At 39.2% G+C, this 121,896-nt stretch overlaps 2 protein-coding genes across 4 annotated transcripts; one reads left to right on the forward strand and one right to left on the reverse strand.

Annotated features, from left to right (window-relative positions):
* The first annotated feature begins 37,049 nt into the window (after positions 1-37,049).
* LOC131671496 (cAMP-specific 3',5'-cyclic phosphodiesterase-like) lies at positions 37,050-85,774 on the forward strand. Of its 3 annotated transcripts, none has more exons than XM_058947964.1 (14): positions 37,050-37,322; positions 53,250-54,773; positions 59,650-59,838; positions 61,122-61,154; positions 70,660-70,761; positions 71,874-71,938; positions 72,492-72,604; positions 75,762-75,855; positions 78,374-78,597; positions 79,018-79,281; positions 80,376-80,475; positions 80,797-81,074; positions 81,142-81,519; positions 81,590-85,774. In XM_058947964.1, the coding sequence occupies exons 2-14, from the start codon at positions 53,656-53,658 to the stop codon at positions 81,698-81,700; spliced, it is 3,069 nt and encodes a 1,022-aa protein (XP_058803947.1). In that variant the 5' UTR covers positions 37,050-37,322; positions 53,250-53,655; the 3' UTR covers positions 81,701-85,774. The 3 variants fall into 3 exon arrangements, with proteins under 3 accessions (XP_058803947.1, XP_058803950.1, XP_058803948.1); XM_058947967.1 differs by having other exon boundaries at positions 53,250-54,737; XM_058947965.1 differs by lacking the exon at positions 61,122-61,154.
* A 277-nt stretch (positions 85,775-86,051) lies between these two features.
* Positions 86,052-111,766, reverse strand: LOC131671513 (acyl-CoA Delta-9 desaturase-like). The gene is made up of 6 exons (XM_058947984.1): positions 111,705-111,766; positions 88,792-89,137; positions 88,235-88,365; positions 87,946-88,151; positions 87,468-87,653; positions 86,052-86,939 (listed from the first exon to the last, which is right to left on the reverse strand). Exons 2-6 carry the CDS (start codon positions 89,114-89,116, stop codon positions 86,651-86,653), a joined length of 1,137 nt encoding a protein of 378 aa, XP_058803967.1. The 5' UTR covers positions 89,117-89,137; positions 111,705-111,766; the 3' UTR covers positions 86,052-86,650.
* Positions 111,767-121,896: the final 10,130 nt, after the last annotated feature.

Here is a 121,896-nt window from a genome sequence, read left to right on the forward strand (position 1 = left end):
AGAAAAATCATATTTGGCAAAAATGCGGTTGAAGCGGAAGTTTGGGTACTACTGAGAGAGAATGAAGAGGGGGGCGGGGGGAGGAATGAGATGTTTGGTGGGAAAATGGGGAAAAGTAAGATGGACAAATTGAATATTGCGTATATAGTCAGAATGCCAGACGCATTTCGTGTCTCCTGCACAACTTTTGTCTGGAAATTTAGAGTAGTAAGGGGCGAAGTTTGCTGTCGCGCAGTCCGGGCCGAAAGTTGGCCTAGCTGTGCAGCTTAGACAGATACTCTGAACTGTAAGTTGCGCTCACCGTCGAACTGCTGCTGGAGTTTGCGCGCCTCGGCGGTCAACTGCTCGACTCGTTGCTTGCGCTGTTGCTGCTGCTGTCTGGCCTGCTCTACGCGCGCCTTTTGGTTCTCCAGCGCTACCTTGCGCTCCTGCCACAGAGCCCGAGCTTCCTCCGCGCGACGGCAGGCTACCTGCGTTTTTTTCCTATCCAATCAAATTCTCCTAGGGCTTCCTCAACATCATTCCCTCCATGCGCGCGCGTCCTTTCCCGAAAGCTCGGGCACTTGCAGAGCTTTAATCTGGCCAGCTCGGAAATATTTGCCGATAAACAAGATCTTATTGCCATGAAATAAAACAATATCACCGTAATAATATTTTGCCAAACAAAGCCAACAGTAAACCGAGCAGATGGCATTTAATGCATTATCATTCGACAGAATATGTACGCAGACTGGATATGTAGATGTCGTTTTGTGTATAGGAAAATTGATTGATTATCCCGTTGACCGAGATTCTGTATTCTCGGCCAAAAAGCCTGCTGATGGCAGAATGAAATATTCAATCATTGCCTATGTAAACTTTATATAGGCCATTTTGTTTCTGAAGTTATGAATTTAATGCACTTTTAAAAGTTCACCTACACGTAGCTTACCTTCATCTCCCCCGGCCATTTATACATACATCCGACTAAATATGAAATATAATTATGAGTAAACTTGCTTTAATCAGGCCATTTCAACAAGTTTGATTAGTTCGATGCTACGTATGCAAACTTCACGTGTCAAAATTTACTATGGCAAAGTTTTATCGTGCACTCTTGTCAGTTTGTTCCAAACAATAGCCTATTCATTCTTCAACATCCAACCTGTTATTTCTGTGTAAAAACTTTTATCAGCTTCCCTTGTTCATTTTTTCACGTAACAAGAACTTATAAAGTTGCAAAACTAATTAAAAATGTGTTTTCTGTTACAGGTGAGTAAACAGATCAATTACTTGCCCATCATCGCACGCGGATGGCTTCTAAAGTTCAATTTATCGTACAACAAAATTGCAATCGAGTCGTAAGTTGAGAGTACAAAGTATCTACGTACATCTGTATATAATGAAAAAGAGCATTGCAGTCGAATGGCTGCTTTGAAAAATAACTCTGCAATAAGATATCTAACTATAGAAGCAGTAAGTCTGCGGGTGAGCTGGGGGTAAAGCGCAAACGAATACGAGCTTTTACTAGCGAGTAACTCAAATCCGCATCCGACCAACTTTGCTTGGAGGCGGGCATACAAATAATCCGAAATTCCTGACCGCAGCCTTAATCCAGGTATGTCGCGCGCATTGTCTACTGACCTTCCTCTGAGCCTCGATTTCGCGCACCCTGCAGTCGTAATGTCGGCTCGGCGTGATCCTGCAGGCGTTTTCTGGATCATCGCAGCTGAATTGACGCTCGAGCAGTTGCATCAGGGCATCGGGTTGCTGACACACTTGTGCCAACATCACCGGCATCGAGCACTGGAGCATCTGTTTTGCGATACGTTATTTTTCGGCTTGGCTATTATTTTTGTTGTTACGCCTGAAGCGATATTATTCCAGTGGTCGGCGCCTTCTAATTAAATGCGATCCTCGCGGCGATGCTCTCGCGACATGTGACTGCGACTTGCCGTTTAATTGGACTAGATGCGAACGATTTAATTAAGGTAATTTGCGAAGACGGAAAGTTTGATGGCTCCGGCGCCGGAGGTGTACGAGACAAGTTTAGTCGAATGTATTGCGTCTGTTGCGTTGTGCCTCAGTGGGCGCCACTGTAATCCTTGTACGTATACTAGTTTCTCTCTCGTTCTCTTTCTCTCAACATAATTTACGATTAATTGGAAACTGACATGCAACTTCATTGACTTTGGCACCCGCTACCCCGTTTCCATCAATTAGCACAATCGGCAACAAAGACAAACTGTTACGTTCGTTACATTAGACAGGATATTTACTAATACTTTGAAATATCACGCTCGCGTTTTTCGAGTAACCTATTTTCGATATTTTTTCAATTACAAATAAAGCGAATGAACAGTCTGTTCACGTTCAAAGTGAAATAAAGTCTTATACGATTTTCGAAGTATTTCGTAAAAAAGGTAGGTTAAGTCGAAAGCGCTCCATTTTCAGTTGAGAAAATAATGTTTGAAAAAGCGAGTCGAGCGTACGGTTAAAGAAGGGTGAAAGTGCGACAAGTCGTGCTCGACGAGCTTCCGCGCATGTACATTCGCGATGTGAATGAAAGCAAAGAAAGGAACGAGCGAGTACATAAAGCGATGAGCGTCAATGAAATTTAACCATGCTGGATTCGCGAAAAATCCATCTTCTTTGCGAGAGAGAAAGGGGAAAAACAAAACGAATGCTAAGTGGAGCCCAAGGCGATAGCCTCGTTCGTCTCCTTTGAGAAAAATAGTGCAGGCCTTGGGCGGCTAGCGGAGCTGGATGTCTGAGAAGGGGCTTGCCTCGAGGCGATGTAGCAGATGGTCTTCGCGCCTCTCGAGCTGCTCGTTCTTGATCTGGTGCTTGTGGAGGAGGTGCTCGAATCGCTTTTGGCACCTCGGCGCCGTACCGCTTTCCTCGGTCAAATTGGTGCCGTCTGGGGCGCTCGGCACTCGCGTGAGCGTTGGTGCCGGCCCCGACCCCGGCCCCGGCCCCGGCCCCGGCCTCGGCCCTCTGCTACAGGCTTTAGCTGTTGCGCCCGGCTGTTTCGGCTTTGGGTTATTTGGCTTCGGCGTCGACATCGGCTTTTGCTCCTTCTTATCCATCTCTCGCTGACTACCAGCATAGCTCATATATTGTGCTTTGCTGTCTGGCCAGTCGGCTCGCTCACCCTCGGGACTGATTTCCTACGTGTTAATTATTCAGCTTATTCCTGTTCGTCCATTCGACGCTATTGTATCGCTTGAGCTTGCCTTGTGCAATTCACCGATGGTGCGGATACCGCTATTGTTTTAAAATCAGTTTGACGATTTCATATGAAACTAGTGTATTCGGTTTCTTTGTGAAAATCACGTTTCAGAAAAACATAACCTTCAACCTTGTCGTGAATTTCGTGCTAATATTTGTAGTGTTGGTTCTTTCAGCGACGGAAATTAAAATTTTAACTCATACTCGTACAATTAAGATTTTCCATTGCAACTTGAATCTTTTGAAATCTTCTCGCAGCGTTGAATAAAAAATATTCTTGAAGTTCGAGACTATTATGTTATCCTCGAAACTGTTGCATTTTCTTTATCAAAATATTGTCTGCATGAGTCCAATAAAAATAAACGTTTCGCGTAAAATGCTTAAAGTTATACTACACAAATTTAAATCTGCAAGCTGCGAGACCCGGTATTTTTATTTTCAGTAGAAAAATACGAAACTTATCGGACGCATTGATACAACTTGAAGTTTGTCATTGATAAATATATGTTTCAGTAACTGATATTACATATTATTAAAAGCTAACCTTACTTCGGGGTAGTAAGCATCGTTGTGAAACCATTTGCTTTAATGATATTAATGAACATACTTAAGAATAAACGTTTACTCTGAAAGACAAGATTATTCCGGCGTACAGTGAGTACAGGAAATCGAAGACAAAATTTGAGAAATAATTTACTGGAATAATCAGTGAATGAATTTGCACATTAAAAGCCACTTGATGAAAGCTATAAAACACTGATAAACATTGTGAGATTAATATTTGTAGAGGTTATTGCACTGAAATAAACGTCGAGTAGTAAATCCAGGAAATAAAAAAGGTTCACTGGAAGAAAGCGAAGCCGTAGAAATAGAGTGAGTGGTGAGCGCGTTTTCATCAGGCAGGAAGTAATTGGAGAGGCGTCGAAGAAAGGAAGGGCATCGATTCACGGCACGTTTGTCGCGAGTGCCCGCGCGTGTTCCGTCGTATAATGAATAGGGCGAACCATTAAGAATTGGCCGATAAAAAGGAAGAGCGTGCGAGTCAGTGATTTAGGATGACTCGAGGCCGGATGTACTTGAGCGCGTGGCACTGGCAAAATTAGACGCACCTGTGCGAGCGAGTGGGAGAAGCTTATTTTTAACGATCCGCACTATTTCATAGGAGAGCGGTGGTAGCGGCCAACTGTCACGAGCATTAGCCGCCACTGAATTAGGTGTCAAATTATAGCTGCACGATCGCCTCCTATCAGCCCATTCAATGCACGCGCTTTTCTTCTCTCTTGACCCTCTCCCCCCATTATTTATTTATTATCCTAAATCATCCTAATTATATGATTTTTCCGACCATTCGTGAAACTCGCTCCGAATTATAGCTTCCGCTCTGATTCATTAGCCTTCACACCAGCGACCACTGACCAATGAGTGTCTCGTGACTGCGCGACTACGCAAATGCCTATTCTCTCAGTTTTAGATTGATCTGGAAACCACTGCTCGATTTTCAGTAGTTGTATTAATTCCGTATACTATATTTAACGATATGCGATTGCCAACTATATTCAATTTCGTTTCGATTGTGCGCGCGTTCTATTTGTTTGCATATACACGGTCAACTCGGGATAGAGTGGAAACTATTTTGATATGTATGGAAATCAATATCCCCTTGTGCATGTGCAAGTATAGTACGGCAAATGTTTCTTAATTACTTAAAGAGCGAGATAGTCGATCCATTTCATCAGTCAATGGCTTTTATTCATGCCGAAGTAAATTAAAGCGTCCCAACACAAAAGTAATCAAAATCCACTGACATCGTTTGATGATTTATTTGTAGGCTGATATTTATGAATTACATTATGAATTTTATTCAGTCATGCAAGCTGTTGGCAGAAAGCATAAGATAGATAGGTAGCATTTTTCAAAAATGAAGAAAAAAACAAAAGCTAATGGATGAACCGTGTTGTTTCCTTGTTATATCGAAGTAGGAATCATCCATCAAAGTTGTTTTTTCAATTTATTCTTGGAAGAAATAATTTATAACAGCACATTTTAACGATATGTATATATATATATACTGGAGGGACTCGAGAACAAAGTACACGTTATTCAAGTTTACGCTCGAAATTCATAGAGCGAAGGGCTACTCTCTTTACCAAAAGCTCATTCGCTATTTTTATCTTTCAGTTTACAACACTTGATTGACACTCGTAATAAATGGACATTTGAACGAGTGTCGTGAAAAATCGAGATAAGAGGCGTCTCCCTCGGTTTTACTTCCAATCATTCGCGACTGCATATAAAAAGCGTTAGCCCATCAAAGTAAAAATTGAAATGAGCGTGAACGAGAAACGAAAAAAGAGGAGCACACGTGTTGCAACTTGCTGGGTCGAGCGGAAATTTTTTGTGCGCATAGAATCGATCGGGTGCGCAATATCAATTGTATCGAGTCTCATCGAATTGATTGACGACGCAACGGCCTCGGAGACAAAGACGGATAGCCTAGTACTCTGTTCTGTTCCTTATTACGCACAACTAATGATCAGCCTTTAATAGAAATAGTGGATGTATTTGTCTACGGCCGTGAAAAGCTCTATACTGATGTATGCGCTGCTGGCGCGAAAAACGTGTGATTCTCATTATCAAGGCCAGTAATAAGAACTAGTGCAATCGTCGGAAGACGTCGGCAACTAGGAGGAGGTCAAAAGAACGGATAAAGGAAAGGGGGCAAAATCGATTTCTATTATCCTCGCCGTTATACCGACTGTTCCCATTACTCGTATTAGTCGAGCTGATTTCAAAGCATTGGCCTTTTACTTGGCCTTTTTATTGCTCACCTCTACTCATACATCTGTCAACAAATCTTTCTCTCTGTTTATTGGCTTCCCTTTCATACGTACCCAATTTCAGCTGATCTCTTAGACGAAAGATATTTTTTATTCTTCTTCCGTGTATTGATCTTGATGAAAAGTCATAACGGGTCCTCGATTGCTATTCTCTTTTAAAGCAACTTATATGTATAGAAAAAGAACTACGAAGACAGTTCACTAATCTTATCAGAGATTGAATCTAATCGCATAAATAAGCGTAATCATTTGCTAATTAAAATGAGTACTTCCATAATGCAGCCTATTTTCAGTGATATTATAATTTCAAGTTGCATGAATGGGTTTGACGCACTAGCAAAATCGAACGACTTAGTTTGATGGGCCCTTCTACTTCTATTTTTATAATTCTAAGTTAATTTTATCAGCTATAAAGTTTACGAAGTGGGCAACGAGGTACAATGCTGGATAAGGCATGGGCAGGCGCGAGCTAGTAAAAAAGAAACACTCAGCTATATTTTACTCAGGACTTCGCATACTTCTTGCAAAGCGCATTAATAGGCGCCAGTAGGGGAAGCTTTCTCGTTTTTTGCAGCTAGATTTTGCCCTTGTTAGGCGATTTTCTTGCTTGCGGAGTTAGCTGGGTGGCAGGTCCCGCCCTCCTCCCTATCTCTCTCTCTCTCTCTCTCTCTCTCTCTCTCTCTCTCTCTTTCGCCTGCAGCTGGCGAAGCCTGTTTTCCCGGTTATTTCGTATTTACAAAGGATGCAAGAGAGCACAAGGAGTTACGAGAATGGCCAAGACATCGTTGTTAAAATGCACCTGGGCGTCGTCAATGCACACAGCTCTTGAGGAGCTTCGCGCCGCGCTGATTGATATTACATAAATAATAAGCGCGCTTTTCTACCCTCCTCCCCCTTCGGCGCCTCAATCGTTATATTTATACCGTGGCCGCCACCCTCGCGCCAGCCTGCCGTCTTCGACTATCAAATTTACCCAGAAAAACATCTTCCTTGGATTACGGCTATCTTATCAGCTATAATATTTTCGCCACTCGATCTGCCTACGTCTACCTCGTTAATTTTATTTAAGATAATTTTTACATTACATTGACGCAGTCATATGGCTCAATGATTATTAGCCAATGTATAGCGGACAACGATATTAGACACGTATCTTACGTCGGATATAGGAATACCGTTTACGTGCAGACAATTTATTCCATAAATTAAGATGCAACATAGAAAGTCTCATCAGCAATGGCGAGCCACCTTAAAAATACTCATATTATAAATGAAAAGGAAAATGAAGTTTGTATCTCGATAAGGTTTTTCGTGTTGTGTGCGGCATTAAATATAGCCATGAGAAAATCAATATCTCGAAATATACATATGTATAAGCACGAGCATGGAGGCTCGATAATTTTCCACAATTGCGATCGCTACGCAAATACAGCTGGCTGTATCATGCTCTCTGCCAAGAGGGATATGCGCGCGCGGTCAATATCGTGCGGGCTCACGCTGAACACTTAAAAAGCGCTCGGGGCTTGTTTAGTTTTTCGACGAGTCTTATTTAGCGAGAACATTTGAGTCTGGATGCATAGATAAAAAATCGAGGAGAAAAACTCTGACTAGGGAAGCTTGGAAAACCGGTCTGCTTGGAGGAGCATAGAAGACTGGCAGTAGCACACGACAGCAGTTCGGAGAAGTGGAGTGCACATAGGTATTTTGCCAGAGCTCGGTCGGAAAACGCATCGCGCAAAGTCCGAAGGAACGAGGTGGTAGAAGGGCAGCGATTGACGCGGAATATAGCCAAGCATATAGAGCTCGCAGTACAAAGCGCAGCCACGCAGAATATAGTCGGCGTCGTCCTCGTCGACAGTGCCTCTCACACCTGTGGGTGTGTGCGCCTGTGCGGCGCAGCGCGCCAGCAGCGCCAACGCACGCAAACGCGGCGGCGGGTGATCCTTTGTGTGCACGGCCTGGCGCCAACTAAACCGTAAAAGCTAACGAAGCTGCCTGCACCGCAGCGACACTTGCCCGTCGAGTTTCCGTCCCGAATCACTGCTCCAATGATAATTCGTTACATCGCGAAAAGAACGCTTACGCAGGAGTATCGTACGTCTGACTTTCAAGCTGCTGCTGTTGATATGGTTTAGTTGGCTTGCGCGACTTGTCCATTTACACGAATATTGTACAGTTGCGCGGGTGAGATCGATAATATGCTCTAGCGTTAAAGTAAAAATGAGCTGCTCCTTCGCCGAGCAGCTTGCGTTCTCTTTCTCTCCCTCTCTCCTTTTCTCGCAACCTAGAGCTTGTCGAGTTCCGTGGAAATCAGATGCCTGCTTTTATCGGCTACGAGCAACAACCTACATTTCGTATTCTTCTTTGCGTCAATACTCGCTTTTACAAGCTTTGCTTTTCGCGATTTTGATGTTGTTTCCGTGAGGCCAATTCCACTTTGTCAACACTGCCCAGTATTTTCATGCAACGTCAATTTCAGTTAGCATTGAAAATCGTTCCAAAGAAAGGCGCGAGCACTCGTCAAACTCAACTTTTTTTTCTATTTCATATTTTAAAACGAGTATATCATGTCAAGGTCGAACGGAAAAATATAGATCGCGGATAAGACAAAGGAATTTAGTGCTGGCTCATTTCCCTTCCTTTTAAATGCCACATGCATTTTGGCATTTAAATCGATATGTTCGCACGCAGAGAAAAGTCGAGCCGCGAGCAAGGCGTACACGTTCACTCGAAAACGTAATCACAAACTGAAAAGAGCGAATTTCCAACTGTTTTACCTCGACGTACCATCCTCACAATACCAGATTGCTCGTATCTGACTTCCTTTTACCAAGCCAATTCAACTGTCGCTTAATGAGGGTTTTGTCTGTTCTGTACAAAACTACAAGTCTCTCTCTTTTTTCTTGCTTGTTTTTTCCCGAACTCTAACTTTTGTACTTGTGTTCCATTGAGGAACGGAGTTATATTTGGTTTTAGCGCGCTGCGTAGTTGTGTTCGGCTGGCCTTTTCACCTCTCCTTTATCCATGATGCACTTTATCTATCTCCCTCGTTCTCGCGCGCACACGTGCATCGATGAAGTGCCAATTTGACTCTTGAAATACTCGTGTCAATGTGAGTCATCCACTTTCTAGTGACGTACTACAACGTGACACAAAGCACCTGAAGCGCTGACGAGAAAATCCTTGCTTTACTTTTACTCGTATTTTTTAGGGATACATGACAGCCCTTCTCTCACTTATTTCCGCTTTAATTGATTAATTTTCTCTCAAGTTCTCTTTAACGTGCAAGTACTGTAATGAATATAGAGTATTACAATCTATTCCAGAGTGTCATTACAATTATGCATTTTCTATTAAAGTGCTTTCGAATATACCTTACGCGACCTACAAATGTCATTCTGACATTATTACTATTCATGACTTTCTAATTGCTTTGCAAAGTAACAATAAATTAGAAAATATTATTTAACAATAGATCACTCACATTGAGAGCTTCATTCGAATGTTTTCATTATTACAGAGTATTACACCTTTAAATTTACTACTGAACTTTAGTATCAAGTTCATTGAATTTCCGAAAAATATTCACTGGAATCCATATAAAAGCATTATTATTATTCGCACGAAAATCATCAATAAACAACGTCGAATATTAAAACAAGATGATAATATTTCTATTGTGTATTTTAGCCAACTTTATAATGTAAATTAAATTTTTGTAATACGTAGCAAATGTTTTGTGATATTATAAATCATTGTTGTTATCACGCATCTATAAAATATTAGATATACTATTCATCGATATATATAGCTTGTTAATATTGAACTATGTTGTAAATACGGACGATGTCGCTAGACTTCCGCCATTGCTATACAAAAGTTTTCTATACTTACTGTAGCCGATTTTATGTGTATCAATATGCTTATGTTCTCGTATTATCTTGAAATTGGCTTGCATCTCGAAAAATTGATTTGTTTTTGTCAGTTTCAGTTATTTTTCTTCAACAAGATAATGAGCAATCTCTTTTTGATGGATCTATTTCCTTTGTTTTTCGTTGTAGAATCCTGATTAACGCAAAAACGTTTTGAAAACGCTTTAAAAATGTTTTCTGGAAACTGTTAACCATTTACGAATTTTGGTAAAAAAGATGTTTTCAAATGTGAAATATGTTCATTCATTTTTTAAATTTCCAGGGTAAGTTAACGTTTTACAAAAACATTTGTTCAATAAGAATTTTTATAGCCAGAAATATCCAAACATTTGTAATCCGTTTTTAAAATTTATTTAAAATGTTTTTTAAACAGGAATTTTATTTTCGAGAATGCGAGTCAATCAAAATAACGCAATGAAAATTCATTAAGACTTGTTTATAAGCTCGCGTCTGCAAGGTTCAAAAACAAGATTTCAAAAAGGGCGTTCTGTTCGAGTACGTCAGATTTGACCTCTTAGTAAGATCTAACGACGTTATCTAGTCCTCGAACCTCGCAGCCCGCGAGCTTATATACAAGTCGTCATGAATTTTCATTGCATTATTTTAATTGAATCGTAGCACCGTGAATACAATTTCTGTTTTAAAGACATTTTACAAACGTGTTAAAATTGGTTTACAAATGTTTGAATATTTCAGGCTATGCATAAATTTTTATTAAACAAATGATTTCGAAACATTTTGAAAGTGTTTTCAAAACCTTTTTTATTGTTCGGGATATGATTCAATAATTTCTGAATGAAACAATTAGTTGTATAACTAAGACAATTTATTTTTCACTACAATTATCAACAACTTTGATCGACTAACACATCTTTTGGTTGTATATATTTGTGATATTAAAAATCAGTTTTAATAGATTAAAATAACATGTATAAATACCCATTCAATACATTTTTTCACAGAAAACATTGATAGAGAAAGATTATAAACAAAAAGTAATTATTGGCAACAATCAGATAACTATTAAGACTAGACATTTTTAAACTAAAGAAAAAACTGGTGACACGCAGTGACCTGTTTCTGTAGATATCCTCGCGTGCACGGTCTGATGGGTAAAATTAATAGTATTGTTTAATTGACCGTGAATTTTAGTTTAATTAATTTATCGTTGTTTAATTTTCTTCTTACTGTTTGTGTTTCCTTGAAGATAACTCAGTTATTTGATCAAATTAATATTTTCTCACGCTTTTGTATAGGAAAAAAAAATGTTCATAAATGTATGATTAGTTCATACCTTTCTGTTTTTACATAAATCTCAATATATGTTCATTACGATTAATGACTTTCAGTTGCGTGTTCTTCAACTGTATTTTATGACTGTAAGCTCGATTTCATGAAAATGTAGTTTTGATTGAAATTACGCATTAATTGGTGATGTACTTTCCAACATTGAAATGAGAAAGCTCAGTCTTTGTAAAAGTTCATAAAAGCGAAATTGATTTTCAGTGTTCATATGATTGTAAGAAAAAATATATTTTTTGATTAAAAGCTTAAGGCTTGCTCTTTCTGCTTAACAGCGAAAGTCGCTGAATGCTCATGAATCCACATGAATCCATATTGTTCATCGATTTGGAAAAAAATAAGCAAAAATGTTCTTAGACAGAAGGTATAATGCTTGGAGTTTTTAGTCGAACAATTTGAAGGCGAGTTGGACCATTAAAAAAGACGCTTTGTGGCTCTCTCAGCATGGCGGTAAATCTAGTCAATAAGCCGTGGTTTTTAACTTAATACGAGTGCAAGGCGGCGAGTAACTCTGCTTGGAATTGGTCGGTGGTTACGAACCACTATTGAATGAAAATGATAAAATCTCAAACAATATGTAATTTAAAATAATATGCGAAAAGTTTAATGTATTCCGGTGCGGAAAAGCAAATTAAACAGACCTGCGAAGGCTGCATCTACAGCCTTGGAAAGGATGGTTCGTGGGAAAGCGAACATTCGGCAACGTGCTCTTTTTATCGTACAGCAGCGGTGTGATAAATTGGTATTTATGTCGGTATCGATGGCAGTCTTTGCTCGTTGGAGCCATGGTGACAGGTCTGCCGAGCAAATATGGGACGAAACATCTCTTACGTTCTAAGTATTTAATAAGTCCACAATATTTCCAATTATATTTGAGTATTATTTTCGCTTCATGATTTGTCGCGAACATCGATAGTAGCATTAGAAACATTTATTATTTATCCAAGAGCGGCGGCATTTTGGAAGTTTTCAAAAATTCCGCGGAATGAGCTCTTTGTATAGCTCTTTAAAATTTCATTGGCTCTACCGCAACGCTTTCTTTCTTCTTCCTTTTTTTTAAGTACAGTACATAGCGAGAGCGAGTGCAGATACTTGAGAGCGATATGGAAATCCAGGATAGCAACCGAAAGAGAGGCTCGGGTATAAAAGCCGGAAAAAGAAGCCTCGCAGAAAGGTGAACGCCGGCAGCTGTGTCAACAGCAAAAGCTCGCCGCGTGCAATTTCGGTATTTGGACTAAAAGAATATCATGAATGTCCGTGAGAGAGAAAGTTGAGTCACATAAGTATAAGGGGCAGGCGCAAATGTTCACAGCGGTGCTTGAAGTGCGTTGGTCGTAGGAAGGGGAGGGGTGAGGCGCAAATCGATAATGAAAATAGCACGAGCGCACTCAGGAATATACAAAAAGGCCGAGGCGGAAATTAATGTTGGGCGCGCTAGAACGCAGGCCACCTCCGTAAACAGCTCTCTCGGTTTTTAGGTGGTAATAATAATGAGGGAAGAAAGAGCAGCAGCGCTAATCCTAGTTGTCGCGATGGGCTCTTGCGCAAGTTTCATTTGGTTACACCGTAGAGCGCAGGGATAGTGGACGTGCAAGCGAGGGATGGGAGCGCGCTGCCTAGAGAAATAGATATATGATTGCAGGCTGGATTTTCGAAAAGCTGACCGCTTAATGCTCGCTCGCGCGGAAAAAGCGGCAAAACGCGGATGAGGACCGAGTCCGATCTTTAATTTATGTCATTACGCCGTGTACACACCGGCGAACTCGAGGTCGACCGCGAATGTTTACGTCGGCCTGACGTCACCGGCCAGAATCATTAAGCGCGCGCGCACATAGCGACAACAGTGTGTGCACTACTACCAGAGAAAAATGCACCGAGGGAGTCTACCTGAGCGGGAGAGCTGGAAGCTCTGGCGGCGGGGGGGTAGCAGAAAGAGAAAGCCAGAGCGAAGCGGAGCAGCAGCGCTGGCTTTAAGCTGTGGCGCTGGCTGAGGCTCGTCGTCATGGCGACGCCGCTTTCCGTCGGGAGGAGGATCGATTCGCCAGTGGCGTAGCATCAGGTGGCCCCGACCCCTCCATCCCTTAATTTGTGCGCGCGCGTCCAACAAGTGGCTCTGAGACCCGATAGCCTCTATGTGCCTTTTGCGGTTCTCCTGCACACGTCGCCGTCGCTGTGTCCGAACAACGCCCGCACACTGATCACCTTTCGATTTTCACCGCTCGATCATTCCCACATCTGTGGAAGCAGACACGGTTACAAGCGAAACAAGGGTTGCGTAGATTTCTCAATTTCTCAATGGCACGCTCTGGAATCTACCCCGTCACGCGTGCGCGAGCTCTTAATGTTTCAAAACCCCATCAACTCGCTGTGATTTTCTGTGATCGCCTGTGTTTTTCCAACATCAAGTATTGACTTTGGCTTACTTGATTGTTATTATTATCAAGATTTTACCTTTCAACTATTTCTTTTATTTTTCGGCCGATCGATAACAGTTGCGGTACGTTGGAAAGGGATGATTGATTATAACTTCGATCATTTTCCACAAAATAAGCCAATCGATTGGGTGACAGCGGTGAATACGGATTTAATAACGTGCTTTTATTGGAGGTGACAAGTTAAGCGGATTTGGAGCGATCAACGTGCGGCTTGTTGTACTTTCTCGTTTTAACTAACCGATCTTGACTTCACCAAAATTCTAATTAGCTGACTATTTGTGTATTTTGTTTGTTCTTTCACGATACTTCTTCAGTTAAGAATTGTTTGTTCGCTTGAAGACTTATACCGTAACTTTTTCTAAGAACTTTTCCTCTCTCTCTCTCTCTCTCATCCTGTAAATTGGTTTGCACATCTTCATAAATGTTTAATTTGCTGGCGCGATAAATTAATCGTCTGAATATACAATTAATATTGAAAATACTTGTTTTGCATTAAAAAATAACAACAATTAATACACACCTACGCATATTTGCGAAGTAATTTTGAGTTTTTTTCAACTTCATTTGCTCATTCAAACTATAGATAGGCTATAAGTCATTGTTTGTTGTTAGTCATACAATTACATGGTACTCTAGACACATATAATAGCTCTTCAATGTATACATAAAGTCATTGCATTATGTAGTTCAGCAAACACTTTCTAACTCCTTCTTTTCAAATAAATAAAATGTAGAAGTTCAAATGCAGATATGATATTATTTATATTATATTCTACACTTATTACTATAGGAAATAATATTATCTTCAAATATGTATACAAGCCAAAGAAAATGATTGAGGATTATCATATAGCCAGTAAATTTATTTAATTTACAAAATACACGGGCAGCTTTACAAGTAAAAAGTAAAAAAATGTAAATACAGCAGTAAAATCAAATACAAAGTTGTACAGTTAATAATCAACAAATAGAGATTACAGAGTAATATTACATTTCTGAAAGTTAACTAAAAAGTATCTAACATTATTATAGAAAGGACTAAATAAACATATCGAATAAATAAAAATATCGTCCTTTACAGAAAGAGTAAGAGATATCTTGGTGCACTTGATAAAGATATAAGAGCAAATATACCGAAGAAAGTGCTACTGTTATGGAAACATCGTCAATTATCTATTAATTTTTACGATTATATAAATAAAAAATAAAAAAGTTCCATTTGCTGGATACACATTTCAGCCAAACCGAACGAAATAGTAAGTTATACAGATAAATAATTGACGTGAGATTATTGTTGGATAGTGCAAGTAAAACAGGAATAAGATGCAATAAAGTTATTGACGACGGTCGATGAAAGTTTGAAAAAGCGTAAAAGACTGTTGCGCGCGGTCAAGTGGTCACATTGAGATATTTTATTTGATAGAATGGAGTTTGTTTCGGTGGTCCGATAAAAGCTGAGAAGTCTACGCGCGAGTTGTATTGCAAAAAGGAAGAGAGAGAGAGAGAGTTGAACGCGTTGTACGTTTGCGAAAGTTCATCACTCATGTGACAGGGGAGATGGAAGTCTGTCCGTCGACCTCGAACGAGCACTCACGGCTAGTATCATACCAGCAGCTCCTATCATTCTTCGTTGCAATCCCCCTAGCTTCGGCGTTTCCTCGTCGCTGCGTTTCTTTTGGGACATTCCCAATTATGGCGCAAAAATATCCCTTCTTCTTTTGCTAGCCTCTTCCTCCTCTGGATACAGCCGCTTGTACTTGGTCGACACGGTAACGCTGCGAGCGCGCGCGCACAACTACGAGTGCTCATCAAATAGACCCTGCCTCTTTATTTCTGTGTACACGCTGGCTTTTTCCCTCTATCTCCTTCCAGTCTCCATGTATCGGCATTTCTCTGTACATGTCTCTCGTGTTATTTGGATTTTATCGGCGCACGTGCATGCGAGTATTTTTTGCCCGATTGATTTTATGCCCTCTCAGCCTCGCGCGCCAAGTACCCTTCCAGAGGAGCTATCAAAATGAGACCTTTCTCCTCTATTATTTATTTATTTCTACGACGGAAGGGAAAAACAGTTTTGTTGAAAATTGATCGCTGAAAAATCAGCATTGAATTGATGCAGGCTATCACGATAATTACGGGGGAAAAAGAAGAGCGCCGCACCCAAAATGTGAAGAATGACACATGCGTGCTCAGCTCTGCGTGTATATATAAATAACAATCTTTCACGACCCACTCTCGTCTCGTGCTCGTTTATGAAAAAAACACGAGCTCGTTATATTATTCTCGGCGTGTAAACATTTTCCACGCGCTGAATTCTATTATTTACTCGGTATAATTAAGACCGAGTGCGTACACGTGTACAAATATAAATGAGCTCTGCTGTGTAAAGCGAAACAGCATCATGAGGGCTTGCGGGATATACACAAGTAATCTTCTCGCTCGCAAGCTCAATGTTGTAATACCTGCTATATACCCCCATCATGCAATTTATAAATATTGTATTACACATTGTCGAATATGTATGCCTCGAAATTGAATCCCGCCACATCGCTCTTTCTCTCTTTCGTTAATTCTTCTGTGGTAATACCATCGCATCATAATTAAAATCAGAAACATTAATTAAGAACACAGCTGCTGTATTGATTTAGATAGCGACCGGTTGAACGGACGCTGCTTTGTGTCGCTCAGCAAATAATTATGAAAAAAGTACTGAGCGTTTATTTTGGACGTTCACACTGTATGCCATGAATAAATGATTGACTTTGCTACAGAGACGGCTAAGCTAACAACGTATAAGTCGACGCGCAATGCGGGTCTTGTGCGATCGATAAAAAACAACAACAAAGACATCATAACAAATTGTCCTTTATAGTAGTGCAGTGAAGTAGGCTAGATTCTGCTGAAATATGTAAGTGAAGGGGAAAGAAAAAATCAAGTTTAGCTCTCGTTCATGGTCGACACATACCTATATTCCTATAAGTAGTGCTTGCGCATACAAGCTCACGAGAGCAGCTTTCAGTCCTGCTTCCAGTAGGATGCAATTGCAATTTGGATAGGCAGCGAGATCGCGGTGCAGAAAATAAGCGAGCGACGCTAGCAGGCCGGCTATTAATGCTGCCAGCTGAGCCGAGCAGTCGATTGCTGGCAAAGGGCTATTTTGCTTATATAGCGAGAGCGCGGTAGTAGGAAGTTCGGGTGGTCGTGTAGCGCGGTATGTAGAGTCCAAGCCCGGCCGCTGACGCTGTGTGGGCTGTATGCGTCCAAATCGGGCTCGCTCACGTGTGTCAGAGTAGCTATCGTCTGCGGGAGGTAAGCTCGTCTCTGGCATACAATGAACCTTGCCGTAGGTTAGGATGTCAAGGACGCGAACAAGTGCGCCTAGGCGGGCATCGATTTTCCTTGAGCGGCTGCTTACGCGAATGAGCCTCGTTCTCTCTCTCTCTCTCTCTCTCTCTCTCTCTCTCTCTCTCTCTCTTCCGCGCCATATCAATAAGTTGTCTTATGCAGAGAGGGAGAAAGAAAGCTTCTCCCCGCTTCGGTTAGCTCTCCGTCAGCCAGGCGCGAGCGGACGCTCGCTAGATTTATATTTGCCATTCTGTCTCGCGCGTACATGCCTGGTATATTGTCTCTCTGCCTGTCGTTGTCGTCGCGAGCGCACGATGCACCATTGTTCTCTTCTGAAGATACTTGTCGGGCAAGGACGACCACGACAAAGGGAATGCCACTTTTGTTGCTCGATGTTTGCCGGACGTTTCTACGGCAACACGGCATTCAGCCGCTTGTCATGTAGACGAATACCTCACGCGCCTACTTATGTGCCGCAACACCGATCCTCATCCACCTACTCGTCCTACTCTCACACTTCACCCTACCAATTCATCCTCTTACTATTCTCATTGTTCTTTTCTCCTCGCTGGATTACACGCTGATCTCCCCTTCTCCTTCGACGTACACTCGATCGATATCAATTTTACACTCAAAAATACAATCACTTAAAGATTTCTTACTTTTCAATTGTTTGAGATCTGCAAATAGAAGAGTTTTATAAAACTAGGAGATTTTTATTAAAATGCAAAACGTTCAGTCAATAAATATAGTTCGCGAGACGCAAAACCTCCCTCGTTTGTTCGAAGTAAACGTCGAGGGAGAGAGGGGGAAGGCGATCTCTAGAAATCGCACCTAATTACTCACGAGTGCGAGGGAGCAAGCAAAAAGAGGCAAATTAATGCAGCGTGCGGAGGTAAAAGCAGCAAAGTCGCGCGCCGTACTTGCTTGCGCTACTTCCTCGTAGTCGCGCATACACAGAAAGTCCATTTGAATATTACGAGCGTGCACGTAGAACGCGCTCTCGGAGCTTATCGCCTGCAAAAAAAGAGAGCTATCGATTTTCCATTTAAGCTGGCAGTGCAATGTCGAAAAGAGAAGAGACACGCGCCCATGAGCGAAGCGTGCAGTTGCTACTGCGAAAATGGGCATCGTCCAATCGGAGTGAGTACGCGAGCTATATAGACGTCACCGCGAGCCATTAGCGCGATGACTGGTCCTCGTAAAATGCACGCGAAGACTATGCCGTCTGGGTAGAGCCGAATGCTGGATGTGCGAGCTGCGAACACTGCAGTCAACAATGTGTGTCTATATGCGAAGCGTGTGTAACGTCGAGTGTGGTCTATACGAAGCTTGCCTATTCCCGAGCGTCAGCAGAGTCATTTATCAATATAAGATTTATGCCTCCTTTTTACAAGATATACGAGCCGCTCGGCTGCCTTCGTGTAACCTGTTTGTTGCGCCAGGCAGCTGACAGAAAAGCGGACTAGCTAGTCAATCGACGAGATGGACGAGCCACTACTCCATTACTCCAAATTTAAGTGCTACGCGTGAGATAACACGATTACTTTGATCCTGTAGGCCTTTGCGCGCACGCGCTAGCTCAATAGCTATTACTCAGTTGTCTAGACTCAAATCATTACTTACACTTGCTAACCGATCTATGAAGCTGCTTGTTTAGTCTCCATCTTATCAGTGACGTGGCTGTTCTGAAAGCTGGAAGCAAGCATCGTCGCGGAATAGAGACATTTAGCCAGCTATATTCCTCGTTTCGCGAGAACTTGCTAATGCACGTACATTTGTCCAAACAAAAACCTAATGTAAATATGGAAATGTGAAACTCAGCTGCAGAAGAAATATGTCCTGGCTGTACTCGTCGTGTACAAAATCCCGAGGAAAAGCTACGTCTCTCGAGGGGTTTTGCTTGCGAATGCTCGACTCGAAAGAAAAAGCCACGACGCTGCGGCTCGGCCCAACCAAGCCACAGACGCCACGGTCAGGACTCTCTAATCCAGCGAAACTACGAGGTTGCGCGCGACACTCAAACGCGACGCTTAATCGTGCTATAAACCATTCAAAAAGCCAGCTCTCGTTAATCCTGCCGCTCAACTTCTTTCGTTGCTATTCGACTTACGTTTGCCGCTGCTGTGGAGAGACGAGCGACCGAGACCTGCTCGCCTCGAGAAACTTCTCTTAATAGAGAAACTTGAGCAAACGACAACGTCGACGAGTTGAAGTAGTGCGTATGATACGTCTATATACGTACATATACACACGCTTGAGAATGAAGAGGCAGTATTGGTAAAGGAGCCATGCTAGCGGCGGCAAAAACGGGAGAAGTGGAATTCAGCACTGCGTTCAAGTGTTTTCCGTTGCCGTGTACTCTCCTCAAAATTGTTCTCCGTCAACTCTTCGTCGCAACGCGTGACCTCAATTTTACGTACGAGTGCGCGCGCCTGTGTGTGTTAGTCAAGCTGACTGCACGCCACAACGCTAACGAATTGAAAATGATTAGCGCTATTGACGCCAATCGTTATTTCCCTGACGTAACGGCAAAAATCGACAACTACGCCAAATTACTATTTAATGACACTCCATGTCGCTCAAACGTGCAGCTTTGATTTCTTACTCCGGCGCAGTTATCTACTTTGTTCGTTTTATATCGATTACATTAATTTTAGATCAGGATTGAAGATTATCGATCGGAAAACAGTGTGTTATCAATTCGACAACTTTTCTATTTACCCTGTTTGAATGATTTGTCAGAAAGTTGCTTTCGGCTCACACTGAAAAACAATTTGTTCGAAACAAGAGGAAGAATATTCTGTTTAATGTAGCTGCGAAAACATTCTTTTTGTAACAAGAACTTTTGACAATCAGAGAAAGCAAATTTATGCTTATCAAACATTATTATCAGACCTTCCATGATTATGTGTAAAATAAATATTGTACTCGATTACCGTAGGCTAATGCGTTGTATTTTATTTGGACGTTTTGTTGACCAGATTTTTTAACCTCATCAGAAGTATTTTATTTGAGCACAAAAACAAACATAATTAAAATAAACAACAAATTAACAAACGAACTACATTAACAACAAATATTGAAGTTCAACAGTTTTCGAATTTAAAAACCGTCTTGTCGTCTCAAAATGAGTTTGTCAACTATAGCTGAAATTACACAGTACAATCGGCATATTACTTACTTTTTGCCTTCCTTTTTTAATAATGGGATTAATAGATTATACATATTATACTCAACTTTAGTTTATCAAATCGATTTTTCGATACAAGCTAATTTCTATACATCATCGCATCCGTATATTAGTAGACATTAAATCAACTTTGCTTTTTTTTGTAGTTACAGCATTAGGTGGATTATGAAATTGTAGACATTGAATTTCTGTGCATGATCTGTCTGATCAAATTTAGTATCTACTACTTAATTATAATCAAACTTCGTTTTACATTTCACTATACTTTATTTCTTTTTTCTTAGGATTAAAATTTACAATTAAACTTATAACGGGTTGCTAAAATAAATGAGTTATGATTCACCACCGATTAATATATTTATCGTGGATTCCTCGGTGCGAGGCACACCGTCACCTCGATCTGCTGCCGGGGAATGTTACTCGATGCAGGGCCAGTCGTCTGCTGCGCGCGCATCCGCAAACGAGCGCAAAGCCGCGTACACAACTGGCGCTCGGGAAAGCGCGCGGCTTCAAAATCAAGTAACGCATAGTTAGCACGCAAAAGGAAACAGTAAAAAGTCGGTTATCAAGTTATCTGCGATGTAAGACCCATGCAAGATACGAGCTATTTATTTCCGAAATCAATGATTACACGGACGCTAGCTTGGCCGAGAGATTTTCGTTCGTTTGTCTATATACACAAATCCGTGAGAGAGAGAGAGGGAGAGAGACAGTGCTAACTCGAGACGGTCGCAAAAGTAAACAAAACTTCGCCTCGCTTAGCAACTACCGCGACATAGAAAAGTTGCGACTCACGTGTGTTCTCGACGCGTGCTGCTGCAGACAGCACGGGAATGTAAAGGTGGAGAAAAGCAAGGAGTCCCTAGGGTGGGTATTAACGCATAACGAGGGTACTCGTTTCAAACTAGATTTTAACAATATTTTTGTTGGGTAAGAAATCGGAGTAAGAAAGAGCGCGATGATTAATTATAGTATAAGTAACTATGTTACATTTATTGTCTTTAGTGAATAACGCATAAAGTAATGTGAAATCAATTGATTTAAAAAATTTTAGTTGTTACCACCGAAACGTGAGGTACATAACTAATTCTGTTACAAGTGACAACTAGTAAACGAACTTGCTTGTCAGAGTGCTTAGGAAAATCTGTCATAGCCGCTCTTAGCCCTTCCATGCGGGTCGTTAGCGGCTGCATGGGCGTTGTCCTTTGGGTCTTTTATCAATTTCTATTTGTTTGTTTGCCTCTGGCTGCCCCATTATCAATAAACCACGATGTACTCTTTTTATAGCACCGTTCAGGATTTAACCGCGGACTTTTGAGTGGGGTTGAATACAATCTCGGAGGGTGAATGCCCACGCACTCTGAATTGCAAAGACGAGAGGCCTTGGAATGCATGGCTGCAGCCTTGCACATGTGAGTGACCCGAGAGTAGCGCGAAATACAATCATTCGTTCAAATATTCAAGTCAAAGTTCAAATACAAATTCAACTCATCAAGCTTTACTTTGTGCTCTAACAAACTCTTATTCTAATATACATGTACGCATACCTTCGCGAAGTGCCATCGCAAATACAATATTAAGCAGCTTACAGCTAATTACCAACTACGTGTTGGAAGCAAATATTCCTACGGCATAGTTTATTTTTCCCAAACCGTTTACAGAACTGAACGCAGATGTTCTTTTCCAGCTCGATATTTTTCGATTCTCAACTTAGTTGATTAAAATTACTCAGGTAGACACGCAAAGCATCCGAGTGCATCTAACAGCTGGAGCGCACATGCGATTATTCCCGGTATACTCGCCTCCGTTGAATGTCGATATCTGCGTGGCGCTTATTGGGGATCATTATTACAGCGAGCGCTCTGGCACTCTAGATAACTTTCTTTCGTCTCTATAATAAACGTTTGAACAGTACGTATCGATTGTTCGATAAATCCCCGTTCCTGGCCCTTTACGTTATCGCGCTCATGTGTGTATTTTTGCTTTTTCTTTTTCGGTGCATTTATGTCCTCAACAATTTGAATAGAATGTAATGTTATTTAACAATTTACAGATAACTATATAGGAAGATAGCTATAGATAGCTATATATATCGACTTTACTCGTTGAAAATCGCGTTACATGTGATTTTGTTTTGAAAGCAATTTCTTTTGAAATGATAAATGTAAACTTTTAATATTCATTAGAATAATTCTAACTAGGAGTAAAATTTTTCGGTTGTGATTATACTTATATGAACAATAATCGCATCTATGTACTAGTAATATCAATCTCCCAAAATTGTCTTAAAAAAACAGCATGTGTTGAAGATCGTTACATAAAACTTTCAGTATCTGTGTACTAGATTGTAGGGTATTGACGTCATCTGAATGCGCTTTCAATCCAAGGCGTTATTATTCTTTTTCTGAAAGTCCGCAAGCCGACGTGCTAGTAAATGACATACATTTTCAGTAATACTTCAGATATTTCTATTCCGCAGGATAAGCAGTATTCCGCTTATTAAAAGCATTGCAAATGATAAATTTCATAGAAAAATTGGTGATTAGTAGTGGTATATTTGATGACTCAAAATAATGAAAATCATCGTGAAAAACAATAATTAATATGAGAATGCGAAAAATGAAATAAAAAGATTAAGATAGTGGCAGGTAAGTGGGCAGAGTGCTATCTGAGAAGTGCCAAAATGTGAGATGTGCGTAAGAAGGGTCACGTGAGACGTAGCTGCTGCTGCGGAGAGGTTGAAAAAAGGGGAAAATGAGCGAGTGCAAGAAGCGAAACGGACGCGTGCGCGCGCCGATTAGCCGGCTGCTCTTTCTCTTCTCAGCAGCGATGATGACGAGTAGGTGTTGCTCGACGACAGCCGGCCAAGGCGATCCGAGATTAACGCCACTGACGCGTCTGCGCGCTCTCAGTTCAATTGCAAGCTCGCGAACACCAGTGGCGGCGGCTTCTGCACTTGGCTCGCGTGCGTTCGTGGCTGTCCTCTTTTTAGCGCTCTTGGCGTACGCGTGACCAGTTTATTTCGAGAAAAATCAGAGAGAGGGCGTCACCGGTTCGACACCGTGAAAGCTTTGGTACGCACTGAAAGCTCCCAAGTTGGCGCGATCTAGTGGCAAAGTGCTCAAGCTACTTCGCATTTAGCCCGGGAAATTACAAACTTAGCCAAACGACCTTACACGAAGAGATGCTACTGACGTCTCCGACGAACAAGCAATAAGCATTAGCGCTGCCTACCTTCAATTCCGAGAGAGATCATTTGGATCCTCTAATTTATTTCCTATTTTTCTCTGCGAATTTCATATCCTCTATCAATAATCATGCGCAATTATACAGCTACAAAGATTTTTATTTATATTTTCTTTTGTTACAGGTAAGTCGATCTTCTTCACTACTTTCTTACTCGACAAAATATAAGAAGTCATTGGTAAGTTCTGTTTAGGAGTAACCTTTCAAATAAAAACTGACAAAACATATAAAATCTTTTCTAACGCACAGAAAACATTTGAAAAATCAGTTTCAAAAGGTTTCAGTGTAACGTTTATTTGATATAAAACTATTTTTATTCTATTTTCTTCGTACTGCATAGCTGTTGTTTTGATAGATATGATTTATTTATACATTTGATTTGTTTAACAGTCTGTCTGATTTCAACAACGACCCTGAGTCATATGACTCAAAACATTTTTCCTTGAGGTTTTTCGGCATGGCTCTATGAAACTTAAAATTTTATTATAAATGGGTCACTTATATTCTGACGTAATTTATTTTTAATAAATCTTTAACTTATTTCCGAAATCAACTAGATATCAATGAGTTCGACATTCCATGGGTTGTGCAAGAAATGACGCACAAAAGAGTTTGCGGTTGTTCAAACTATTTTTTGCAATTCGAAAATCCTGAGGATTAAGTAAAGCGAAATAAAAGGAGTTTGAGTCCAACTAAATATGCAGGCTTAGCCGTTGAATCTCACGGAAACTGGTGCTCTATAATGCACGAAAGTTAAACCATAAGGGAATTTCAGTGTATAAACATGTGTGATTCAAGGCGATTTTTCACTTCATTTGCAATATGCGTTGCTGTGAAATTTATTTTCATAGACTGGCATCACCTGAATTATTTCGTTACTTTTAATCCAATTTAAATTTGTGCAGATATATTTTGAAAATATTCTGAAAATTTATTATGATCTGAGATTATTGACACATCTTGTGATGATAAAAACTACCACATAAGCAGAGCCACTTTTTGTATAATTAATTTTGAAAAAAGAATAAGATACAATGCAGACTAATAGATTTGCAAAACATGCATAAGTAACGTTCACAGATCTAGATATTTTACGCAATTAAAGTATAAGAACAGATAAGTATGCAACGCACTTTATAAAAAACTTGAAGAGAATTTTCAGTGAAAATAACTACAAGTATTTATCCTTTTAATACTTTCAAGCTATGTTTAGAGCTGCAAACATAAATATCAGAAGAGCTTACAGATTTTAAGCAAAAATAACATCTGTTAGTATACCTTGTTGTTAAATTTATTAGCCAGATGAGTTATAAATTAACTGTACTTAATTTGCTTTTGTTATAATAAAAAGGTGAAATCTTTAATTTGTTATTATTCTTAAAAGTAAAATTGTTCTGAATAATACTGCTAGAGAGCTTTCTCTTTTGTTTTTCATAAAAGAAGCCGAGTTATTCAGTGTTAAGAAAGCATATCAAGTAAGGTAAATTATCCGTCATAAATGTTGTACTTATCTGGAAAGAGTACACGAAAATCGCTTTTAAAAATCTGAAGGTATTCACAACACTAGCAAAGAAAATGATGAAATTTGAGCCATGCAGTGGAGGGAGTCATGATCCATGCACGTGTTCTCCTTGAAAGCTTCTTTCAAACGAAGTACTTTTCGAACGGGCAATTTTAGAGAAAAAGAAGAAACGCTGTACAGTGAGTCGGGACCGCGAGGTAGCAGATTGACGAAGAAGAAAAGCACGTCGAGGATCCGGGCGTAGAGGGATGACGAGAAAGAACCAGAAGAAGAAGACGAGTAGATGGAGAGGTCGGCTAGTAGATAAGCAGAGAAGAGCTGGGAACAAGTGCACGAGAGAGAAAGCGCGCGCTTGGTCGGGCGTGTGTCAGTTCGCGAGGGAGCGAAAAAACCGAGAAAGCTGAAGGTAGAGCAGAGCAGCTAGAAAACGAGAACAACCGACCGCCGATGGCGACACTTGAGGCTCGTCGACGCCAAGAGGCAAAATCTAATATAAACGCGTGTCGCACTGAGAGCAGCAGTTATGTGCTTTCGGTCCCTCGCTTGTCTGTTTGTCTCGACGCCGCAGTCACATACGCAAGCACGTGAGAAAAGAGATCCGCTTCAAAATAATCCCTCGCTCTCTTTCTCTCTCTCGCTCGCTTTCTTGCTCTCGCAGACGCTTGCGCGACACTCCACTGCTGCTGCTGCTACTGCTGCTGCTGCTGCTGCTGCTGCTGCTGCTGCTACTGCTACTGCTGCTGCCGAGAGCGCTCTCCTCTATAAATACAATGCGAAAATTCAGTTGACTTCTTGGTTCCGCGATGTTCGGCCGCTGCTTCCTGAGCGTTAAGGCGCCCGGTTAAGCTATCGAGGCAGAGAGAGAGAGAGAGAGAGGGAGAGAGAGAGCTGCACGTGGCTCGATTAATTCGACGTGAAACACGTGGCTGACTCTATTATGCGCGCTTGTCTGCGATCATCCGTGAGATACCTAGGACTTGCTTAATGGACGTGCAACAGAGCAAATACCGGATAAATCAGTGCTTCTGGATCCCTCACGCATACCAATTAAGTTCCACCGCTTGCTGGTGAGATTGCTGCTTTACCCGTGCTGCGCTAATAATTTTTTGCAAAAACTTTCGTGGCGCTGTTGTACGTACTGATACCGAGCCAAAAAAACACTTGTGTTTTTAGAGAGGATATAGATACGTGCAGCAACGACGACGATCATGATTCAATTAAGCGACTCGATAACCGAGACAATCGACTTTGACGTTACAGCTATAAAAATTCGGGCAGTTTATACTCAATGACAAATAGAGCCGGCTCGTTGTATAGCTTTTGCCAAACGTCAAAGTCCTCTGCGCAGAGATAAACAAAGGATCTTTATTAGACGCACTGACAAATGCCGCGAAAAGAGTGCCAACAATTTTCTCAGTAGAGCGAAGAGTGTGAAACATTCAGATGAGCCAGCCCCCGACAAAGACAATAATTGTCAAGTCCTTTCTTAGCTACGAAAACAGTGTGACTTGGAAGAAATAATAAGCAAGTTCGGAGAATTATTGAAAATAGACGCAGGAAATAACCGATGATAGCGTTTAACTACGAGGATTGGACTTCTATTGGGAGAATCAACCAAAGCTCATTTCATTTCGACAAAAACGTTTGTGAATGTGCACCGCGGGCTCGCACAGCAAGTGCTCAGTGGTTAAATTCGTCTCATAAAAATGCGACGTGCAGTGCAGCACATCGTGTAAAAATAAATTACAGCGGCGCTAGAAGATCTGTGAATTGCGCACGAGTTTCACATCATTAGCTAAGGCGATTATTTGAGCACTATCGACGAAGCATACAGCTGTGGATAGGAAATCAACAAGTAGACTTTCAGCGGGTGGTTGGCGCAACAGATCAGTGATAATGGAGAGACTGGATTTGGTCGAGCAAATACGCCGGAAAGATAGAAGGAGAAGGAGAGGCTGGACCGTGGTGGTCGGCCACGAAGTTCGGTAAGTGAACTCGTCCCGAACTATTGGAAGAAACTGTCCCAGAGGCGCAAGGACGCTGCTGCTGTTTAATTAATCGCTTTTACGTGCTTGAACCTGAAAAAATTTAATTAATGAAGAGCCATTAGCTTTTACTCGCTTGTAATTAAAACTCGAAGGTAACACTTCGGTTCAACCTAAGATATTGTTGCCGCTTGATATAGTAGGTTCAATTCGCAGTATCAAACTCAAATAATTCATGGTTATTTATATCAGATAGAACCTTCTGATTATCACTGAGGAATTTAATTAACGTGTTCGTGTATATCACTTGTGAGCGGTAAAACCGATGATTGTCCCTTGTTTACATAGTGAACGATTTACTACTAGAAATAACTTTTTACGATTTGCGACTAGAACTAAAAAAATTGTCATTTATACAAGATTGCTGTCATGCTCCTTGGAGTGAGAGGAATGTTGAACATTTTTCAGACACCGAAAATTGATTTTTCTTTTACTTCTTCGATTTTTCTTGAAGAAATTATTTTCAGAAAACTACGGTATACGCGAGGAATATTTGGGACAAATATTTAGAGTTTATTTTTAGTAGTCTGATCGCGACATTCAAGATTTAAGAATTCTTGACGAGACTTTAGCTAAACTTAACAACAATAAAAACTATGAAGAATACAAAAAAAATTCTGAAAGTAAGACTACTAATGATTAATAAATTAAAGAGCCCGAAAATAAAAAACGTGTAGGACAATATTGGACTGGATTATTCTGCACATTTCTTGTTTATGCGTGCGTGTCTTTGTGTCAAAGCCATTAATGTCTGGTTTTAGACGTAATGAGGAAATAGGCACGGTATATAAGAATAGTAAGATTTCATTTTGCTGGTAATTTTAGCGGTCAAGTATGGGCAACAAGACTATATAAAATTGAGTTGGGCGTCTGCAGATGCGACAACACGATAAGTAACGACATAAATAAAATACTTGGCTTGCAAGTTGTTGACACACAGTACGTACAAAGTGGCAAGCGCAGTCGTAGTTCGAACTCCACAATATAGATAGTGGGTGAAAATCACGGCTATCTTTGATCAAAATACGCTCGGTGCAAGTTGAAATGAAATGCGTATGCGGCGCGGAAATTGGCGATATTTAACGACGGCAGAAATGAATCAGCCGGGGGTTTCGACAGACTGGCCATACACCGACGCATAAGCTCACTTTATATAGCAGCGCTAGCAGCCAAGTTTGACCTCATGCCGCTATAGGTGGTATTAGAGATGCAGCCGGTGATCCGCGTTGGCGGCCGCGACGCAATTGCAAATCCAAGCCACTAAATAATTCAAATCGATGATCAATCCAATCAAACAAGTTCGCCTAGCTGTTCCCTGCATTAATTAACAAAAGTAGCCGTGCAACGCGCGGGCGTGACCAGCTTGTTATCGCTGACCATCCGGCTTTCTGCTTTTCTATCCCTCCTTCATCGTAACATTTTGCCCCGTCTCCCGCCTGTTCGACTTGGCATTGCCTAGTTTTCGCCGCACTAATGACCCTCTGTATTGACGCAAACAAACATTCAAACGCATCGTCTTAAAATCCATGAACTCGCGAAAGCTTTGCGAATGGATTTGTGGTTTGAATTTGTCGTATTTGCGTTTCATGCTTGCGAAGGAATACCCCCTGGAATTCAATTGCTTATATGTTATTTAACGAGCTTCAAGCAGCTATTCTATATAAATGCAATTTTACGAGGTTTAATTTTTATTGCAGTACTCTAAAATGACTCTCTCTTGCTAAGAACATCGCCAAATGGTATTTTTCAATTATTAATATTTTTATTTGTACTGATTAAATGCCATTTTAACGTCCGAGAGACCTCAAATGTCAAAAAACCATAAGCTACGTCAGTTATATCATGTATCACTCATTATTGGAATTATTAACAGTATATTTTCAAGCAAACTTAATTAACTAGATAATTGAAGATTTTATCTGTATTGTAGCACGATTTCATTAACAAGGATATAATTGAACCCGCATGTGTTGGCATTATCAATCAAAATTTTTTCATGTTTTAAGAGCTACATCAATGAACAACTTGCTATTAAATTACCAATTAAAACATGGCTGGTAGTTTTATTACTTTCGTTGCAATTAGGCATTTACTGTCTTTCTATGAATGTCACAATCAATGTTTTTATCCCATGGAGAATTATAAACGAAAACATTTACACAATAGTCATCTGGATGTATTCACAAGCTTGAAAGTAAATTATTTTTTGTTATAAATTAACGATACTTTTTAATTAACTTATATAATTTACTGTTTCATCTTTATCAGTCTTAACTTTTCAGTTGCTATAGGTACTTTTATGTAAGCTGTTCTTTTAAAATCTTAATAGTTGCTTTAGTAAGTACTAGTTTATTCGAATAACGAAACATTTAGTTCCAACGATGCTGATTATGTATATTCATTTACAAGATTCACATAAAAGTTTATTAATTTTTAATTTGAGATTAAAAAACTAATGAAAAATAATAAATACTTGGAAATTTAATGATACCAAATTATTTAAAAAGCTACATATATAGGATCGACTTGTACTTGCAATGAAATTGAATCAGTAATCAAAAGAATTCTTAAAATAATTATTAAATGTTCTACAATAATTTTTCGATAATAAATTTTTAACAACATATTATCTCCAATAATGTGATTTCGTAGTATGTAAATAAAGATTTCGTATTGATATTAACAAAGAAACGTAAGTGTATACATTGTTACACCTTGCGGTTGAGCGGATCTTGTCAGCTTCTACTTTGACATGAAATCAGATTTTACGCCAAGACCACAGTCTCGTGCAATTGGAGCGTTTCGGTTTGGCTGTGCAAACTAGGTTTTATAGTCAGAAAAGAAAACTAATAATAATGATAATAATCACAGGAATAAATCGACGCGATAGTATACTAATGATTGAGCTTAATTTGTGAAATGGCGTTGAATCCACCAACCGAAAGAAAAACCCCACTAATGAGAAAATCCATAATCTGTAAAACAAAGAGATAGGTTGCAAACTAAGAGGAAAAAGAGTTGAAAGCTCAGAGTATCACATTTCAGGCGGATTATCGTTGGTTATCAGTGCAGGGCGGTAAGGGCGCGCCGGGGTAAAAATGAAAGGAGTTTAATCCGCAACAGCAGCTTTCTGTCCTATATTTGCCTCCTGTCGTTCATCGACATCGCACGCAAAAGCCTTTGACGTACATAAAAAGAGATAAAAACAGGGTAGCCTTTATCGTCGTGTAAAAACGAAGAGTACTTACAGAGAGAAAGAGCTACAGGGGACGCACACTGCCCATCGATTATCAATAGCAGCACGCCCGGGAAGCTTCGTCTGCTTGACGTTCCGACCGCGCTGTAGCTTTCGACTTTACCATCCGGCAGCTTTGCAAGCTCCTCGCTGCTTCATCTCGTACCCGCGGCGGATCTAATTGAGCGCAAGGCTGCCACCGGCCGGTAGATGGCGTCGCTGGCGATATCCGTGGCTAATGGGGCTTCGACGGAGCGTAGACGGAGCGCAGCCGGAGCGCGATGGCGGGGCAAAAGGGGCAGACCAGGCAAGCTGAGCTTTGCGCGGGAGCTTCGCGTCGCTGGAAAGTGGGCCACCGCGGGTGACGCGTGAGAGGCGGCGAGTGCTGACGTTAGGCTGTGTGCGTATCTGTGTGTTCGCCTGTGTGAGTCGAGCTTATTATACTCGCGCAGCATGTGTCGGTTTGTGCTCGCATGTCACAAACGCGCATGGATATAGGCTCGATTCAATGTGCTCATGCCCGTGAGCCCCGTGAACATCACGCACATACGTACACGCTTTCGCGTTAAGACGCATGTCGAAAAATCTATACTTACTCTCACCTCTCTGTCCTTTGCAACGTACTACCTGCAACCCTCTCTGCTGTCATGCGAATGTCTACTTCTGTTTTCTATGCTTTCTCTCCCCCCCCCCCCTCTCTCGTTCTCGTTCACAGTGGTGAAAGTGTTACAGATATTATGACACCTGAAATTAATCTACTGCCTTGAATTTCATGCAAACTAGTAGGAAGCTCAGATTTATGCTAAATCGCTGAGATTTATGGTGATACCATTTTTTCCTTTTTTCTGCAACGTCTATATACGTTATTCCGCTAAGAAGATTTCCGTTCTAATAATTCGACTATTTTAATGGTTCCTGACGATATGCTATTTGTTGCATATATAGAAGACTTTAATTTCTATTCATTATTCATAGGCTTCTTGCTCATCATGATTACAAAATAAATAAAATTAATTGTATAAATAATTTATTTTCTATTTATCAGAAGGATGTAAGAAATAAAAAATGAAATCGTAATTTTATAACTATTTTAGTGAAATAGCTTCAAAATTGTTTTTAATTTACAAATATAAACTTAAAACTACACCGTCATTACTTTAAAATAACAAATTTAAAAAAAAAAGCAGAATTTTTGTTTCATAAGATTCATATCAACTCTCTTCATTTGATAAAATTTATCATTTGTTTAATAAATGTTTTTGTTTTAAAAATGGAAACTTGAGTATGGTGAAATGTCGATGTTGTTATACTGAAAATTATCCACTAAAATATATCGTTTGGGGATAAAAATTCTTTCGAAAGCGTATTCAATTCGCCGTTTTAATATTGTTTTTGAGTGTCGTGATTTAAAATAATCTGTGCATTAAATTGCATAACTTACAATAGACAACAAAACTGTCTCAATTCCAACACAACTTCTTTCGTTGTACTTTAATCTTATCAACTACATTATTCCGTTATTAATACATTCTGCTTTTAGTACAGTATTCAAACTATAGACATTCCTCATTTAAATTGCACTCTTGCAAAATAAAATTTCATTTCCTTTTTGTAATAACAGTTAAAAATGTAATTTGGGCGGAGACAATTCCATTTTAAATGTTCGTGCTCATTTGCTTGGCAATTTCAGTGTCGAACGGTCGTAAAGTTGGCAATTTTCGAATAATGCAATTGTCTTCCACTGCATGTGCACGACATTTTGATGCGTTTGCGCATCCAGCATGAGATAAACCCCCCTGTATAGAAATACTTGGTAATTTTCCCCGATTCCTCTTTATTATCGTGCCGGTAATTTTCGAGGCAAACTTCCAGCTTCTTTCCTTCTCTGAAACCATTTTCACGTGCGTGTATTCACTTCAGATAACTTCAGAAATTATCATTCAAGAAAATCTAGGAATATAAATATAACCATATGTAATCTAAGCCCCATTAACGACAAAGTCCATAATCCATAAAACTTTCACAAAAGTAATTCATATCAATCATAGATAGTTTGGATTGTACGACATATAGGTATTTTAAGCATTTTGATAAAGTGTAGCTATACCGATATATTTTGATAATCAAGGTAGTATCAATTTTTTCAGTAGAGTTATTGATACTACTCAAAAGAACAAACATTTGTATTATCATAAAATTAAATAGATTTGAATACAAACAGGCAGAATATTTTTTCTGATAAATATTTTAAAGATTTCAGTTATTTACAGTAACATCAGTCTGCTTACGACTGGAAGTATTTTTCCGTAATCCGATAGTAAATATTAAATTTTTCAAGTCGGTGTCAAAGAAAATAGTGACTCAGAATGACGCTCTAGTAAAAACCAAAGTGTAAAAAAATATCATAAATTAAGAAGTCACATGAATTTGTGAATTACGATTTGTGCGAAATTTCCTGCTTTCATTTTATATTTCTTGCGTTATTTTACACACAATTTATTTTAGTTATATATCGCTCTATTATTTCCAATAAAATCAAAGTACTCATGAATTATAAAATATCGTAGTTCCCGAAATGATCATACAAACAAGTCTACTAAGAGATTATCTTAATCGTAATTATCCCTTGTTAATGCGTGCTTAAATCATGTTGTTAAAAAGAATACGGCCCTCTATCAAATAATCCGATTGTAGTGTTGTAATACTTTAGAGTTTGTGAAGCAATTATTGTTTGAATATTTTCTTTATTGTCAAATTCTTGTGATATAATTCCAAATAGTAAAGACTAACACGAGCCTTGCAACGAGCATCGAGGTTCATAAAATGAAATAATTCTGAGAATGATTCCTAATATTATATACCTAACGTTATTCAATTTTAGAAAGATTAAAGTAATAACGAATTAAGACTAACTTGCAATAACAAAAGAGTTATTATTTATTGGTGAGTAATGAAATAAGAAATGACTGTTAAGTTCATGGTGCTCGAGTGCAGTCAAATTTGCAGAATAATTTATACAAGCCAAAAACAAGTCTAATGCACATTTCACGTTTATAAGCGTTATAAGAGACCATGTATAGTTCGCAAGCAACTTTAGGTTGGTTAAAATTAATTTCAGACAACTACTGTCGGCAGTAACACAGGTCACCTGCTGGCTCTGTCGCAAAAGTGCCAGTTATGCACTATTAAACGCAACCCGCGCGAGCTACTCTATAATTCAGAGTAATAAAGCTGCGAAAGTGAGCCGTTAATCCACGGGGAAAGTGTCGAGAGAATTTCCCCATAGGCGAAAAAGACCTGTGAATCTGAAAGGCGTTGGAAACGGAAAAGAGGGTCACATCATGAAACTGCTGAAACGAGCACTCGCGCGCTCCCGACGATAGCGTCTTTCGGAAACGAGCTATGTCGAGTAGTCAGAGTCGAGCGTAGGTCAGACTGCAGGGTGGGCTATAGCGTCGTCCCTTGGCACAAGCTGCAATTACGAGTAGATCCAGGAAACGTGCACGCTCAAAGAAGCGAATCTGACTCCAAAGTCTGAAAAATCCAGATAACGTAGCAGAAAGACTCATCCCATGTTTGATTATTGACTTTTGCTCGTCAAACTTGCAAACATGCTAAACATTATGCTTGCTCGCTTCTTCGGCTGCCGTATGCATTTATGCTATTTAGATAGGATTCTACGGTCTGGATTCAACTTGCTAACCAATTCTCTCTCGGTTCGTAGTCGTGGCAAAACTTTTTGGTCGCGGCGCTCTGCTTCGATATCTTTGTCAAGTTGAATGTTTCATTAGGTTTGCTGTGAATGATGTAGCAACTGTTTCAAGCCTGTAATGCACAGATTAAGACTATTAGAACTACGGAAATTACCATAATGAAGTAGACTATCAGCTGCATATTTTATATAAATGCTGCACCCGTTCAAAAAAGAATATAACGTAAATAATGTAGTTTCTTTTTAATTGAGATGTACGAAGCTTTTAGCAAGAAGACAGAGAGCTTTATATGACGTGACCTCATTTTCTCAGCGCGCATCTCGCTGAAAAATTAGTACCGGTAATCTTACGATAATCTTAATTATAATGCAGATAATTGTTCGCGCCTAATCACAATTAACGTACTATAAACAGCAATCTTTATTGACTGTAAGAATAGGAGCGTACTACTCGATAAAATACGAGTATGTGGCAACATTGGAGAAACAAGCTACAAGTTCGCCAGTTCATCTCTACGCCAATTACATTAACCGTAGACGAAATACAAATTAATTATAACGCCGGGAAAAAATCCACTGTAACAAGACGTATAGCAAATCTGCAGAGTTATTCTAATTAATTAGGAACGCAAGCGAATTGTCTTACGTAGCTCACGCATTGAAAAAGTCTCGTTGCCTGCAGCGAATAGCTTTCGTTCATTCGATAAAGTCGAGTAGCCAGTGCGCTTTACGCCAAGAGTTTCCAAGATGATATAATTAGACACCCGTCAAGTGTTTTCGGTAGAGTACAGTTATATTTTGACAAGCAAAGTTAAACGAACTCGCACTTCTAAGGGAATTTCATCCTCTGCTTCGGACATGCTTGGTTTTCATTATATTGTCGGAAAGCGAAGCAGCAATTGAACGTGAAATTCAGTCTTGTTGTTTCTTTCCCACTCCAATAACATTTATTGCAAAGAAATAAATTGAACTAAAGTAACTAAATCCACTTGTCATTTTCCTGGACTTATGTATTAATAAAATTGGATGTAATATCAAGAGATTCGTGGATTGAGTCGAGAGTCAACTGACTGTTGACTTGATATACTTTGTCGAAAAGACGAAACCGTCAGAGCTACAGTAGCTATCTTTCGTATATTGGCAAACTCCTAGAATCTTGAAACTCCATTCGTGAAAGTCACGTCTGACTGTTACAGTGACATCTCGTGTAATTGAGGATCTCCGTCCGTGATCAATATTCATGATTAAAGTTGCCTTTTTTCTATAAATGTCGAAAGAATTCAACTAAAAAGCGCCAAATAAAAATCCCTACTAATATTCAATTATATCAACTTCACATAAATATACGAATGAAACGAAGAGCGATAGTTGCTTCTGAAAACCAATTTCTACAATCTCGTTCTTTTCATTCGGCTACATATATCCTCTTCTCTCTCTCTCTCTCTCTCTCTCTCTCTCTCTCTCTCTCTCTCTCTCTCTCTCTCTCTCTCTCTCTCTCTCTCTCTCTCTCTCTCCCTCTCTCTCTTTCGATCCGAGATCAGAACAAAGCATTTTTGGGCTGAATCCTTGCGGGTTTAAAACTTCCTCAAGATGGAATCCTGACGAGAAAATTAATAGCAGTCGGAACTCTGAGTAAATTAATTAAAAGCGACAGATTATTATCTATCTTGCCTGTTCTTCATTAAGATAGATGTACACACTTTTTCACTTATACAGGCACGATTATTTTTGTTTTTTATATTGACTGATAAACTTTTATCTCGATCAATTTACCTTACAGTTAAGCTTATAAACCGCATCATACTGATTTTAAACATTTCATTTGATCGTCTAATTATGCAGTCGAGTATTAATTACATTACCTATACTAATCAGAACAAAAAATGATCAAACAATTATTCACTAATTTTTTACAAACAGTACTTATAATAAGAGAATGTTTTGAATTAATTACTATTTGTTTAGAGTAAAGATTATTCAGACAAAATAATGTATTTTCACGTCACCGGATATAACTATCATAAATGATCATACTCACACGTACTCTATTTGTGCAGTGTTTCCTGTTGGTTTTGCATTACTGCAGTAGCTTTGTCACTGTAGTATACTAAACGGCAATTATGCCCAGACCGTATCACGTATCTTCAATACGCTAGTGACTTAATAATATATGTTGCATTCTTCATTATTGAACATTATGAAAATGTCGCACATTTGCTGAAATAAAAAATTACGTTACGCAAAATATTACATTTCCATAATTAAATTAATCATTTAATTGCGTACCTAGTCGAGATGACCTGATAAAGTGATACTTTCATGTATAAATATTGATCGATTGGCCTCAGAAAGCCCCCTCGGGATCGAATATTTCTAAAAATAAATAAGCGAAATTTGATGAAATAAATGTTCATCGAATATGTTTTTGAAACCCGCAACGTCTTTATCTGGCGTTACCGTTGTCTATCCGTCTATTTTTGTCTTGCTAGCTCACCTGTGCAGGTGTTCACCTTACCTGGATATGCGTTTCGCGTTACGTGGAGCAAAGTTCAAACTCAAAACACACGTCTGGAAGGCTGCTTCATTTGGCTCGTATGACTTGTCGGTTTTTCTAAATAATTGTAATAATTGTGTCTACAATGGTCAGCGTTTGCGTGCAACGAAAACTAAATTTGGAAGCTTTAACGAAAGAGCGAAAGGTGAAGGGACGAGTAAGGTAGATAAGTAAGTAAGTAATGGGAAAGAATTTGCGCTGACGTATAAGTAAAGGCAGTGAAATTGCCGGGCGCATAATTGTTTTGATCCTGAAATGAAACGTTCGCGATCTGGTGTCTGGCTTGAGCATTCCCACTGCAGCAATATCTGGATTTGTTAACGAGCATGCGCATATCCTTCTGTTCGTTTGGCGGGTCTAGGCGCAAACGGGGAGCAGCGCATCGCAAGCGCGCGTAGGGCGGCAAAGTGGCGAGGAAAGAAAACGGACGGGAGCGCGCACGTATAGCATTAGCTAAAGTAGTAGGGAGGCAGCGCGCGTGGTGGCTGAGTCCAGTGTACGGCGGCGGCAGCAGCAGCAGCAGCAGCAGCATGCGCGACTACGACGACGCGCGGCTGGCTGCTCTCGCTCGCTCGAGAACGCCAACTCGCGGTTGCGGCGCGCTCACGGCTTCAGTCAAGCTCGGACTGCGCGCACACGCGCCACTCCAGTCTGCCGCTCAGCTGTGTGCGTGCCTCTCGATCTAGTGAGTGCCTCTGTATCAATGGTCGATCGGTGCCCATCGCCACCACTCTCGCCGGATTATCAACGACAAGTACGTCTGCCTTCGCTCGCGACCGACAAAAGTCTCTTTCTCTCCGCGCACAAGCTCTGCCTGCCTCGCTGTCCTGGACGGCCGCGCCACGGAAGCTACGCTTCGCTGGCAAACTGTTAGACGCCGCGGAACCGGGCCAAAGTGTTTCTTCGACGTAATCACGAGCTCGCGGCTTCCAGAAACGGAGCGCGCACTCGCGTCGTCGTATCGTTCTTTCGTCGGCGCCTTTTGTTGCAGCGAGCGCTGCAGCAAAAATACCGAGTCCACGGGAGCAAAAGGAAAACTCGATTTCCATAACAAAGCCCGCGCTCGGCTCGCGGTTATGTAAGGAAAGGCCGCGCGTCTGCAACGGTTAATTCGCAGCCGCGTCTCACACGACACGTTACGTATCGCGCGCGCCAGCGGCGGCCTTTGCTGCCTTTGGGATTCGCGCGAGCGCGCGCGAGGTGAGTGTCCGCGGGATGCTGAGTCCGCGAGAAAAACCAGCTGCTCGTTTTGCCCTGTGATAGCTACGTTCCGCTTTCTCTCTTTCCTATCTGCAATCTCCGCGTGGCGTCGCGCATCGTGCATCCGCCGACCACTTGCTTCTTGCAACATTTACGTTTACCGTTCGTTCTCGCCTCGACTTTTTCAATAAACTGCTTTTTCGAAATGACGCGCTGTGCTTTTCCAAATTTCGATTACTCTCTCTTGACGGGCTTCTAGATTTCACATTCTAATTAGTTGCGTTTCAAACGCTAATGTAGCTCTCACAACTCGCTCGCGCGACTTCATTAATAAATTCATTTTCAGGTTTGAAAAACCCGCGATCAGACTTCTTTTTTAATAAAAACTCGTACTAGTACTTCGAAAGTGAGTAACACTCGAAATACATTCGAAAATATTTCTGGCTATGCGAATTTTCGTCCGCGCTACCGGCCGTCTATATCGCTACGCGTTTTAATTGGCTGGGTAATAAACAGTTAATTAAATGACAAAATATTCGCCCTCGTTAACAGAGAGTACGTGAGATTATTTCAAAATAAAAAATTGATAAAACTTACTTGGCCATGGATTTTGTTCGAATTCGGTGGTTGTATTTGTTACAACTCGAGATACAATGTCGCATTGAACTTGATTTCACCGCGGGAATTCCGAGCGCATGAATCATAGAGAGAGAGAGAGAGAGAGAGGTAAGGTGGTTTATTGCACGGGTAAATGAGTTATAGCGCGGAAGGTAACCTAATTTGTATGGCATTATTTTCTGGTATAGGTGCGCGCTCTTCTGTAGATAATCGATTGTTATAAAGCCGATGAAAAAGCTCACTCATACGCAGGCAATTTATTTATTGTGCTAAAAGTAGAGCGTAAAAGCCTTTTGCATCGCGAGCATGGTGATAAATATTAAAATCTGTCATCGATCGCGCCGCTATGGGGAGAACTAAGCAGAGGCGTTTAAACGACAGCAAAATAAAGCGACCTTCTCGCGGCATAAAATAACGCGAGCGAATATTTAAGAGTTGCCAAAATTCGTGGACGAGAGCTTTGCAGAGGCTGGAAACTGATATCGTTCGAACGAATCGCCACTTGCTACGTGCACGGCTTTGCCCAGGCGAACATTTGAGAGGTCGGTCGAGCGGCAAAACGGCCAATTAGCAGTGCAGCTCGCACGGGCGCGCGTCCGCGTGGTAACCACTAATTAATCGCGCCACCCTACCTTTCCGAAGCTGTCTCGCTGCACGCTCGACGTGACAGCGAATGCCTGCTGCTTGGTTACAGCCAATGCAACAGGGCCAAAGTCGACAGCGGAATAACACGGACTTATCCAACTTTTTTCGTCGTTGTCAATCTCATGGCGAACCGGTGTGCGCGGACTGCTATTTACATTTATATTAGTCGCTCGGTTTTTCCTTCTCCGCCGTCTGGCCGACTGCGAGGAGGTCCCTGACCCGATCAACGGAGCCGCGACCGATGGATATCCCAACGGCAATATGATGCACAAGAGTTAGCGTAACGAGTCGTCCGGAAGCAGCGCGTTAGAGAGAATCGTCCGTCCGAAATAGCGAGCCCCGCGAGTTTCGTGGACGATCGCGCGATCGCACGATCGCATAAAGCCCGTCGGAGTGGACGATCGTATCGCGTGTCGTCGAACGCGACGAACAAAACAAAACAACGATGACGACGACGGACGCGCGTGAGAAAGAAGAAGAGCACGTTCGCGCGTGTGCGCGCGGAAGGCTACGAGCTGATATCGAGAGAAGGAGACTTTTGTATTTGTTTCGCGGTAATATTGGCATAGGTGTTATTTGTGCTCAGTGCTACTCATTCCTGTTACTTCCACTACTGCTGCTGCGCTACCTTCAAAATTGCAAGTTTAGTGCCGTTAGCTCGAGAGAGAGTTCGTGCAATTTCCAAGAGATCTCTTCGCTTTAGATATACGTCTTACTTGAGCTGCCGCTAACAATCGATGATGATTGATGCGCGCGCTCTCCCTCTCTGTGACGTATTGTCGGCGTATTGTCGAGAGGATTTATTGCCATTCGCCTTTTGCAACCGATACTCGCAGTGAATGTACTCTCTCACTCACTCGCCGTATGTTGTGTGCGCGTGTGTCTGCGATGTAGCGATCGACAAGAGCTTTTCGCCGATGTATCGCCGAGGAAGTGCTCCAACCTATTGTCAATTCCATCATGACTGATTTCAGTGTTATCTCTTGTCACGCGCTATTCCTTTAATCGTAATCGAAATGTACAATGCCAGTATCGTTGTATGCCAAGCTGCTCGGTCCCTTGTAAATATTTTGCAATGTTTGAAATTTTCCGCTGATAGGATGGGCAGTAATTGTTTCGCACTATCGCTCGTACCGAGAGATTTATTTTTTTGCAAAATTGCATTTCATTAGAAAGCTCTGTCTCTCCGGGCTTAGCCAGGTTTATTGTTTATCGTCTGGCCGTTAAATCATGCTTAAAGACAGCTAATATTTTTTCGGCGATATATCAAGTCTTTTTAGTAAAGAAATATTGTTATTTTGGAAAATGTGTGTGGCTGCGTATTTGGAGTGGGTAGCCAGCGATCGATAAAAGCTGGACGCTTACATTTTATGTCCCCTATTCCGTTTTTCTCAGAACGCACGAAAAACATATGTCCTATAAATATTTTAGAAAATTCAAATACATATTTGAGGAGCGTTCGAGCGAAAATCTACTTCAAAGCTGGATTTTTCGTATAGATCTATTTCTATGCAAGGAGATGAATAGTGCATCAAGTGCCGTCAATAATATCTTGATTCAGCCCGCGAAAAAAAAGTTTGATTGTAACCAAGAACAAACTCGGGGTGCATCGGTAAGCAACATCGCGGATATTCAATATTCCAGTCGCTAGAGCAGTTCGTAAAATGCCAAAGTGCAGAACTGTGTTTCCGTATCTCTTTCTCTCGTGCGATATTGCTGAAAGTCGTAAAAAACTTGCAAGTCCGTTAGAGACCGAGGAGAACTGCTTTGCATACTTGCATATGCTAACGAGAGCTCGCAAGATATAGTCGTCGCCGAAATTAAACGCTCGAAGCAGCACGGTAAACCGAACCGCGCTTGAAGACTCGACTGCGTCACGCCTACGTAACAAGGATGAAAAAGAAAAGACAGTGGGTGAAGCTCGCAAGATGACTGGAAACTCTATGCGTGCGAGCACGTGTACACGCAGGCAAGAGAGCGGGAGAGAGGCAGAGAAGGATTGACTTTTTAAGGTTTCACTTGCAGTGGACATTTAGCCCGCTGTCCCCAAGATATTAGCGACTGATCGAATTAAAGGGCAGGCGTGCTCCACAAAGATGCGCGGCGCTTTGGCGCGTGCACATCGCTTGTTCGCGTAATCAGATCGATTATGCCCGAGCCCCTGACGGTCCAACGCGTGCGATCATTTATCGCGCTACATTCTGCATGAAAACCAAGTTTCACCAAAGCTTCTGCATCAACATGCAGACGTAGTTATCTCCACAGAAAACATGCTTGCGAAATTCAGCTTTCAAGCTCATGGTTTTCAGCTTTGAGCATCTTCTTTTGAAAATGCAAGCTGCACCTTCCTCCTCGCGTCACTCGACATAAGCTTATTTTATTAAATTCTTTGTCCAAAAATGTTAGCGCGCGGTAAATGCAATTTTCATGTTAGAGACCCCCTCCCCCTATTCCTTCTTCTCTTTCGAGCGTGAGTATGTATTTCAAAGCGAGCATTATATACGCGGAGGAAACAAATATTCATTCGATTTTTTCATCGACGAAAGCGCAATTTTGATTAGATAAAGCCAGCGCGACAACTGCCTTCGTAAAGAGGCACCATATTCGTTCCCATGACGAATTCTACGAATTTATTGAATAGTAACATAAGCAATTCTGCAAAGCTCGCGAATACGACGAAAACGGAGCACCAGGCAGCAACTAAAATCGACGAGGGCCAGTTGATGAAGTACGTATGAGTTGGCACGTGTCTGAAAAGCAGAAGAAACGAAAAGAAAAAGAAGAGGCATGATGTAATTTTGTGTGTCAGCCTGCTGGCGTCGGTTACAAAAGAGACGGCGAGGAATGCGTCGAATACCCGACGAAACGCGGAGACGCGAGCGGCCGTCTGGGAAAGGCTTTAAAATTAGAACAAAAGCTCAAGCTGCTATATAGCTAATGATCGGCGCGCTCGTGTGACTCACTCGCGATCGCTTTTCGTCGCGCTGCTGCATCTGTTCTGCATAAATCAACAGTTTCAGCCGCGAGTACATCGCGCGCGATATATACACGCATACGTGCCGCATGTCCCGTCTCGGCGCATAAACAGAATTCTTGGTGAGCCGCAAATATGCGCGCGTAGAGTTTCTTAATAAGGTTGCAGCTGACCACTCGATCCGCGCCAACCGAGCGAGGATTCCCATTATTCCCCGGGACGCTCGCTGTCTTCTTTCTTCTCCGAGAAATGTGCACTCTATCGTACAGATATCAGCCAGCCTCTGCTTTTGCCAACCTCTTTTCGCGACATTCCCCACCGCTATATTGTTTCATACTAATGAATTCTTCAAATGCGCTCTCTTGCCGTTTTTTTTTAATTTTATTTGCTCGAGACACTCGCAGAAAAACAAACTCATCAAGATCGAATTTCGAGCCAAGGGTTTGCCAACGTTAAATTAAAGCAACTGTACTTTCCTGTTAGTTCGTGATCTATCATCAGACATCTAGGTCGCAGCAGCGAACACAAAAAATGCATGATCTCTCTTCTTATCTATATACCCGCTGTAAGCAAAATCAAGACTGTAGAACACAGAATCAAGTAAACAAAGTAAGCAAAGTTATTCGTATAGTCCGCTAATTAGAGTTTGAAACATAGTACAACTATCGTTTGTTCGAAAGGCCGCTCATAATTACATAGATAATTAGAATAAAGAATGAAGCAAATGTAGCTTCAAGAAAATCTGCACCTTCGTCGGATTCGTTTCGTCGATTGCGTCGCAGAAAGAGCGATCGTAACAGTGATGATCGATGCCTCGAGACTCGAAGAACAAAAAACTAGAAGCGGTAAGCCCGTACATTTGCTCGTCAATCATTGCAAGATTTCTATGCTGATTAGTGAAAAATTATCGCGACAGCAAGCTGACAGTGTTAAGAAAGACTGCGCGATAAAGCGGCATTAGATTACAGCCGAAGGCATGATTCGCGCGCGCGCGCGCGCGCAAGCAAAAAGTAAAACAGGCTAGGCGTGCATCAAGACTCGCGTGCAAAAGCGCCGGGCGCGCGTCATTTGCATTCCCGTTTTCACACGGTTTTATAGCGCAACCGGGGACTCTGCGTGGCGCATAAAAAAGGAGCGCGGACAAAAGAAAGAGAGCGTTCGCTGAAAATTCATTAATTAAAACAAAATGCGACGAGGAAGACTCGTAACTTGGAATAATGTTTTCAGCCTCTCTGCAACTCTCCCTAGTTCTTTTATGACTTCTTCTCTTCCTTCCTCCTCCTCCTCCTCCTCTTTTTCTTCTTCTTCTTCCTTCATCGTACGTGCGGCGTATTTGTGTCGACGTTAGCCCACTTTAAAGACTACACACACACGTACACGAAACTGTGTCTTTCCCCTCGCGTGCTTGATCAGCGATCGAGTTTTATGTACTCAACCATGCCTTATTTAGCTAAAAGACGTACACGTACTTTTTGTGAAAGGACGATCAATTGACATGCACTTCGTGAAAGTTTAAGTTATACAAGATCAACCGTTTCAACGGCTGCTTGTATGCAAAAATCTTCTTATGAATGGACTGCAGTGTATGTAATGACTTTCATCTCATATATCTTCTTTTTCATAATATAAATATACGAAAAAACGTGTGGTTTTATTCTACAATGACTGGTCCTTCATATTGAGTCAAATCAAACAGACTATATCAATGAATTCATTAAGAGTAATTATTCTAGGTAATTTGAATTAATATCTCCTAATGTTATATTTTGAATAATGGATACTTTTTTCTTGTTCAAATGTTTACAGTATTGATCATAATTTTTAATGTACCTATTTTTTTGTCGTGCAAATGCAAAAATTATTTACTAACGATATATGTTCCTTAGTTTTCTTAAATATACTGCATACAAAGAACACAATACAAAAGGTATTGTTATCATTGTTATTGATATCTGTGACAAACCTTAATTTTCAAATTAGTTTCATTATTCGCAAGTGAAAAATAATTCTTAACATAATCGTTCAAAATAAGAAACAATAAACGAACTCCAACAAAATAAGTGAAAATGCAATGAATTTCGTTCCTTACTAATGATTTAACGTTGCATGAATATGCAAAGTTGTTCATATGCTGTCGTAGTCGGGATGTTCTTTCGTTAATCGTACCATTATAATAGAAGTTCGTAGGTATCTTCAAATATTACTTTGATATTTTTCATATCCCTTTGCTTACTCTGAACGACTACATAGCACTATTTTAATTTTTTTTGTTATAGCTTATATTTATTTCTTTTTTGTTTTATTATGCAATTTTTTTCTCCCTCTACAAACGAGAGAAATATAGCTTCAAAAAACATCTAATGAGAAAACATTTGCACTATCACAGTACATTGTTAGTTCACAGGAAAAAGTGAACTTAGTGTTTTCTTTGCCTTTAAGAAAACGTCTAAGTTACTATTTCAAGTTATTCAAGAATTTCATAGCTCCGTAATGACTATAAAAAAATAGATAAAATATTTGTCATTGTCTGTGAACGCATAAGAAAGGGCATGAATACTTTGAATATTTATAGTCAGGAATCCTTTGTATCAAGGTTGGAGATCTTCATTTCACTATAATATTCTTTTACCGATCGATATTAGCGCTAGACAATATTGTCCGACAAACATATTGTAACGACATTGTTTTCTCGGACTATGTTAAATAATTTTTTCATTCATATTGTTTGTTTCGTCGTCAACAAGTTCATGAAATATTGATTAATAAAACAATAAGAAAGAAATGCATTGCAGTAAACTCGGTAAAATTTTAAGTTCAGAATAAAAAAATTAAAATTACAAATAAAATAAATTACAGATATAAAAATGTTGATGACAACAATAACTTTTCCTTGAGAATAATAAAAATAATTTTCTGATGATGACTTAAAAAACGTTTAAGTTGTAATAATAAATTGCGTGGTTAGGTTTCTATGAAAGTTCCAGCCACAGTGAGATAGCATCAAATATTAATAACTAAGATAAAAATAGTTAAGTCTACATGGAATCCATGATGAAAGCAAAAAAGCTCGAGCATCTCTTGATAAGCAATTAACTTTTATCCTCGGAAATTCTCCTCACCACTAGCCGTTTTCCGATTTCATATATTCAAAGTTCAAACGCTCAACATCAATGATTAACATATACACATGCGCGCGCGCGCGCGCACACACACACACACACACACACACACATCTATCTCTTCTTTCTTATCTTTGAAGAGCTTTTCAATTTTTCACTTCACTGATTCGATTTCCATCTGCTTCTCGTAGGTATATGTATTTTTCGATTCAAACAGAACAGCGCGACAAATGCACGATTCTGGCTTTGTCTTTTTCAAACGAAGAAAGTCTACCCAACAGTTGTTTATCGACAAATCGCCGCCACTCTCTCTCTCTCTCTCTCTTTTATACGAAGCGAGGAAAAATCGAGACCTTGGCCATCGATTACTTAAGAGGTGTGTTAGTGAGCGCGACCTCGCGCGAACTCGGATTATACGCTTGTGCGGTATGAAGACCGATCTTTTATCTTCGCCGACGACTCAACTCAATCAATTAACTACCACGTGCTGTGATTGACGCTGATCGCATAGCCATCTCTCATTGAATACGCAGAAACACTTGCGTAGGTGGCCCGTGTACGTCACTGAAATCTCGACCAACTTAGATTTTTTTTTTTATTTCTCCTTTCACTTTTGTTCGACACGTAGTCTATTAATAGGGATACTAGCAAAAGCATTTTGTTATATGTATCAACTACTAACGTCGCAACTATTAGCCAAGAAAAATCGTCGCTTGTTTTATTTCATTCTTCCGACTGTTATCTTTTTGTTTTCGATACTAGACAACTTGAAAGATATTTTTCTCATCACATACTCGTGAATTATTCGCCGTTGAATTTTTCATAACTGCGTCATAAAAAAGCCTTATGAGTGTTGAATACCCAAAACAATATATACCGACAATGCTACATACTTTAAAATTAAATCAAACGAAAGATTTAAAAACTCGGTATTTGGCTATACAAAGGAAAAAGGCAATAAACTTTACTTCATTCCACCTTCTATGCCACATTTTGATGATCTATAGGAGACCACCTTAAGTTAATTTAAGCTATGCTTAACTAGTGATGTTTAGGGTGCTTCGTGCGCTACGAATATAGATCGAACCTTTTATTGACAAAATTGACAATTCGAAAATTCAATATGCATTAAATAATGCCATGAATTGATATGAAATATAGCCGATAATATCATTTATTGGCAAAAAAATAAAATTAAATTGATATACTTATGTAGTTTTTATCGTCTGTATTGAAAAATGATGAACAAGTTTGAAAAACACGACAATTTTTCAGCCAATGAGATCATGAATGATATTTTTTATACGAGAATTAGACTATTCGCATGGCCCACTTGTGTAAGCAGTTTTTTCCGCGTAAAAGCTCTAAGTTATTCAAATCTTTTGAAGTGTCTGAATGACGTGGTAAAAAAAATCAAATAATTGCAATTGCAAAGCAATACTCTGTAGAGATAAATTAGATCCTAGGAATCGTGAGGAGAACGTTGATCGCTTGTTGATCAATGAAATCTTGGTGATACCTGTCATTTATCATTTAATACTTAGTCTTAATAAAGCAGAGATATAACCTTTCAATAATAAAAGTCCAACTGGTAGAGTCATATTTTATTTCTTGTAAAAAATAATCTGTCAAAAGTATAGTTCACGGAAGAGACATTATCACTGTGACCGATAAAGAATCAATATTCAACAAAGCTGTCTTTCGGGTATCAGAAATTTGATAAACGAACGTAGTACGTAGAAGGTGGAAAAAGAATAAGTATCATAAAGCAAACAACTATACGTAAACAGAGAAGAACCGCGATCGGGTTTTCCCATATCGCTGACACTAATAAAGCACATGCTCCGGTTGAAACGTCATAATTGTGTTACGTGCCGATACAACTGCACAAACAATGTACGGCGCGTGATTGAACGGCAAAAGTATTTGGCACAGCGCTTTTTTCTTAACTACGTAAATGATCTGTCGAGTGAGATACGGCTGCTACTCGAGTGTTGATTTGTATAACTATCCTACGCAACATTTTAAATTAATGATGCTCCATAATTCTTCTTAACGAGATCAATTTTCTCTTCTTTGCCAGTCCACTACGCCGGCCGAACAAATATAAAAAATTGACATCGGCAAATCGATTTTCTCCAGTCCAAATATATCTTTTCACTTAGGTACTCAGACTAAAAGCTCGCGATTAATATTTCAAAGCACGAATCACGCTGAAAACCTGCCCTCCGATGCTACGAAACATTTTTGGCTCGGTCCATGCCACGTGCTACTCTCTCGCTCTCTCACTCTTACGTCTACGAGCTGCTCATCTCGGCAGTCACGTGCGTTCTAGTTACTTTCGCTTCACAAATTCCGCGCTGAAAGCACGCGTCTGCTATCGCGCATGGGGAGCGAGCGAGCTCTGCCCAATCCATATATTATACTATAATCTGAACATCATTTGGGCAGAGATAACAGGTTGCGTTGCGTTGTTGTGATTCGCGCCGAAACGCCGGCAACGTTTCATCTTTTACCGAGATAGTACACGCTTCGCTGATAAAAGAAACCAGAGGCAAATTTATCACTTCGAAAGAGGTTTGGAAATCTCTCGGAATTTCGGCGACCTCTAATTTCCTGTATTTCTATCGAGAGCTCCTCCACTCTTGACATTTGCATTTAGCCTAATTAAGTATCATTTTCATTCCTCTAATTTAATTGACAATCTGTTGATGTTCAAAAATACTTTTCCCAGCTAAGCCAGCTAACGTACAGGTAGTTTCATGATATATCTACGTAGCTACGAGATGAAATCATATTTTCCGACCGCAAAAAGTTTTGCCAATACTTGATGACAATATGCAAACCCATAACTTCATTTTTTCCGTAAGAGCTTGATGAGTTGACAAAATCTCATAGAATGAAATAAGTTACAGTGTGCTGAAAACGTGATATCTATTTATGAGTAAAATATAGGAATTCAGGAAAGTAGACGAACGCGATAGAGGAATCATTCAGTATCGTAACAGCTAGAATACAAAAAACATTGACAACTATTACTATAATGCAAAGCATCAATTGAACATATGACGACATTGAGCTTCGAACTATTGGATGCTACAAACATAAAAAATTATGGTGCTTGGCATAAGTATCTTTTATAGATTTGACAATAAAAATAAGAGAGGACAGTAAGGCGTCTAACAAAATGCTGCAAAAACTGAGAAAAACAACGAAAGCACTTGTGCTTTCGAGAACAAAAAGAATCCCCTTAGTCGAAGAATAGAATGGGAAAGCACGGGGCCAGTCTGCAATGACATCAATTTCGGAGGATAGACTGTATAGCGTATTTCCTTTGAATAGTAAGGTTTAGAGTTGAGTCCTATAAACGAGCTGCCAAGGCGATGGAGTCAAAGCGAGGCGCACGTATCAGAGCCAGTGACGCAAGGCAATTTCCTGTGGCGCGATACCTACTAATAATCACGCTGTTGCTGTTTCCAAGTTTCCCTCGCAGCCGGCGACTGTCGTCTGCTGGCGGCTCTCAAAGCTAATTAACTGAAAAGGAGGCTCAGACAATCGCGCGTTCGGCGAAGCAAGTTTCATTCCGCTGATACGACTGTGGCTCACTCGCGCTCGCGTCCAAACGCTGAAAGTCGACTCGTATACGTTGCGTACGTTGCGGATTGTTGCCGCGCAGCCACAGACACGGCAGACACGGACAATAACTGCTAGCGCGAGCACCTTTCCGACAGAGTACATCGAACGGCTCCTCTCGGCTGCCTCTGCCGAGGCACGTCCCGCGTGTAAAGTGCGACTTACTTTGGCGCCGTGCAGAGTTGCGGCTGACGGGGCGCACTGCTGCTGCTGCTGCTGCTGCTGCTGCTGCTGCTGCACGTCGGTCCTCATTCGCCAACTGGGACGTGTCCAGTTGAGTCGTTTTATGCCAGTAAAAAAAAAGCGCGACAAATAAAGTGTCGAGTAATTGAGGCTGGATTTGCGGCAGATTCTATCCGTGAAAACCAAACCAATTCACTTCAATGCTTGGCCGAAGTTTGCTTGCGCTCATCAAGGTCTTTCGCGTCATTCTTTTTTGCGTATCGATTTTCTTTCATTATTTCGTTGCAGTTTGATGTCATGTGCGAAAATAATACGTGATTATCCAGGCGATACGATTCGTCGGGCGAAAAACAAGTGCGAAGTTGATCGGTAAGGTTAAAATAAAGTTTTTGTAGCACGCCAAAGTTGTATGCAATCTTGGCGCTCGTGCTGTCTGCAGGTTTCTTCCTCGTAAAAGTCCTAGAGCTGTTTGTTGATAGAGGCTGCGGGTCGAGGGAAAAGGGGCGCGAGAGAAAGAGATAAAGAAGGAGGCCACTGCTTGTTTTCCATGCGGGGCAAACAGCAAAGAGAAAAAAAAGGCAAGAGATGAGCGTCGACGCGGCGGGCGTGAGCTCGGGCGTTTCACGCGGGAGCAAAGGACGTTTCACGTCTCGCGATCATTATTCTCTCGTTTTCTGCAGCACCGGCAAATGGCTGTTCTCCGATATCGACAGGCCAATCTGTTTGCCCGAATGAAAGAGAGATGAGCTATGGCAGAAAAGCGCTAAGCTACATTCACAGCCCCGATCGAGCTTTCCGATTTTACTACTTTGTTTCATCCCTCGCTTGCTGCTTTTCCTGCGTCACTACCAATTGACTTTTCGATATTTGACTCTCGCAGCTATTCATACCCACCTACACACATGCTTTTACTTTGATTAACTTTTACCGCGCCTGGCTCCTTTTGTTACTTTTTATTCTAGGTCGCAAGCTTTGAACAAACAACACTTTTGCTGAATTATACATTCTCGTTGCAGTTTGTTTCAATTTCAACTCCTCGTCAGTTCCAATTACTGATGTTTTTTCACGCGCGTTTCCATTCTTACAGTCATTTATTCGTCAATATTATTGATATTCCGCAACGACAAAAACAGAAACAAAACACTGAAAACATTGACTCTAATCACTGTGAACATTTTTTCGTCTTCACTTTCATTACCATACCGAAACGTCAACAGCTCAAGTGAAGGAGGAAAAAGCTTTTCAATGTTCATTCGGCTAAACTTGGTTTTGAGCTCATAAACTTGATCGATAAATTTGAAAAGTTTGCTCTGAACTATATTATAAAAGATTCAGATAAAAGAATTCGATTCTTTTTCCTTTTTCTTTTTTCAGATGTACAATGACGAAATTAAACTGAATAGCATGGCCGATGATTTGTCAAAAGACGCATTTGTAATATAAGTCAGATTTCCTCCTAATTCTCAGATCTTTGGCTATTAAGTCGCTACAAATTCTTGGGCGTAAGCGTCACTAAAATTAACGAGCTTGACGCCGAGAAGGAGAGAGAGAGAGAGAGAGAGAGAGAGAGAGAGAGAGAGAGAGAGAGAGAGAGAGAGAGAGCAAAAATCATGAGCACTAAGTTAATGGATGAACGGATGAACGCCACTTGTAAGGGTTGCAACTAGGAGTAACAAGGAGAAATAGCAAAAATAAAAAAGAAGGAACTTCGATCGATGGTGACTCTGATATAGAGCATTAATTAAAAAACTGCGCAAGCGCATGCAGGCAAAGCTTTCCAACAGAGTTTAGTTCTTTGGAATAGTCGGAGACAGCATATATCTATATCGTGGTACAGGTTAAATCCAATCTAGAAAAAGGAAAAAATGAAAAAACAAGCGGATTTCGTTGCATGCACTCTCTTCTCTTGACTTCCTCTCTCTCTCTCTCTCTCTCTCTCTCTCTCTCTTTCCTCTCTTGTCCTGCTTTCCTTGGCTTTGTTCTTCGGAATCTTTTCCGCCTTCCCGCTTGAATAATAAGTAGCTTGTTATTCTCTTGCTCTTCGGGACTGAATAACAATGTGACGAAACAAATTCCGCAATACGTTAGTGACTGGACCGTCAGTCAAACGTTATGGAAAGAGAGGTACAGGGAACGATCAGCCAATGAAATTAATAGAGTTCCAGTCAACGGAATCGATTTCGCTCGCTAAATAGAGAAATCGGAACTATTTCCAGAAATTCGTCAAAACAGCTGAGCAACTTTTCCTTTGTTACCGATAATGTACCCCTGGAATCGATTCACTTGCTGGCTGCATTTTTCCGTGAGCTGACTTGCTCAAAAACTTTTTTTATATCTTATAGACGACGCGTTAATTAGCGTGCATTCACTCTCAAGTGTCTATTTTTTCGTACTAGACTATTCGCGTGGAAAAAAAGTCTGGCTGAAAAGAAAAAAATAACGAGTCGATGCACAGGTAAAACAAAAAACCGAGGGCAAATGAAGCACTGGGGGGATAGGCTAAAACAGTGACATCTATCAGAGGCAAGTGCAAAGATATAGAGCGTAGAGAAAGTATACGTACACACGTGCACACGTGCACACATATAGACACACACACACACGTGCGCGATATCCAGGAAATGGGTGGACTAGACCAGTACCCTTGGCGAAGAGAAAGACAAATAATCGAGCAGCGTTAGCTCGGGAAAAGCGCGCGAGGCAGGCTTATGAAGCCGTTCAGTGGTGGAACAAAAGAAAAGAGGCTCCGAGGGCTACTACTGTTGCTGGCGTATACATGAATATACGTATGTATATATGTACGTGAGTGTGCGCTACGCTTGATGCATGCATGACTGGCTTCGGTAGATTCAGCCCAGACTTGCTATATCTTTTTTGTAAGCGCATCTTCAGAGATAGCCTCTTCTCTGCAATCTCGAGTGATACTTACTTGTTATCCTTCGGCTCATTTATCCGCTTTGTTCGCCACTTTTGATTGCCATCAAATCGTACTTAGCATTTTGCAGTTCATATTTCCTCATTATGTCTTCCTCCAGTCATACGCCAACTAGCTGCTTTCTCGATACACATTCCAATTACTTTTGATGTTTATTATGCTATAAGCTTATCTAACTGTTGGGAATTGGATGTTTCATCTCGTCGAATGAGTCAGCTTATCCTTTATGAATATTATGATACATAAATTTATCACGAACAATATTTGGAAAATCCTTTTCGTATTCGTTTATCAGATCATTATCTTATGAAAATACATGCCTTGTTCCCGCTCGAAGAATCACGCAATTTCTGTTGCAAAGACAGTACAACGAAAGGAGTAATCATTTTTACGTAAGCATTTGTTCATTTTCAAATCGATTTTTTCACAAAAAGACTCAAGATTTCCTAACGATTTTGTACAAATTTAAATCGAATATTTATTAAGTGAAATCACAAAGCACACGTACACGCACATTTCCAACTGTTCAAACATAAAATATATATAGTGAGTATTATTCCACGAGCAAATATCGCAATTTTCCGAGTCATTTTTATTCGATCCGTGTTTATCGACAAAATACTTTTAGCGACCATTGCGATAAAATAAATTTACGAATAGACGAATTCGTTTGGTAAAAACTTTTATATCGATCGTATTTACAATTCATCGCCGTTTTTTTCTCTCATAATACCTGGAACATCTATTAAAATTAAGTAATCGTGACACTCAAACAATTTTATTTTGCAATTACTTGTAAAAGTGTTTGCTCATAATACTCGTCTTAAATAGCTACGGTAAATAAAGTTGAAAATTGGTTAATGAATAAACCTCGAGTTGTTGAACTAAAAATGAAAGCATATCTACGAAAAATGAACGAGTTTTGACTAAAATTATTCATAAAAATTACAATTATAGAGTAATCTGTGGACAGTAACCTGGGTTTTATGACTGTGAAATGTACTTAGTAACTGGAATGAATTCTATTGAAGTTCCTTTTTATATAAGTGGAAACTCTATTAAATAATCTGAGGAAAAAGCGAAACTGTGTATTGCGTGAGTGAGTGAGAGAGAAAAAAAATCGAATTGGTTTGTAAAAGGTGCTCCTTTGTAACTGTTACGATATCGCGTGGATAGGTATAGCAGTCGCGTGGCACCGAATTTTAAACCTGACATGGCACGAGAATTGCGCCTCGTAAAAGGCAAGCCAACGATACGAAAGCTCAATAAGCCGAAAGTGCAGCAGTGGTAGAGGATCAGTAGCAGTAACGACAGGTCACTGAAACGCAATTGACTATAAATCGCAATTACGTCAAGCTTCACGAGTTAATGAAGGTTGCAGCGGTAAAGCAGTGGAGGCATCTGCAGCAGTATTAGTACAACAGAGCCGTAGCCGGAGCGATGTTGCATTCGCGGCTACGAGCAAAAATTTGTCCCATCGGTCGCAGTAGCAGCAATAGCGTCAAGAATAAGAAAAGCAGTAAGAGCAGCAAGAGCAGCAAGAGCAGCAAGAGTAACAAAAGTAGCAAAAACAAGAATATAATTAGCAGTAGGAATAGTGAGCTGGACTGGACGACAACGATGGTCAAGCGTAGGGTTCGGTGAAAGCAACTGCCGAAGCTTCGCAGCCAGCAGCGCTCCGGGGTTTCGCGCGAGTCAACTGATCCCACGGTCGCTCGCTCCCACCGCTGCCACCAACAGGTCAGGCTCCGCAAGAGCCAAGTTGGCCGGGACTAGTAGCATGGACGACGAAGAGCCCGATGAGAAGGCCGTGGCCAGTCCCGACGAGGTGGCCAACCCCAAGAAGATGGCCCTCGGCCGCATCCTCCACAATAAGAGAGATAACAACGATTCCGTCGAGGGCTCCGAGAAGATAACCTCTTCGTCGGAGAACGAGGTGGAGGAGATACCCAAGGACGAGGAGCTGGCTCCTCACACGGAAAACGTTGCCGCGCGCCAGCAGATGCTCAACATCGGCGTTCCGGTGTTCGGTCGATCGCGCACTTTCGACGGCACTGTCCACGAATCGCCGCCCAGCGATACGCCGCCTCACCACCACCAGATGCTCATCCATTCGTCGAGCAGCAGCAGCGGCCGCGAGCAGGCCTACCGTCAGATTTCCTCGAGCAGGTACCAGCACCTGCAACACCATCAACAGCACCACCAGCAGCTGGTCGGCCGGCCGGGCCTCTTCACGATGACGACCAGGAGCCCGCACTCGAGCTCGAGCCAGGAGGATTACGAGCCCGAGGGAGGACAGCCACAGAAGCCGGCACACCCGCAGAGCCGTCACAACTTGCTGATCGCTGGCTGCCAGGCACAGGCGACCGCCCGCTCAATGGAGTCGCTGCGAACGAGCTCGCGCCAGCTGCTCGAGCCCGAGGTGAACTTCGTCGAGGACTCGCGCTCGTGCGAGTCACTGTGCTCGGCCTCCGCCGAGTCGCACGTGACCAGCGGCGGAGCTGTGGGTGCCGTGGGCCCGCGCGGCCACCACCACTATCGCAGCTTCCTCACGGCGTCGCGCCTCGACGTGCGCCGCATCCACGCGGTCGAGTCCAAGAGCAGCGAGAACCTGCATCGCGAGGAGAGCCTCAAGGCCGAGGTGCGGCGCAACTTGTTCGCCGGCACCGACCGCACCAAGCTGCAGCACCTCAGCTTGCCGCCGCCCAACAATTTTATCTCGCTTACCAGTCCCGGGGGCAGTGACCGGAAAATCCACATTCTGAGCCCGCACTCGCCCATCACCGCCCAGGAGTATCAGGCCTCCTTTACCTCGGCCCAGACACTCAAGACGCGCCGCACGAAGGCCATCGTTTTGCCGAGGTTGGTCTTGGCACCGAGCGAATCGCCTGTTTTTGAGTGAGTAGACTTTTTAGTGGCACGATTTCTCTCACACATATTTTCTACACCAGTACTGACATCAGCGACCACGATATTCTCCACTTCTCTGGTTTTTCGTTCTTTCAAACTTTAATAAAGGAATCCCGATGTAAATACAGGAGCAACGACAACCTTTTCGGTTCCACGCGAATAAATTGATATAAATATTGCCGCACAGCGAATCTGTTTTGTTGACAGAACGTTTTTCCAAGTGAAGTGCTTTCGCTTTGAAACGAAAACAATGCCATTGACTTTTTTTGAATAACTGGCTCGTTTGCAACCGAGCTAGATTCTATTAACGTATCGTGTAATGCTACACGTGGAAGAAATTTCTCGTGCAACTGAACTATGTGTAGGATTTTGATGGAAAGCTTTTTGATGATCGAGCCGAGCCGAGTCAACATAGTGGAGTGTATTCCACGGCAGAGCGCGATATAACGTGGAGGGAGAGCTCAAGTCCAAATAAATAGTTTGCTAGGGTATTGCTATTCTGCCGATGGGCTTTTCGTAAGTAAGTGCGAGGTGGCTTGGTCGCCGAGCGCGAGCTTTGTAACTTGAGTTGAAAACCGAGAGACATGAGTTATTTATAGGGTGCAAAGTCGCCCGACTTGCGACCGGAATATTTCTGGTCTCAACGGCAGATATTTTCGAGCAGCGCGAGGCAGCTACATAGTTTCCACGTGCACGTTGCGTACATTAGCTGCTTTTCTTTCAAGGTCATCAGATAGATAGAACGCGAATGTGCCTCGTCGCACGTAGACTCTTGTAGTGTGTTGACGCTTGAGACGACGTCTGCTTTATTGCGCGGACGATTTGCACACGCCGCAGAGGCAAGGAGAGTGTTTCGCAACGTCTCACGTCCAACCAAATAACTCATCATTACATTCCGCTTAATTGCTTTTTCTTTTTACCTTTGCGTTACATCGAGGCACCACGACTGCTACATAGCGTCGCACGAGCATGCTGCGCGCTCTAATTGAACACTTTCGCTTCGCTGCTGCCGCCTGCCGCTCTATCAATTCGTTCAAAAACTTTTATATCAATTCTTTGTTCGTGTAAAAAGAAGAAATAAAACTAGGGTGCACGCGTCGCATCGCCTGTCGTCTAACTTTACCAATATTCTACTCAAACTTCATCATTTTCATTTACGGCTTTGTTTATCGGCATCCGTAACTTTGGATTGCACACATGCGTGCACACTTACATTTTATGACTCTCTCTCTCTCTGTCTCTCTCTCTCTCTCTGCCTCTTTCTCTCTCTCTCTCTCTCTCTCTCTCTCTCTGAGGATTCATCCATAATCCACGATCACTTAGAGCTATGTGCTTAATCAATTAAATACGCGAATATCCATCCAGAGACGATTTACTTTCACTAGTTTTTTTTTCATTTATTTATCACGAAATCAAAGTTTCATATTATTGAACTCGTGATCGATGAGTAATGATTTGAAAACTTTTATAATACTCCATAATTCAAGTATTAAGGGCAGTTAGGCTTTCTTAGTGAAATCCGGGATCTACGATTTAATAGCTATTTCGTTCGACTGGAAATTCGAATGCTAAATATGAATAAGATGATTTCATTACAAGTGTACACTTCCCTCGGGTAAACGAAAGCTACAAAACCAGATGGATAATGAGTAGGTCGCCCCTCAGGAATGAAGCAATCATCTTAATCGGTCCAAATTATTTGAAAGGTATATTAATATTGGATTCGAGTTTAATTTCGATAATGCATCCACAACTTGAAGTCTCCATCGAAGCGTAATTAATTAAACAACATCTCTTCAGTTCATTAATTTGTTATTTATCATAATAGGATTCGCTGCTACTTTAGTTAATCCTCGTAGATTACACGCCATTGATAGGAATCTGTAGAAGTACTTGCGGCACTTGCTGAAAAGATTATCGAACGATTTACCAGTTTTAACAGTTAGTCATTTGTTGCGGAAAAAACTTGTTAACTTATTCCATACTAGCATTCAGCTTCGTCCGAAAATAGAGTAGAAATAGGATGATGGAACCGAATGAGCGTCGAGCTGATTTAACATCTGAAACGAGGCTATCTCTGCTCGTGTAGTAATGAGCAACTTTTTATGCGTCCCCTATTCAAATTAATTCACAGGCAGAAACAATGAAAAGGCCGCCCTGCCCATCAGTTTCAATTCATGAATTTTAAGTAAGGCATATTTAAAGCCAAGATGGAATGAAAGGACTCGAGGGCTTTATGATTTTATCGGATTATCATTGAAATTCTGAAGAACCCGAGAGCGTTGATTGTCAAAGGTAAATTTAAAATAAAACCGAGGCAGTCCGAAAGCCAAGAGCGGAAATTCAGCGAAAGTTCATTGATCGAATAAATTGTTCTCTTTTTGCCGGACGATCAAGTTGCGTCTTTGATTGAATTTAGCTTTCCGAGTAGCAGCAACAAAAGCAGAGGAATATCAAGGGCAGAGCAAAGATAAAGAGGGACTGGCTCCAGAGCTGTATAAGGTGGGAGGGGACCAAGCTCGTCCTCTCTTTTTTTCGCGTGAAAAGCACGAGTGAGAGACGGCGCGATTACGGCGTTTAAATGTTCCCCGCGCTCTGTAGATAAGTATATAGCTTGTTGGTCGGAAGCGCCGGCGCTACTACTGGATTTACGTCACTCGCCTACTCTCCCTCTCTCTCTCTCTCTCTCTCTCTCTCTTGCTCGTTAGTACCGGCCAAGCTTTTCTCGCTTTCCTCCTTCCACTGTACTTTTTCTTCTTCTTTTAGCTCCTCCTCCTCCTCTTCGCCGCGGTTGCCCATAAGCCCTCAACTCGTGCTTTTTACCCGTCGGTCTTTTGTCTCCTTTTTCTCGGCTCGTCGACAATTCTTCCGAGCATAGCAATTTGTTCGGCACGATTCATCAAGTACTCGCCGGCGATCGAGCTTTTAGCGAAAACGAGCTCCTGCTCCTGGCCCTCCTCGTCGACTACGCTGATGCCGTCAACAATTTCTTAATCCAGCCTTTTTAAAGCTGACGCAGCCTTGGCTTTCATCAGCTCTCGGCCTCTTCTCCGGTCTGACCCTCTTTCTTTCTCGATCCTTGTTCGTTATCCCAATTGCATTACTTCTGTGATACTTTGGCAACGTCGATACCTACGGAACGTCGCTGCTAGTTCAATTTTCCCCCGTGGTGGAGTGCACAACGGATAATAGACGCGAAAGCACGTGTCGCGCGCGTTCATCGCTGCTGCAACGAGCGCAATACGTACGTCGAGGCGTGTAAGTAGATAGGTGCCGCGCGAGCTGAATAAAGCTTCAGGGCTTTGAAGAGTCACACGCGAGTTTGACATTTCTGACAGAGTGCCGTTCAAGTGAGATTGTTCTTTGGAGAAGTGTGCGTGCTTAGATGTCCCCTATCCGCCACCCACAAGATTACGCGTCAGTTTGCCGCACAAAGGCCGAAAGCGGCTTATCAAGTTTATGGCTTTCCAGATTGAACGGTTACCAATTTATTGCGCATAGAATTCGAGCTGCGCCGCGCGGCTGTCACTCAATCCAACTAAAATGTTTTCTCCACTTTCTATTAAATTCAATTACATCCATTCAAACCACACTGGCGTTCAGCGCGTTTGCTATCTGCATTCTCGATTTAAGCTCTTGTTCAATTTTCTCTCGCTTCGATGATCGCTTGCATGCTCAAATAATTATAGCTATTGAATCAATCACTCATAAAGTACATCACTGTACACCAAATACAGTACTGTATTCTATTAATTTAAATATTGAGCTCGCAATTCACGTTGGTTTTTGTTTCTCATTAACTTGCGACTTTATAGTCGCAATGCGTGATATCATAAAAACTCAATATTTTGATAAAAAAAAACAACTTGAGTGTAAAAAGTGTTCAAAAGTATTAAGTATTTCAGCGCATTATAAAAAGAAGATCGAGTTGAGAACTTGAAAATTAGATTAAAGTAGGAATCTCCTGTGCAATGCATATAAATCGACGAAATTTAAAGTAAAACGTAACTAGTTCAAAGCCTTTTGATAACTTGCCCAGTCTGATTGAAAATTATAAAAGTACTCAGACCAACTCGGACCGTAAGAATCAATAAATAAAGAGCATTCTTTTAGTATTCAACAGTGACAGGCAAAAATATGGGTGATTATAAATTTGCGATGTATGTATCACTCGGACACTGCTAAAATGTACCACTATTTCTTTCGGTAATATAGGTTAAATGTTGTTAGACTTTGTACAAGCGTCTATCGTTATTAAAAAGGTATTGTAAATTTCAAAATGTAGTGAATTTACAATTCATCCACTGACAAATTATCACGAAACTTTATTAATTGACCCAGTAATCGTATGTTATGTCCGTCTGAATATATGGATTATCCACGAAGATTGATTTCTTACAATGAGGTGAAACAAGGTTATATGTCTGGTGTTTATTTTTTATAGGTTTATTGGAGCACGTAATTATAATCGAGATATTAATTTCGATAAGTCTTGCCATTAGTATTCTTTATTGCTACAATATGATTTGTACAAACATTATTTGTAATTCTAAAATGCTTCGCTACATTATTTCACATAGCTGAATTTTATAAAACATAATAGCTATATTACCAATGACATCTTAACCAATGAAAATGAGACAAAAGTGAGTAGAAATAAATGAATTTAATGCACATTCACAATATTTGAAGTGAAACACGTTGCTTTTTACAAATATAACGAATCACTTGTTAGCAATGTCAATGACACGTTGCTTGGATAGTTGAGAAAGACGACAAATTTTTATGAAATTTTAAATAGAATGCTTGTCTAAGAGGTCGCGGGAAGGAAAATTACTAATAAGAAAACTTGAATACCTTACAGTTTTGACGTCGAAAATGGCGCCTCGACGTTGGACGGATCCGCCGGCGGAGGAGGCGGCACATCGCCAAGCACAGGTCTCGTGCTTCAGGCGATGCCACAACGCCGCGAAAGCTTCCTCTATCGTAGCGACAGCGACTTCGAGATGTCTCCGAAATCGATATCTCGTAACAGCTCAATCGCCAGCGAAAGGTAAGCATCGCTGTATTGATTTTTTCGATTTTCAAATGTGCGAACCAATCTCACATGCACCTGGTAGACTTTGAACGGTGATCTAAATGAGTCCCTGATTATGAGCGTATAAGAAGAAAAATTATCCTCGCGTCGCTTGCTGAGTTCAAGTTACGACTGGAGCATTTGACAACAATTGTTATTTAGAACAATAAGCTGATTTTTATACACTATAGGATTTTTATATACTTTATTTTTTAGGATGTCTTATATGCATAAATTTATGCAGTTATAGATAATGAAAGGTTTTCTTTCCATTAAATAAAATGTATCAGAAAATAGCTAATTTAAACAATATTTATTAGGGCAAAGTATTATTTCAAAAAATCATAATTATGTGGGCATAAAAAATGATCTCAAAAAAGCGTAACACTTGTCTTCCGCTATTTTCGTTCATTCAAGAGTTATTTCCAAGTATTCTACAGAAATAATTTATTGATATTTAATATATAATTCTATTAATGATGTACGCTATTGTTATATTTCAAAACAGTGAATACGTAGTGGTCAAATAGTTCGAACTTCTAAGGTCTGTTACAGTTTTTTTCTCAACTTTTTTGTTATCTAATGTATAAGTAATTGTTTTCAACAGTATAACAAATCTTTTTTCTGAAAATAACATGTTTCAATAGGCATTATTTACTATGCAACTGTATTTTCTTCTTTCTGAAAACTAGTAATTAGGTGTGCAATTGTTGAATATGAAGAAAATGGTATCGTCTATCTACTTTACTATACTACTACGATTACTATTACTACTACAGCTACCTTTAATTTCTGAACAAAGTTTTTTTTATTTGCTCCCTGTCAATCTTGTTCTCTAAACTTTCTTAACAAGAAAACGCTTGTTGTATAACTGCCAACGACTATTATTATTTTTATTGATATCACTTTTTATTTTTTTGTTTTTTCTTTGCGCAGAGAAAAAGATCGCATTATGTTGGAGATTAATTATATGTTTTCTTTGAAAGAATTTCATTCGGTTGAACAGATCCTTTGTTATATAATAGATTTTTATCGGTTCTTAATGCACGTAGAAATATTATAAAGAAAAAAAAACTTTTTGTTTCAAAAGCATTATAACTTTTTTCTTTTTTTGTTAAATTTTTAAAATATCTAGTCAATGCTTGAACGGCTAAAGTGAATGTAATCTTAAAATGAATCTCCAATTTTTAGCACTCTGCGTAATGTCATATTGTATGCTTGAGGTGTGCTAACTTTAGGCGTCTGATCCTTACTTGCAGGTTGAAAGAGACCGAGCCACCCATCGAACGAGCGTATGTACTCGATCTTATTATCTACTTCTTTTTTTTTCATTTCGGCTCTTCAGCTTGTTATCCTTGCTCTAGATATGATATCATGCACTAATTAGAGCGTCAAAGTCCTCTTCAGCATCGTGCACATAAATTATATTCGCGGCTATAAGTGTACTCTCTGTGATGTTTATGTACTTTTGTCATTCGGATAACAGTAAAGAGTATAGCTTTTTCTGTTTTTCATATGAGATTTCGTTTTTACATTTGCATGAAAAACCTCTATCAAAGCATTTTTTCATAGACATTTCTGTTCTGTTTTGTAACGCTTGACCTCTTGCGTAACAAGCAAAAAAATTTTTTCTATGTTAAATTACATTTCAATTATATCTTTTTTGTTTATATCCTTAAATTATACGTAGACAAAAGACATTATAAAACAATAGCAAAAGAAGGCTAGTAGTCAATTTAGAACAGTTTTATTGAAAAATATCTATGTTTTCCTGTTTATGTCAATCAGATTCTGACTGCACTAAACACTTACCGCATTATATAGTAAAAAATTGTGTTAATTTATGTGTAGAATATATATGTGTAACTGATAAAATCACAAAGTAAAAAAGAACTAATTAAAAATTATTAAAAATATTGCTTGAGATAAATGTGAGATAGTTTAAACAAAGAATATTAAAATAAAAATCGTATATAACAATATTAAACTTATGAAGTGCACTGTGGTGTACAATAATAATAGAATAGTAAGAAAATGTTGCCAAATACTAAATATATATTATTATGAAAGACAAATAATCATCATTCTGGGATATTTATCACCCTCTCACAAAAAGCTGAACGAGATTTTAATTTTGATAGGGCACGAGCGTACAGATAGACTAATAAAACAGTCCTCGAGAGAGGAAGCAAGAAAAAAATAAAGCGGTTCAAGAATATAAAGGACATTGCCAGCAGGAAAAGATTTACGCGTAAAATCTTGATGCGCGCCATGCGAGAAAAATGAGTGGCATTGCTAGGTCACGGGGCCTGCAAACTCGTAAGAATGAAGCCAGAGTATAGCGTCACATAAAAGAGAACGACCGAACTGGCACTAATATTTCCTATTGCTTCGCGCACGCGTTACAGAGATGGAGAGAGATGGAGAGAATTTGGCGCAGCCGAGGTTATTTCTCTATCGGCCCTGCACATTCTCGGGACGCCGTAAATTGTAGTCAGTAGCTGCGGCGTGTCGCCTATTCGTCCGACGACACACGCGGCCCTCTTCTACGATATCACACAGACATAAATGTATGTATGTGTGTCCGAGAAAGAGGCCGAAAAAAGGTCGTCCGACGATTTCCGCTTGAGCTCCAAGGGACACGACTGTCGACCCTCTTCTCAGTGGCCCTTGCGACATTCATGATTTGTTTCTTTTGCCTCGGGAACTTTACATTCATTCTTTAAAACCGACTTGCAAAAAATAACACGACAGTATACTGATTTTTATTCACTCTACTTTTTTTTCTATCTGAACATCAATCTTCCAAGACACTATGAGTTACACTTTTACATTTTCTAAGTAGAATAAAGGCACTAAAAATATCCTATTCTTCATCATTACTTTATAGCTAATTATCAATAAAGTGATATTGCAAGCAGAAAATCTCACTCTAGCTTTCAATTGTCATAGCGACATGACAGTGTAATAGATGTTGCTTCTTAGTCCTTACCTAAACTTTTCAAAATTTTTTCAAGGATTCGTGGGAGTAATTTTTATAAGGAATGCTATCGTGTCAAACGGATATCTTTTAAAAATAGCGATACTACATCACCTACAAAGCTACAAAGAAAGTCACAAAAAAAATGCGGCTCCGTTTGACCAACTGTCAATTGTACGGTTACTCGAGTACATACTTTAGGGAAAGTAATATAAATAGTTGACATTGAGAGCGATTTGTTCGAAAAAGTTTGAGAACGAAATTGTACTGCAGGTGGAACGAATTACTAGGGCGCTTACGGAGGGAGAAGGTTTTTAACAGATAAAAGGGATGCATTCGTCGAAGGGGAAAACGATGAATAGAAGTAGGAATAGCGAGAGACGGACGAACGAGGAGCGGTAAAACGAATGGGCGATCGATAGTAAGCGGACTACGACGCATAGGTCGACGCTATATCAGCTGATCTTGGAATGGCGTGACGAGCTTTCGCGCGCCGAGCCACGCTGCGATCCCGATCTGCCAAATGTCAAGGCGCGCGCAAGAGCGAGTGCCTCCGCATTAAACGGCCGAACTGTACGCCAGCCACGCCGCCGCGGCCGCCCACTTTGCGCGGCTATTTATCGCGTCGACAAGAAGCTGACGACCCCGTGCGCTCACGTGCTTCTCCCTCCCGCCGAGTATTCAGCTTCGTACTCGAGGTTCAATTGCCAAGGCTGCTTTGGCTTGCTTAGTTTTCGCGACTACTGCGAACGATGGATTTTCAGTCCGACCTATCGTATAAGGACTGCAACTTTTTCTGCATTCGCTTTTCCGCTCCTGCCACTATGAAACTGTTACCGCCTGCAGCGCTATCGAGTTGCGAATATGATCAGACTGTTTAATATGAAAATATGATCTTCGAAGAGTGTAGAGAATAGTAAGCTATATGAAGCTGATGAAGCCAAGCGAAAGTACCTCGCGAAGCGTCGTAAAGCACCTATAATAGCTTCAACTCTTTTTCAAAGTATCGGCATTCGCCCGGCAGCCTTATCTCTCTATTAAATTTATTAAATTCTCACGAAAGGCTCAGCTGTCGAGTTAGTATCGCTTGGTCTCGCGATAAAAAGTGTAGCAATGCGAGGAGCGAGGAAAGAACTTCAACAATGTAATCGCGTCCAATCATCGCTCGATAACTCATTGGTCGATACTCCGATGATTGTGTCTCGTTAACGAGCGAGAAATGGACTCCGTCAAAGCGACGAATCTTTGCCGACTCATTCCTTCGAATTTCACATTTCCGCATGAGGCGCCGTACCTACGACTAACGTGATTTGCCGCGCCGTGTATTGCTGCAATACACCGAACATTGCACGGACGTACGCGTGTGCCTTAGCGCGCGATCAAAACTCATTAGGACGCAGTTCAATTATAATGGGAGCGTAACCCCTCACTGTCCTCGTGCTCTCTCGACCTCGCAGTCAAGTGTCTCGCGTAGCGATGACGAATCGCCGCCCAACAACCTGCAAAGCTTCTCAACGAGAATAGCCAGCACCGCCGCAAAGCCAAAATAGAGGGCACTCGCGCTTAATGACTGCCCACGGCAATTACAGTTTGTCGCGCTCTTAGATTGATTGACCGATTATTGGGTTAGTCCTGAATAGGAGACACTCGCTCTCTCGCAGCATGTATACTGCTAATCTTACTTCTAGCAAGCTCATTAGCACGTTTCTTTAATAATTGGCTGCGCGAATATATCAGAGAAGAACCATTATGGAGCTTTCAGGGGAAAGCTTCGAAAACTAGGTCGGACTGATAGTATTCCGTAGATTAACAACGACAATGTAAGATTACGATTAACTCGCGTTCAAAGGCATTGGCAAATTTTTAGAGTTTGGATAATTACTCGACCTCTTTCAAGTAATACAGTCAGTCATTCATAGGCATGCCTGACCACTAAGTAGCTTTTTCTACTGAAATATTTGTTTTATCAGAACTTTATTTGTCTAGATACGCTTTTAGTTAAACTATGAGCACCAATGTTTGCTCACAGTATACGAGTGATACGTGGTCCAATTTTCCATTTGAAAGAACATTTTTATTCCATGAGAATATATCGATCCAATCAATAAATTGAATAAACACAGGCAGATTTGTTTGCAGTACGGACTCAGAAATACAAACATTTCCGGAATAAATGTTCTACTCAAAGCAAATATTAGTAGGTTTCGACTTATGCCAGTATTGTTGTCCTAGTGAACTAAGTGGGTCAATATATTAATGAGAAATGCAAACTGAGTAATTGGCAAGTGTTGCTATTTATTGATTTCAAAATCAAAATAAAGAAGTCGTCGGCTGGTATCGTTGAGAAGAGTGAACCTTTCCGAAATGAAGTTGACAGTAATTCGAACAGCAAGGTACTAAGATAACAATTCGAAAGATGCCAGTAGCCAAGGAAACGTTTACCCCGTATAATTAGACTCGCGGAGAAAATAGTGATGGAATAAGATTGCTCGTAAATTGTTAACGAGTGTTGTTTCTCTTGTATAAAATCAGGATCGAAGAATAGGATAGAGATCAGAATTGACGGCGAGGTGTAGAGGTTTAGGCTTGTTTCAATAAAAAGCAGCAGTAAACACGGAAGGAGGGTTGATAAAAGTCACGCTGTAGGACGAGCGATCAAGGAATTAAGCAGCAATAATGGGTTTCGTATGGCGCGAGTAGAATGATAAGGATGACTTGCACGGGACGGGGCGGCATATTGATAGTCTGGAAAGCAGTTGCACGTAGGCAGGCAGGCACGCAGGCAGGCAGGCAGGCATGCGCGAGGGCGCTAGCGCTTTTGCTTGTCGTCGAAGGGTAGTGTAGTCGATCGCACGGTGTCCTTGGCCCACGGGGCCTTGGCGCCCTTCTCTCTCGCTCTCGCTCTCGCACGCTCCGCCTTTCTCGTATGCATCGATCCTTCGTTTTCGGCCTCCGACGCGCGGCCGCTCGAAGCTGCTGCTGCTGCTGCTGCTGCTGCTGCTGCTGCTGCTGCTATTGCTGTGCGAACGCGCGCACGCCGCACTTTAATCCAAATCGGAATGAGGCTATCGACATGCGTCTCTCGCGTGGCTACACGCCATTGTCGAGTACGCCCTGCGTGTCTGCTATTGACTGCTGCTCTCTAATCGATCTAATCTGCAATGAATGCTTCAGGTATAAGTCGGCCGAATTTGTATATACTTCACTCGATTTTCCTCATTGATTGCTTTTGGCTCGAGGCTACGTGACCGATAAACCTTATTACATTAACAATTACTGATACAATAATTACTCAAAGATATGGCAATGAAAACAATGAGTTTGAAACAATGCCGGTGAAAACGCGTACTTTCATTCGTTTGTAGGTAATTAATCGCATTTGCAATAACTCGGAACTGCGCCGAAAAGCTCAAAATTTACTTTGTATTCGAGCTACGCTTTGTATTTGCAAAGTCGTAACGCAGCTAACGCAACAAACAATGAGTAAGAGCGAAAGATAAAAATGCCTCGTACTGTTGTGCGACAAAAAATCCACTAGAAGTGACTGTGTACGACGTTGAGTTTACTACTGTACATGATTAACTACTTAACAAGCACAAGTGACTCTTACATCAAGGGGATTGAAAAGTTTGGCTCTCCGAGAGTAGTAGCAGACGAGTACATCGGTAATGATTAACAGTGATGCGTGTAACGAGACGGGAGACAGGTGCGCAGTGCGTAATTAGAAATTCAAGGGCTCTCGAGTGTACGTATAACACAGTAGGTCGAATCAGGCTCGCGCAGAAGTGTGCTGTGGCGTAAAGGGAGCAAGAGCGGGAGGAAGCGCTCGGATAAAGGAAGTGGAGTAATGAGCCTGGCGGTAATGAGGGAGATGGTTAATCAGGCAGAGCAGCAGAGACATTGGCCGATGCGTGTAGCTCTTGACTCGCAAGCCGCCTGGTACCTCAACAGGAGTTTGCCGTCAGGGGTGCACGCCGCGCTCGAGGCCAGCGGAACCAAGTTGAAACGGCTGCACTCGTACGCGCGATCGCGACTGAATAAGAGAAAGGGCTCGCACGTCGGTTGGTTGTTCAGCGCGATTTGTTACGATACCTGGCTGGTGGCTAGCCTGCAGCACGGATTCACCGCACGGCAAAAATCTCGCCCACAGCTCACGGGATTACGCCGTGTGCGCGGATTACAATTTATTCCGCTGCGTTCGCGCGCTCGTCGCGTAAAGTCTCGCGCTCGATTTTATGGCGACCCTGCACCGCCGGGATCGTAGTGCGCAATCGATAGAGGACCGCGCAGCTGCTGCAAGACCAGACGTTAGACGGCAAGACGAGAAATTCGCAAATCCACACCGCTCCTGATCGCTGACCCATGCAAATTCCAACCTAGTTGCGCTTTAGGGATTCGCCTTTACACGCGCGAATAGCACACGTGTACCGCTTGAAATTTCGAAGCGCGAACCCGCTCGCCCGCGCGCTAAAAATAAAGCGCCGTCTCGTCGATCCGCCAAATATAAGTTCGACTGTGGCGACCGCGTACAAGCGCGATGCTCGCCTAGTCTTTCGCTGGTGTCGTTCGCGTAGTCGCATGACTCAATCAGTTTGACCTGATCGTGAAATTTCAGGGAGAGATCGTAAATTGGCCGATTGAAGGGATTTCAATCACGCGGAGAGCGGAATGAACAAAGCGGCGAAAGATAAGAGCAGAGTACGTACAGCAATAAAAGTTATCTGTTAGAAAGTGCCACGGTCGCTTCGCACCGTGCGCACCGATTACCCACAATTAACATCTATTTTAGTAGCACCATACAAGTAATAAGGCAGTTTATCATCACGCGAACAAGTGGCCGAACGACATTGCCTCGAAATCCGACTTGCCCGACTTACAAATTCAGCGATTCTTGACGTCTAGCTCCGGGACTTATGCGCTAGTCTTATGCCGAATTAAATGTCGGCGTCGCGAAGGAAATTGCGAACGTGAGCGCTCGAAGAAAAGGATAACGATTATGTAGATTAGCAGTGTGTGGTGGGGAAGACTGAACAGTGCGCGCAGGACAAGGTATACATTGGCAAGGCAGGCGGAAAATCGAAATTTAGCCGGGAGGCAGGAAGGAAGCCTTGCGTAAAGAAGAAGCCGCACAGTGGCGCTTGCGCGCAGCCTCCCGTTGACGTTTGGCAAAACTCTATATAGCAATTGTATATATAGATGGAGCATCGCTGTGTGCGTGAACACACGTGTGCAAAGCAACACCAACGTCGGCGTGTGTAACGCAAGCCCCATTTATCGATTGGTCGGGCCAGCCTGGCGCATCTTGATTCGATTCGGTTTGCCATCGCGTCATCGCTCTCTCTCTCTCTCTCTCTCTCTCTCTCTCTCTCTCTCTCTCTCTCTCTCTCTCTCTCTCTCTCTCTCTCTCTCTCTCTCTCTCTCTCTCTCTCTCTCTTTGTCGCTTTACCAAATATACGAGGGCGGTTTTGCTTGTTTGAAAATACGACAAAGGAGCAGCGTGATAGCAAGCAGCTTTTACTCGGTGCACAGCTGCAGAATGCGCAATGAAGCATATAACGCTAGCCATTTGGTAAGGCTTTTAGTTTTGTTGAACAATATAGCTATCGTCGTGGATGCGGGCGCAAAGAGGCGCGAAAGAAACGAGTGGGTAAAGAAAAACAAAAGAGCGAGTAGACACTTGACCAAATTGCTAGGTTGTGATGCGCTATAGGCTACTTGGCATAGTCCAGGCACGGCCAGAGCATAATCCGAGCTCCGTGATCACAGCCACGGCGTCGTTATTTCAAAGTTTATACCCGATTGCTCGCTGCCATTGTTTAACCAGTGCGGCAGCACTGCAGCTTCATGCTAATTACGAGAGCGCGTGGATTCGTGTAAATCCAACGTCGCTTGCTGAGAATAGTCTATGCCCGGGTATACCTGCTCCCGCCAAGCTCAACCTTCTCCCACGCGGCACCCGCCAACTCACTTAATCCCATTGACAGAAAGAAATGGCTCCTAATGCTCTCGTCCTCCCCCGCTGTCTTATCTGCTCCCTCCCTCTCTTCCCGAGAGCATTCACTGCATCTTCAAATAGCTTTAACCACCAACATACGCGCGTACTAGAGCCGATTTTCCTGATATTTCTGCGCTTGGATTTCAACTCCTTTGATGCAATATTTTTCATTTCCCATCTCTCTCTGGCCTGCCTTAACTTAAGACTCGATATTTCATCCTTTAAATTTAGGCCAATCAATCCATTTTCCAAGTAATTCATTGCATTTTCATCATACAATGAATGCTTTCCCAAGCTTGCAAACATCAAGCTTGAGAAATACTCTTGGAATCTTTGCAATTTATCAAGTTTATTGAAAACTTTTTTCCCTGGATATGAGTAAATGCACTTATTACAAAATATCCAAGCTTCGAACTCGTTCATGTAATCTCGAGCTTTGTTGCTTCACCCAAATACTAGCTGAAAATAATCGTTCCTGAAATTATCTGTAAAACTAGAAAAATTTATACGAGTCCTTGATTTTCCTATAAAATTACCTAATATCCTTCTTGCGCGTACCAGGGTACCAATTTTTCGGCGACGTACTTTGCGTTTTACGACATGAAAACTTTTTAGTTATTATTGAAAATACACATTGTAGTGTATTTGTAGTGCATTGTTGTGTACATTTTTCAGAACCAACCATCTACGTTTTTTCAGTGGTATCTTTTATGAAAGCCATTTGGTCGATTAACAAAAATGAACATTTTACATCGGAAAACAAAGCAGTTTTTAAGAGTAACGAAATCATCAAGTATATTATATCGAAAGGGGATACAATTCTGTGAATATATTTTGTTTTTATGAATACCCTGTGAAGGATATTTTATAATAAATGAAATGTATTTCCGTAAATGTTCAAGGACGGATCCTCTAAGTAATTATCGATATAATCATTCATTCATTTGTTTATATTTTTTAAGAGAAGAAGTTAAATATGTAAATTTAATTTTTTCATGAAAGAGCGATGAACTTCAAAAATATACTAATGAAGTGAAATAAAAATGATTTTATTTTATCGTGTGGCATCAATAAATAAGAAAATAATAAGAATAAAAAATAACTAATATTTGATCGTCTTAAACCGTAAACTGTTTGCAATTTATTAGATTAATAAAGAATGATATCGTAGTTATTGCAACTATGCACCTTACAACATAGACAAAATGAAACATATGATAGTTGTTAACAAAATGTAAGAAATCATTTGATACTCGTAATTTAATGTATTCCATTAGTTGTGTAAAACATTAGCACTATCATCAAGACACATATTTTAAAGTACTCGGAACATGACAAACATTGAACTGGAAAACTGGATTTAAAAGTTTTGAACTAAAGGTTGCTCGGGAAAAGAGTTTAATCAGAGAGTGTTAATGTCCTAAAACTTCTAAATCCGGTAAATTCGATGGCAAACATGCTTAGCATACATTTGCATAGCAGCTAGAAAATTGCAGCACGATTAACGTGCATTCGTGTATATTGAATTCTAGAAAAACAATAATGCAATTGCGGCGTAGGCATTTATAGATCATAATAATATGTGATCGATAGTGTAACGTGATACGAAATGGAGAAGCCAGCATACACGAAATTTATACCTGCATGTACGAGCGTTCAAACTCCCCCATTGTAACCCTTAGAGCGTAAACCCCAGCAGCCATTCACGACTTATTAAATTAACACGAAAGCAAATTACACGCAGCCTCATTAGATGCCACGCAAATAGCACTAATGATCGTCAAAGATCAAAGTCGATTAAAAAAGCATCTTTTAATTACAGTCACGGTGAGGACCTCATTGTTACGCCCTTCGCACAAATACTTGCGTCACTACGTTCGGTTAGAAACAACTTCCTGTCTCTCACCAATGTACCAACGAACAAGTAAGTGTTTTGACATTACTAATTATATATTTCACACCAACGTTTCCAACTGCCATAGTAACTACCATTTTGAATTGTAACTAATATTTTTCCTACATTTCCAATGTAACTAAACTTTATCGGAAAAGAATTGAATTATCGATTTCTCTTGTTTTTTCTTGGATAAAAAAATCTGACGTATACTTGCTCCAAATAAAAATTCTGCTGTATATGAGAGTAACATTTTTTAAATCGTAAAACACTGCACGTAGTTCAATATATTTTCTGGCTATCAAACTTGAATTTCTTCGTGAAACTTGCGGCAGCGGGAGGGTTTTTGAATTCAAAAACTTTTATCTCGCTAAATAAAAGAGCTAAATCGTGGAAACTTGGTGTAGATTCTCGCTAAAGACTTCCTTCAAGTTTACTGAAGCTTTGCAAAAATATTCTTTGTTCGACGTTTCTTTGTTTCTTCTAATTTTATTACTTTTAGGCATTAGTACGAAGTAACGTCTAAATAATGATTTGATTCGGACTTCAAGTAATTTATCTCGTTAAATTCCAAACTTTTTTCAATTTAACAATGCATTCATAATGATATTTCTATATTGTACTAGTGAGTATATACGAGAAAAAGTAATTTCAGCTCAGCTTTATTGGTGCGAGTCCAAGTTGAATATTAATCACGCTTTGACAAATAGTACAGTTAACTCTAGTTTGGATATAACGAGAAATCGAATTGTCCAAAAGGAGGCACGTAAGTGGCGTGGGAAGATTGGCTTTATGGAAGCCAATAACTCATAAGGTATCTTCCCAGCTTCTTGATCGAAAATTGCATTACTTTCTCGCTCCATTTGCACGATTATTTACGAGAAATTTACATAGAATCTAATATGGTTCCAAGTTTTTTTATGATATTCAATAATCGAATGAAATCTATGCATAATAAAATGATAAAAATACTGATTCCAATAATAAGTTGTGTTTGTCATTGATCAGTATTACTTAACAAAAAATATTCATATCTACTTTGGATGTTCGATTTCTTAATTATTATTTCATAGAATATAAAAATATTATCTTCATATTAATTTTTCAATCTTATATTGACATTTTTCTTTCAATTGTCTAAGATTTCGAAGGAGTAGCGGCGCTCAAGGCAGCACTACGCCACAGCCACGGATCTTTGCCCCTGGAGGTAAAAAATAATACCATTATGTTTCCATAACTTTGAATAAAATGTTTTCCTCGTGAACTTTTCATAAAACTCGGGCACTTTTTCCTTTGAGAATAGAATTAACAAAGCTTGAATATCATCTTTCTTTTCGTCTACATAAATATTTTTAACGTATTACAGTTGCATAAAGTATATAAAAACCGTACTTCTTACCAATACGAATAAATATGTTTTATTCTAAAAATACGTCTTTTTCTATTAGGTGCGTCACTGACTGGTAATGGAATTGAATATTATTGCCTCTTATTACTACAATCGTAAAGTGCGTAATAAGTATGCTCAATCTACGAGATAGGTTTACTGCTTTTCTATAGCTATAGTTTTCTTTTTTCAAGTAGTAATATACAATAGATGCAAAACTAAATCCTATTGGTCGATATTGAAGTATAAAAAAAATAACTAAAGGGTGCAAACGCACTGATTCCGACAGACAGGTTTTAATTTGCGACGGCAATAGCTGACGTTATCTGCAAAGAGAAAAGCAGTGATTTAATATCTTGTCTGATGCTTGCAGAGGAGCCCTACATGAAACTCGCTGTTGAGACTGTGGAGGAACTTGATTGGTGTTTAGATCAGTTGGAAACTATTCAAACTCATCGATCCGTGTCCGACATGGCATCATTGAAGGTAAATAGCTTTTGTATCATTCATACTACGAATATCCCTAATGTTTTGTTCAATAATTCAATCATCTTGACAATAGCTCGATATTATTCCAATACAATTGTATTTCATTATTACAATGAACACATGAATTCGATCTTCGTAGATTCTATTGTTCTATTTATTTTGATCTGTCGTCAAAGCTTATAACATACGTGTATATACGCTTTGATTGATAAAAGCTTTATAATTACAAAGTTCTAATTGACAATTAAAAGTTAAGAGTTTATTTGAAATTCCCAGAGGCAATTGAGATACACTCGTCAGTATTATCCTAATTATGAAATGTAGAGGGTGTCGTTGAACGCGGACACGTAAATTCGCCTAACAATTCGATGCGCTAATTAATAATGCCAGTGGTACAATGTATAAATTTAGCCGAGTTGGAAATTATTCTGAGTAATGAGCTGTATTAAGTGAAGAATCTAATCGATATTTTTATGGGTCGATTAAAGCATTAAAAGTGGAAATAAAAATAAGGTCAGTACTATTGAGAAAACAGGTAATTGAATGTTATTATGGAGAGTACGACGTTGCAACAGCCAGTTTGATAAAAAGGTCGGAGACAAAAAGTGTTTGAGCTAATTCCAGTTTTTTGCGTAAGTGACGAGCGTCGTTGCTCTCGAGGAATGTCCGAAGAGGGTTGCGCGCGATATGTTTTTACGATGCGGAACGTACCGACGCGCGAGTTTAATCTTGAAGAAAGTCAGATAGTGAAAAGCGCTACGACGTAGCTGACTGTTGGACTCCATTCTTTCCATCTACTAGTAACAGTTAAAGACTCTGGCGCCTTTGTCCCGTTTCAGGGACAGCTTTAATTTTCACTCGACTCCTGCAAACTGCACGTACTTATTTATCGGATTAATTCCATCTCGACCCGTGCTCTCACTGTGCCAGTCGCCTCGACGGAAGCTAATCGGATCCCCTCTTCTTTAACGGCTTCATTCCGGACTATCATGAATATTTGCTCAAATAGCTTCGGCTTCGCGTTTTCTATATCTATGTATGAAAGGTGCACGCTACGCGTTGTACCACGCTTTCCAACTTTTCATTGTCCACGCGCAAGCGACAATTTTCACGATTCTTCTTATATTAAACAACTTTCAAATTCAGCGCGGCATATTGTTTCTTATGCATTTCTAGATATTTTTTTCATTTCGTATTGGACTTTGATCTTTTATTTCTCAGCTACCCCGACGAGGTGCTACATTCTTAGAATAAAATGATAGAGGCACACAAATAAAGCTCTGCAGTGTTGACCTATTTTCTTGCTTTTTCATTCTAAACATTTTTAATTTTCTTTTCTTTTGGAATGTCATATTTTGCGCACAGTGAAAATTGCGAATATTCTCAATAGTTACGTATATCGTTCGAGAAGAATGACACGAGAACCGCCGAGCTGGGTGAGAGTGCAACACAATAGCCAACTTGCTCCATAGATAGCGCTTATACTCGTGTAGGGACGTGGTGCACAGTTGCACACGCGCGATATACGCTGGACACCTTAGCCCTGTATTCCGAGGGACTCTGTCGGGTCAAATCTCGTTTTTACTCTCTCTCTCTCTCTCTCTCTCTCTCTCTCTTGCGTTCGCTGAGTTTCTTTTCTCCCTCGTGGCTACACCTACGGCGCTAAAGGAGAAGCTTTTGCCTTGTTCGACGTCGCATTGCTAAATTCTCGTTTTTCGGGCCCCACTCTACGCAATCAGCATTTTTCGCGAAAAATTCTATCTCCATTCTCCATTCCTTTCTTCAGCTTGCCATTCTCTCAACTTTATTATTCTTGCTGCGAGTACCGTCGTGGAACAAATACATTTTGACTTCCGGGTTGTTTTTACCCCCTTTCAGGTAACTTACTTTATTTTCCGTCTACTTATTTTTTCTTTAATGCGGGCGTTGCGCTACAAAATACTTTCCTACTTTTCGCGTCGAGTCAATTATTATTCGTAGGAATAAATGTGAAGCGAGTGTGAAATAAGAACCGAAGCTCATTCTCTTCGTTACAATACTAACAACTGTACGGCATATATCTTTGGCAGCACTATGTGAACACAATATAATTCAGAAATTGGCTTAAACTTATATAACTTATACACACAGTTTGTTATTCGTTTGGTTTTCTGTCTAATTTCTATGTCGATTATTCTCCACTTAATTCGCAGTATAATAAGAGCGATTTTTCACTCTTCTTTAATTGAGTAATTAACTCGAACAGCTAATAGAAAATCAATAGCAAAAAAATTCCATGCCGATATCTACTATAGCTATGTAGACAATACTCTCTACGAGTGAGCGTTACGGTGCTCTTACACGGGAGCAGAAAGCAGCCGATTCGAGTGGACAAAAAGAGAAAGTTTGTCCGCTAGCGGACAGACGCTCTTTGCTGCGTCCCTAGCCGGCGTCTTGCGTGGTGCATCCCTCTTCCCCCTCTCCTCTTATTTGTAGCGTCCCTTTCTATTAGTCTAAACATGCTATAATTATAATTTTGTTATATATTATAAATTAATATTGTCGAGAATTAGTACATTACGATACAAGTGCGGGAAAATAGATTCTTGTCTTGTGTGGCGTTTATGGCCGAGCGAAGCGAGGGTTCAACGCACATTTTTTGCCGAGCGTGCGGGAAAAACGCACTTTCTGCGGAAAATAAGCACGGAGTGTCGAAAAATTATAATTATAGCATGTTTAGAATAATAGAAAGGGACGCTATAAATAAGAGGAGAGGGGGAAGAGAGATGCACCACGCAGACGCCGGCTAGGGACGCAGCGGACAAAACTTTCTCTTTTTGTCTGCTCGAATCGGCTATCCGCTGCCGCTCTGTCTGCTTTCCGCTCTCATGTAAGAGCACCCTTACAGAGCCAGAAACTTTTCTGTCACTGACAACAACCATTTCGAATGTATTTTGATTAATTTAACTGTATCATCTCTAAATTACTCTGAGTCAAAATAAAAAATCGTGAATTGCTTTAACCTTTAGTTGTAACTGTTATTTTTATCGTTGTTCTATGATTGGTAAATTTGTATTATTGATACTCTATTAAAATTAATGAACTAGTATGATCGTTACGTTAAACAAAACGTAAGTTTTCTTACTAAATTGTAATGAAATTTAATTTTTTGCAGTTCAAAAGAATGCTGAACAAAGAATTGTCGCACTTCTCTGAATCTTCGAAGTCTGGAAATCAAATTTCCGAATATTTGTGCAACACTTTCCTCGGTAAGTAAAATTGTTTACTTTGTTTCGCTAAGACGCGATTGGCACCTTAATTTTTCTTTCAAGGCTGTGCTTAAATATCATTACTATTCAAACACTTGAATGAGTCCATCGTTCGCATGATTGCACGTTGGCGAACAAAGCTGATTTAGAATTTAACGTACCGTTCCGTGCTCACCAGCCGAGTCACAACGAATGAAAATCAGTGCAAGTCAGACAGCATTTCAGACGAAAAATATCAAGCGCTAAAAGCTCCAAGCAAAATAACAGGTCAGCGGTAGCTAAACGTGAATATTAAGGGAACGAGTGCGTGCCGTGGCTTGGTGCCGACACGACAGCGGCTTAATGGAAAGCTTAATGCGACGTGAAACTGAGGGAGTGCGGGCAGTTAAGTCGACGTGTCTACTACTAACAGCCATATTTAAATCAAGCGTAAAATAAAATATCGAAATACATTGTATTCTGAACAACGAAGACTTTCGTGTCTGTCGGCAATGTAAAATGGCTATCTGGCTCCGGGCCTTCGATTCCATGCGCATAGAACGATTTGCTCGCACGGCGGCCGAGAGGCTGAACCCGCAAGTGATTAAAAACGTTGTCAAACGCATTTTTTCGGTCAACTATGCAATTTCGTCGCGACAGCCAATTTGATTTGAACGCGCGCGCGACCTGTCTCGTCGTAAAATACCATTTTTTTCCTCTCTGCTCGTTCGAACGCACGCGCTCAGCTTGCAGTGGAGGCTCTTGGCTCGCTGCCGTGGGCATTGATATAGCACGTGTCACATCGATAGCTAACGCAAAAGAACGACAGTTTATTATAACCTGCAACTTCGTTACTTTCTAAGTTTTTAACCGACTCGGAAAATCAATTACCCACACTCGTAGTTTAAAAGCTTTTACTGTACCTGCGTAGGAAATCAAAGCTTACGAGAGAATTTAATTTCGAGTTTTTAATTAAAAGCTTTCGCCGACACTATTCCATCCACCTACTGTTCTATTTTTTTTCTTTAATATCGGCCTTGTCCGAGTGTTAGAGTATTGTATTTTTTAATTTGAAGGTGCATTACCTGATGAAGCACAATTGTTTCGAAATAAAACTTGAACAGTTGACCTTTGAAAGTTAGGTGACCAAAATTGCAGGTTTCTTCGAAGGGCGATACGCTATTTGCAAAGCGTAATTTCAGATAGCATCCAATTTCTGAGGGTGTTTAAACTTACGCGATAACTTAATTACGGTTCAGTACATTAATCAAGTTCACCTCAGCCCTTCCGTATATTCGTCCCGTATGTCCCAGCAGCTTTCTAAAATTACGGAATTTAATTAATCTCTCAAACTGTGAAAGTGCGAACCGTACCTACGCTGCCTATCAAGCGAATAGCGTGATATTATAATTAACGACTTGATGCGACAGAGAAAATATGCGAAGCATATATCGGAAAGAGTAACGGACTAAAAAGTTAAAGGGTACGTACGACAGGTTGACAAGCAAGTTTGACAAATGACAGGCGGAAAATGGCTAAAAGAGAAATTTTGAAGTGTCTTCGGGTAAAGGTGCGAGGTGAGCGCATTTTTAGAAAGAACTGCATCAGCGGCCGAGAGAACAAATAGGACGAGATCGCAGAATGTTAATTCGGGGAATTCGCATGAACCGGAGGCGCGCGTTCTCTAGAGAGAAGTCCCATCCGAACTCTCGACGAGCCTTCCGTAACGTCGGGCGGCACCAGACTCCCCGAAGAATCAACTTGCTCTTTGCGATAGCGACCAAGCGTTGCCTGCACACGCAATGCTCACCACGTCGGCTAGAACACCGGCTGTATTTATATAGAGAGCAGCAGCTATGTAGCACGTAATTTACGCCAGTTAGATACGTCTGTTACTGATTCTTCAAAGACTGTTGCTAGCGTTGCTACTGCTGCACAGACCAAAATCCACCTCTCCGTCAAGTTTACGAGTTGGAAAATTGAAGTGGAATTACGGGGGCTGCAACGTTATTGTCAACCTGCTACGTATTTCAAGGCGTCAAACGACATTTCCGAGGCTCTGCTCATTTCTTTTTGCCCTTTCTCAGAATTTTAACCACTCGAACTTTTAATTATTCCACTTTGCAATTCGGTATTGATCCAAGCTACTTACTTTACAACGCGTTCAATTAAAAATAACTTACAAAGCAATATCAGAGTTTTATGAAATAACTTGAAAAATAAAAAATAAAAACCAATCCTTTCAGCAGAGGAAAAATATATCCTTTGATTTTTTTCGGTAAAAACTGTGGCAACTTTAAAGGTTGGGAAAAAATATTTGCAGTAAACTGACTAATTCAATCTATTAAATTTGCGTTATGGGTCAGCGTTTTCAGGTCAATTTTATTTTCTATCGAAGGGGTAATGGTATGAACAAAATAGTATGAACAAAGTATTTTTCAAGACCCGCACAAAATGTTCAATTGAGTAAAGTAGCGGCAAAGCTCCGCTGGTTGACGAATGGGTGGAACGGAGTATTGACATTCGGATGATGTTGCAGACAAACAGCAAGAGCTGGATTTGCCGTCGCTGCGGATCGACGAGCAAGTGCCGGGTAGCATGGACGCTCGGGTAGCAAAGAAGAAGGATCGAGTGCAGAGGGGACCAGCCGCGATGTCGCACATAAGTGGTGTGAAGCGGCCGCTCACCCACACCAACAGCTTCACCGGCGAGCGCGTGCCCCTCTACGGCGTGGAGACACCCCACGAGGAGGAACTCGGCAAGGTATATCAAATCCTCGATCTCACTCTTGTGCATCTATCTATATCTGGCCATTGCTTCTCCATCAATCTCCATTCAACCCCCGGAGCGAGCTGCTCTCTGATCTCACTGTTTCCAGTCACGAAAGTTCCCGTTCCATTCCAACCTAACTGTTATATGAGATAAGCCCAAGCTTTATCAAATAACTCTATCAATTTTCGATTGTCGCCGAATTCGGTCACTATTCTTGGTCCGAAGCGCAACAATAATAGACAACGTGTTAGTCGCTTCTATTAGCTCAGCGTCCCTTTATTCCTGCAATACCTTTAAATCCGTTTTCCCAATCGATACTTACTCCCCACGTTCAACTCTGAAGAAACGCAACTATTGAATCATTAAACTCGCGCTCGAGCTATCGATTTATCTGGCTTCTGTTGTTTTCAGTTGCTGAGCGAAATCGACAAATGGGGCATTGACATCTTCAGGATAGGCGAACTTAGCAATAACAGGCCGCTGACCTGCGTCGCCTACACGGCCTTCCAGAGCAGGAATCTGCTCAAGCTCATCATGATACCACCGAAAACTTTCGTCACCTTCATGATGACACTCGAGGATCACTACGTCAAGGATAATCCGTTCCACAACAGCCTCCACGCAGCCGATGTTACTCAGTCCACCCATACCTTGCTCAATACTCCTGCTCTCGAGGTAGGTGCTCGCTTACTTAGGTATCTCCTACCCCTATTTGCTACTCATTCGCCGCACCTATACATGACCACCTCTAGATATAGAAAATCGCTAGGATGTTGCTCCAATAATAGTTCCTGATTATATACATTTATAAAATGCTGTAAAAATCATGAACGTAAAAGAACTTCAATCTACACTGACTTCGTCATAAGTTACTCACGCTGCTGTATTTATCTTGCAACGTCACTTGCTTTTCCTCGTCGATGTGCACCCGTACGGTTTCTTGACAGTTAATTACGAAAGTAACTTGAGCATACAGAATCTTATTTAACTACTGCAAATACTTAGTCAATATAAGTGTAGTGTATCACGAAACATTTTGCTTTCCCTTATAAAAAGCTTCATTTTTACAAAGTGGAAACATGAATTTTGAATCTTCAACATAATTATGATAAAATATATCCCATTGAATACACAATTTAACTGATATATCGCAAGACAGTTATAGCTTCAGGCAAAATAGTTCGCCCACTGCATATTGAGATGAGGAAGAAGCGAAATACCTTAGAATAGTTCAGTAAACTCCTAAGGGCACTTGTGCGTGGTACACTGATAACATTGAATTATTTAGAGTGATATCGTTTACAGAGATACCATAAATTGTTCATCTTCGTTTGAATTGATTAAGGAACACGTGCTTACATAACGTCTCAAATACCAATCAACACAATCATTTGTAAGCTTCTGTTTATGTAGTTTTGTGTTCGATTAGGTTAGACGTTTTATAGTAGGATTTGACTTAACATTTATAAATGCGTCAAAACAAGTTGCAAATTTTCTTTTCTAAAATAACACATCGTTAGTTCGTAAGCACTGCATAATAAACGATAACACCTGTAGGATATTTATTTTCATATATAACTTTGAAATAAAGACTTTTTAGCTCGCAATATATAAGCAATTTGCCATAACAACTGTTGAACGTTATCGTGCTTTTTCAAAATTAAAGAAAAACTATCTTTTAGCTAGTATTTGTAAAAAATTTATTGAAATGTTCTACGAGCCATCATTTTCTATGTCACAATATTAATTAATTATTTTCCATTGTTTAGTCTGTGTTTACGCCGTTAGAGATAACAGCTGCTCTATTCGCCGCCACCATTCATGATGTCGATCATCCTGGTCTCACTAATCAGTTTCTCATTAACTCAAGTAAGTATGCGTATCTCAATGAGAAATAGTACATTATCTACCCAGGCAGCAAAGTAGATAAAGGACACTGCGTTATGCATTTGACGCAGTGTGTATTTGCCATCTTTTCTCACATACCTCCGCAAAGAAATAATCATGCGACCTTAGCAGGCGACACAAAACCGCATGGCTGTCTAAAAGTAAAGCGCCTCGCGTAGACGATAAAGCAAGATAAAGCGCAACCGACTGCTCGCAGGCTGTTCATGCAGTTCTGTGATCCCTGATGGGAGCAGAATCTAGCGCTCATGAAAATTGAATATTGATGCGAGTTTGCTTCTACAGGTTCAGAATTAGCTTTGATGTACAACGACGAATCCGTGCTGGAGAATCATCATTTGGCAGTCGCGTTCAAACTGCTCCAAAATGAAGGTTGCGACATCCTCGTGAACTGCACGAAAAAGCAGCGCCAAACCCTTCGGAAGATGGTGATCGACATGGTTTTGTCGACCGATATGTCGAAGCACATGTCTCTTCTGGCTGACCTGAAAACCATGGTGGAGACGAAGAAGGTCGCTGGCTCTGGCGTACTATTACTCGACAACTACACTGACCGAATCCAGGTAAATTGAGCAAGGTAGATGTGACAAAGGTGATAGGACAGATAGCAATAAAGGACGGTTGATTCAGGTACTGGAGAATCTGGTGCATTGCGCGGACTTGTCAAACCCAACGAAGCCGTTGCCGCTGTATCGGCGCTGGGTGGACCTGCTGATGGAGGAGTTCTTCCAGCAGGGCGACAAGGAACGCGAGCAGAACATGGACATAAGCCCTATGTGCGACCGGCACAACGCGACGATCGAGAAGTCGCAGGTGGGCTTCATCGACTACATCGTGCACCCGCTCTGGGAGACCTGGGCAGATCTCGTGCATCCCGACGCCCAGGAGATACTGGACACCCTTGAGGAGAACCGCGACTGGTACCAGTCGATGATACCGCCCTCGCCGCCTCCAGATATCTCGGCCCACTCGGCCGACCAACAGTTAGACGAGCGGATACACTACCAGGTGAGAAGCGCTAGCTCTATCTCCGAAGCTTGGCGGTACAAGTGCAATGACCTCAGTAATCCGTTTGTAGGAGACGCTGGAGGAGGACGACGAGTGCGGCACTCCGGAGAAGGCCCGTAGCATGTCGGCCGACCAGGGCAACAGCGACTCCGAGGACGTACCGGGCGATGCTGGAATGTGACGGAGACTCGCTGGCTTCTGCAAAAAGCTCGTCGAGAAAGTACAGCAGACTTGGTGGCGCGTGCGCCAGTGATATTTAATGATCGCTGCGAGCGTCGATTCAAAGGCCGCCGCCTTCGGCTCACCTCGCAAATGCCCCCGCTTCCGTTCAGCTCCGTGCACCTCGGTCATCCTCGTATATTTGATCCGAGTCACCATATACCCTTTAACGTATACAGACAGATATGGCCCCGAACACACCCGTCACACACATAAGCAGAACGATGATTGATCGCGACGAGGCGAGAACGAAGACGGACAGCACCGTCATATCTCAACCCGTCAATCCCATCCAAGACTGAGCCTATGGAGAAGCCGATTTGGTCGACTGACGTTTATGTCAACCTACACTACTTCACACGCACACACGAGTACACGAGAAACGCGCAAACTGTCTTATGAGTGCGCGTGAATACGCACGAGGACGAGCTTAAAATTAAACCTTATAAACAACAAAAAAAAAGAAGAAAAATTTTTAAAAATGAACAAAGCGAGAAGCGCATAGACGAAGCCAAATGATCGTTTTTTTTTTGTTCGTTGGTACGAGCGAGTATTCGGCTGGACCGAAGCTGTTAAGATGAATTAATATAGAGCGCGTGACGTTTCGTTAGAACGTTACATCATCGTATTTTAATTGGACAATTACGTGGAGAATTGCGGCGCGCGCGCGCGAAAAAGACAAGGCAAACCGAGTGATATCCGTCTTGCGCTTAGAAAAAGCCCCATTGATAAGGCAGTTCTGTGTTGTCCGTCGCGAGGCTTGTGCAACGAGGTCGAAAGAGAAAGCCAGCCAACGAGAGATCAAGTTCGTATATTGGTGTACACGTGAAGGCTCCTCGATAGGGCTCGCGTCGCTCGTTGTGAACGCTCGTTGTGAACGCTCGGGAATCGATAGCAAGATGCCAAACGCATAAAGTAAGTAAGCAAGCAAGCAAGCACTGAGCGTTACCGAGATGCCGAGCCGGAGAGAACGAGCGGGAAATGGGAACGTGCGTGCCGATAATAAGCAGAAGAGCCAAGCTGCGGTGATCGTGTACAAAAATTAAGCGGCAGGATCGAAGCGAAATTTTTAGCATAATAAGTAGTGAGGTCGCGCACCCCGAGTCACGAGCATTCAACAAGCCATAGTCACAGAGGGAACGAGAGTGAGAGAGAATTCGCTTGGGACAGCGCTTACGTTTCTTCCAAAAGTCTCTTATTATATAGTCAGGGGTTACGTACACACCTACTTTCTGTCGACATATCACAAAATATCGTTTATAAATACGGAATAGCGTCCAGTATCGAGAAAAGAGATTATTATTCATAGATTGAATCTTCAGCGACTTGTCGGTATATCGAAGCGTCCAAAATGTTTTATCCGCTTGATGTGGAACGAGTTTAAGCAACTTTTTAGACGATAAGTTAAAATACATAGAGAATATATCAGATTAGCTGTCGGGGTGCCGACGTGGAAGCAGGAAGCGTTTTTACTCGACAGACAGCTTAAATATACATTGCGTTTGGTTCAATTGCGTCTTCTAAATGGAACTGCTTGGGAAACAGAGTCGTTGCAAGAAAAGATCTTTTAAATTTCCAATTCTGCAAAGCATCAAAACATCGACTGCATAAATAAGCTACTTACGCAATGAAAATTTATCGCAATCGTGTAAGGGCGTTTTTAAGGGTTTTACTCGATGATAGCCAAGCAAACAGCTCTGTCGCCCAACAAATTGGTAGCAACAAGTTTCTCGAAAGTATATAATTAAATTAAGTGAAAACTTACAGTCTGGATTGCTCATACTATGGTGCTCGAGATATATATATATAATTTGGTGGGTCGCCCGCGGCGATCCAACCGAGGTTACGACAGAATTCAACTTGTACGTCAGCGTACGAGTTTAAGTAAGGATATACATGATGATAAAATGTTATAGGCTCGCGCACAGATTGCGATTCGTCTGTTGTTTCTTTTCCTCTTTTGTTAGACTATATATTTTTATTAACCCTTACTTTCTCTCATCGAAACGGCAAGTAATTAATTTTAATATATAACTGCATAAAAGCTGGCCTTTCAGGTTTGTATTAAAATTAATTCATAAGTAAAGTGGCAACAATCTTTATACATATACATAAAAACACAGCACCGGCGAATGATGTACAGTGTCGTAGACAAGTGCGAATCTCGCGGTTATAGTCGTTTTTTAAGAAAACAAACACAAGAATTTCGACAAAAAGTAAGAATCAAAGGTAATGCGCAGATAGAACAATCCTTTCTCTCACATTGCACGTTGGCGGTCATGAAAATTCCATTAGTCCACTTTTCGTGTGAAGATAATGCAAGAGTGATTACGGTGAACCAACCTTTATTACTGGTATGTAATAGCAGCAAGTCCTTGGCAAGAGTCGGATGCAATATGCCGCAACAACTACAAACATTCTTAAACTTTTATACAGCTTCCCTGTCTAATATTTCGCCAGTCTTAGTGCACAATCAGGCCTTTATATCTTTTTATAAAAATCATTTAAATATTATTTCTTTTTATAGCTCAAGTATTAAATGACCATAATGCTTTTTAAATCAATTTTATCAGCAGAAATTGGAAGTTGATAGTTTTTTCTATCATTGAATAACAATTTTAGTGGAAACTACTTGACGTCATGCGTATACCATATCGTGTGTTTTACTGTTGTGACAGTCTCAATGACTATTAAACAATTGAAAGTATACGCTTCAAACTCTGATACCAATTGCTTCATTATTAGACTTGAAGCAAATACTTTACTTGAATAATTTTGAAAAGTACAAAAAGGTTAAATTTAAATTGAAATTCACAAGATATTACGAAACATTTCATTCGATTCTTGCGTACAGAGGGATATAGGATGATTCACATACCTTTCTTTGCTTGCATCAAAATTGCTGATAAAAAATGTCTATGCATTTATCGGATTTCCTCGTCGGAACAAGAGAATGATGAAACACCCTATCGGTTTCAACCATTATCACCATAACTGTACCGTCAACTGAGAGGAGCTTGTGAATCAACCACAAATTTGTGAATCAAGCACAAACAAAGTCGCGCATGACATACGAACAAAAACTAATGCATTCATTGTTGTTCGACTTATCTGGTACATACAAGTCGACGCAGTAATGCGAAAAATATAAAAAAAACATGAAGCGCAAACAAGAAAAATCTGTAATAGTAAATCGTGCATAGATTACCTAAAGAAAACTCCGACGTAATTGCAATAGTTTATGAAAAAAAAAGAAATACAAGTAATTATTGATGTGTGTGTCATAGACATTGAACCTAGCAATTGTCTGGTGCTGGTCACCAAGGTTTGGTTAATAATTTTAGATTTTAAGTCCTCAGAGCTAAGCCTATAGTTTCGTTTCCTTACTTTTTTCTTTATATATTTATTTTCTCTTTTGAGTGTGTTATTTTCTTTTGTACAAGCCGTACATTTACGTGAAAACAGTAATTGCAAAGGATAAAAACATTGTTTACCAATACATGAATATATATATATATATATATATAACTGGTATTTTTATTTATTTCTTCGAGGCTTGTACCCCGTTGTCTTCGCTTATTATTTGCAAATCCAGATTGAACTATCAAAGACGAGCCTGATTAAAATTTAACAACTTACTACTAATTGAATATTAACTTGTCATCACGATGAAAATCCAAAATTAAGAGTGACATACTTCTTTAAATCTGTGTGATGAACAAAATTACAACACAAACAATCGTTTTCAACAAATGAATAACAACAATATCGTTTATCGTAAACACTTATTCTGAGCGCTATCACTGTGGTCTTTTTTATTGTTTATTACTTACGCATCGAGTCTGCTGTAAACGTGGTTTATAAAGCAAAAGAGATAAGAAAACAAAGCAGCAACAACTGCAACTTCAAATAATCCATAACCCTTACTGAAAAAACAGATGCAGCGTGTTTAATTGCTGGACAGTTAAATGAACATGTATTAATATCATGTAACCCTTGTACGAATATATGTGTAATAAAACATATTTATTGTCTGAAAATGTTCTTGCTTTTTTACATATTTTCGCTATATTTATCACTATAGCAAAAGATAATTACCTTATTTCTCATTGCAGTATGTGTACAGACGATTATTTTAATCACTCTGCAAAATCATAAAGAATAACTAATTTCAAAGTCCGAGCTTTTTCATGAGACATTGACTAGACTATAAAATAAAGGTTTTCGAACCTTCTTGTCAATTAGTTTAACTGTAGAATATATTGAAAATTCGACAGTAAATACTGTAAAGAAATTAACAATCATAGTTCCATAACAAATTTTTATTTTATAAAGTTGTACAAGAATTTATTCTGTACTAGATGAACAAAAATATATACTGAATATAGTTTGTATAGCTATAGTCATAAAAAATATTTTTATCCTTTTCAGGATACATCTTGAAAATTTACCCCTTATATATGTTATAAAACACTAGAATCGTTAATGTTGACGATTTTCTTCCAAATATCATTAGCTACCGTTATTTTTTATTGACATCGTAAAAACTTTGTTTTTCACGGCTTATCATTTTATACATATTATAAATTCATAAGTATAGTTGTCAAATATATTACGTACAAAAATATGCTTTATTTTGATCATAATTGAGAAATGAAACAATATATCTTACATCGTTGTTGCTTTATTCAAACTTTGATTCTATTAAATTATTTTTTTGATTATTATTGTTGAAATTGACAATTTTCTAACAAAGAAGAGTTATAAGGTAAAGTTAAAAATTAATAAAAATTATTTTAGAAATAAAGTTTTTTTTACCAATATACATATATAAAATTTTTTTTACCAATATACATATATAAAATTTGTATTGAAAGCAGTGGAAAATAATGAAATTAAGAATATAAATGCATCAAAGTGATTTCGATAACTCGAAATTGTTAAACTGCACAGGAACTTCAAAGAGCGACCTATCTCCTTTTTTGACTACTATTGATTTTACAAGGTCAGGCGAGGGTTGTTTTAGGTCATATGCCCATCCAATTTTGGCAAAAGTATTTATGAAGATAGTGCTCATATCAATTGGATAATGGCCAAACTCGGAAGTTTTGTAATCCCATGGAAAGACATGGTGATAATTGTGCCAACCTTCTCCTCCTGTTGACCATGAAACCAAGATATTTTCCACGGGTGCAATTGATCTGTACAATATGTTTTATGTAGAATAAGTGTCATTAAATTGGTAAAAATCAATGGAATGGTTTAATTCCGAAAGAATTTTTCTATAATCTATAATTTTTGATGAATTTGACATGTTTCATATGACTTTTGTTACTGAAAATTTTGTTAATGCTAATGAATATAGATTACTTTTTCGTAGTCGAATTTAAAAAAAAAGAGTTCTAAAAAATAATGAATAGCATATACCAACTGCATTTATTTATTTTTTCTCTGCAATAGAACTGTTTTGGCTTATTATTATTCAAGTCTTTAAAAATTAAACTTTATACCGAAAGGAAGAGTATATTTTTTATTAATCTATTAGACGATTCCAATAATATTGTAAAAATAGTGAAGTACATAAAAATATTAATAAGCATACAAAAAAAAGAGAAGTAGCCAAATACCAAAGGATTGGTAGCATTTCTTATTTTGTACCCTTGTTAAAGGTAATATTATCGAACTATTTTTTTCACTTAATAAGGATGGCAAATAGATTGAATAGTTACCTGTCATAGGGTTTCCAGCCAAACATGTGAGCCACACTATTGACACTCCAGGTGGCATTTAGAATGAAAGCATATCGCATAAAAACTTGTGCCATAATCGCATAGTACCAATCCTCATTCCAAATATATACAGGAATCGACGTTGGCAATATAAAGCAAAAAAATATTTTTAATGGCAAAAAATACCTATAAAACATAAAACTTTTATAATCAACAAGCTTTCAAATATAACTTGGATTCGATACAATAAAATTTATTAACTTTATACTACAATATGTGCGATTCGTTTGTTCCAACTACATATACAATTTGTCAAATTTACTAAAATAAATTTATTATCAATTGTAAAAGTTCCTCGTTTACATTACTATTAAATGCTAAAATCGTTATAAATATATTTTATTGTATCGTATCAATTAAAATTGCTTTAATATACATAGAAAAAGATTACTATATATAAAATTAGTAGAATACGAACTTATCACCGAAAGCTACCACGGGATCTGATGTTACATCATCCATATTAATTTGTTGTCCTTTTTTATAAACGTCTGGATGTTTACGCATCATTAACCAACCAACGTGAGAAAAGAAAAATCCTCGGCTGCTGTTATGTGGGTCAGCATTAGTTTCTGAAAATTTATGGTGGATTCGGTGGTCTCGTACCCAATTGTATATGGAATTCTGCAAATATGAAGGCAGAAAAATAATAAAAAATATATGAACATAAATTAAAAATATAACTATTTGAATTTTAATTATTGTACCATGCCAGCTGAGTAATAACAACATAATAAGATGATTCTAAGAGGCGTTTTAGCTTTATATGAGCGATGAGTCCAAAGCCGATGAACGCCTGCTCCGACTCCAAATGAAGCCACAATAGCACAAAGCCAAGCTGGAAGAAAATACATCAGTTTTTGTCGTAACATCATACTTGAATAATAAATTTTCTATTAAATAATTTTGCAAGATGATTGATAAAAAGTAACTAGAATTTACAAAATTCTTATGCATTTTCACGAAATATTTAATAGTATGACTATGCAGAAAACAAGCAGAAGAATAATACATTCCTCAAACAGAATGGCAATATACTACTAAATTTAGAAATTTCGATGAACGATGTTTATTATCACAAAATGAAATCGCAATCACATGTTTACCATAATTTGAGATTTCAAATTTCTTAATTTTTCATGCTGGAAAATTTCTGTTTAAATGTTATTTATATATGAAAGGTTTATAAATGACAAAATGAAAGGCATTACATTATTTTAAAAAAGAAAAAAAAACAAAAGAAATCATCAATTACTAAACTTACCACATATTGCGGTTTTCCAGCGCTGTCGGTATGGAAACGTGAAGTATGCATAAACAACTATTACGTGAAATATTGTTATAGCAATGATATTTCTCCATATGAGTTGTTGCCCAAAATAGTAAGACTGCTTTTTTCCATTTTCGTGATGATCGTTAGAATATACGTCATAAAGTGTATCTCCGTCTATACTAGAATTTCCTTTTATTATGCCATTACTGTTTTTTGAGATACCATTACTTTTCGAATGTTCATCTTGTTTTGTTTGGATAATCTTCGATTTATTGTAACACAATCTAGTCTCTGCTGTTGTTTCGCTTGGAAACATTTTCCTGGCTTCTAATGGATTCTGCATTGAAACAAAGTTTTTTTTATTTAAGTATTTTAGTTCATCTATCGTGAATATTTAATTTTCGTACGTTCATATGTGTTAAGGGCACGTATTTAATTCACTCAATACTTTTTAACCAATGACCTCGAAACAAATGACCTGACATACTGCTTAATGAATCTTCATTTCAATTTCCTTTTTACTCTTTTAAGATCTCATAGATTTTCAACTTTGATACGTGTGATATAACTTTTTAAATACGTTGATTAATCAATCAAAATCAGTTTTCAAAAGTTGTCTGGATTTTAATTATTTTTCAGTGAAATAAATTTCAAGCAAACAAATCCATTAGTTCTTATAACGCCCGGAGTTGAAATTCATTATAGTATAGTTGCAAATTTATTGAATATTTTCAAATATTTCTTAGATTGAATCAAAATAAAAAATATAATCTTACGCATTAGAGATTATAACTCGAGTCTTTAAATCACAATTTTTTTAATAACACAAATTTTTGAAGTATCGACTTGTCTGCAATTTTGAAGAATTTGTGTATACACAACACTAAAAAATACATTTCTTAGATTTACTTTTTCGAGAAATCGGTTTAGTAGAAAGCTTAATATGACTGAACATAAGCAAAGAGTCGATGCTCATCCACTAACACTGATATTTCAACCAAAATTCTTGTATAGGTGGTACTAGTTTTTAATTTGTAAATTACAAAAAAAACGAATAATAAGCGCAAAATATGAATGAGAAGGTACTTAGTAATATATTGCACAGGTGATTTTTTATGAAAAATAACAGTTTTCTTCAATAAGTAGAGCTATTAAGTGTATATTGCTTTAAAATCTACAAAGATAGAAATTTACCCACCAAGCAAGTTATAGTTTCTCGAAACTCTTAGTCACAGCACTTGACGGTCAACACTAGCTACACTGAGTGAGATTTACGCAGTTGTAGTATGCAGATATATGCAGATAAAACTATGCCGCGAACAGTCGACGGAACAACAGGTGAAGCCAAGAAAACGCGAGGCTACTGACTGTATAGTGAAAAAAAAGGCCGCGTGATATATCAAGGCTGAGCTTTCAACGTCCACGAGATCGCTGTGACAAATACGAGCTCGCGTTAAACAAAAAAATTGACTAAAAGAAGAGACCGAGCGCAGAGAGAAAGAGATGGAATGCACGCTCGTTGATCTCCCCCAGTCGGTGGGCGACGAGTCTGCTTGCATCAGTGACCGGCGGCGGCGGCGGCGGCGACGGCGGCGGCGGCTGCAACGGGGAGCGCTAAACTGCCCACTTCATTCATTTATTTTGCGTGTACTTGTTTTTACTCAACGACGCCCTTGCGTTGCAAGCTACTTTTCTACTTTCTTATTAGTCAAATGTTATCAACAACAATAGGTGTAGATCCAGCATGAAATATCAATGGACGACCATTCTCTTGTTCTGCTACAATAGTAACAATTTTGTAACATACAACTTTGGCTGAGCTACGTGAATGTAATATAATATTGAGTTGACGTGCACTTGAGTAAATTATACTATACTTCTCAAAAGTACAGCATTTTATGCATTCATGTAATTGTTATACCGATCACTCTCAAGTTGATTAACAGTGCAAAGAGTGAATTGACTAGTAAATTAATTGGAGTATTTAAAACTAACTCGATAGCAAAAAATAGGATGTCCATTGCAGATATACTTGTTATTAGACCATTCTAATAAAATGTTATTCTATACAACTCAAAAGAATGCTCAACATAGAATTGTCACATTTGTTTAAATATTTCAAGTTCAGGAATCAAATTTTCGATTGTCAGTGCAATACTTTACTTGATAATTAAGAATCTCGTTGTTTTTGTTTCATCGAAATGCAGTTCGCTTGTTAATTTTTCTTCTGGGCCTGCACTTTGATTCAATGAACGCTCATCAAGTTCACACATAAGCTTATTCGAATTTTGCTATTTAAAAAAAAAACTTAATATTGACATTTACCAACAGGTACATAGTGTATCTTTGCAGCATTCTATATGAACGTAGATCTTGGAGTAACAATAATAATTATAATTATAATTTTTAATTGGAATTTTTGTCATTTGCACGAATGAGTGCTCAAGGCATTATGCCATGCGCATCGGCCGAGTCATAGTGAATGAATGTTAGCGTAAGTTGAAAGATATGAAGCGCTAGAAGCTCTTATAAAAAAACTACAGGGCGATGGTATCTGAACATGAATATTAAGGAAACGAGTGCGTGCCGTGACTTGGTGCCATCATGACAGCGACTTAATGGAAAGCTTAATACGACGCAAAACTGAGGAAACACGCACAGTAGCAATTTAATTAGAACCCACGTGTACACTATTCTTAATTCTTAGGGGGAAAAATTGTTTTCCATTACCCCGTGCGTGCAGACGCCACTATGTAAAAGTAATCATTATGTGACACACCTTTCACTTGGCCGAAAATATCACACTGAATAAACATTTCCTATCTTGAGCTACTCTTTATTGATTTGTGCTGGATAGCTTGTATGTGTATGAGCGTTCATAAAGAGACTATACGCATGCGTCGGGTGTCGTTTTTGACCATTCGTGCATTGCTTGCCCTGTACGGCCCTTTTTTCTAAGCTCTCACCAAGTTCAACTATGAGCTTCAATAAAGAAACCTTCTCTCTGCTACTTCCACCTGTTCATCAAATGTCCCACTGCCCGGCAGGCGAGATCCAAGGAATCGATTGGGGTGAATAAAAAGAAAAAATTGTTCCGAGCAAGAATTTTCAATGCGAGATCGTGTTATAAATGTCGAATTTTCTCTTGAATTTAGAGGAGTGCAAACAATAAAGTTAAAATATGAGTGTATTTGCGTGAAATTGTCAAGCAGATTTAGAGAACAAAAAAGAATTAATCGCATGTAGAGAAACAGAAGTGCGGTTTGATCTGGCGAAGATTGGGAGTAGAGTGAAAACTAAAGTACCAAAACAAAAATCTGAAAATAGTATTTGTGCTAGGAAAAACGCGAGTATTTTAGACCATACCACGGTGAATATTGAAAGAGTATTCGTAACTATATACTATGAAAGCATGGGTTATAGCCAAAATATTTAGATTACGAGAGTATATAAGACTTATAATGTGCGATTAACGAATTAATTAGTGGTGAAGCATAGAGGACTTAACACGTCAATGCTGAACCATATACGAAACTATTGTTAAAAGTAGACTTCACTATTTCATGACAGTATGAAGAAAATTTATATTAGAAAGAGATCAGTTGTGACAATAGGCATACAAGTGAAATTGTTGCAAAAGATGAATACGCACCGATCACACAACAACAGAGAAAGTCATTCGCGCAGCTGAAGTTGTCACCTTCGTTCCGGATGTTATTGTAATCGAAGTCGTAACAGTCGAAAATCGTCACGGCAAGATATTTAACGTCAAAGAAGCAAGCTGAAGAATTCGGATAGTGGAAAATTGGAGATCGCAAAATTGAGAAAGCTTTTATCAGGAATTTTGAACGCGGGTTCGAACAATTCAAATTATATAAATGAGCAAATTTTGCCGGAATTTGATCTAGGGTCAAAAGCTATTACTGTGGCTTAATAGATCGAGAAAGTCAATAGGTACAGAGAAATTTACGGCTGGAATGGCAAACTTAAATTATATCTGGCAGTATTAAAAATAAATGGTAATAATAAGGTGTAATACAAGAAGTTGTAATATTCTTTAGTCTCTTGGGAAGCCTTGTGTTGAGTATCGGTTGCGTTGATACGATAGTTTCCTGGAGACGAACGTTTCGGAAAGTTATTAGACCGTAAATAATAAGAGTACATCGAGATAAAATATGCAAGCATACTGTTTTATCATATTAGCTAAATTCAATACGCTTTGAATAGATGATTCGAAAGAAAAGATCGTTGATGTAATAGCGGATGATATTCATGATAATAAAATACGAATTACAGTATATTCGCGTGTTCGCCGTTCACTATAAAACTAGCCAAGTTGATTAGTAGCCATAGCCAAGGTAATTGAGTATTTTTTCTAATCTGACCGAGATAAAAACAATAATAAAAAAAAACGAAAAAAAAATAATATAGGAAGAAAGAAAAAGACATTAAAATCTATGGCTTCGCAATCTTCTGGGTCTGAAAAATCATCGTATTTTGTTCCATTGAATATTTGTTACTATTGTATGGAGAAGGGCCATTTTAAATATCAATGTCTAAAATTAGTTAACAATAATTTATTGGAAAATGCATCTCGCAAAACCAAGAAAGTTAAATCAAAGTACGAAAAAGAATTTACGAAAAAGAAGGCGTGGTATGCTTAGACTGAGATGAAATGCAATGCCAATGGGTTCTAGAAGTAGAGACGGTCGAAATAAGTAAACCATTTGAAACTTGCACTATAAACGGGGTCCAAAAGAAGTGAACAATAAGGCAGTGATTGTTCGGTTATAAAGAAAAGCGAAAAAGAAATTAATTTCATTAATTAATTACTAAATTGAAAATGTAATCATATGAATGAAATTTGATTTGATTTTAATAACACTATATAGTAAATTCTATATCACGCTCTAAAGCGGTAGTGAAATTTGATTATTTTGCGTTCGAGTTGAAATTTTTTATTGCCACGATACTTTGTGATCAAACATATTGTCGAGATTACTGTACACACATCAAATTTTAATCTTATAAAATCAAATGTAGTTATTTAAAATTCCACAAGTTATATCAAATCCATTAATAACGTTGACATTTTATTGCTTATTTTTGAAAGAACATTCATTTTAATAAATAAATTTACAAATATTTTAGTTTTTGATTTGATTAGTTGAAAATAGCAAAAGTTCCAGAGATGAAAATTGAGGTTTTCAATGACGAACCAGTAAGCCAGACAAACAATATTGCATGTCAAAAGACGAAAGTGAAAAAATGAACCTAAGTTAATAAGGGAGTTGAAGGATAATGGAATCATCTGAAAAAGCTCGTCTTCATACGCTAGACCAGCCTTCTTAGTAAGTAAATCAAACGGTGAAGATTGTCTGATTCTAAATTTTCGAAAACTAAATAAAAAACCAAATGGATAAAATAACCTATGTCAATAATCGACGACTTGATTGATAAAATTGATGGAAAAACTTTTTATTTTTCGCTAGACTTAAAAAGTGGATTCTATCAGCTACCTTTACATTGCGATTCGATTGAAAAAATTACCTTTATTACTGCAGATGGACCATGTGAATTTGTGGTAATAGCTGTGGGACTTAACACGCCAATATATTTTTAAATAATTATGCATAACATTTTAAATGATACTGACGCGAAGGTATGGAAGATGTATTGATAATTGTAAATATCTTTGAAGAAGGTTTTGTAAAATTAGAAAAAATTTTAAAGGTATTTAAAAAAATAACTTTTCTTCAAATGTAAATAAATGTAAGCTATTTTACTTAATTATAGACTATCTTGGACGGAAGATCTCTAAAGATAGCGTCAAGACGAAAAAGAAGAAAATTCAAATTATTTTAAAAGATCCCAAGCCAATAAGCTCGTATACTTGAATACGTTAGTTTTTGTATTTACCTAACTTTTTTAGGAAATTCGTTATTAAATTTGCTCAGAATGTAGCGTCACTAACAAATCTATTTATTAAGTAAAATTAAGGAAGCTCTGGCGTCGCGCCTGATTCTAGATATTTTCAATCTTATCCACTGAATTACATATCGATGCTAGTTCTGTCAGATTAGCTGAAATATTATTACAAAAGTAGAGAATGATAAATGAGTTGTTAAATACTTCAATTGTAAAACCAATACAGTTTGTGTAACAGCAAGTAAGAAGAGTATTCAATTTTAGGTAGCTCAGTTATGAACCTATTTTCGATATTTCAACTTCAATATTATGTATAGACATAGAGCTCAGATAGCGCACGTTAAGGACTTATGCTGGTCTGTTCGATGATATCTGGAATAAATATATCAAAGGTAGAGCGAAATAAACTGCGCCTTAAGTCGTACCACAAAAATTTCGCAGTCTCAATTTGTTTTACGATATAAACTTAGAGAAGTTACGGATGAAAAAATTATCTGTCAAGATCCAAACGCTTTGGATCAAATGGACTTGAATAAGCTGTAACAAGAAGCGAAGATCTATATTGATGACGAACGTACACACACACACACACACACACACACACACACACTCTCACTCACTCACTCACAAGTAAGACAAAAAAAGGATATTCGACACTTGTGGTTTCAAAGCATCAGGTTATCATATAAATGATGTGATCGAGGTCACAACAAATGCCCGAGCTATAGGACAGAGTAGAAATTGACAGCCAAGGCAAAAGGTCCATTCAAAAAATCTGCGATATTACGAAATGATCGCTACGAGGTGAATGATACTATGGAAATATTGTAAATCTCTAAATACTCCGATGGTAACAAGAAAAGTCAAATCTAGAAATCATAAAATTATAGGAAAATTAGAGAATTAAAAGAAACTAAAATTTTCTTATAGAGAAGGGTCAGGAAGTGTGATGTATTTTGCAAATGTAACTCGATTGAATATTTCTTTTGCACTTAATTATGTAGGTAGAAAACAATCAAATTTAAGTATTAAGGACTGGGTAAAAGTCAAAACAGTTTTTAGATATCTTAGAGGAACTTCTGATTCATAAAATTTACGTGTGATTTACAAGCTTGCAATATTCTTTAGTCCCTTATATAATAAATAAGTATAAATATAGTTAAAGTTAAATATAAGTATAAATATAGTTATACTTATTTATAAATAATAAATATAGTCTTCTAGCTTTACAGATCATTTAGATTCCTCTTAAACCAATGGAATGATTGGAAGATTATTTGGTGACACTGTTAAAAGTAGAAGTCAAAAACAAAGTATTGTAAATTTATCGGCATGCCATACAGAATATTACACTACGAGTAAAAAGTAAAACAATGTATCCAACAACAACTAGTGCCATAATAAATCTTCAATAAATTGTATATAAAAGGAAGAGAATTACAAAATAAAGAACTTTGATAATAACATAGAGACGACTAGGATGAAAACTGAGAAAAATCAAGAACACGCTTATAAATACTGACACATACACATAGTCATTTTATTTTTAATAATATTTAATTATTTTTGATGTATTGTAATTTTATGTACTATAATAATAGCAACAGCATATAATAATAATACTACATAAATACTAATTAAATAATAATAATGTACATCATGTATACTTTCATGAATTTTTTATTCATAATAATTGTATAGGATTCATCGATTATTTTGAAGATAAATGCATTCTCCAGAATCGATTATTTTTTTGTTTACTAATCAGAATTTAAGTATTTTGTCTTATCATTGTACATTCATATAACAGAGACATACGTTGCAAAGGAACAAATTTGTTTTGTTTAATTGTACTTTACAGACCGAAATGATATGAAATTATTTTTTTAATATTTAAAATGTTTCTTTATTCTTATTAATGAAATTATTGATAAACTCGTAATTTTTTCAGGTTAAAAGCATCATGGCCACTTCAGCAATTGGTGAAAATTGTGCTAGTTGCAGTTTATCAGAAAAGAAATATGGGGGCAAAAAGCTATTGACAGCGATAATGACGCTGTTTTATCTAACTGTTTTTCTAAAATAGTTTTAGTTGGAGATATTCTGTGTTCCAAATGCAATGGCGCTACATATTTTGTTAAGTTCAAATACCGAAAACACCCAGAAGTAGAAAACGTCGTAAATCCAGCTAGGAAAGCTTCACAGTCCGACAGTCAACAGTCTACTTCATCTTTATATCCACCATCATAACCAACTAGAAATGATCTAGTTTATAGTCTCCAGAAAATCAACGTTATTGAAAAAAAAACTATTAAATTACCTTTCAGAAAAGTAGATGATACCCTTATTATCTAAGAGTAGGTGACGAAATAAATCAGCAATTATTATTGTTCCTTCTGAAGCGCGGTGACAAGCTTTCGTTGAAAAGCAAATATTTATTCTAGAAAGTAATAGATGCAGCCACAAACATTTGATAAAGAAATGCTTTTACGTAGACGAGTTGAATAATTTAAAAATATATCTCATTTATGCATGGCGACAGCAGAATATATAACGAAGTTATGTTAAGCTCTAAGTGTAACTTATAATAGAGAATCACACGATAGAAACGATAATTTTTTTATCTCTGAAGAAAATATTCATACATTTACTGGACTGAATTGTGAACAGATAATATAACTGAAAGAAATAAGGATTTCTTTAAGAAATATAGACAATTAGACTATTAGTAAATCTCTCGTTGTATTTTTATTCAGATTATAAACAGGAAATTCAAATGAAATTACCTGCTTTATTCTTGACCGTGAAAGTAATCAGCAAGTCTTTGAGTTTTCAAAATCTATTTTAAGATCGAAAAAACGACCTATAATTGCTATATTTATTATAAACCAGAAACTATTGGTAGCGCCAGTAATTCACGTTATTACTGTCAGTATATAAATTACGAGAAGAATATGTTGTTGTTCTCATGTAGTCACCATTATTTATTATTTATCTTACTAGTATTCTCAAGCGCACTTTGCGCGCTCATCTCTCATTTATACTAACTAGTGTTTTTCTGTTATTTATTACATTATTTGAACCTTTTACATGCCAATTTAGAGATCCTAACGAATACGAATAAGTTATGCTGTTCAAAATAGACTATATACATCAATATTTAATGATGAATAAAAATAAAACTTGGTCCATTTATAAAAGCTGATGAACTTTTACTAATTTCAAGATATATCGGAAAAAGTATCGATATATTAATTCAACTTACGATCGATAAAACTATTACACTATTATACAACACTAAACTTTATATACCATAGTGAGTTATAAAAAACTTTAATTTCTCAAAATACCACCCGGGAAATTTTTACGGGAGGCTATTCCAGGAGATATACAGAACCAGGAAAGGCTGCTCCCGAAATCATGGACACTCAACTTTTCGTTTTACTCATATTTGAATTTTTGTCCTATTTTTTAGCATCTTATAACAGTTGTTATCAGTCTTTACTCATCTTTTGCCTAGGTGCAAATTTTGGAAATTCTTAATGATAATGTCGCAATTTAATCATGTAGCTTCTCTTAAAAAGAACAGGAAAAAATTGTGTAAGTTGTAAAGAAAAAAAAAAGACATGAATACTATTAGTTCTAAAATTAAGAAAATACTAAATAAAGTTTTAAGTTTCAATGATACAGACATTCGATTACCTACATCAATTTGTACTTTATATTGTGTGAAGATTTATCAATTAGCCAAAAGTGATACAAAATTTAACTTGCCCGATTATTTTAACTTTACATTTCCTAAAAAAGTTATTAAGCAAATAAATTATGATATAATTTGTGAGTGTACTCTATCTGATTTTTTGTGAAACATAAACGTCAATTGAAGAAAAAGGCTTACAATATGATTAAAGGGTGTATGAATTGCTTATCTATTTTGCAGAAAGGAATCCAACAGAAATGCACACGATCAAAAAAATATAAAAATGTTAAAGGTATGAGACAAGATTATTTACCTGAAAAAATAAAAGAGCATTTAACATGTGAACTTATAAAAGATAATGTTGCTAAAAACATAATCGAGAACAATAACTTAGGTAACGTTATTTGATTTGACAAAAGCACGGAAAGCTTCTTAGAATAGAACTATTTCTCACAGCTATTCGTAGAACAATATCTGCGGAAGATACATTACAGTTACAAATACAATATGGATTGAGTACTAATAAAATTTGTGGAATAGGATATTTGATCAGCATAGAACTGAAAGATAGGTAATATATAGAGAAAGATTTGAAACACATTTGAAAGTTGAACATTCTGAATCACCAACTTGATGGGTATTTTTCTATCGCAGAAGCCGAATTCGCTACAATAATAGGCAAACTAAAAATCTCAGAAAATAAGCAATTTATTTTCTGCAATAATGTTGTTAAACTATGTCAAATTATAGAAAAAGTAAGATATGAGCCAGTTGTTCTTACAAAGTCGGTATAGACAGAGATGGCAGTTTCCTAAAAGTTCATATTTCTTTAACAGACAGTAATGAAATTGATATAAAAATTGAAAACAAATCGAAAAAAATACGATAATCGTATAACCATGGTATAAATGTAAAGTTTTTGAGTTTTAGCGTAAAAATTATTCATAATTGGTTTAGTGGAAACAACTATAGTGGAAACTAGTGTGGAAGAAAAATTTTGAAAATGTTGCTCTTCTATGGACATTTTGAAATGTCAGCAAATATCCTTATACTTGGTGTACAGATTCTAGTAATGAATTACATATATGCGATATTCTTAGTACATTCGGCGATTGCCTAGAAAACGCAAAAGGTTGGAAAAGAGACGGAATTGAGAAAAAGAACATTCTAAACTCTTCAAAAACTGCGTGAATAAACCTCTCTTCAATTATGAAGAAGATACAGAAATTATAGACCTTATTCCACCTCCAGAACTGCAGTTGTTACTCGGTGTTTTAAATAAATTATAAGGAAGCATAATACAAGAATTCGAAAATGAAAGTCAAGAATGGGTTAAAGAATGTCACGTAGATCGAGAAGTATATTATAAAAAACTTTATTTCAATGGTAACTCTTGTAGAAAATAACCAGAATGTGTCGACATTTTACGAAGAATCTCTGAAAAATATGTTGGAAGGTTATGAAATATATTCAGTGTTTTCGACTTTTATCATGTAGTTGACTCATGTTTCTCAAATAAACTTCACCCGCAGTTCAAAGTATACATAAATAATGTTAAAAAGAGCTACACAGTTTTACAGATTAGTATCAGCCCTAAAGTACATGCGGTTATTGAACATATACCATATTTTTGTTGAAAGTATCAAAAAGGATTTGACTTTTATAGCGAACAAGCTTTGACTTTTATAGCTATCGAATATGTCCATACACATTTCAAGAAGACATGGTGTAAATGTAAAATAAATAAATCACATCCCGAATATTCAACAAAGCTGTTTGTGAATATAACGGCGGCCATATTTAACTCAAAAGTGCAACGAAAAATTATGAAATAATTGGAAAAAGATTTTATGTATATATGAATATTGTTTATTGATACATAATAAATACAATATAATCTATAAGGTACGCATGTGATTTTTGTTATTTAAAAATATATAAAATGATGAAAATGTAAAAAAAAACCTTACAATAAATTCAAATGTGAATAAAATTTTTCGGGGATGATTTTTTCTGGTTCTGTATGTGCCGTAGAATAGCCTCAATTAGAGAAGTTGCTGATGAAGTTGGCATATCAATTGGCTCATGTCATAACATTTTTTCAAATGTTTTGGGCATGAAACGGGTGGCAGCAAAATTCATTCCAAAACTGCTGAACTTTAACCAAAAAAACAATCGCATGAACATCGCTCAGGAGCTGTTAAACGACGTCAACGACGATCCAAGTTTGCTTGAAAGGGTCATAACTGGTGATGAAACATGGGTGTACGGTTATGATGTCGAAACCAAAGCACAATCGTCCACCTGGAAGCGTTCAACGTCACCAAGAGCGAAAAAAGCACGTCAAGTTCGATCAAATGTGAAGGTTTTGCTTACAGTTTTCTTTGACTGCAGGGGCGTGGTGCATCGTGAGTTCTTATCACAAAGTCGTACGGTTAATAAGGAGTATTACCTTGAAGTTATGCGACGTTTGCGTGAAGCAATCCGAAAAAAACGCCCCGATTTATGGAAAAACAATTCATGGCTTTTGCATCACGATAACGCATCTGCTTACTCGTCGTTGCTTGTTCGTAATTTTTTGGCCAAAAACAATACCGTAGTCGTGCCCCAACCTCCATATTCATCAGATATGGCTCCGTATGACTTTTTCCTGTTCCCAAAGTTGAAGAGACCCATGAAAGGACGGCGTTTTTCCTCGATTGAAGAAATAAAGGCCGAATCGCTGAGAGTGCTCAAGGACATACCAAAAAGTGAATATCAAGAGTGCTTCGAAGATTGGAAAAAACGCTGGCATAAGTGTATTATATCTGGGGGGGATTACTTTGAAGGGGACCACATTGATGTAAACGAATAAATAAATATTTTTTTGGAAAAACGATAATTCCGGGTACTTTTTGAACACACCTCGTATTTTTAAACATATTAAACATAACGGTCTATTTACTTAAACGAATGGTTGAAAGACATATTTGACCATATTATCCAGCTAGAGCATTTGTAAACGTTCTCATAAGATGGTAAAAGTGACTATTTCTAAAAATCTTCTATTTAATCTGGAGTACTGGTCTAAACGAAGCTATTCAAAGATGTTTTTTATTCAATTTATCGTTCAAAAAAGAGTGGTAACTTTTTTTTCTAAAAATAAAGTGTTACGGTTAAATGATCTTTCCAGGACACCTTATCGATATTTTGAAACTTTTAATAAGAAAATGAAAGCATTTACTCAGTACTTCATTATGAAAAATGTTCATGATGATAATACTAACAGAATATTTTTTACACCACATCAGAGGAAACTTATAATTTTTACTGTTTAACACTTGCTGGCCTCCTTAGTATGATAAAAGTACTGTGTTCGGCTCATTCAGTGCAGTATTTCTTTAAGTATATTTTTGAAAATTTACTTATAAACATAACAAGTTAAAGACGATAGAATTCTTTATAGTATAGTTTCCAAGAGCTTTATTTTACGCATTATTTTGAATAAAAGCTCACATAATTATTCTAAAGAAAATATGCGCTCTTCTCTCATCTAAAAGCTAAGAAATTATATTTGTAACAATAATATATTTCGTATGAGTCATACAATAAAATGTTTTATTTATCTGATTAACATAAGATTTTCGACAAAAATTAAGCATTGCAGATAATTAAGATAAAATTATCCTTTCTTTCACATTGCATGTTGACAATTATGAAAACTCTAGTAGTCTATTACTGGCATGAATATAATACAGGTCTTATTACTGTGTATCTATCTTTATAACTAGTTCATAATAGTAACAGATTTTTGGGAAGAGTCGGATGATATTTCCTGTAACAATTGCAAACTTTCTTAGTCTTTCATACCGCCTTCATGACTAATTTTTTTCTAGTCAAAGGGTGGTCGAATATTTCGAGTAGAAAGCAGTTTAAATATTATTTCTTTTTCAGTTGTTGCGACTTTAATATTTCACAATATATTAAAAACTTCAAAACACTTGGGCTCATTAGTTATATTGCAATAAATAATGAAAAACATACAACGACTTTAATTCAAATGACTATGGCCGGTAAAAACATTTTCATTGCTTTTAGGATATACCTTCAAAATTTACCTATTAGATCTACATTTATACTTTTTCAAGGATTACACAGGCCGACAAAAAATTTTACCAAGAACCCGAGTATAGTTTTCCGAAGGTTTTTTGCGCGCTGAATCCGAATCCGAGGTCAGAATTACTCTGGTGGCTCCGGTTTTCGAGATATCCTAACCTTAAAGTGCAAAAAACGCGATTTTTGCCTATATTTGAGGTTATGTAGCAAAGAAACGAAATTTTTTTTCAAAAAACTGTATACATCAAATTGAAGTATGAGTTTTGTTCTTTCAAATGCCGTTGAGTATGCTCGGATATCTTTTTTTTTCACGAAGTTACACAAATTTGAAAATTTCAAATTTTATGAATTTAAAAAGCACCACACCATTCAGCCCAAGCTATCTAACAAGTAACCATATTAAAGAGCCACTCACCAATTTAAACCAAACTTGGAAATATGACAAAACACTAAAAAATATTGTGAGCATCGTGCTTCTATTTACAAAATGCTCTCTTACGGGTAGAAACCACCCCTGCCAACCCCTAAACTGGCTCACCCATATAACCCTGGGTAGAGCAAGTTTAATTAACTGCTTTTCGATAAAAAAACTCATTAATTAACTGCTTTTCGCAAAAAACCTTCGGAAAACTATACTCGGGTTCTTGGTAAAATATTTTTGTCAAATTCTGTCGGCCTGTGTTATTAGCTATCTATATTGATATCCTATAAAAAACTAAATCATATTAAATATAAGAAAAAAATATTTCTTTTTTTTCATAAAAGTATTCCGTCAATACCGCTGGATACTTTTTTTACAGATGAAAGAATATTTAAAAAATAAAGTCAACTCCGTGATTGAAATATGCTATAGTTATTAATTGTAATTTACAGACTTTTGTTTATATATATATATAAATATGTAGGAAGCTTGAGTCCAATCCTCTTAAACGATGCTCTTAAGGTAGCCCGAATTCCAATGTTCAATAAACTATAACTCACGTAAACAGGGCTGACAGTCCTGATTTTGTTACACACAAGATATACATGTATGAAAAGATGATCATACTGGATGATACCGTGCAGAGCGCTTGGGTAACGTTTAGAGACGAAAATATAATTACTTTAAAATGTGTAGTACAATACTTTATAAAAACGCCACTTCCCATGCAAGGAAGTTCTGAATGAAGCGCTTTTGAAATTCATTAGAGTATAGGGTAATAGAATAACTAACTATAAATAACTTCTAGACAAAAATAAATGGCACGCATAATTTTAATTGTTAGAAAATGAATTATATTTACCCTTGAAGCACGTAACATATTTGAAAAACTATTAATCCCTTCATTCGACTATTAGCACTAGCTGCACTAGATAAGTTTCATGTAACTGTAACTTGCAAAGAAAAAACTTTCATTGCTTATGAAGTTACGAAATAACAGGTGAAACCAAAGAGCACAAGACTAGTAATTCTATCAAGCGAAAAAACTCCGCACTCTTGTAAAAAGTCTGAGCTTTCGGCACATGGTTGATTGTTTTGGTAAATACGAGTTTACGTTAGAAAACATTTGGCTAAAGAGACAAAATGCTGAAAAATTTGCTGAGAAACAAAGACGGAATACGCATTGTCCGACCCCCCTCCAGTCGGCGGACGTTGAATCTGCCAGCGTCACTGGCTGCAGCGGCGGTTGCTGTGACGGGGAGCGCTAAACTAGCCATTTTATTGAAAATGAACAGCCGCTTGCACCCTACATCCGTTAGGCTGCTATGATAGCTATTACATCGAATCTCGTTACACGACTACTCTCTCCCTCTTTCTTTATCTCTTTAGATCATCGTTGAATAATCACATAGACAACACTTAAACATTCTAGATTGCCAGGGAAATACTTTTCCATTTGACTTTTTCTGCAGCTTTCAAGCATCTATCTTTGAGTTCTTTTTGTATTTATTTATATCTTCTACAAATTCCTTACTATCATAAGATTTCGCATGTGTAAAAAAAATCAAGAGCGGATGGCGTGTCGCGCAGTCAATACAGTCCCACGAGTAAGATGCACTGGATTGATACAATAAGCAATTCAAAATCCTTTCAACGATTAGTTTTTTCACATAAACAATGCATTTTTTTATTTGCACTTGACTGATTGCACGTATACTGACATGAATTTTTCTATTTTACTGTTAAAAATTTTAGATATAATAAGAGCAACCCCGAAATAAGCCATTTTGGTAATATACGAATGTACATAAAAATGCCAAGTTAAATACAGAACTCCTTTTTTTTCGATGTTGAAATCGATATAAAATAATATGAAATACATGAATACACGAAGAATATGCTAATATTGACTGTTATCTATAATTATATTATGAATACATACTGTAGAATTTTCGGATATAAATGGATCAACATTCACTATCTATTTTACGAGATTGACGAATGAAGCGAGCTGGGGTGAGAGGACCCTTATTGTTCAATTGATTGCTTAATTTGTTGCTATAATTCATTGCCTAATTAACATTGCTTAATTATTCAGGTTTTCAATTTAAATTGTCACGGGATGACTATAGCAAATCCGTCGATGACTTATTATTTTCAGATTTAACCGTGAACGTCACGGTTCAACGGTTGAACAAGTTATTTTGAAAGTTGCCGGCTTGGGGTGCACGAATACGCCCTAATTATGAGCAATACCGCGGGCCACGAAATCACGCGCATCTCAGGTTGTGAAGATGGGAATAGCACACACAAGAAAGTAACGCGCACTCAAATAAAAATAAATAACAATTTATTCAATGAAATTACAAATACGACACGCGCTTACAAAATGGCGGCACGCCGGCATCGCGCAATTCTACATTGCTGCAGAACTCGCGTATAGCCTGGTCACGCACTTCCCGAGTCCGTAATTGCAGGTCAGAAGCAAGACTGCACGCCTTCTCGCACGCATACAAAGAGAAAGAAAGAGAGAGAGAGAGACTAACCGTCGACGCCGCTGCTCCGCCGGCCACTTGTTACCGATGTTGTTGCCGCGCGCGCGGCTGATGGCGTCGTTGCGCGGCGTGGCCCACGGCTCTTACTGCTATTACAGCTGTTGCAGTCGCTTCCCTCGACTGTTGCTGTAGTCGCTCCTGCTCGCTTCTCCGCATGAAACCTTTTTGACTGCGCGTGCACTCGGTAAAACTTTTCGAAAATCCGGCTACGGCCGAGGCCACGACGATACTGCTGCCGATCTTCTCGTCAGACGGTTCCCAGTGCCTCAAGCGCCCTCGATAGATGCTTCTCTCTTCGTCTCTATCTCCCTCTCCCGTGATCGCACATCAGCGCGAGCACTAACGACTTGATAGCGGCGAAACAGGACAGTAGGCGAGCGTTTCATGGGGAATCGGCTTGCAAAACCGATTTTCCCATTGTGTAGTATACATTGACTAATTAACGCGAAAGGTGTTCTGAATAATTTTGTGCAACCCTTTTGTCAGCAGAAAATTGGAATTTAAATAATAAATCCTACTGTTATCGACAAAAAAAAAGAAATACGAGTGCGATTTTCGTTGATTAATAATCATTAAATATTCAATTCATCAATCAAATATCAATAAAATCTTCATGTTACGTAGCAAAAAACTTCAAACTCTACCTAAATACATAGAGGAAAATTGGCTAGGAATTCATATCAATTACATAAAACTATTTCAAGACGTGTTGTCACATCATGAAGATAAATTCAATTGAATACTTACAACTTTGCTAACCATCAGAAATGTTCAAATTACTACGCAATAGTAATGATAAGGGAATTTTATCATTGGTTAAGAATGGAAATGGATGCGAATGTAATGTATTTAAATTAGATTAGGGTTGGGGTGTGCGCGCAATACAAATGACAATCCAGACTCATACGTTAAGTTAAAATGTTATTTTAATCAAAACAAAGACAAAAAATACGCATTTATACAGCATAAAAAACCCCGTCATAAATGGGGAAAAAGTCATCTAAATACTATCTTTAAAAAGAGAACGCACATACAATACAGCTTATAAAACTAAACAAACTAAGTTAAAACTAACGCAATATAAGTGTCAAAATAATAGAGAGAACTCAGCGCATTAAGGAACGCAACAAATGAAACCTTATTAAACCGGTACAAATATCGCTAGTAGAATGGCCATTCACTTAAAAATATACGGTTACCAGTTAAATGCCACACAAGGATATCGTATTAAATATCGTAAGGGAAGATGCTGCCTCTTTCTCGTCGGTGCATCGCAGTCCCGACGTCTCGGGCACACACACATATTACAACTGCGATACACCCGGGATGCGGGAATGATAGGCACAGACAGAGTAGCAGCACCCCAGAAGAGTCAAGACGTCCTCTACTGACGCGTAGTCGTCAGCCCCGTTGCAAAGTGCGTCATTGGTGTTGTTCACACCTTTACGTATGTTCGCAAAATCAGCAGGCTTGCGTATACATAGTTGCAGCTCTTGGTGCACAGTACCCGTCGTATCAGCGGTACTCCGCGCACTCTACCACGCATACGCGTACAGCGAAGTTCGGTTAGCGGGACTACGCAACACACGGTACATTGATTAAAGAACTGAATCAAGTGAGAGAGAACCGTAGTTGTCACTTTTCCGGTAGGAACAGAACTGTCGTCGCCTCTTTTTCCCTATGTGAAGATACGCGGTAAAAACCATTCCTACTTCTGAGGCCCTTGTGAATGACCAATCAGAGCCTCCCTTTTAGTGAGGACGAAGACGGTCCCGCGGCTCTGGTCTGTTATCTGCGATTGTGGAACGCGTGCCTTCTTTATCTGGTAATGCTATGAGCACGCACGTGCTCACTATTAGGTTTTCCCTAGGAATAGCATCTTCAACGGCATACGCGCGCATATGCGCAACAATAGTCGAACGACACGTGTATTTTCAGACATATAGACGCAGCGAAAACCGTTCATTATTTATTGTTCTACTGGCACACAGTTCTCTCTTTCTCACCGGCAAACATGTGGAGCGCAAACGGCGCGAACAAGAAAGTTACTGCAACAGGAACTCATCAATGAAGCTCGAGACAGCATACAATGGGTATAATGGTCGGGCATTTATTCGCATAGCGCGAAATTCAAAATCAAAATTAATTTTCGTTTGTCAAGCATCACTGACACCGATAAAGGTTAATTCGAGCTTTCTTTCTCGCGAGATACGTAGATCGCGCTTGAGACTGATATGACTGCATTTGGTTGGAATTGACAGTAAAAATGAATTTTAGTGAATTTAATTAATAGTGACTTGAATAAAAAAGTCGATCATGGAATATATTTAATAGATAATCATTAAAAACCAAAATATCACGATGCTTACAACTCTCAGATAAATTGACAGCCAAACTATAACTAATATATTTTAGATTACATTATAATATAGGGCGCTTGCTTTGCGTGATATATTTTTTTTATTTTGAGAAAACCTTAATTGTTAAGTGCTGAGAAAAATTATATAGAAGAAGTTAACAATGCGTACTTATCATCTCAAATTTTCCAAGCTTGACTCTATCATTTAGATGACATTTTGGCTTTGGGCATTCTTGTTGATAATTTTTATAAAAAAGCAATAATAACGCTGATGTCTTCAACAACAAAAATATGCTTGTCGTTTGGCAATCGTTAGATCACGTTTGGCAAAAAGAAGTCATTAAGTATCTGCATATACTGCTCAGCGTTTAATCGCTTTATGATTTCAACTAAGTCACCTGGATGTTAGCCAGAAACCGAGCCCCAAAACGCACGTATACCATGACCATTGTACCTTAAAGCAACAACGTATGCATCTTCTTACCGAGTAGTTGCTGATCGCCAAACACCTATCCTGCATATATGCGAAATTAAAAGGATGTGGCTTATAATGTACAAATTACAATTATAAATAAATGTAGTTGAATGAAAAAAAATTTATTTTGATAGGTATCATATGTTTACGTGGAGAATATTTTTTCGTCCATAAAAATAGTTCGCTTCTACTCTTCCACTATTCGATTTAAAAGAGTATTGGCATATATCAACTTTGTTTTTCTGTTTCTTTCATTTAATGCAAGCTTTTTAAAATTACATTTAAGTGCTTGGTAAAATTTAATATTTGATCTTTTTTAAAGAAATACGCAACGTTTTCTCGTGGATATTTTATTGTAATCACTCTGGTAGTATTTTCATTGATTAAAATGGATCATTAACCAGCAAATCAGCGATTTGCTCTAAATCGTCAACTCGGATTTTCCACGTCTAGTGATTGTGTTTTTGTCGATCATAAACTTAAACGCCTCCGTTTGCTTTAACTCTCAATCAAAATATTCCATGATTCATTCATTATTGTGCCCTATGTTGATGAACGCTGATATTTTACTCAAATTTTGTTTCGTCGGTTGAAATCTTAATGCTTCCATTTCCATAGTTAATCAATATATAATTGAATCACAAATGTTGTTACGGAATAAAACTTTCTAATTTTTTTACTTATATTATATTTGCTTATTCAAAACAATCAATGTTGATGATTTGCTAATTATTTAAATTTTTTATAGTTAAGGTGGATTATCCACTAGATTCTCATAGCATTCGATCGGCGACTCCCTTTCTCCCTACGCACATCGTAAGAGATTCGCATTGTATCGGGAGTAGAACGATTCTTGCAACGACAGAAACAATGTATGCACGTATAACATTGTTATCGTGTTCTGAGAGTTTTTGATAATAGAAAATCAATGATACCAAGTTAACAGTTTGTGAAGAAGCATCCGAAAATTATCGACCAATGTAGGTATATTTATTTATCTAAATCTAGTGTACCGTTTGAATAAAGCTAAATTATCAAAAGAATGCGAACGCTGATTCAATCTAATAATTAACATAAAAATAAATATGATAACAATTTATCACGTAATTTCTTCTGTCCTCTTTGCCGCGTGTCAAATTTCATTTCATGTCCAACTCACCAATCCGACCTCACCGTTTTCAATATTCTTTTAATATCTTATAAATAATGGAAAAATAAGTAACACGTATTTTTACCTGCAGAAAAATATGTTGAGGGGTAAAATCCGCCCTCAAAGTCCACCCTCAAAAATGAACTTTGCAATTTATCTCAAGTTAGATTGATATTTTATAATAAAGCTAATTTCATTTCACTTTTCATGTAAATTCAGAATTAATGCATGCAATTCCGATTATAAGAGTTGCAACCCTTATTTTTTCATTAAGAATTTTACTATTTTTGTGTCTATATTCAGGAAAAAAATCTTAAAAGAGCCAAAAAAACCTAAAAAAATATTATCGTGGGTTGGTTACAATAATAAAATTGATCCGTTCGAGACTTTTTCGAAACACCCTTCAAATGAAAAAACGTTTTTCAATATTCTACAGATTCTAAATGATAATTTACTATGATATATATTGCGTATAATGATAGAATTATCAATAAAAAAAATAAGAGTTGCATCCCTTGTGGACGGAACTACTGGCACTAGTTATGCATTTACATGAGAAGTGAAATGAAATTTACTTCTTTGTAAAATATCAATTAGAACTTGAGATAAATTGAAAAATTCATTTGACTTTGGGGGCGGATTTTACCCCCTTAAAGTACTTTTCCGCAGATAGAAAACAAATACGTGTTATTTATTTTTCTATAATTTACAAAAGAATAATGAAATCGGTGAGATCGAGTTGAGGTGGTTTCCTTATAAGCCGAAATGAAATTTGACACGCGGCAAAATTAACGGAATCCAGTCCAAATCTTGAATTAGTTAAGTAAAATAAATTGAATTAGATTGAAATATTTTGCACTTCTTGTTTTCCTGCTGGAAGCTCATTCATAGTATCATCAAGTTATGAAACTTTCTAGTTTATTGCTAGAAAAATAATGGTATTTAGCTGTAGTACTTTTTTAGGAAGGTTTAATTGACAATAATTAAATAAAAATTAGTCAAATCTGTTGGAAAATTTATAAGCGAGCACAATGCGAAATTAGTATTTTTGAGATCTATCCTTCGGACTGTTTGCTTAAAAGAGAGCCCAGGCCGGGCCATAAAACTTTTTGTTCGCTGCTCGCCTGCGACACAACGCCGCGCCAATGACCGATGTCTCCAGATGAAGTAATAAATGTTTTTGGCGCTTTTTCCCATGCGAAAGGATGTGTCTAGTCGCATCTGCGAATGCAGTTAGTTCAGCCCTAGCGCTCGAAGGAGTAACAGCTTTTACTCTCGAGCAGCTTCACTATTTTTGTATTCAAACTATATGTAACTTTTTATTCTTTGATCAATAAATACTGAGTTCTTTGTTTAATCGATTGAGTTGTTGTTTTTTGCTGAATCATTTCAATAAAATCAGCATGAGAATCATCGTGACAATTGTCTCGCTCACTCTACAAGCCCTCAGAGTCTTCCTTTGTCTACGTTATTATTGCTTTTTTATAAAGAATTATCAACAAGAATGTTTTTGTTCAAAACGAAGGTGTAATCCAAACGATAGTGTCAAGCTTGGAAAATTTGAGATGACGTGCACATTGTTAACTTTTGCTATATAATTTTTCTCAGCACTTAACAATTAAGGTTTTCTCAAAATAAAAAAAATTTATCACGCAAAGCAAGCGCCCTATATTATAATGTAATCTAAAATATATTAGTTATAGTTTGGCTGTCAATTTATCTGAGAGTTGTAAGCATCGTGATATTTTGGTTTTTAATGATTATCTATTAAATATATTCCATGATCGACTTTTTTATTCAAGTCACTATTAATCAAATTCACTAAAATTCATTTTTACTGTCAATTCCAACCAAATGCAGTCATATTAGTCTCAAGCGCGATCTACGTATCTCGCGAAAAAGAAACCTCGAATTAACCTTTATCGGTGTCAGTGATGCTTGACAAACGAAAATTAATTTTGATTTTGAATTTCGCGCTATGCGAATAAATGCCCGACCATTATACCCATTGTATTATTCACTGCACCTTTAATCAAAGCTAGTAAAATTCGATTTTACTGCCAACTGAAAAGAAACGCAGCCATATCAGTCACAAACGCGAACTACGTATCTAGCGAGAAAAAAACCTCGAATTAATCTTTTTCGGTGTCAGTGTTAATCAAATTAATTGCAATTTTGAATTTTGCGCGATACGAATTAACATACGCCCAGTGTCACTTACCTCTTCGATTTCCGGCGCTGCGCTCAGTACGCTTATTTCTGCGGCATAGAGAGCTGAGCAAAAGCACTCATTCAACTTCCGGACGCTGTTGGCCGCGGTTCAGTTTTTTTGCCTCCGAGCACGTTCCTTTTTGTGCGCTCGTCGAGACACGTGTTTCGTAACCTACTGAGATCACAAATATTCTGTATTCTTTAATGAAGTATGTCATGTAGCTTAAATACGGGCTGTCGTCATTCTCTGCTACTCTTCCTCGATCCGCTTTATCATATTTGAATGGGAGCGTCGTGCAATTTGAAAATTGATTATTATCATTTATCATCTTCTTATATCTAGTATTTTGTTCATGGAATGGTAATTATTAAGAATCCTTGTAATCGACGAAACTTTATTTAATATAGAAAATTGTACCGTGCGGGAAAAAAGGTGGTAAAGGGAAATAAAATTAATGAATAATACTTAGATATATGTTGGTATTTAACAAGAGGAAAAGGACACAAAAGAAAATGTAACTTACTCTCGTGAACGTTCGTCTTGAACTGCTAAAAGTCCCCGTAGATACCCTGCAGGGCTTCTAGATTTTCGCTGCCTCATCCTCGCAACTTCCAAAGTTGCGAATTATGGTCTCCACTACCATGAGGAGAAAGGAAAGGAAGTTGTGCTTGCGTATCTTAAAAGACTGTTTAGTGGATTAGCACTTTTATTATGTATTTTCAAGGCTAGCGATGGAAGCAAATTCGTAATGTGTCCAGAACAGCATTTTAGCAGCTTGGGTTACCTATTTTTCTTCCTTAAAGAGTAAGCCTTGAAACGGCAATTTTGCATTTTTCACGTTTTTATGTTGAAACTTTTTTAGCTTTCATGTTTTTTGTTAATTTTTTTTCTTCATGCTCGTACATCTCGATGAATTGTGTCTAATTATAATTTTTTATTGAAATTTGTTATACTATTTTCAGAAAGGCTATGAATATGGTATGGTACTAGCTATGCAACTGCGTAGTTATACACATATTGTAGAATAAATTTTACAGTTTCTCTTCAAATGGTAGAATAATGAAATAATTTTTTATTTTTTCCTATCACGTTAGCACCTTGCATTTTCCTAATTTTTCAGATACACAGATGAAACTTTGTTCATGAAATTATTAGATTTATATGGTACTGACTGTGTAACTGCGTAGTTGTACGCGTTGCAGAAAAAATTACAATAGCAAAATATTTATTTGTATGACGTTGGTATATAGCATTTTATTATCTTTTATACTATCTATTGGAAATTGTCATATGCATCAGCTCGCATATGCATATTATTTTTGCAATTCAAGAAAGCATTTTGCCAATGCAGTTGTCAACGTATTTTGTTGGTGTCATCTTGAGTGGTAGTTGAAGCGAATTCGCAAAATGCATGTATTACTCAGGCCTCGGTCAGCATTCGAAATACAATGGGCTCCCCAATTACCTTCTACTACTCATCCTTCCACAAGTCATCTAATCCAATTTATCTGTGAATGCTGTTTTTGTTGAAGCATCGCAAGTAATTGATTCTGCTACCAAAGGACCTGAGCTGGAGGAACATTTTCTGCAAGCTATTAGTAAACGCATTGTTCCTGAAAGAGTGTTCGCATCATCCATCAACGAAAATTATTATCGTTTGTTAAAAAGACGTTGGCGAATGTTCTACATTCGGGAAAAAATGATCTATGTAAAAAATATTGCTGTCCTGAAAATTACATTTTATCAAAAGTCCACTAATCAACGACATGTTAAAAAACTTGCGGTAAACTCCGGTCATTGATCGTGATAATTAGCTTATCGTAAAACAGACCAAGATTTCTTTGTGTTTGCATATTAAGTTCTGTCGTAACAGCGTTGTGCAAAAAAGAGCTTACCGACAACATGCAATTACTCGATATTATTAATGATGCTTACCGAATTCTTCTTTATTTACTAAAAGATGAATCATTAAGAAGAAAATATTTAATTATTATGAATCTCAAACATTCTTTCAAAGAAATTCCCACTTTTACGTCATTTGACGAATTTTTGTTCAGTAAAAGCTCAGAAAAAAAAACTCAAAGCTGCTCAAATGTTAGAAAAATCTAACAGAGCTTTTCGCTATTAGTTTAAAAACCGGTTATGGTCTTTTAATTAGGATGGACCCACCAAGATTATTCTCATGTATTTTCATCTACTGAATCTGAATTTTTTTAGGTGGGTTGTCGTCAGTCTGTCGATTTTATTGTTATTAACAATTTTTTAACAATTGTACTGAAAATTTTATTAAAAAAAAGTATTTTCGGATTTTCCAACTCAAATTGAACTAAAAAGTTCTCAGTAGTTTTTTCGTCCAACTTATAGTTTTCGAGAAAAAATTCTCAAAGTTTTGAAAAAACTTTTTTCGATTTTCAACGCTATAATCAGCACACACCCTCTGCTGTTCACAATTGAACTATTTATAGCACTCCTTTAACGTATGTACTTCCGATAAAAAATTATTGCACGTTGTTTTAACGAATATTCGGTAACCAAGACAACTTGAGCGTTCGAGCTTTTCCGAGCACACATACGGCTCGAACCGCTCGAACGCGACTTGTGACTCTCAGGCAACGCAACGTTTAGACGTCACTATGTTGATATTTTATTACTTGTAATTTATTTTTCTCAATATTAAAAACTCCAATTACAGAAATTTTAACTGACTTATCGAATGGGCCAAAAACCGAAGAAAATCTCAAATAAACAAAACTAGTTATGAATTTGTTGAAAAATCACGCACGATAAAAGCACAACAAATACGGGAAAAAAAGAGTAAAAATTACTGAAGCGCGCTAACGAAAAAATGATTCCTTCTGTATTGCGCAAAAACCTAGACCGTGTACGATAGATAGTAAGCCAAGAGAGAGAGAGAGAGAAAAGAGAGGAGCCCATCTGCGCAACAAAATCGGGTAAATATTCCCTTTATTTACTACTAGTACGTGTCGAAATCCCACTAAAAAACATGAGCTCAACCCCAACAAACGTGTCTGGTGCCGTGCCGTCGGAAGAGACAATAGGATCTCAATCAGTACGCGCCATATGAACTAGGACTCGGTACTTTAGCGGGTACCCGCAACAAATCGCGTTGGCACCGTGGCCATTCTACTAGCGATATTTGTACCGGTTTAATAAGGTTTTATTTGTTGCGTTCCTCAATGCGCTGAGTTCTCTCCATTATTTTAACACTTATATTGCGGTAAATTTAACTTAGTTTGTTTAGTTTTAAAAGCTATATTGCATGAGCGTTCTCTTTTTAAAGATAGTATTTAGATGACTTTTTCCCCATTTATAACGGAGTTTTTCGTACCGGATAAATACATATTTTTATCTTTGTTTTAATCAAAATAAAATTTTAACTTAAACTACGTGTTTTGCAAGAGTGGTCAGCCTCCGTGCGCCTTGGGCTGGTCTCTGCTAATTTTTCTGGGTTCTTTCTCGATAAAGAAAGCCGGCGCTGACTTTCACAGGCTGAAGTTCGCTCTGGTTGGGGGAGGTTGATACAAAGAATAGGACACTTTAATTCAATTATACTACATATGGCGATCTCATTTATTGACGCCTTTTCACAAATATCGCTACAAGATTAACTTCGCCGCGGCGAGCGCGCTCGCTCAACCTTTCCGCGACCAGAGTTCGCGGGATCACGCGAGCGAGATCGCTCAGCGTGCGCGATAAAATCAAAATACGCTAATGTCCGTAATCGAGCGAGAGCTGGCGCGAGAGAGATAAACTGGCTTTGGACCCACCGGATGCCGACGGTCCGTCGACAGAGAGGCGACGCCGGCGAAAGCGTAATCCCGCAGGAAACGGCGCCCTGGCGACGATGGAAGCTGCTGCAGGAAGGGCCGCAGCACGGTCTTTGCCTCATAGACGGCGAATGGTGGCTGCGTGTACTGGCTCTCCTTCGAACTACTGGCTTCCTGGCAAGTGTGGCAGTCGCACCGATGGCAGTTGCTTCCTTCCGGCCAAATCTCGCTTCGTCCAGTCTCTTTCTAGGCGGCCCTAATTACTTGAGAGTTCGCGCCTAACTGCCCTTCCTCTCTCTTAATTTCTAAGCCTCACGCCGCCGCGCTCCCACTTCTCTCGCCGTCAAAAATTAGTCAAAATCGCTCTCTCTCTCTCTCTCTCTCTCGCTCTTCTCGCTATCACTCGCACTCACGGCGACACCTCGCCGATCGTCGCGCTCCTCTCTCCAGATCCTGCAACGACACAAGTATGTAATCGCTATATAGCGTACACTTGGTCGCTGCGTTCACGCGAGGAGAGTGCCGCACACAGGGCCAGCGAACATCGCTATAACCCTGTCACAGTTTTGATTGTTATTTGTATTGCACGCACGCCCCAACCCTAATCTAATTTAAATACTTTGCATTCGCATGCATTTCCAGGTGAGATGTCTTAACCAATGATGAAATTATCTTGTCATTACTATTGCGTAGTAAGTTGAAAACTCCCTACAAGGATCTGCTAAGATTGCCAATGCGTATAGTGATTTTGTATGAGTATGGTAAATGAATATAAGACTCGTTAGTGTCAATTTCGGCGCTAACAAAGCTCATAGTCTTTACTTATGCTAAGCCCGTTGGGTATTTTCATGCGGTGCTGAATGTTAAGCCAATGCAGTCAATGTGTGACAGGGCTGATAGCGATGTTCGCTAGCCCTGTGGGCGGCACTCTCCTCGCACGGATGTAGCGGCCGAGCGTGGCTATGGTTGACATAGCATTCACGCGCTCGTGTCGTTGCAGGGCCTGGAGAGGGGAGAGCGCGGCCGGCGGAGAAGACGGCGCAAGAAGGAGCGTGAGAGAGAGCGAGAGAGGAAGAGGAATAAGCGAGAACGCGGAAAGCGCGGCTCGCGCCGCGAGAATTAGGAGAGCGGGGACAATTGAGACAGTTGGAGAGTGACCGTACGCTAATCATGTCACGGCGCGAGAGAAACTGGACAACGCGCCAAGAGAGAGAAACCCAGGACGAGAGAGAGTCTTTGTGTGGCAAGTCTCCGGCTGCTGTTCGAGCAGCCCCCCCGGCGATCACCATCAGATGATCGAGGAGCCGATCCCAGCCACCAGCCGCCAACCAGCCGCCACCGGTGATCCGACGAGCTCCACTGCCGGCTGGACTACGATTTCGCCGACGCCGGCTCTCCACCAGCGAGCCGCGGGAGGAGCTACCCGGTGGGATTCTGCTCTTTTCCGCGGATCTCTCTCTCGCGTACCAGCTCTCACCCGGTACAACGCCGCGAATTGAATTGTCGCGTTTGATATTCGAGCGAATCCGCTCCTAAATATTATAGACTCGTGGCGTATGATAGTTGAGCGACTATGCTCCTATTCGCCGCCTGCTGTCGCGTTCTGTATATTGAGCGAATGCGCTCACCATTGTAATTTGTAAGAATCCGTAAATGTAATTTTCCGATGGTGTAAATAAAGGGATCGCCTCTTTGTATTTATTCCGACTTCTTCCATTCACCTTTCCCCGTCGTCGCGGTAGATTCGTGCCCGTGGAAGTCAGCGCCGGCTTCCTTCACCGAAGTAGGACCCTTTAATAAATCGCAAGGGGCATAGCAGTGGCGCATTTGGCTGTGTCTTTGAGGATATATCCCCCCCCCCCCCGCAAATAAACAAAACCTCAATGGACGAAACCGTGTCGTATTTTTGTAAGACATTCTGGCTATCCTCGCAATTCATTAACGAATCTTATGGATAAAGATGAAAAGTGAGGCCATGGATCAGATCAATTAACTTAGGCTAATTTATCAGTAAAGTGGTCAGTCCTCGACATACTTAAAAGACAAATAGACAAACTAATACGCATAGACTTGGTCAAGGCTATAGTCATGAAGCTGAACTAACAGATCAACCAGATTTGTAAACTCCAACGAAATAACACATGTCGGCCTGGCAGGATGCACGTCCTGCTAGACCGGCATTTCACTTTTTGAAAGACAAAAATCCTGAAACAATGCGTGTTCGCATCATATGCGCTTCTTGCTCAATTTATTCGTTCGTGGGCTATCTCTGCTATCGTCAGTGGAGACTTTACATCCCTTCACCAACAGCTGAACACGTCTGGGTAAAACTCCGAAAAATCCAACATATGTCACCAGGCGCATGAACGACGCGGCGCACGCTAGGGTCGTAAGGGCCTAAGCTAGCTGTCGGTGGCGTCGGCTAGACGAAGGGCCGGGTGTGAGAGAAAGTAGGATAAGATCCAAAGTTTACGTGCAAGCAAGATGAAGGTGGAGAAATACATCATCTTCCAAGGTCTTGATTGGTTTGTATATGAAGCCCTTAATGAGAATAAAGAATTTCCGCGTTCTCGATGCTGCGGAAATAGTCAGTAACAGCCAGTTGTGTCGGGAAGATAGACAAGTTTGCTTCGCTCTCGCTTGGCGCCCATTTTTCTCTTGAGCCGATAGACTCTAAGCTTGTGTGTCAAGTTGGTGTGTGTGTGTATGTGTGTGTGATTTGTGTACGTACGAGCCCGCTACTTTATCAAGCTTCTGCGAAGCTGTATCCGACCCGGTGACGTACTTCGAGGTCTAAGGATGGGACTGCCTGCTGCCTTGGGAGAGGACGTGACGCGTTCTCTGGGGTATCGCCAACCACGCGGCTTTGTCCACTCTCTTCTTGGCTACGAGGTAGCGAGGGCTAACCCATTTTCCGAGACGTCCGAGCTACCAAGGGTCTTTTATTATCCTGGGGACACCTTCCTGATCAATCGTGTGCATACGAATGTCATCGGAGTAAGGCGGTTGCAATCACGACGCTCTCAGGAAGCTCGATTATAATCCGCTTAGCAAAAACATGGATGATGCATATAGTGCACCATATGGCCAGCCGCGAGGCTGGCCAGGTCACTTTGTGCAAAAATCTTTTGTCAAAGCGGCGGACGGTAGTTGTCTCCCTTAGCAGAGAACGGAGACTCCTCAAACAAACAACTCGTTGTTTTAGGCGAGGACGTCGAAACTTCTCTCTTTTGTGTACGGGCATATACAAATGCTGAAGTACAAAATGCGTCACCGATTGCCCTCGACAAGCAACTAATGCTAGTCGACTCGAAGTGAATGCAATGTACATTTGAACGAAGACTTGCAATCACAAGTGCGGATGTGTGTACCTTCACGCGGTGGGGCTGAAAACGCTGTCTCTGTAAAGAAACAGTAGGCAAAACACACAACGCTCGCCCTCAGGGCTACAGGCCAACCGGCCAAACAAAACAAAACAACACGGACCATAACAATACGTGGTGAGGTGCGGCCTGTAAACGCCCAAACATTCAACGCGGAGTCTACCACACCCCAAGAGCTCAACTCGAGCCCAGAAAAGCCAAAATCCGGGAGTCACTTGAGGGGAAATCTCTTAGGATTGTGGTACCGCGCGCCCTCTTAGAGGACGGGAGAGCGCTCCGGGAGCTAGTTGCAGAGGACCAATGGTCCCGGCAATCCGAATTTAATTCGGGTAGATAACAAATTACTCCCTATCGACTGGCAATCGGTAGGTGCCACCACTGTGGGTAAAGAGTCGCGGCCGTGGTCATAGCAGCCACCCAAAGTTCTTTGCCTCGAGCTCCCGGAGTAAGGCCCGACACCAATTGTGCGAGAGAACAGTCCATTGGGCCGAGTAACTCTCGATGACTAGAACGCACTACGGATGCCAAAACCCTCAGAAAAATTATTTTCACAGAAGGGCAGCATCCTTCCTGCTATGGAATTGACTTAAGCCCTAATAGCTAAGCAACTTTACAATTGAACGCGAAATTAGTGGCTGTCAGCTCTCTTTGAAAGCGAAAACCGTGCACTGATTGCCCATCAAATCCAGTGCTGCTAAAGGTGAACACAGGCTAAGATGATAGAAAAGGTGAAAACCCGATATGCTCACTCAAGTGCTACTTTGGTTACAATCCGTCAAATACCTAACCCTGACCAAGACAAGGTTTGAGCAATATCAAACCTAGCGTGGAATTAAACACGCCTGTACATTCGTAAGTAGTTCTAAGTTATATCATAATTAAATTAATTCTAAGCCGTTAACTATAATTTAAGCAGTAATCTTAAGCAGTAGTATAAGAATAAGAAAGTTACCAATAAATCAAAAATCAAAAATTAAAAATCAAAATCAAAATAAAAATCAAAATTAAAAATTAAAATTAAAATCGAAATAAAAATGAAATCAAACAAAAATCAAAACATATAAAAGAACTAACAACAAGTTAGAAAGCTAGAAAAATAACTAGCTCAATCAACTGTAAATATACTAGAGCCATGGAAAACCATGGAGAAACCCGACAAGGTAACAATCGAAGCTCAAAGTCAACACACACAAACATACTCACTGCTCGCACTTGAACGCCACTCGAACGCCACTCGCTTAATCTTGAACGAGCACGTTAACGCTAAAACGAACGATCGAAAGCCATACTCCGGAAACGCCACTAGCGATTCCAAGGAGGAGATATAACTAGACATTGTGTTGTACCTCGAAAGCGAAATGGTCAACCATTCTAGGTATAAAAAGGCGAGGAAACGTAAGCAGGAGATGACCGTTGAGAAACCAGAGCACTGCTCTAACACTCCGGTATCAACTCAGTTTCCTTCGCAACCAATCAAACCAGATGGAAGCAAAGACGATTGCCCACCAGTTAAAAGGGTTCAATTGAACGCACAACAAAACCCCGAACTGGGCCCGAAACTGAGGATCATCCAATTGAACCTCAACAAAAGGCAAGTAGCCAACGATGAGCTGGGAGAAATCATGACAGACAGAAATCTTGACATACAGGTGGCACTGGTGCAAGAACCATATCACTGGAATAACGCGATTTCAGGTATGGGCAGCATCGCAGCTATCCATGGATCCAAAAAGGGTGAAAAGATCCAAGCTGCGATACTTTACAATCCGCACAAAGTCACCGCTACCAAGATTTCTAATCTGTGCGACTCCCATTGTGTTTGCGCACAAATGGTCGGAGCCTTTGGCGAAATTTACCTCGTAAGCATCTACTGCCAGTTCAGCCACAGCAGGAAGACCTATCTTGACAAACTAGCTGAGACTCTAAAGCAATTGAAAGGCAAAAGAGTCTTAGTTGGAATGGATGCAAATGCCAAGTCAACGATCTGGTCTAACACACAGGACAAGAATGGAATAGTCATTGAAGAATTCATAGACCAATTCAGGCTAATAGTGGCCAATAGAAGGGACCAACTTCCAACATGCCGTAGCACGAGGAGCGAGACGGATATCGATGTAACTTTACACACGTCGAACCTGTCAAACCTCTTGGCTAGCTGGGCGGTGAAAGAATGGACCACCAGCGACCACAGGCCCATAGTGATTGAACTGGATTTTGCCTCACAACCAGCCAGACTCATACGAACCGAAGAAAGATTAGAACCAAGGTTTAACATGAGAAAAGCTGATTGGGAGAAATTCGGGAGACTTTATAAATTCGAGAAAGAGAACCTAGCTAAACTTCCTTTAAGAACCTCTGAAGACATTGAAACTTATGTTTCAAAATTTGAAGAGGTTCTGATAAGGGCAGCTAAGGACTCTATCCCATCAAAAATGAGAAGAACGCGCTCTCAACCCTGGTGGAATCCTGATTTGCGAAGTAAGAAGCGAGCGATACAAAGACAACAAAAAATCGCTGCTCTGAAAAACAAGGAAGGACCGAATATAAAACAAAGGAAAACCCTCCAGAGATCACTTGGAAAATTAAGTCAAATGAATTCCCAATATGCAACGGCTATTAAAAGAGCCAAAAGCAGTAGCTGGCGAGACTTCTGTACTATCGAAAGCGAAAAGAACGCTTGGGCGTATCCATACAAACAAGCATCCAACAAAGTCAGAATCTCAAAAGCAATGTGCACGGTTAACCGTAATGGTTCAGTTACAAAAGACTGGAAAGAAACAAGCATGGCTCTACTAGAAGGATTAATGCCTGATGACGACCCAAGCTGCGAAAACGATGCACATGCAGAAATTCGCAGATATATGCGGGAGGTTCCAACAACCGGCGACGCAATGCCTTTCCTAACAAGGGAAGTCGAAATGGCCCTTAGAGCGAACAAGGCAGGGAAATCACCAGGCAAAGATAAAATAGAGTCAGAGATGCTTGTTAACGCAATACCATTACACCAGGAACTGACGAGACTTTTCAACG

The sequence above is a fragment of the Phymastichus coffea genome, unplaced genomic scaffold (genome assembly GCF_024137745.1).
Source record: "Phymastichus coffea isolate CEN01 unplaced genomic scaffold, Cenicafe_Pcof_1.1 PCOF00127, whole genome shotgun sequence".
NCBI lineage: Eukaryota > Metazoa > Arthropoda > Insecta > Hymenoptera > Eulophidae > Phymastichus > Phymastichus coffea.

Coding starts and splice junctions, on each gene's coding strand:
- LOC131671496 (XM_058947964.1), top strand. CDS start 53,656: ATGGACGACGAAGAGCCCGATGAGAAGGCCGTGGCCAGTCCCGACGAG. Junction 61,155..70,659: donor GAGCCACCCATCGAACGAGC/GTATGTACTCGA, acceptor TTTTAATTACAG/TCACGGTGAGGACCTCATTG. Junction 80,476..80,796: donor TCAGTTTCTCATTAACTCAA/GTAAGTATGCGT, acceptor TTGCTTCTACAG/GTTCAGAATTAGCTTTGATG.
- LOC131671513 (XM_058947984.1), bottom strand. CDS start 89,116: ATGTTTCCAAGCGAAACAACAGCAGAGACTAGATTGTGTTACAATAAA. Junction 88,366..88,791: donor CTGGAAAACCGCAATATGTG/GTAAGTTTAGTA, acceptor ATTTTCTTCCAG/CTTGGCTTTGTGCTATTGTG. Junction 88,152..88,234: donor GTTATTACTCAGCTGGCATG/GTACAATAATTA, acceptor TCATATTTGCAG/AATTCCATATACAATTGGGT.